Source organism: Sorex araneus, chromosome 2 (assembly GCF_027595985.1).
Source record: "Sorex araneus isolate mSorAra2 chromosome 2, mSorAra2.pri, whole genome shotgun sequence".
Taxonomy (NCBI): Eukaryota; Metazoa; Chordata; class Mammalia; order Eulipotyphla; family Soricidae; genus Sorex; species Sorex araneus.
Window position 1 is genome coordinate 46,983,500 of NC_073303.1, and position 144,179 is coordinate 47,127,678.

At 43.7% G+C, this 144,179-nt stretch overlaps 2 protein-coding genes across 3 annotated transcripts; both read right to left on the reverse strand.

Annotated features, from left to right (window-relative positions):
- Nucleotides 1–11,468: 11,468 nt before the first annotated feature.
- Nucleotides 11,469–14,223, reverse strand: LOC129401672 (acidic leucine-rich nuclear phosphoprotein 32 family member B-like). Its single transcript, XM_055124408.1, has 2 exons — nucleotides 14,145–14,223; nucleotides 11,469–12,689 (listed from the first exon to the last, which is right to left on the reverse strand). Exons 1-2 carry the CDS (start codon nucleotides 14,221–14,223, stop codon nucleotides 11,884–11,886), a joined length of 885 nt encoding a protein of 294 aa, XP_054980383.1. The 3' UTR covers nucleotides 11,469–11,883.
- An 8,233-nt stretch (nucleotides 14,224–22,456) lies between these two features.
- On the reverse strand, nucleotides 22,457–87,666 carry SPTLC1 (serine palmitoyltransferase long chain base subunit 1). 2 transcript variants are annotated; one of them, XM_055128453.1, is made up of 15 exons: nucleotides 87,562–87,666; nucleotides 85,290–85,397; nucleotides 83,212–83,306; nucleotides 67,207–67,300; nucleotides 66,239–66,311; nucleotides 58,617–58,749; nucleotides 49,657–49,786; nucleotides 45,411–45,500; nucleotides 42,757–42,864; nucleotides 33,718–33,813; nucleotides 33,114–33,210; nucleotides 31,936–31,990; nucleotides 27,303–27,420; nucleotides 24,813–24,886; nucleotides 22,457–23,976 (listed from the first exon to the last, which is right to left on the reverse strand). In XM_055128453.1, exons 1-15 carry the CDS (start codon nucleotides 87,616–87,618, stop codon nucleotides 23,883–23,885), a joined length of 1,422 nt encoding a protein of 473 aa, XP_054984428.1. In that variant the 5' UTR covers nucleotides 87,619–87,666; the 3' UTR covers nucleotides 22,457–23,882. The 2 variants fall into 2 exon arrangements, with proteins under 2 accessions (XP_054984428.1, XP_054984429.1); XM_055128454.1 differs by lacking the exon at nucleotides 24,813–24,886.
- Between the last annotated feature and the right edge of the window lie 56,513 nt (nucleotides 87,667–144,179).

The window sequence follows — 144,179 nt, forward strand, 5'->3', positions numbered from 1 at the left end:
CCTGGCGGTGCTTAGGGGACCATATGGGATGCTGGGAATCGAACCCGGGTAGGCCGAGTGCAAGGCAAACACCCTCCCCGCTGTGCTATTGCTGCAGCCCGCCAACCCCCATTTAATCCCCGAAATTACCTATGGCCGAACACCTCTAGGAGTGACCCTTGAGTACAAAGCCAGGAGGAAGCTCTGAGCACCACAGGGTGTGGCCCTAAAACCAAATAGCCTCCTCCCAATTTTTTGGTAAGTATTAAGCAGAACATCTTCAAACATTCTTCTTTCAAGTTGTTCCTTTATTTTCTGAGCAAACCCATCATTAATTCAATATTATCTTTTAGTCTTTGGGGGGCTACCAAGCAATGCTCGGAGGGTCTGGGGGCTCCATCAATGATTCTCAGCCCATCAGGCCACTAGTTCCATGCAAGGACCTGGGTTTCAGGCGCTGTGGGTCTGTGATCACCCGTGTGGTTCTGGGGGTCCCCAAGGTCACAGCTGGTGGTGCTGAGAGTCAAAGCTGGGTATGCCCTGTGTCTTCTCCTGGACCACGATCTCCTAGCCTTAGTGATGAGTTGTGAATGTATACCTATTCTGATGAGTCGCTGAAGTTCAAGGGCCAGAGCACTTGTTCAATCCCCCACACCACATGGCCCCTAGGCCCTGCAGAGAAACCCTGGTGTGGCTCCAAGCCAGAACCCCATAATAATACTCTGCTGGATACAGCTGGGTGGAAGGATGATTGGGAGTTTGTACTTCCTATTCTTCTGAACTTTTAGCTGGTTTTCTCATGTTGGTTACACCAGTGGTACTGAGAGTTTCTCCCAGCTCCATGCTTGGGGGCTCCTGGCAGTGGTAGGGGGATCCTATGTGTTGCTGAGGAAGAGCAGGGGTTGCTTGCATGCGACGGAAGTGCCTAACCACCTGTACTGGCTCTTTTTATAAGGGTCACAATGAGTGGTGCTGGGGCAGGCTGGGGATCCAGCAGGGCATGGCATGCAGCAGGCATGCACTCTACCACTTCAGCCATGACCTCAGTCCCACCTTCTTTGGGGAGGAGGTGGTCCCTGGGCCATACCTGGTGCTGCTCCTAGATACTCCTACCTCAGTGCTCAGAGGACCTGTGGTGTCGGGGTCTAAGTCAGATGTCCCAGAAGCAAATGATGTGCTGAAGCCCTCTGAACTCTCGGGCCTCCAGCCCTACATCCAGTGTTTTATTTTTTAAATTTATTTCATTAAAGCACCATGATTTACAAAGTTATTCATTGCTGAGTTTTCGACAGAGACTGTTCAGTCCCTCCCCCGCTGCCTCAGCTTCCCTCCACCAGCATCCCCAGGTCCCATCCCAGCCCTGCAGCCCTGACAGGCACGTTGCTAAATTGGTTGGTGCAGTTTGGGTCTCCTGATCTCAGTGCTGTTCACCGTGGTCTGGATTCTGCCTCTACACCTCCTCACACCACTGACGTCCCTAATCCCCTTGACTCCTGCCCCTCATTACTTCTCATCTCTCTTTTCTTCTCTCTCAATATAACAATATTTTAAAATTTTTTGGGGTCATAACCGACAGTATTCATGAATTACTCCTGGCTCTGCACTCAGGGATCACTCCTGGCAGTGCTCAGGGGGGCATGTGAGAAGCCAGGGACTGAACCTGGGTCAGCCGCATGCAAGGCAAGTGCCCTACCTGCTACAGTATCTCTCTAGCACTGAGTATCAGCCGTCCCCCAGTTACTTTCCTTTCCTTTCACTGCCTTTATGTAAGAGCCAAGTATTTCCTCATGAGTCTGGGAGCTGGAGCGAGTCACGGGGCTGAATGCAGGCTTTGCACTCAGGAGTCTCATGGTGCCAAAGCGCCACAGAAGCGCCACAGAAGTGGCCCCTCGGAGCAGCCTGGTGTGATGCCGTCTCCCGAAACTGATGAAATGCTGTCAAACTATTTTCTACTGTGGCCCTTCAGAACTGCTCCACGCGGAGTGGAAGTTTGCTCCTGAGCAGAGACTCCGGGCCTGCTTCTCAGCCCGAGACACGCGGTGGCTCCGTCAGGCACACGCTCCTTTGTTTACACACCAGCCTGGGCTCTGCCAGAGCAGTGAAATACACCCTGGCTCAGAGTTCTTCCGAAACCAGGACTACCGGGAAAATGGGATCTGCTGCAATTCGCCCAATACAGTAGAGAGTCTTAAGTTCCCTGTGTTGGGCTTTGAGAAGCGAGAGTGCGCGACAGACCCTCGACTGCTGCACGCGGTGGCGCTGGATTAAATCTAACAGGTGTGTCGCCTTACCTAAGTGTGACTGTACAGGAGTATCAGTGTGGCTCTCAAACTGTGCGGCACACCCAGTTAAAGCCTGGGTGAACAGAGTTTTAACTTAAACGGCTTAATTCATAAAATCCTTTGTCCGGAAACCGAGCTGGAGGGGTCCGCTCCTCAGGCACACAGTCGGCTCCTGCGGGGGCGATGGAGCACGTGGCTGTAAACGGCGTTCCCGGGGCCTCTGCTCTCCCCAGGAGCTCCAGCAGGACTGGGGAGGGGGCGAACTCCGAGAGGCGGGGCTGAGGCTGGGGTGTGTGTGATGCTGGGGAGCCAGGCAGGACTGCACAAATTCTGGTCCTGCGTTTCTCCTCTAAGTCCACATTTGCAACCAGCACCTATTCTGCTTAGAATCCTGGCGCTGCTTCCTTGCTTAATGCGGGCTCAAGACGCAGCCTTGGGAGGAGACCTAAGCCGTGGGTGTGACGGTGATTATGGTTCCCTGGGCCAAGGTGGGTCTGCTTCAGGTCCCCTTTCTTGCACATGACCGACATCAGGGGAAAGGCCTGTTTTTATCAAGTCTACATATTGTCTCACGTCTGTGTCATACACCAGTGTCCTTCGTCACCCTGAACCCTTGCATGGCTCCCCGTGCAGCTGCAAATGTAGAGCCCGATGTGAGTGTAACAAATGCCTTTGGGAGGTGATGAGACGTGACCCTGCTGAGCTCATCCTGGTGCCCAGCCCACTGGTTTGTTTCTCCTCCCTCTGAGTGCTTGTCTTGGTCTCTTCCATCTGCGGGGCTATGGCAGAACAGGGATAGAGGGAAGAGACCCCCTCACACACACACTCACACACACACACACACACACACACACTCATACACACATTCCCACACACACTCACACACACTCACACACATTCCTACACACACTCACACATACTCACTCACACACACACACTCATCGGATATGTGGGTGCTCTGCAGCTGCGACACTGGAGAGAGCAGATACGTAAAGCTTCCCCTGCACGCTGTCTCTGTGCCTCCACTTCTACCTAAAGTCACATTCTAGTTGACACCAGTGACAGGATAGGTGTCGGAAAATTGTATTCTTGAAACTCAGCTAAGAATGACTTTGTGGATCATAGAACCTCAATAAAGAATATTAATTACAAAACAAAAAAGATACTTGGAAAAGAAAATGCATCATTGCAGACTGTCACTGAGAAAAGAGCTGTCCTTGTGTCGATTGATTTGACCACTGCCTTCTTTCCAGGAAAGAAATATGTCACTCTGCTCTTTCTTGGAAATGCACCTTATTGGAGTGAATGAACAGAAAACTGCACCTGAGACTTCTGCCCCCTTGGATCATTCCAGAACCTCCATGGCGTGAGATCACACAGCCCAGGAAGCACAGCACTTGCCACAGACTCGGATGGGGCACCACAGAAGTGTCTTCCTTCATCCCCCCATACCTGGCTTCCACAAGTTACTGTCTCTGAAAGCTCAAAGTTTTCTTTTTTTTTCTTTTTTCTTTTTTTTTTTTTTTTTTTTGCTTTTTTGGGTCACACCTGGCTATGCACAGGGGTTACTCCTGGCTCTGCGCTCAGGAATTATCCCTGGCGGTGCTCAGGGGACCATATGGGATGCTGGGAATCGAACCCGGGTCAGCCGTGTGCAAGGCAAACGCCCTACCCGCTGTGCTATCACTCCAGCCCCTCAAAGTTTTCTTTTGATTTGCCACCACGATTTATTATTCTTTATTAAAAATGGGGTCTAAGTTCTCAGGGGCCTGTCTGCATCTTTGGTGTTTCCTTTCATTTCTTTGGGCCCCCAAGTACATAAGAATAATCTTTTTATCCTGTTGATATGTCTCTTGTAAATTGAGTTTGTAGGGTTGCCCAGAGTGGATGCGGGTGAGAGAGTTACTCGCTCTGCTTTACCATCTGCTGACTTGCCACCCAAGTTAAACTTGCTCAAGGAGCTTCAGGACTTTAGGGAAACTGGAGCTTTTATTTGTAAGCCAGAATAAGACACCGCAGGAATAGCTCAAAGGAATGGACACTTGGCGTGGTGTTCTGGAGTCCTGGATTTGATCCCCATCACTACGTGGTCCCCCAATCACCACTGGGAGTGACCCCCAAGCACTGAGCCTGGAGCAGGCTCCAGTACCGTTAATTAGGTGTAGCCCGATTCTCCCGGTGCTGTGGTACTCAGGGGGTTGTGTGGTGCTGGAGACAGAAGCCACGACTCTTGCATGTATCCAGCCCTTTGAGATATCGCTGGCCCTGAATACGGGTGTTTTGTTTTAACTGGAGAAATTTCAGCTTTATCCTGTTTGCCCATTTTTATTTTTTAATGGAGAATTGGTCTTTATTATTTTTTCCTCAGGAAAACAAATAAAGGAAACTTTATTTAGGATATGGAAGAGCACTTAAGAAATTAAAACTACCAAGAATTCTTACAAAATAAAACTGAGGTAAAAGGAGGCAAAAAAGATTCTCTAAGCAAAACACATCCTTAACTCTGTAGTGAGAATGAGCAAGCATCTGTCTCAAATCAAAAACATAAAACCAAGACTGGTCTGTACTTAATACTCTTTGATAAGGACAACCACTTAAACATGAAGTAAGTGAAATCAAGGTTGCCTCTGTAAGTTGGGATTTGGAACAGAGAACGTAGGGCTAGAAACTTTCCTTTCCTCATGCTTCTTTGCAATTTGTCTTACTCCTGTGTCAGTTAGATTTTAACCTTTTTTCAATGTAAAAAGCACTTCATCGTACATGGAGGCATTCAAGAAGTAGAGAGAAACTCCCAGTGTGGTTCAGAAAATCAAATAATCCTCTGCAGGCTTCTTTATCTGTCAGTGTCTTGGGCAAGTCTTCTAGACTCTTGGCTTCTCACTTTCCTTATATGTAAAATTGGTGTAATACTTGCATTTATTACATAGTACGTTTGAGCATCAAATGGGTTATTATGTATACCACTAAAGAGTGGTAAGGTGTGGGGGGCTTGGGGCTATAGCACAGCGGGTAGGGCCTTGCACACGACCCAGGTTCAACTCGCAGCATCCTATATGGTCCCCCGAGCACTGCCAGGAGTAATTCATGAGTGCAGAGCTAGGAGTAACCCTTGGGCATCGCCAGGTGTGAAAAAAGCAAAATAGCAAAAAAACAAAACAACAACAACAACAAAAACAGCATTAGGGTGCTAAGTGTCATCAATTCAAGAACCAATGAACTCATGATTTCTAAGATTTTTCCCTGCTTTAAGAATCATGAATCTTGGGGCTGGAGAGATAGCACAGCGGGTAGGGCGTTTGCCTTGCACGAGGCCAACCCGGGTTCAAATCCCAGCATCCCATATGGTCCCCTGAGCACGGCCAGGGGTGATTCCTGAGTGCAGAGCCAGGAGTGACCCCTGTGCATTGCCAGGTGTGACCCAAAAAGCCAAAAAAAAAAAAAAAGAATCATGAATCTTAATAACTTAAAAGCTACCTCCATCCTTGCCTCACGCATTAGTGGGTAGTTAACATTTCACTTTATGCCTGCAACAATCCTGTGACAAGGGTTCTATTTGTCCACTACTCAGAAAGGAAATCAGAGTTGAATGGTTTGTTGAAACTCACAAAATAGTCTTTGTTTATTTGGGCCATACCTGGCTATGGTAGGGCTTACCCCTGGCTCTGTTCTCAAGAATCACTGCTGGCAATGCTCAAAGGACAATATGAGGACCGATTCTGGGTCTGCCACATGCAAGGCAAGCATCCCACCCACTATATTATTTCTCTGGACTCTAAATTCACAAATTGTTGGATTCATTCCCAAAGACTGAATTGGAATGCAAACTTAACAATCAGAATGCAAACTTAACCTTTTTTATTAATTGAGACTGTGCGACTCACAACACTGTTAATGATTGCTTCAGGTATACACAATTCCCACACCACACCCGTCACCAGGGTACCCTCTCCCCATTCCCAACAACTCCAATGCCCTTCTCTTTTAACCTCAGTTGTGTGGATCAGTTTTACCATTGTGTTGTCTTTGATCCTGTGTTGTTACCTTGCAGTTCATCTTTTGGTTCATGTGAGAAATATTATTCTGTATCAATCTGACTTTATTCAGCATGATATCCTTGAATTTCATCTATGTTGCTTCAAACTACAGCATTATTTATCTTTTCTTAGAACTGTATAGTATTTCACTATGTGTATGTCAAAGCTTGATCTATTTGAGTTGTTTCCATATCTTAACTATTACACTAAATATTAATGAACATAGGTGTATATATTTCCTTTTGAAGAACTGTTTTTTTTTCTTTTTGGGTCACAGTCAGCAATGCACAGGGGTTACTCCTGGCTCATGCACTCAGGAATTACTCCTGGAGGTTCTCTGGGGACCATATGGGATGCTGGGAATTGAACCGGGGTCGGCCGCGTGCAAGGCAAATGCCCTACCTGCTGTGCTATTGCTCCAGCCCCAAAATAATGTGTTTTTTTTGTGTGTGTTTTGGGGATAGATGTCTAAAAAAGTATGGTTGGTTCATATGAGTTCCTTTTTATCTTTTTCTTTTGTTTTTTGGGCCATACCCAGTGGTGTTTAGGGCTTACTTCTGACTTTGTGGTCAGGAATCACTCCTGGCAGGGCCTAGGGACACCAGGGGTAGGACCCACCCTAGTCACATGCAGGGCAAACGTCCTACCTGCTGTACTGCACTGGCCACCAAGAGTTCAATTCTTCTTATTTTTTTTTTTGAAATCCTCATAGTTTTCTATAGAGGTTGCACTAGATGATATTCCCACCAACAGCGGATGAGGGTTGCTTTCTCATCAAACTCCAATACTGGCTGTTTCCAAAAACTGGCGGGGTTTGGATATATGCCATTCTCACTGGTGTGAGATGATATCTCAATGTAGTTTTGATTTGCACTTCCTTAATCATGTGACAATACACACTTTTTCATATTCCTATTTGCTATCCACATGTCTTCTTGGGAAAGTGTCTGTTCATCTCTTTGATCCATTTTTGGACAGTGTTGTTGGATATTTTGTTGTTGGATTTTGTGCACCCTTCATAGATTTCAGATATTAGCCCTCTATCTGATGAACTGTGTGCAATTTTTTTCTCCCATCAGAACGCAAATTTCGGCAAGACAGAAAACAAAGTATTAGTATGAGAATGCAGAAGAAAGCTTCTGTAAAGGAGAAAAAGTGATAAGGAATGGAACTCAAGCTATATTAAACAAGCAAACAATTCCTAGAAGAAACTCGATTCACCTCAATATCAATAAATGCAAATTAAAATGACAATGAGATACCACCACATGCCCATCAAAACTGCAGGTGGGGATTCAGGGAAGTGGGGCCTCTATCTTTAGAGACTATGCTAGTATTATAAATAACAATGATCTTGCTGTCAATTGCATCAGCAAAGATTTATGTTATTATTGCCATTTTTGATGGGGGTGATTATTGCGACAATGTAGTGAAAAGAAAAGTTGTGCTCTTTGAACTTCTGCAGCTGTGCTTTGTAATTTAAACTGACCAAAAAATACTGACAGAGGTTGGGGAGATGGCTTCGATGGTCTGGGCAGGGTTAACATGTCCCAGATGGGCCCCCAATCACCATGGAGAACAGAGCAAGGGGCTGGCTCAGCTCTCTGCACTGCCAAGGTGGGAGCTAAAAGCAAAGGAACATGACTTAAATAAAGTACGAAGAACACAAGGCCAGGGAGTTGACTCAAGGGTTGGGGTGCACGTAGGCAGGAGTGCTGGGTTAACCCCTGGCACCGTGGAGTTCCTTGAACACCCCCAGGAATGACCTGCAATGCTTCTGGGTGTGGCCCACACACCAAAACGGAAATGGAAAGACAGCACAAGGATGTTCAGTGTTTCCTCAACAGGAGGGTCTGGCCATCAGGCACCTCCCTCACTCTCATCACGGGTCCAGCTTCTGCCTGCTTTCCGCTCCTCCATCCTTCAGATAACATTCTGGTGCTAGACAATATTCTGTGCCCTTGGGTGTTTCATGGGGTAAAAGTTGGAGGCCCAAAGGCCTTACATGGATATATGTGTCAGCAAATGAAGAATCTGCATTCCGTGCCTTCTGAGTGCAGACTCTCTTCCCAAATTGTTACAAGACGTTTTCCCTAGCAAAGCTCATCAAAACACCCCATTCATCTCTATAACATGTGCTTGGAATTTGGTTTCTGTGAAATTCTTTGAGAAATGGGGCTATGACATTCCATCGGAAACGACATCCATCAGAGAACAAGACAGTTGGCTAATTTTTCTAATGTGAGCTTTTTTTTTTTTTTCTATTTTAACCAGACCGATCCTGGAAAAGTATTCTTAAATAGAAACATTTTAACACTTGAAAACTCTAGATGGTAGTGGCTGAATCGAATTTAAACCCCATGAATACCCTCTTGGATAACTGGTTGGGAAGGAATCAGAAGAGATGGCTGGGCTATGAGCACCGGTGGCTTCAGACGCCCTGGGGAGAGGCTGTGGACAAAGCAGGGGGGGCCGGGCACTGCCCTCCACGCACCCAGAGTGCCTTCCTAGTGACGAGTTCTTTGGGGGAAACTTTCCTTTCACAACTCATGATAACTATTGATGAAGAACCTTCTGAGAGTCCTTATGTTTTAAACGGAAGAAACGAAATAGCAATAAAACATTGCAAGCTAAATTTGTCTTTGGCATAAAAGACACCAATGACAGATGAAACCTAAAGTGTGGCATTCTCAAAGCTTATAAAAACAGCAAAATCAAAACAATACACTTCAGTTTTAAGTCTTGCATTTTAGTTTTTGTTTTGGTGCTTTTTTCTTTTTTGAGGGGGGCGATGCTCAGAGGATACTCTTGGCTCTGCACTTAGGAGTTACTTCTGGTGATGCTTGGGGGACCATATGGGATGCTGGAAATCAAACCCCAGTCAGTCATGTGAAAGGCAAACGTTCTACCAATTGTACTCTTGCTCTGGCCCCTTTAAGTCTGTCTTTTATTTTTTAATTATTTATTGGTCACACGTGGCTGTGCTCCAGCTTTCTTGTGGTTCTGTGCTCAGAGATCACTCCTAGTATGCCTGGGGGACCGTATGTGGTGCCAGGGACCAAACTCCAGCTGACTGCAAAGCAAGCGCCCTACCCCCGTATAATCTGACTCCTGTTTCTGAGTATTTAGAACCATGTTAGGACCAGAGAGATAGTACAGTGGGCCCCTGAGCACAGAGCCAGGAGTAATTCCCAAGCACTTCAGAGTGAGCCCTTCCCAAACAGAAAAACAACTTAGAACCCATGTTAATTTCCTACATCATCTCAGGACACAGGTCTGCTTACAGTAGCAGCTTCACAGAGGGGTGGACACTTGCACCCCACAAACTAATTTGAAATAATCAAGTCCAGATGCTGTTGCCATGGAAGAGTCTTGCACCACTCACTGCTGTGACCTGGGTCGAATTTCAAAAGTGTCAGATCACAGCTGCCCCACCAAATCTGACTCCTTAATGAGCTCCTCATGCGTTTCCTTTCGTGTCCGCAAAAATGAGAGATCCAGTGGGGAGTAAAATTTACATTTACCAAAACAAAACCCAAAGTTGTGGTCCCTGGGGAAACATACCATGCCCAGTTGACCCTTTCCCTGTGAAATTATTGATAGTTTCATTCTGAGGTTTTCACTGCCAAAGCCAGATCTGAGAGGCAAAATAAACTTTACAGAGAAAAGGGAACACGCTCTCAGGAAAGCGCATTTAAACCTCCATGCTTTAATCCTTAAAAATAAAAATAATGATGTTCTGTCATGTTAATCTGGCGCAATTAAAGGTGAACACTTCTAAATCTGATCATTTCTATTAAGTACTCGTATCTTTCCTAAAAAAGGATTCCAGAGAAGGGAGTGGTTTTGAATTCTGACGTATGACCTTGTCTAGATACTGATCAGTAAGTTTTCTTCTTTTTGAAAATAGAAGAATCCTCATGGTGAGAGATTAGGTAAACACAGCGGACAGCCTGGCAGACAGATTGACAGATTCATATTATCAGACATTAGTGTCATCAGCTTTTAGAAAATAACTTGTACCTTTAGGTTTCCCATTCAGCTTGGTCTTTTCTCCAAAAAGTCTTGAGAAATGCTTGCCAGTTCACAAACGCTCTCAGGATAGTGAAACGGGAGGGTTTTACTACCCTGACTCACCCAGCCAATAATCGTGATGCCGTTTCCTGTCTGCCTGGGCACTCATGTTTCCTGCAGCTGTGGGCTCATGTGGCTCACCCTGTTTCCAATTTAAAATCTTGGGGCGCTTTTAGGTCCAGAAGGAGAAAGCACCGAGGCTGGATTCCTCCTCTTCCTTCTAAAAACAACTAAACATTCAATTGAAATAATCCGAGTGACATGAACATGCAAAAGATGTTCAAAACACGGGAAGAAGGAGGTAGGCTGTGAGAGGCCGCAGGACGGCAGAGAGCGGGTCTGGGAGCGCTTTCATCTCCCATCGGCACCAGCTGCCATCTCGAGGCCTAAAGCCTGGAGCTGCCAATCCCAGGACAAGGGGAGGAAACAAGAGATTCTGGCCAGAGAACTGGGGAAGTTTCGAGAAGCCCCAGAGAAACCTTTGTGGGGTCATATTTGCCTTCAGAATCCTGCTGGGTTGAACCAACCTTCGAGCCAAGAGAACTATCAGAGGCTCACGCAGAGGAACAACACAGTGTCTCTGCCTTCCTTCTGCCAGGGGAGACCTGGGGCCCTTGGCTGCCACCCCACCCTCTCAGGGCAAAGGGTGGCCCCCCAGGAAACTAACTGCCACACTTCAGGCGACACCAGCAGAGACCATTTACTGTAAATTGTGGTAACAAAAAAAATTAAATAATAAAGATGAGACGAAGGTCACACTAGGGTAGAACTGTGACCCAACAGGGACAGGAGGGGAAGGAGCACAGGCCCAGAGCGCAGAGCAGCCGTGGAGGACACAGCACAAAGGAAGCTGAGCCCACGGAGAGCCACCAGGGAGAAACCGAGCCTCCTGGGAGTGTGACCGGGGATTTCCAGCCTCCACAAGAGTTGGGAAAAGAGTTTCTGCGGAGGAGGTTGCCTGGTGTAGAATTCTGTTATGGCGGCCAGAACAGAGTAATACATGAAATGACAACAGAAATGGTAGAAGCTTCAGATGGGAAAAGAATACAACATTAACAGTTACTCTTCACCTCTGAAGTTTTTTTTTTTTTTAACAGACCCAAAATGTTAAGATTTTATTTACAAAGCTTTTTTGTTGTACAGAAAGTAAAAATGCTGTTACAGTCTCAGTGTAACTGGTAGCCACGGGTGGACGCCTCCCCAGTCACAGCTACCCACGCTACAGCAAGAATCTTACACAAAACCTAACAATGCTTATGACAATTTTGTTGGGATGAAAACCCCCAAGCCTGGTTGTGGATTTCCGAGAGGGACTAAGTGAAGGAAGGCGGAATGTCACAGGAACTATTCTTTGGCTCTTTGGGTGGGTGGGTATCTGGGTGGTTTATTTTTTTACTTTTTTATTTTTTTTAAATCACAGCTACCTTTTTTTTTTTCTTTAAACAGCTACCAAATCCATGAGAGCAGTCCAACCAATACTGAACAGTTCTGTTTTTGCAGTTTTTTGGGGGGTCTTAATCATCTTCTCCTTCATCATCTGTTTCTCTCTTCCTCTTTTCACCTTTCCCGCTTTCTTCCTCTTCTTCATCTTCGTCTTCATCTTCATTCTCATCGTCTTCCTCTACTTCTCCATCCTGGCCAAATTCTTCTTCCTCCCCACTGACTTCATCTTCATCCTCTTCCCCTTCTACGTCTTCATCTTCGTCTTCATCCTCTTCATCATCAAACTCTTCCTCTTCACCATCCTCATCCTCTTCATCCTCCTCATCCTCTCCATCCTCCTCCTCCTCCTCCTCGTCTGCACCATCCACCTCAGTATCTGAATCAGGAGCTTCTCTATCCTCTCGGTCATAGCCGTCCAGGTAAGTCAGCTGGGGCAAGAGCTTGAAGACACTCTCTCGGTAGTCATTCAGGTTAGTAATTTCACAGTTAAACCGATCCAGACTTTTGAGACAGCCCAACTTTTTCAAAGGCTCCAAGGTGCTGATATCTTTCAGTTTATTTCCACTTAAGTTTAGATGTGTAAGATTTGGAAGATTTTCTGCTAACATGTCCAGACCTCCAAAGACTCTATTTTCACTGAGCTCAAGCTTTTTCAACTTAGGTAGTTTGGGGAGATCGGAAACTGAACTCAAGCATACATTTATTAAACTGAGTAACTCTAAATTCACAAATTCATCCGTTAAGCCCTCAATTTTTCCATCTTTTGATTTGCAATTGTCCAAGACAAGTTCTCGAACCCGGGCGGGCGGGCGGGCAACGCGGAGCCCATCGGGCCGCGCCAGGCGGCGGGAAAGGAGAAGGCGGCGACTCTTAAAGGCTGTTTTTTATATATAATAAAATTGTAATACCATTTAATACCATTGTAGTACCATTTAATAAGGTACTCATGGTATGTAGTGGAAGCATTTGTGTTTACGACATAGGGAGGCGATGCTGGAGTGAGAGTATCGCAAGCAAGGTTGGACACGGCAGACCCTCGGTCGCCACTGGCATCTCATGATCGCCCAAGCCCCGCCCACCAGGAGTAATTCCTCAGTGCAGAGACAGAAGTAAGCCCTGAGCATTGTCGGGTGTGGCCCCAAAACAAGAAATGGGGATAGTAGAGGGTTCTGTCCTCCACTACACACAGTGAAAAATGCCAACAGAGTCGTATCAACACACTACTGCCTGGTAGTACATAAAGGAACCACAAATGAAACTGTTATGGAAAAATGTAACACGTAGATGAATTATATAATGTCTATCAGCAGAGGGAAGGAAATCCGAGAAATAAGAAACAAATCTGGAAAATAGACACAAAATACTAAAATGGTGGACTTTAAGAAATCAATGATCAATTTAAATAGAAGTGGTATAAATATGCCAATTAGAAGACAAATTATTTTTTCTTCAATAAATTTGGGGAAAATAAAGGTTAGAAAAGATAGAAATGGGGGCCAGGGGGATAGCAGAATGGATAGTGCATTTGCTTTACATGTGGTCGATCAGGTTCAATCCCTGGCATCCTATTTGGTCCCCAGAGTAGCACCAGGAGTAATTTCTGAGTGCAGAGCTAGAATAACCCGAGTATCAGCAAGTGCTCCCCAAGACAAACAAAAAAGAGAAAGAATGAATAACATATTTAATTATGTGCAATAAAATACCTTAAATAATATGGACAGGAAAGAAAAGGATGGGCATTTATTATGTAAATCATCACCATTATCATCACCATCCCCATGATCGTCGAATTTCTCGAGTGGTCTCAGTAACGTCTCCTTTCATGCTAGCCCTGAGATTTTAGAAGCATCTCTTCACTCGTCCTTCTCAATGGTGCCGCATTGGAGGCTCTTTCAGGGTCAGGGGAATGAGACCCAGCATTGTTACCAGATGGGGAATTTGTGAGGCTCTCCCACGTGGGCAGGAAACTCTCGGTAGCTTGCCAGGTTTTTCGATATAAAATAATATTAAACATTAAATAATATTAAATAATATATTTAATATGAAATAATGTTAAAACTTCCTGAAGTAGTCAGGAATTTGTTAACAACTGTAACTTCTGCAATCACACAAACTGTACAACTCCAGAAATAATGGTGACTATATAATGTTGATTTTGCATAAACTGGGAGCAGTTTGAAAAGGTAGCAAGTATACAAGTATTGCTTCAAACTAAGGATATGAAGCATGAAAGTGACAGTAAGATCTATTTTTCTGATGTCAGCGATCAAACACAGGGCCTCACACGTGTGAAGCATATGCTCTGCCTCTGAGCCACAGCTTTGTTTCCTACTGTAAAGAACTGCTTTAGCACAAGTCTTCTTCAGTTTCATTCTGCCATAGAACTCGAGGTTTCCCTTGGTATTACTCATTGTGTCAAGTACCCTTTGTCACTTATTCCTAAATGATTACATTTTTAATGGTTTTTATTGAATGAACTTACAAAATCATTTATTGTTATTCATATTATTTTCAGCTTTTTTTTTTTTTTTGCGTTTTTGGGTCACACCCGGCGATGCTCAGGGGTTACTCCTGGCTCTGCACTCAGGAATCACCCCTGGCGGTGCTCAGGAGACCATATGGGATGCTGGGAATCGAACCCGGGTTGGCCGCGTGCAAGGCAAACGCCCTACCCGCTGTGCTATCGCTCCAGCCTCCTATTTTATCAGCTTTTTGCTTCATGTATTTGAAATCGCTGTATGCTACAAATACAATTTATTATTAATCATGTAAATCTGATTCAGAATAAAAATACAAGTCATTTTTTCTCATTTTATTTCATAAAGCACCAGGAGTTACAAAGTTACTCCTAGTTGGGTTCTTGACATGCAATGTTCCCTCACTGGGCCTGCCACAGCCGTTTCCCCAGGTGCCCAGGCGCCTTCCTACCGCTCCCCCCTCCAGACCCAGCCATCCTGACAGGCATCTCTGAAGTTGGTAACTGAAGTTTGGGTCTCATGACTCCAGTGTTGATTCTGTGTCTGGATATTTAGTCCCATCTTTCCTTAGCACCCCCCATAGACCTGAATCTCCTGAACCCCCCCGTCCCCGCCACTGCTTCTCATCTATCTCGTCCCCCTCCCCCTTCATTCTATTTCCTTCTCCCTATACTCAGAGGCCAAGGGTGATCGAGGCATCCCCCTTTATGTCACTAAAATGCAAGTGTTTAGTAGCATTATATGATGATAATTTGCCTCAGAGCAAAGGAACTTATTAGAAAGATGAATGAACACTGAGTAATGATAAATTACCAACCCATGAAAAATACAGCAATTATTTTTTTCCCTTGGGCCACATCCACTGGTATTTGGGCTTGTGCCAGGGGGATGCTGTAAAAAACTAAGGCACGCCGAAGGGCGCGTCCACTCGCGGGCTCTCTGGTCGGCTGTGTCTCACCGCCCACATTCGGTGCTCTGGAACCGCTGTGTATGGGCTGGATCGGGACAGCCATTGGCCAAGAACAGGCGAAGGAAGAATGAGGACCAAGCTGGTTGCTGATTAGTTACCGTTTATTCAATCTTCCATCTTTCTCATCTCCCGCACTCCCAGCTCCGTCCTCTCTCTCGATCTGCTCCAGCCTTTTTCTTCTCTAGTCTCTCCTCCTCTTCTCTCTCCCACCTTGCCCTCTAGGCTACACCCAGCCAGGTAGCAAAATCAACATAAGAAAGCCCTTCCTGAGGGCAGGGCATTCCAAAGCCCTTCCTGACTCTTAAGGTTTTTTATCTTTCCTTAGTCCAAACACTTATTAACATCTTAATACTAGTTATTTTTGTATGGACATAGCAAGAGATACATTGAGGCTTGCAAGGCAGCTCTCCTGGCAACATCTTGCCACAGACTCAGACCACAGCACTCAGGCCAGATTAATCACTCCCAATCCTAGCAGGGTTCAAATCTAGTTATCACTGTTTGGATCATGACAACATTTGTCCATGATCAAGCTCTTAACTTACAGTTAAGCATTAGGCACTTTGGCCAGGCCCATTTCGATGCCAGGGTAGCACACAACTCACTGCTTGCTCTGGGTCTGTCTCGTCCCTCGTCGGGACCCTGCTTTTGGGGGTGCTAGGAATTAAGGGCAGCTGAGGCTTAGGTCAAGAGAACAGATGCCCTGGAGGAAAATATCATGTAGAGTCAAATGACTCCCAGGTTACAAAAGCATAACATTTGTTAAGTCTTCCTGTGTCCATACAAAAAGGACTTGCTCTGAATAAACTATGCAAAGGACTCAAGGAGAAGAGAAAAACATTATTTACAAGTCAACAGAACACTAAGAAAGAAGCTACAAATAAACAAAGAGGAATAGGAGCACTGTAACGGGAGTAACCCAATAAACCTAAACTACCCGAGGCTATGTTATCCTACAGGATGCTATATTGGTGGCAGGACTAAACCTGGGCCAGGCTGGCGAGCTATCTTTCCAGTCCCAGATACGGCACAAATACAAAATTGTATTTGTAGCATACAGCAATTTCAAATACATAAAGCAAAAAGCTGATAAAATAATACGATGAAAAGAGAAATATACAATTTACAATTATGGCTGGGATTTCAAAACCCATGTGTCATTTGGTAGAACTACCAGACATAACATCAACAAAGCTATAGAATAAATACCTCCATCAGGCTATTGGGCTTCCTGACATTTATGAACACTCCACCCAACAGCAGTGGGATCCGGTTCTCTTCGGCTCTCTCATGAAACATTTACCATCAAGATTGTATCTGAGGCCACACAAAAATACTACATAATACTGTAACTATCAGTGTCTTTTCCTTCCTTCCTTTCTCCCTCCCTCCTCTCTCCTTCACCTCCCTTTCCCTCTCCTCTTTTTCCCATGTAATGCCAGGGATTGAACTTGCAAAGTGTGTGATCAGCTGATTGAGTTCTCTCCTTCGTATAACCTACAGTATGGTTTTTGATCATAATGGTACCAAAGTAGAAAGTAGTAACTGCTTCTAACACTTAAATATTAAACAACACATTCCTAAATACTCCGTGGTTAAAAGAAAAAAATATCATATTAAAAATAAGGGGTTGGAGGGGCTGGAGTGATAGCACAGCAGGTAGGGTGTTGCCTTCCACACAGTCAACCTGGGTTCCCAGCATCCCATATGGTCCCCCGAGCATGCCAGAAGTAACTCCTGAGTGTATGAGCCAGGAGTAACCCCTGTGCACTGCTGGGTGTGACCCAAAAAGCCCCCCTCACAAAAAAAAATTACGAGGTTGGAGAAATAGCACAGTGAGTAAGATACTTGTCTTACATGTGTCTCACTTAGGTTTGATCCTTGGCATACCATATGGTCCCCTGAGCACTGCCAGGAGTGCTACCTGATCACTGAGCCAGGAATCAGCCTTGAACCAGCTGAGTGTGGACCCCAACACAAACTCAAATAAGTACAGGAAAAAAAAAAAAAGCATAAATGAAAAAAAAAAACCTATCTAAGTTTATGGAGTTCTGCTACAGGAAAGTGAAAGGAAAAATTATAGCTAAGATTGATCACATTACAAAACAAAATACAAGGGGTGGAGAACAGTACAATGGGTAGGGAGTTTGCCTTGCACGCAGCTGGCGCAGGTTCAATCCCAAGCATTCCATATGGTCTTCAGAGCACCATCAGGAGTGACTTCTGAGTGCAGAGGCAGGAGTAACCCCTGAGCATTGCTGGGTGTGACCCAAAAAGAAAACAAACAAAAAATCAAAATAAAATACAAACCAACCTAAGGTCTGTACTTAAGGGGCTGGCAAAAGAAACCACAAAATGAAGAAAAGGGACTGGAGAGATAGTTCAATGAGTAGGATACTTGCTACCTGGGTTTGATCTGTAGGATCCTATGTAGTCCCCAGAGCATTGCCAGGAGTAATTCTTGAATGCAAAGCCAGGAACAAGCTCTGAGCAACACCGGCTGTGGCCCAAAGAAGAAAACAACAAAGTGGAAGAAAAAAACAGAATAAATAAAATAAAAATTTTCAATGAGAAATTTAATGAAAGAGGACTAGACAAAAAAATATCAACAACACGAACAAAATAAAGCATAAATCAATGCCAAAAATAAGGGTATCAGAGAGCATGCTACAGCCATTTAATGATAACAAGTACTATAAATAGCTCTACACTCACAATTAGACAGAAATTGTGGGAGAAATGAAAAAAATCAGACTACTGAAATTAAAAAATAAAATGGGTAACATGCATAGTCCCATAATCATTGCAGAAAAAGATTTGCAATCTTAAAGTTCCTGAAAGAGAAATTTCCAGGCCCCAGTAGTTTGAAAGAAAAAAATTTCCAAGTATTTAAAGAAGAATTAACTTCAACGTCACAGAATCTCATCCTTTAAAGAGAAGTGGAGTTATAATGGGGTTGGGGAGATAATCCAGTGGTAAACTTGGTATATTGCTGACCTGGATTAGATCCCCAACACCACATAACATATCCTAAGCCCTGCCAGGAATAAGCCCTGAGTGCAGAGCCAAAAGAATGTCCTGAGCACTGCTGGCTGTTATCCCAAAACCAAAATAAAGAGAAGAAACTTCATGAAGCCTTGTCAAAACCAGACAGCACAAAAAAGAAAATTATAGTTCAATAGTTCCCATGAACTAGATGCACCAAAAGCAGAAAGGAAAAAAATTGTGATATCCTTCATGAATTAAATATTTCTTAGTAATTAAAAAAAATCAAATTCTTTGACCCAGATTCTAACTCTAGCAACCCAGAAATCAGAAATTTCTTCAGTGGTACAAACTTACACGATTAAGGATGCTCATTTCAGCGTGATGTGTCATAAGAAGAAAATTAGAAAGTTAAATATCAAAAGAAAGTAATAGAGGATCTTGTTGAAAAGAAAAAAGAGAAATATTTTTTACCAAAAAAAAATTTAACAAGGCATCTGAAAAATATCTCATTTGGGGCACATGCCTTGCAGATCCAAGGACCCAAGCTTGATTCTTGGACCACTTGGCCCCTAGAGTGCAGCCCTGGAGACAGCTGAGCTTTTCGAGCTGTGCTTGTCATCCTTTTGCACAACAGCAGATGGCCAACAGAAGGTCACATATTAAAAGAAGACATATAGACATGGATACAAATCCCTTCATGTGAATAATTTCATTAAATGTCAGTGGACTTAACTATCCCCTAATAGTCTCAGAATGAATCAGAAAACAAAACCTAACCTTCTGCTGCCTACAGGAAACAGACTTAAACTCCCATGATAAATACAGGCTCAAAGTAAATAGCTGGAAGACAATCATACAGGCTAGTGGCAGAACCCCTCCCCCCCAAAAAAGAGCAAGGTTTCAGAGCAAATAGCATTCAAACTAATGAAGAGAATCAAAGACAGGAAAAAGCATTACATACTGGTTAAGGGATCAATAGCTCAGGACTTAACTCTCATCAATATATATGCATCAAATGAAGGGGCAGCAAAGACACAGCTAAGAGACTTGAGGAAATACATCAATGGCAGCACAACAGTGGCTGGGAGACAGTAATACTCCTCTGAACACTGGACAGGTCAACCAGGCAAAACAGCAGGAAGCAAGTGCCCTAAATGAGGAACTGGAAGAACTGGGCCTAAGAGATGTATGCAGGACACTCCACACACCAAAACTGAATACACAATTTTCTCCACTGCATGTGGGACATTCTCTAAGATAGATCACATCCCAGGAAACAATTTGAACATCCACAAAATCCAGAAATAGAAATTATACCAAGTATTTTCTCAGACCACTAAACCACAAAAGCAGAAATCAATCACTGAAAAGAAATGTGAGGAGAAGACTGAATAGGACGAAAGAGAGAAAGGCGGACTCATCTGCTGTGGGTGGGAATGCTGTCCTGTCCAACTTCTACAAAAGGAATGTGGAGACTGTCACGCCTTCCCACCCTCACAATCAAATACAGAACTTTTGTATGAACCAGTAACCCACCCCTTAAACAAAGTAACAATTTGAAAGGATATACACACACCTATGTTCATCGCAGTGCTTAGTACAAGAGCTAAGACATGGAAACAACCCAAATGCCCAACTACAAATAAACAGACCAAGAGGTTGTAGAATATAGACAATGGAATATGGAGCTTTGAGAAAGACCAAAATCACGGATGGATCTAGAGGACATCATGTTGAGTACAGTCAGAAGGAAAGGGTTAGGTAAATGGTGCTTGGAACTGAACCCAGGTCAGCTGCATGCAAGGCAAGAGCCTTATCCACTGTACTATTTCTTCAGCTCCAATTTTCATATTTAATGTCTACTGGATCAGATTAAAACCAAGCTCATCTTACAGCCTAGCTCTCCCTCTGGGAGAACCGGCTGGCTACTGAGAGTTTCCTGCCCATGTGGGAGAGCCTCACAAACTCCCCATGGTGTATTCATATGCCAAAACTGGTAACAATGCTGGGTCTCATTCCCCTGACCCTGAAAGAGCCTCCAATGTGGCACCGTTGGTAAGGACCAGTGAAGTGAGGCTTCTGAAATCTCAGGGCTAGGACGAATGGAGACGTTACTGAGACCACTTGAGAAATTCGACGGATCGATGGGATGATGATGATGATGATGATGACTGGATTAGAATCTACTTTGTCATGGGAGTTCCTGTTTTTGCTTTCATTTCCATTTTTTTGTGACATTAAGATGCCTTGAAACATTTTCCTTTTCCTCTTCCAGGTCGGTGTCCTAGAGGCCTTCGGAATGGTTCAGGGTTTGTCATATGGCCATCGGCTCTCCTACAATACAGCCTCCAACAGAACCAGGTTGTCCTGTGGTCTTGGAAATGGAATTGTTTACCTTTTTACCAAAAGGGTTCGGAAGGCACCAAAGTCTGTATGTGGTATGTGCCCAGGTTGGCTTTGAGGAGTTTACACTGTGAGACCTGAAGTTCTTAAGAGGCATCTAAAACAAAAACACATATGCCGGCTGGGCCTATGGTGGGTCCATGTGTGCTGTGTGACCAAGACAGGATAAAGTGTGCTTTCCTTACTGAGGAGTGGAAAACCATCATTAAAGTGAAGGCACACAAAAAATTTTATCTATATATCTATATGCATATCTTATGTAGCAGTTTTACTTTGAACCTATTGAAAAAATTTGGGGGGGCTTTAGTTATTGGTATGATTGGCCTTAATCTGTTATTTCATTGTATTTTGTGTTAAAGTATTTTACTTACTGTTCATTTTCCCTTTCTAGAAAAGAACCTAGGGGACTGGAGAGACTAGTATAGAATTGGGGCACTTGCCATGCATGTGACAGTCCCACTTCAATTTTTTTTTTTTTTTTTTTGGGTCACAGCCGGCAATGCACAGGGGTCACTCCTGGCTCATGCACTCAGGAATTATCCCTGGCGGTGCTGAGGGGACCATATGGGATGCTGGGATTCGAACCCGGGTTGGCTAAGTGCAAGGCAAACGCCCTACCTGCTGTGCTATTGCTCCAGCCCTCCCACTTCAATTCTTGATATTTCAGTACCTCAATCGCTCACCAGAAGTGACCCCAGAGCACAGAACTGGGAGGGGCCCTCAAGTATGGTCTCAGTGGGAACCAAAACAGGAAGATTTGTATTTTTACTAAGTAGCATTATACCCATAATTTTTTGAGTATTCTTATTTTTTAATATTCTAGTACTACCTGTTCATTCTGACATCCCTAAAATACACATCCCTTAAGCACATGGTATTGTTTTTTTCCCTTTCTCCATTTTCAGTAGGATCTCTCCTTCTTCGAGTGACCTTTACAGTTTCCATTTGCTCTGTCCTACTTGAGCCCTTTATGTAATAGAACAGACCCCTGGCTCACATCTATCCTTTAGGTAACATCCCCGCTATTAGGTGCAGTGGGTCCGCACGCCACTGCCGGGAAAGTCTCATGAAGACAGTACTGAGTTCCAATTTTCAATTGCTTTTTTCCATAAACATGTTATCTGAAAGAGAGATAAAAGCACCTGGTCTAATGAGTAGAGTTTTGAAGTACTATAGAACCATCTGCTGTCTTCATTTGCCCCAAAGCCCTTCTCATGGAACCCAGCTGTGAACAAAAGGCTATGGCTGCTTTCTGCCCTGTGGTAATTCGCACTATCCCTGAAAAACAAGTTTGTAACATGCTTCAGTTTTTATTTTTATACAAATCAGCTCTAGCATTTTTAGTGGTCACAGAAGAGTGTGGTCACCCTATGACTTGATTACAAAGAACGCAATGAACTAGAAGACAGTGGTTTGTTTCAGGATGGAAACTTTCCCCAGTTGTCTTGGGGTCACACCATGTGGCATCAGAGGCTCCTCTGGCCCTGTGCCCTCTGTAGGGGCGGGAGCTCCTTGAGATGCTTGGGAGACCACACAATGCTACAGATCAACCTGCCGCCTGTTGAGTCACTTCTCTGGTCCGTCGGAGAACTTTTGATTCTTATATAGCTTGAGTCTGCCAGTTGGAAGTACAAAAGTCGTTGAAAAGTTGCCATCCTTTTCTACTAACAAAAAAACCTGGTATTTTGTAATCATTAGTGGTCAAGGCTTCAACCACTAAAAACCTAGGAAATTCCAGACATTAATTATATTGAAGAAAGGTACTAAGATATTCACAGTTTCTAAAAACAAAAACAAACCAAAAAGCCAAACACTGAAAAGATTTTATCAGGCTTACAAATAAAGTTAAAACCAAGAGTTTATGCGAACAGACTGGTTATCAGGAATGTAGGTTTATTTCGTTAAAAAGCAAAGATTCACCCCCACCCCAGAGCATACTGTGGTCCTGAAGGCGTGACCACAAGGCACGTGTGCAGGAAACACCTCAAGCAAAATAGAAACCAGATGTTAAAAAACTTTACAAAAGATATTGAAGACTATTTGTTAATATTATAGATTATAAAATAACTATTTTTAAAACAATTTTATTTCTTTACCTTTAATAAGGAAAAATGGTGTGACATATTTGCTCAATCTTATGGCACAAGTCATAGTCATGTGTGCCTAACCGTGCCTGCTAATGAATAACCAGATCGCTAAAGCGCAGCTGAAAAATGTTCTGTTTCAGTCTTTCACATCTTTTTTTAGATATTTGGGATTTATAAGCTGGAAAGGAAAAAAGTCTCATTTTCTTTATTTAGAAAAAGCCTGTATATATATATATACATATAGATATGCACACACACATATATATACATATATATAAATATATATATTTATGCCCCTTGGCAAACCCACTATCCAAAATAGGTATACATTCACGATGTTCTAAAATATCACAGACATAGTTATACTTTAAGATCATCCCACAATATCCCTCTTTCTGAAACAGATTAGAAGTCAATACATAATAAAATGTAATGATCATTTATATTAAAATAAAATAGTATCTGATTTAAATTATTGCTCACTTAGGAAGCAAATGACTAGTCTCCAGTTAGGGATGCTAAGACCAGCTGTTAGAAATGGTACAACAGCAATATTTAGAGTATACAAAAATTCTATATATCATAGAATTCAAATATATTATAATGAAAATTTATAATAATCACACAAAAAGTATTCTTTATATTAGTTACCAAGCTTCACATGATAAAGACTGAAAGTATGTGACTAAAGTGATTGAATTACCTTCAAGATATTTGGAATTTATACATTTTCTGCTGTCTGTGTACGTGTTTCCTCTTAGCTCTGATGTTGCAAAGACATTTTCCTATGAAACCCTAAGGGCTGCTTGTAGCATCTTCACCATTAGGAGATCAACAGAAGCTCCACTGTTGAACAACATCATCATCCAATATGAAACACTAGCACAATGAAACGTTTAAACAGTACTAAATAGCACAATTTAAATTTTGGTTTTCTGCACGCATCAGTTTTCCTCTTCAAGAAATCAGTTCCCGGGCCTTCCGGTCCATTTTCAGTTCCTGGAATCGCCCATCCTCTAGGTCCGAAGAGTCCACGTTCCCGCCTCTGTGCCTGCCCAGACTCCCACAGAACCTTCATGGTTGCTCCACGGTGACATTGAGCCGAGACTGGGTGGCCCGGGGGCGGTCCTAGGCCTGAGACGTCACTAAAGCAGCACTGCCCGGGCCACCTCCTTGATGGTGGCTGCAGCAGTCTCCAGCTCCTCCTCGGTCTGCTCTACTGTGACCACAACTCTAATGCTGAGAAGCAACAGAGGAAACAGGAGGTCACCAGCCCGTCACCACTCCTCCCAGGCCAGCCCTCAGGGAGCACGGCTGCCTGCCCACTTGCTCTTTCTACTCTGCGCCTCCCGGCCTGGCCCACTTACCTGTGAGCTGGTCAGAGTGACTGGGCAGCGCCTGTGCAGGGAGCCCGGGGCAATGTCACTTCAAGAACCTACTGTACTAGCCACATACCAGGCCCTTACAGCATCTGGACACTATTCAAGCTGCTGCATACTAACACTTCCTGGCCAAGGAGTTATCTTCATGTGTCCAGCTGTAGGTACAAGAGCAGCCTGGAGCTGAGAGCTGGAGGGGCTAAGTGCAGGCTTCCTGGACACCAAGGTCCAGTCTTTGTGGCAACTCTCGAGCCCCTAGGCACTGCTGAGCGTGGCCAAAAGCCAGGAGCCACTCCCACTGCCAGCACAGAGACCAGGCGTGATGGCATTTCCTCACCCTCAGTACCTGCTCTAAGACACGCATGTACTGAGTTCTGTCCTGCAGTATGGACAGCAGAGAGAAACTAGTGGGTAGAGGAGAGCAGGCGGGAGAGTCAGCTGGCTGGCACCCTGGCAGTACTGTGCTGGCTCACTGCTCAACCCAGGGGCCTTCTCAGTGCCCTGCATGTGCCTGGGGCTCCATGCAGAGCGACTCTGCAGAGAGGGGGCCCCACAGTTCTGCCTGAGGACTCAAGGTGGCCTACACTGTGTTCTATATTCTGTGACAGACTTTGGAGAGACAGTCAAATGAGCACGTTTCCTACAGAGGTCCCGGCAAGCGAGCTCACAGTGACGCCCTGTCTGAATGCCACCAACCTGGGGGGTGGGAGGCACTTCTCTTCTTTCTCCAAGTAGCGGGCCTGTGTTAGAGCAAGGCTTCTGTTCATGCACTGTGTGAAGAAATGAAACGCATGGCAAATGCATTAGAGACATGGAGAGAAGCCCAGGGGCGGGAGGCCCAAGGACCATGCAGATCCACTGCTCCTCCTCCTCACAGACAAGAAACCACGGCAATGCCACAGGCCGCTCTTCCACAGAGTCGGGTGTGGTGTCATGAGCTCACGGGCACTGTGCTGAGAGGCGGTGACCTGACATGGACTTTACATGAACCACACGAAGCTGCTTTCACCACACGAAGCAGTTAGGGTACTGGGAACACTGTGGGCGAAGCTGTGTGTGTAACCAAGAGCTGGACTTAGGAGCCATGCCACCAAGAACCAACTCAAGGAGAATTCACATGTTCCCCACACTGACAATGTCTCAGACCCCCACAGGAGACATCTGGGCACAGGAGGTCTGGGGCATTATCTCACAGTGCAACCATGCAAGAACCACCAGTCAGTGCGCCGCCCCCCCCCTCACACACACACGAAGTCCAAAGTCAGTACCCAAATTAAGAGATTCTAACAAATCAAAGTAATAGGTTACAAGAGTTTCTTTGGAACTAGTGATTAAAAAAAAAAAAAATCACTCAATTCTGTACTTCCAAATATTTTTGAAAGCAAAATACTTCTGTTTAGGAAACAGGAAGGGGGAGAGAAGACAGAGTAAAGTGACAGAGGGAGAGAGGAAGAAAGAAAGGCCTTTAAAACAAATGCAATGGTCCCAAGTGATAACACAGTGGGTAGAGGGTTTGCCTTGAGCATGGCCAACCTGGGCTCGGTCATTGGGACCCCTTATGTTTACCTAAGTCCTGGCAGAAGTGATCCAAGTGCACAGCCAGGAGTAAGCCCTGAGCACTGCTGGTTGTAGTTCAAAACCCCCCCAAAATTCAAAGATGAATTGAAAGATCAAGTGAAAGGAATCAAAACTCTAAACTGGGATGTGGAGATTGTAGTAGACTGTGTACCACCGGACTGAAGGCGTGAGGACAACTCCCAGGTGGAGTGCTCCAGCTCCATTTTGTCCCCACAAAAGGGCCCAGGGATGTTGAGCTGCTCACACCTGGCAGTGCCCATGCTTGGGCCCTCCAAGGCTACCCCGTGGTACCAGGGGTTGAGATGCTCAGGCTGAATGCAAGGCAAAGACACCTTAGCCCTAAACTGACTCTTTCGCCCCTGGCTTTTAAAGGTTGAGTTTTGGGGCCATGACTGGAGCGATAGCACAGTGGGTAGGGCGTTTGCCATGCACGTGGCTGACCCGGGTTCAATTCTTCCATCCCTCTCGGAGAGCCCAGCAAGCTACCAAGAGTATCTCGCCCGCATGGCAGAGCCTGGCAAGCTACCCGTGGTGTATTTGATATGCCAAAAACAGTAACAAGTCTCACAATGGAGAACGTTACTGGTGCCTACTTGAGCAAATCGATGAACAATGGGATGCCAGTGGTACAGTGCTACATACCATTTAACAGTTTGTCAAGTGCTTTGTTGAGCAAGTTAACAAAGGAGATTGGCAAAACCTCCACTTCAACAATTTTGGACCCATGACTCTTCCACCTACCTCAAATACTGACAAAGAAAAGGGGCGTGGGCCAAAGACTCCGAGGCTGGAAATGGTCCCTCCACAAATGAAGAATGAAGACATGGCTTTTTCCTATGAACACCATTTCCAGGTCGGGCCTGGCTCCCTGCCCCTCCAGCGCCTCTGGGTGTGAGCCAACAGCCTAAGCTCCCAGTGGCCTGGAGCTGGTGTGTGGGGTCGGAGTGTGCAGAGGGCCCGGGGATCTGTGCACAGCGCCCCCAGAGTCAGTTCCTTTCCCTTCCACGCCTTTCAAGGCCCCTGGGCACAGAGCAGCAGGTACGCCTTTACCTGCTGTCCTGCAGGGAGAAGGGTTGGGGGCCTGAGAGGGAGCTCTCACGAGGGGCTCTGGGAAACATGCAGCAGAGTCGAGGGTCTGCAGGCTGAGCCTACACAGGAGGCGGCCAGGCGGCACTGTGGCATCAGCATCAGGTGCAGCAAACAGCTCGGCTGTGACTTCAGCTACTGATATTCCCCTCAATGTGGCCCATGCAATCGCTGGGCTAACAATGACCTGTGTCTCACCGTGTTGGAGAGGAGCCAACTATAGAGACACTTTCTGCCACTGGCTTTTCTCCTGCCTTGCGCTTCCTTCCTGTGGTTCCCACTGGAGGAAAGCACTGAGGTCAACCACTGGGATGCGGGATTCTAACAGACTGAGCCGCCACCATGCCTGCTGCTAGGATTCCAGACAGACGCTTTCCAGAGCCACCCGGTTTCCTCATAGCTGGGTGAGACCCATCACAGGGCAGGGCCAGAGTAAAACAGGTGAGGGTGGCCCCCAACTCCCCTGACACTGATTCTTGGGACACGGAGTTTTTTACAAAGCCACGCACACTGGCAACTCACCTGACTGACAATCTCCTGCAAAAGCCGGACATCTTTCTCCCGAGAGCCAGTGCTCTCCTGCAGCTGCAGGTGAAAGGCAGGCGAGAATGGCTCCCCCACCACCTTCAGTCCGGACACTCTGGGGAAAAGAAGCACAGCACAGATGGGTCCGTGCTCGACACCTCCCGCCAGCCCACGGCTGCCCACAGGCTGTGCACCTTCAACCCCACCCTCACCACAGAACAGGGTTGACTTCAATTCGAACAAAGGAAGGAAACACATACTTCAGGCAGTGCCCTGCACCTGGAAAACCACACTCTTTATGTGTATGTGCATGTGTGTGTGCATGCCTTGTTGTCCTGGGAAATACCCCAGGGGTTACATTTCACAGGACACATAGTCACCTCTGGTGTCACACCCAGAGGGCTGCAGGCCCTGTTCTCTCACCTCCTCAAAGACCCTCTGCTTCCTTCTGCCCATCTACCACACGCCCATGGCTAGCTCCTGGGAGGGGTCCCCTGGCACTGTGCTTAGGCTTCAGGCAGACAATGTCGGGCACTGATACCTGCCCACACTGTCCCCACTTTCTGTCTGCTCTACTCCCCACATCAATCTTCTATCACTTCCTTCGTAACCTTCACAATCTCCTTATCACAATCTGTTTTCTTGCTGTTGCCTTTTCTTTAAAACTTTCTTTAAAACTACTGGGGCTGGAGCAATAGCACAGTGGGTAGGGAGTTTGCCTTGCACATGGCCAATCCGGGTTTGATTCCCAGCATCCCATATGGTCCCCTTGCACCGCCAGGAGCATAACCCCTATGCATCGCCGAGTGTGACCCCCTCGCCCCCCAAAATAACCCCAAAAACCTTTAAACTATTCTTAAATTTTCTTTCCTTATTACCTACCTTTACAGGAATTTGTCATTATAAAAAAAATTTAGGGGCCCGAGATGGCCTGTGGCCAACTGCCTAGGCTTGATCCTCAGCACCCTATCTGGTCTCCTGAGCCCTGCCAGGAGTGATCCTTGATCCCACACAGCTGGGTGTTGCACAGAAACAAAACAATTGTTTTTTTTAAGATAAGCAATATGTCTCAATTGAAGTTTCCTTCTTATATGTATAATTAAAAAAAAATTGCTTGAGGGGCTGGAGCAATAGCACAGCGGGTAGGGCGTTTGCCTTGCACGCGGCCGACCAGGGTTCGATTCCCAGCATCCCATATGGTCTCCTGAGCATTGCCAGGAGTAACTCCTGAGTGCAAAGCCAGGAGGTAATCCCTTTGCATTGCCGGGTGTGACCCAAAAAGTAAAAAAAAAATTGCTTGAATTACCATATTTTTTTCTTTCATGGGATAGATAGCACAGAAACCTGCTACGAAGAAATAGACTATTTTAAGGAAATAATAAATTATTTTTACAGGAAAATAATCCTGTATTTTCAAATGGCCATTATAGATGCCAAGAGAACTATTAAGTCATATAATAGTTTATTTAAAATCCCATTTTAGGGGTTGGAGAGAAAGTACAGCAGGCAGAGTACTTGCACATGGCTGAAGCAGGTTTGATCCCTGATACCCCAACATGGTCCCCTAAGTCCCACCAGGAGTGATTCCAGAGGTAAGAGCCAGGAGTTAACCCTGAGTACAGCCAAGGGGTGTGTGCTCCCACTCCAAAACCAGGTCATTTAGCCTATCAACACCACCACCACCACCATCATTATCCTCATCATCATCATACTTAATTTCTAAAAGTGCTTCATAACTGCGGGCCTTGCGGGTATTCCAAGATGGCCAGAGATGAGAACTGCAAAAATGGGTGCAAAGGCTTAAGGCTAGGGTGTCAATCGGTAGGAAGGGGTGGAGGGTAAAGGTGGCACAGGAAAACAAGGGCAGAAGGGGCCACAGAAGGAGAAGGGCTGAGAAACTCCTGCAGCATCAATAACAGGTGCCTATCTGAAATCAGTCTACACATTTCAGACTGCTTTTGCTTACTCCGTTTCACCTACAAAGATTTCCTTCTCTGTGGAATGATAGGAGCATTCAAGAGCATCTCTAGTGTGTTTGATCTTTCAACAAATTCCAACGGAATTAGCGCTGTGTGCTATACATGTTGGGTGCCAGAAGCAGTTCTTTCACCTCTGAATCCCCCACGACATTAATAATGCTTGTCTTTCTTTAAATGTAATACAGCATGCAAAGTTCTCCTGTAAAAACAGGCTGCAAGGGCCCAGAGTGATAGTACAGTGGGGAGCTTGCCTTGCAGGCAGCCCACCTGGGTTCAGTCCTCAGCACCCAACATGGTCCCCTAAGGCCACCAGTGCAGAGCCAGGACTAAGCCCTGAGCCCTGCCCAGGGTGGCTCCAAGACCAAAGTAAAGCAAAGCAAACCAGATGAAACAGGCTGTAGATCTGAATCATGAAATCTTCATATCTAGGCTTTCGAAATGTGGGGAAAAGTCTAGTTAGTTCTTTCACTAATGCAGAAGCCAAGCCGCATGCCTTCCAAATCCGTGCCCAGGGCCGAGGTACCTCAGCAGCTGAAAGCAGGCTCTGAATGCCCAAGGCCTGGGTGTGAAGTCTGACACCACCCCGCTCCCCAGCAAACAAAAACCAGCAAACAAAATGAAAATACCCATTACCTAGGTGAATTTTGAAAGTGTTACAAGTCAGATATTTTTCAGGTCATGCTGTCTGTCTCAGGAGAGAGCTTCTCTAAGATGCAGAAAGGTACCTGTAGCCCAACTAGGGCTGTGTTCTGGTCAGACAGGCCATCTCACAGGCTGGCTGGGAGAAGGAAGAAAACCAAAAATGATGCTCCGCATCCTACCCCCACTGTTTGGATGGTGAATGTTTACAATGAAACCAAATGAACACACAATCAGAGCTCAAATTTAGAAACTGAGAAGTTGTAAAGTTTTTAGAGGCACTTTTTATTTATTTTAGAAAGGAAAAAATGTGGAAAGCCTAGGACTGCTTGATTACAGTGCTTGCTGTTTGCCCAAAATATCCCAATGGGCAGACAGCAAGTCCTGGCAAGGTCCCAGGGATGGAACAACCAATAACTGAGACATGGCCGCTGTTGTGATTACAGTATAGGAGAGACTGGGCAAAAGTAACTTAGTGCTGGGCACTCTTCAAGTTTCCAGCAGGATAACAAACTAGCAAACTGCCGACCCTCTCTCCCAAAAATCAACCTCAAAGACAGGAGCATCACACAAAAAATTTAGAACTACACAATAAATATTATTGTCAAAATGCTTATTAAGTTATTAACTGGAGAGTAAGAAATAAAACAGTTCAAACAAAAAAAATGAAGAGAAAGAATACAATTCAATGGAAAATTTAAGTAGAAAAGGACAAAAACCAATGGAAGAAAAAAATGGATTAAAAAAAACAAGCTAAAGAAAAGAATGTACCAGTTAGAAAGTGAAAAAAAAAAAAAGCACAGAAAACTCTAACAGTGGGAAAGAAAGAAACAGACCCTAAGTCAGAGAAGATCACAGTCTATGCCCAACCGGAAGGTTCCAGCCAAGATCATCTTTACGGAAGAGGTCCTGCTAAGAGGAAGAACCACATCTGGTCTGACACAGACGCTCCACAAAGCAGGAAAACTGGGTGTTCCCAGGTAATAGCACTGGGCAGGGGATCAGCTACAAGGGGGTGTGGGAAGGAGGTCAGGATGAAGGAGCAGAGAAATGAGAGGACTAGACACCCCCAGTCAGAATGAAGAACATCTGAAGCTGGTGCCGACAATTCAGTGGCAGCGATGTGTCAGAAATGCCAGTATATTAATATTTCAGAAACCAAGTACTAGACCCAGTACGATAATATCTCACATAAATCATGCAAAAACTTCTGTATTGCCATGGAGACACACCCAGACCTTTATTTTCGCCTCTAGGTGACCTGGAACAGCTGTGATCTATTCACTTATCTCAGTATCATTTTTTTCTTCTTTTTGGTTATAAAATTCTTTTGTTTCCAAAACAGGCACTAGAGAGAACTTTCTTGACCAAAAGGTAACTCACCTTAGGAATGGTGAAGAAACAAGCAAATTCCACAAAATAAAAATAAACCCCGCCCCAGCAGGCTGTGTACAATCCTTTCCTCTAAGGCCACGTCTGCCTGCAGAGGGCAGCGACTCCACTGTCCCCTTAGTTCCAGAGGGTCCTTCACAAGCCCCACAGGGCTGTGAGAACAGGACAACTTCAATGCTCCTGGACTGATTTTAAACAAGCAATCATTCCTAAGAAGTAATGTGAAAAGTATGAACTCAAATATTCTGATTTCATAAAATACTATCCTTAGTATTTTATAAACATTCTCACTTATACATCTGTTGATTTAGAGTAAGCAATTCTTCCACATTTATTCACAGTGGCATCATGCTGGGCTATTTGTTTTTCAATCTTTGTATCTTCTGTACTGACAATATTTTATTCAAGAGTTTAGTTCATTTTCAAAAGAAGTCATAATTCTTCAAAGTAACAGAATGGGTGCATTGGTTCAAATCAGTCTGAGTGTTTTTTGTTTTATAGATCACTTAAATTGACCCATGTCTTATTAAATCTCATCGAAACGAGAGATGACATGGTTTTTCAGCAGTAGTCAAATGTGGCAGGTTAGATAGGCAGTTAGTTGGCTGAAAAAAACTTACCCCTGCAAAGCTTTGTGAATTTGTCTGCATTTTTCCTTCAACAATGCAAAAATACCTGATTAAAAAAAAAAAAGCTGATGTTATTTGGAGGATCTAAGAATACAATTTCAAAGCATTCTGAGATTTAGCTCAAGTTCATACATAAAAAAAGGCTGCAAATCCTTTCACATACTGAGGACAACAATGAGACGATGTAGCTCACAGAGGGACACACTATCAGCAAAACCTGGCAAGAGATTTTCCATAAAAAAAAAAAAGTCTCTTCTTTCTTTCAGAAGTTTATAAAGAAATGAAATTAAAGGGAATATATTACTTATTTCTGGGCCCTAAGCAATTTGGTGAAAAATAACAAAAAACTGACCATGTGGTAGGGTAATATTCATGATCTTTCCTTTCATGTAAGAAAAAGTCAAAACTAAACTATCTGAGCAGGATGAGGCATGCCTAGCCATCTGTCCAGAAAGCCTGAGAGTCTACACAAATCTCCTTCCCTAGGGTTAAAACAAATGCTGAAAATTCAGATACAGGGGCTGGAGAGACAGTTCAGGGTACAACGGTTACTTATCTGGCAAGCCTTTGAGCCTAGGTGTGGCTGGCACTCACACCTGCTCAAGCAGCTAAAAGGGAGGGAGAAGGAAATTTTAAAGTATCAGGAAAGACCCTCCAGTCTTCCATTTCTGTTTAAGGTTGGTGAAGAGATGCCATGCCATTCAAAAGTCACATTCTAAATTGAGTTAGCTATGTTCATTAAGTAACACCTTTACTGGCAAAGCAGGTTTGGCCTCAGAGCCAAATGATGGGTCAAAGGCATAGGGTAACTGAGTTACGCAGAACCAGGGTCACTCTGTGCTAGCTTCTCTGAAAGTCATCAAAGAACAAATGATGACCAGCTGCTCTATACGGAGGAAGCAGCGGGGCCCAGAGCTGACCCCTCCTGCCTCTTATCTCTCTCATAAGGGCACCAGTCTCTCCAGCCTTAAAAGACAGAAGCCCTAAATCACATCCTTGAGGCAGCAAGTTCTTGCCACTCTCCCTCGAAAAGGCAGAAAACAGAATTCAGAGCCAGTTCTATCTTGTAAATAAATTCTGCTGATAAATAAATCCCCCCCGCCCCGAAGGTGGTGAGTTGCGTGGTCCCCACCAGCTGTGCCCCAGCCTGCCTTCCTGGGCGACCTTACCAGGGTTCTCTTCCATGATGTTGAGGGCCTCCATGGCGGCGGCAGCGAGCAGCGGGGGCAGTGAAGCAGAAAAGCAGTATCCCTGACCAGAGAGCCGCTGTGATGAAGCAGGACAAAGGGATTTCCTTTAGGGAGTGGGCTACAGACTTAAAGGCAGCCTCTTCACTGCCAACCAAATGGTGAGGTGGTAGAACCCAGTGTGTCTCAAAGCCCTACAGGCAATAAGAACAGTGCCCCCCCCCCAAGGGAGGCAATTTTTAAATATAAATATTATGAGTGACTGACTGAAAAAACCTGTGTGATCAGTCAAGAGTCAATTTTGTACTACTTTTTTTGTATAATTTTGTACTTTTGCATCGTCACACCAGGTGATGCACAGGGGTTACTCCTGGCTTTGCACTCAGGAATTACCCCTAGCGATGCTCAGGGGACCATATGGGATGCTGGTAATTGAACCCGGGTCAGCTGCATGCAAGGCAAATGCCCCACCTGCAGTACTATTGCTCCACCCCCCAATTTTGTACATTTTAAGGTGATCAATAGAGCTACTAGTTTGTTTCTAATTCTGCTTAAGAAAAAAAACATTAAAAAAAAAAAAACTCACCTGATGATCAATTACGAAAGACCTTCCACAGCAGAAACCCCCAATGGAAGCAAGTGAATTCTCCATGTTGGCACTGATAAGATCAATGTCATCAATCTGTCAGAACAAAGGGAGAGGGGAAGTGATTTTCAGCACACAGGGAAAGGTCAATGTTTAGTTGTTTTGGGAGACAAACTTCACCACCAGTCAAGTCAACATCTGGATTCAAACAAACTGTGTGAACACAGAGGACAAATCACACAAAATCTAAAGCTAAAAGGACTGATGTTTCAAAGCCTGTCTTTGGGAGAGGGCCACATTATAATCTCTCCCATTTCATCATAAAGACATTTATTCACAGGGGAAGAAATAAATTAAGAGAAGATAAAAGCAGAGCAATTTGATACTGCAATGATTCAGAAGTTCAAAATAAGATCACTTCCTTGCTAAAGTAGTAGTTGAACAGTTTCCCCAGAGATGGCACTTGAGATAAATAAAAAGCCATCTCTCAAAGTTCTCAGCACTTTGTCCCTACAATCTATCTTCAAAAAAAATGGAGTCAAGGCTGGCAACATAGCACAGTGGGTAGGGCACCTGTCTATAGCTGACCCAGATTTGATTCCTGGCATCCCATACAGTTCCCTGAGTCCCACCAGGAGTGATTCCTGAGCGCAGAGCCAGAAGTGAGCTCTGAGCATGGCGAATATGGCTCCCAAGCCAAAACTGAAGAAAAGGGATTCAATTTATTTAAACATCCTGGCAACAGAGCCGTTGGCTAAACAAAACAAAACGGGGAGCAGGGAGCAGGACCTGCAGTCCCCACTGACTTTTTCTTGTCTTTTGATTTTTTGGGGGGCTCCACCGAGTGTGCTCAGGGGACAATATGCAAAGCTGGAGATGCAACCGGGCTGCCTTCATGCAAGGGAAGACTCCTGTCCCCTCTCACCAGCCAACTGTCTTCTTAATCCACAGAGCTCCTCTCTGTTCCAGTTTCAGCATCGAGTTCCACACAGGGGATACAGGAACCATCCACAAATTAGTCATTGGTGGTGACAATAAAGACTGGTCAACATACAGTGTGACACAGATGCACCAAGGAAATCTCTGCCCTCTTCTTCATTTAAAACCCTTTCTCATAAAAGCATTCAAACTTTCAGCATGCATCTCCCATCCCAACTGGTTCCTCCAGCCATCATTTTCTTAGTGATCCCTTCTCTATTCCATCTGCCTTCTCCCCTCCGCTCATGAAGCAGTCTCTATGGGGCAATCCCCCTGGCCATTGTATCTACCGTCCTTGGGTGTCAGCCCAAGTGATGTCAGCCCAAGTGACGCTACCCTACACTCCACAAATGAGTGCAGGGGGAGGGTGGGAAAGGGGGGGTATACCCAGGATATTGGTGGTGGGGAATGCACACTGGTGGAGGGATGGGTGTTTGATCATTGTGAGATTGTAACCCAAACACGAAAGCTTGTAACTATCTCACAGTGATTCAATAAAATTTAAAAAATTAATACCGGGACCTGTACCCAGATTCCGGGATTCTCAACTCCTTCATATAAAATTGGTGCAGTATCTAATCTACATACATCCTGCCATATACTTTAAGTCATTTCTAGATTATACATAAAAAAAAACAACCTAGTAAAATGTAAATGCCATATAAATAACTGTTAGATGGGTTTCCAGAAAATAATGGCAAGAAATAAAAGTCTAAATATATTTGGTACAGAGACAACCACTAGAGGAAAATTATATAGTATAAATTCTCAATCCAGGTATCCTTCCACTTAGAAATACTTAAGTCAAGTGCAGAGAGTACTGAGTGTGCAAAAGTAGAGAGGAAAAGCTAAAGACATCCCTTCATCCAGGCTCAATATGATTGATTCTTAGACAATGTTACTTCGTCTATAGCTCCTTAATGTCCCAACATACTCGAGCAAATACCAGATTTCATATCTACAAATTTCATATCTACAATATTTGATCTACATAAATTTCAGTACTCATTTCTAAAAGAGAATCTCAAGACAAACACATAGTAAAACATAGCTGCAAAACTTTGATCACATCTAAACATTTTTTAAATGTGGGGCTGGGGGGGCCACACCCAGTGGTCTCAGGTTTGACTCCTGGCCCTGCACTCAGGATCAGAACTGGGAGCTTGGGGGACTGGATGTGGGGCCTGGGATTGAACCCGGGTCAGCCCATGCAAAATAAACAAATTATTAGTATCAATGGGGCCGAAATGATAATACAGTTGGTAGGTCCGTTTGCCTTGCACATAGGAAACTTGGATTTGATTCTAAGAACCCCATATGTTCCTCTGAGCCCACCAGGAAAGATCCCTGAATGCAGAGCCAAGAATAAGCCCTGAGCACCAGTGGATGTGGCTCCAAAATCAATGAATCAAACCCAAACCCAAAAAACCAAAACAAAAATATTCATAGTATCAAAATATTTAGCATTTAAATATTTCAGTCTTACAAACCTTTTTTTCTGCATTATTTGTCTGAATCAGGATTGTAAGGTCTTGCACTATGCACCTGTACTCAAGTCCTCATACATACTTTATGGCAACCATTGAAGGCAGGCAAAAAACTCAGTGAAGTCAGCATTTTCCTTCTTTTAAATCTTTTTAATGCTTCAAAAGTTATTCAAATGTCCATGGCAGCCTCCACGCCTGACCCGCTCCACCACACTCTCAGCTGGCCACCTCCACATCTCGGAACTGTGTGGACAGTGGTTGGATGGCGGGGGGGCGGGGAGGGGGTTGCACATGAGATGGAACTGCAAAGATTATCCCTCAGCAGGGTAGCAAACACATGGAAAGAAGCAAAGAAGCCCACCTAGCTCGGTGAGTGAAAGTAACCTAGTTTGTATCTGCCTTACCTTGTGTCTAGTCCACCACCCCGCCCCCAGTTCTGTAATTTAAAGCCGAGGGCTTCTTATTTACCACAGAGGAATGAGGCATCTTTCACGGCCGTCTCCACTTACAGAGGAATGAGAGCGTCAATCCTCTCCCTCTGGTTTCCTTTCATGACTGGATCATCCTCCAGTTGTATTGACACTGCAGAGAACTGCATGGTTTCATCTTTCCTTATTTTTGACCATTTTTATTGATACCAGCATTTATAACACTGTTAATCACACTTGCATTTGTACGTCGCTCCCATGACCAGAGTACCTTCTTCCCTCCACCTCTGTCCTAAATCCCCTCCCTGCCCCCCTGCCCCCAAAACACACTCCCAGGTAAGATCAGTTCTACAGACAGAATCTCCAGTTACAGTGACTTGTGCCATTTGTATTCCCTTACTACGTTTCTCTTTAATCCTATATAAGAGAGCACTCACTTTTCCCCCCTTAAATTTTGGCAGTGGTGACACCTACACACAAGAGATAATTAAAACTAAACTGAAATTTCACAAAATAGTAAGTCAGTAAGCTGAAAAAGAAATTTTAACTATCTTTCCCTTTTAGTAGGTATCTAAAGTTTTAAAATAGTGCAAATATTTCTATAATACATTTTAAAATTAACATAAAATATATAACCCCACAAATACACAAATTAGTAAGAGTGAGGAGAAAAGAATCAAGAAAAATTTAAGGGTTAGATCTGTAAAAATATAAAAAATGCTTTATCCTAAAATAGAATATAGGCTTTATGTCAGAAAAGACTACATTAAAGATAGCAATACGTAACAGATTGGAAAATTTCTATAGATGAAAAAAATCTCCTGAGTAGACAAATATTCAATATAAATAAAACATTAATTCATTACTGAACAAGTATGAGATTCTCTAGCAAGCTAGGAATAAACACCTTTCCTAAATCTAGTGGTGACACCCATAAGCAACATAAGTGATGCCCAATGGAATACTACGCAGCTGTTAGGAGAGATGAAGTCATGAAATTTGCTTATAAATGGGTAGACATGGAGAGTATCATGCTAAGGGAAATGAGTCAGAAAGAGAGGGACAGATATAGAAGGACTGCACTCATTTGTGGAGTATAGAATAACATCACATGAGGCTGACACCCAAGGACAGTAGATACAAGGGCCAGGGAGATTGCCCCATAGCTGGAAGACTGCTTCATGAGTGGAGGGGAGAAGGCAGATGGAATAGAGAAAGGAACATAGTGTTGCAAAAGGGAACATAGAAAATGATGGCTGGAGGAACCAGTTGGGATGGGAGATGCATGTCGAAAGTAGATAATGGACTAATAAACATGATGACCTCTCAGTGTCTGTGTTGCAAGCCATAATGCCCAAAAGGAGAGAGAGTATGGGGAATATTGTCTGCCATGGGGGCAGGGGGAGGGTGGGAAAGGGGGGTATACCCAGGATATCGGTGGTGGGGATTGTGCACTGGTGGAGGGATGGGTGTTTGATCATTGTGAGATTGTAACCCAAACATGAAAGCTTGTAACTATCTCACGGTGATTCAATAAAATTAGAAAAAAAAAGACAACAACCAAGTGATGCCATACTCTGTTGGCAAAGTGCTGAGAACTATGTTCTTTTTTAAAAAGGTTCTTCAGGGGCTGGAGAGATAGCACAGCGGGTAGGGCGTTTGCCTTGCACGCGGCTGACCCGGGTTCAAACCCCCGCATTCCATATGGTCCCCTGAGCACGGCCAGGGGTAATTCCTGAGTGCAGAGCCAGGAGTAACCCCTGTGCATGGCCAGGTGTGACCCAAAAAGCAAAAAAAAAAAAAAAAAAAAAAAAAGACAAGAGTCCTTTAAAAAATAAATAAATAAATAAAAATAAAAAGGTTCTTCAGCATTTCCTTTTTTAAAACTGAATCACTGTGAGATAGAGCATTACAAAATTGTACATGACTGCACTTCACACTGTATTCCAACACCATCCCTTCACCAGGTTAATTTCCCAGCACTAGTATCCCAGTTTCCCTCCTGCCCCTTCAAGCCACTCCCCAGCCCCCACCTCAGCTGCCTCTATGGCAGGCACCTCTCTTCTCTCACTCTTTACCCCCCCCTCTCTCTCTCATTTTAGGCATTTTCCAGCATTTCTTGTAAAACTGGCTTCGAGGATCTGTATTCCCTGAGCTGTCGCCTGTCTGGGGCTCCGTGTCACTCCATCTCCTGAGTGACAGTCTAGCTAGTCTAGCTGTACAGAGGACTCGTGGTGGGGGTTCTTTCACTCTGTCCCACCATTCTCTTCTGGCTCAGTCTCATTTAATAGACCTGCTGTGTATCTTACAGGCTTCCTTTTGCATAAAGGTCCTTTTCTGGTATTGCTGCTTTAAGCATTCTGCTGTCTTGGGCTTTTTTCTTTGGGTGATAATGTATCTGGGAGTTCTCTATCGGGTCTGTTTTCACTGGGACCCTTTGGCCCCCTGGGTCTCCGTGCCTGCATTCCTCATCTCTAGGGGATTCTCAGCTACGGTATCTTTAAGAACAGTGGTTCCTCACCAAATCTGCCTCTCTTACATTGTACTTCTGGCTTCACTCCAGAGTTCTCTGATGTGCTGTACATTTCCTTCCAAATGTCTCCCCGTATTCTGTTGTTTTCTGGAAGTTTCCTGCATCTCATCTTGGAGCTCCCGGATCTTCAACTTGGCTGCTCAGACCCTGACTGTATTTTTTGATATCACCCACCATATTCGTCACTTCTGCCCTCATGCTTCTGCTTTGCTGGTGACCTTTGCCCATCGTTTCCTTGGGTTCATTAATCATCCTCACCAGGGTGCATTAAGTCTTCCTGAGAGTTTACAGAGCTGGTGGGCACTAGGCACTGCAGGGGTGCTGAGGGTGCAGTGACTCTGTGTATCAAGTACTATACACAATGACACCATCGCAGCCATGGAGAACATAATCCAACAAATACAGAAACAGAAAAACATTTCAAACATGAATTCAAAAAGTAATGATTATGGTGAAGGAACGGATGTTGGAACATTATGTAACTTTGTTATATAATGTTCATTCAATCATGAACAACTTGTATCTCACTGTGATGGATGGAAGAAGAAAAGGGAGGGGGGAGGAAGGGAGGAAGAGAGGAATGAAGAGATGAATGGAGGAAGGGAGGGAGGGAGGAAGTCAGGAAGGAACGGAGGAAGAAAGAAAGAAAGGGAGGGAGGGAGGGAGGGAAGAAGGGAAGAAAAGGAAGGAGGGATGGAGGAAGGGAAGAAGGGAGGGAGAAGAAAGGGAGGGAGGAAGAAAGGAATGGAGGGAGGGGAGGGAGGAAGGGAGGGAGGAAGAAAGGAAGGGAGTAGGGGAGGGAGAGAGGGAGGGAGGGAGGAAGAGAGGAATGGAGGGAGGAAGGGAGGAAGGAAGGAAGGGAGAAAGGGAGGAAGGGAGAGAGGCAGGGAGGAAGGAAGAGAGGCAGGGAGGAAGGAAGAAAGGTAGGAGGGAGGGAGGGAGGAAGGGAGGAGGGAGGAAGGGGGAGTGAAGGAGGAAGGTAGGGAGGGAGGACGGGAGGGAGGGGGAGTGAAGGAGGTAGGAAGGTAGGAAGGGAGGGAGGAAGGGAAGGAGGGAGGAAGGGAGGGGGAAGTGAAGGAGGGAGGGAGGGGTTCTAATCACTCTACTCCAGATCTCCACCTATCTGAGGTTAAACTATGTGTCCTAAACTATGTGGAGTGAGCAGAGACCAGAATCTCTCTCTCTCTGTCTCTTTTTTTTGGTTTTGGGGTTACACCCGGCAGTGCTCAGGGTTTACTCTTGGCTCTGCACTCAGGGATCACTCCTGGCAGGAGTCAGGGTGTCATATGGGGTTAAAGAATTGAACCCGGGTCGGCATGTATTCGAGATAAGCACCCTACCCACTCTATCACTGCTCTAGTCCCATATGCGAGAATCCATGAAAAGTCTCTGAGTAATTTACATGCAATTATAGAAAACTGAATACAGTTAATGTGACTTGGGGTGTTTATACTGAACCCTTAGCTCATATATAATTAAAAGCTGTAACAAAGGGGGAATATTGTTGTAATTTAGCTTAAATCATGTTCTCACCCTCGGAAATTGCTCGAGCATTTAACTGTCAAATGGCACTGTGTCAGAGATGTTTGCTCACGTTTAAATCCTTGAGATCTCCTTCTGCAGGGCTTGCTCCTCAAGCCCGTGACTGCCCCTGAACGCACACTCTTATCTCGCAGAACTGTCTGCTTCTTTGCCTATTTCCACTCCGCATAAGTCTGTGTTCTCTCTCAAACATACTTTCCCCTTTCTTTCTCCTCACATCACTCTAAATAAATTTCAGTAAGAACTTTCTTGCTTCGCCAAAGAAAACAAACCACCAACAACAACTTTCTGCTACTTTTCTCCAGGACTTTATGCACAGTGAGATGTAAGTAACTAAAGTGATGTTTAACTTTTTTTTTGGGGGGGGAGGCGTTGCTTATACTAAACAGTGCTCAGGGCTTATTCCTGGCTTCTGCACCCAGGATCACTCCTGGCAGGGCTTGGGAACCATAAAGTGGTGCCACAGATCGAACTCCAGTCAGCTGCATGAAAGGAAGCAATCCTATTGTTCCCGTCCTGATTTTATATTTTATAATTTAACTTTCTCCAGATTGCAAGACTGTGAAGCATAGAATTTGGAGAAAATCTTCCTTTGACTGTGCCCCTTGGTGTGGGTGCAGGAAGGTTCTGTGGTGGGTGACACTGGCCCGCCCCAAGGCCAGGAGCATACCTTAAGCCCATGGCCAGCTGAGGCGCCTTTCCCTTCAGCCAAATGAAATACAACTCAGTCCAGCTGTCTGGGCCTTGAGGGCTTTCGCTGAGTCCTTGCAGCGGCATTTCTGACTGCCTGACTATGAACACATGTGCCAGGGGGAGAGTCTCTCCCCATTCCTGAGAACACAGAATCTCCAGTACTGCCCAGGACATCCTTTCTCAGCCGCCACAAACACTGGCCAGGAGCTACTCAGGAGATACTTCCTGACTCGAAGAAGGGAATGTAAGGTGAATTTAATTATGTCTAGGGAAGAAGCACCGACAGGTAGGAAATTACCAGGTAAACAGAAAGCACTCTGACTTTACAAGTTCCCAGGGCAGACACCCAGAGTCCTGCCGGAGGAACCTGCCCTGCAGGATGGAACGAACAGGGAGGAGTGGGAGGGCGGGTGTAGGAGAACCAGTGAATGTGACTGTCCTTTGAAATCCTGCCCACCGAAAAGGCATCCCGCGAAGACAGCAACAGGACGACCAGAGTGGGGGACAGCAGCAGATGAAAGGGAGCTCCAAGCCAGATGGCGGGACCGCAGGGATGCCCCTCCCCACATGCATGATCAGAAACTACGAAGCTGAGGGGACAGGGCACTGCTGGGTATAGTCCTAGGGAAGCCCAGAGACAGGTCACAGGGAGGGCTCCAGCTGCAGACCTCAGGTCAGAATGTGTGCACTGGACAGCGTGGCAGAGGGACAGGCCTGGGCCATCACACACTGGAGACAAGCAGACCGTGAGAAACAGGACAAGGACATTAATCTGAACTAGTCTTCAAGAGACAGGACTGTCACTGTCACTGCCATCCCGTTGCTTATCGATTTGCTCAAGCGGGCAGCAGTAACATCTCCATTGTGAGACTTGTTACTGTTACACGCCACAGGTAGCTTGCCAGACTCCGCCGTGTGGGCGGGATACTCTCAGTAGCTTGCCGGGCTCTCCGAGAGGGACGGAGTAATCAAACCCGCTGCAAGGCAAACATCCTACCTGTTGTGCTATCGCTCTAGCTCGAGAGACAGGACAACAGATATCATACACAGGTATGAGGAGAGGCCTGGACAGTGGGGATGCCTCAAACTCATCTACTGAGCTACACAATAAACTTCTGCTTCTTAAAGTCCTGGTGTTGGGGGTCAGAATGATAGCACAGCAGATAGGGCATTTACCTTATACAGCCAGCCCGGGCTCAATACCCAGCATCCCATATGGTCCCCCAAGCACTGCCGGGAGTAATTCTTGAGCACAGAGCCAGGAGTAACCTCTGAGCATCACTCACTGTGACCCAAAAAAAAGCAAACAAACAAACAAAACCCCACAACCCTCTTGGTTTGGTTTTGTCGGCAAATCTTTTATAAGAATAGAACTTACATTGATACCAAAGTGCTCTGTGACACCACGGCCATGCTCTCCTAGGACTCCGAACGAAAGGCTTTCCTCCAGAAAGATCCTTGCTTTGTACTTGTATTTTAACTTAACCTAGAGACAAAGAAAACAACTTTAACACATGAATAATTAAGCAAATGTAGAACAAATCAAGAAGAAACTGAAATAAGAAAGAGGCATGTACAGCTCGCTACTGGGGGAACCTGCATTTGCCGTGCTTGCTGGAGCTGTGTGGCCCTCATGCCACCACTGGGCCCTGTGCACAGAGCAGTGAGAACACGGAGCCATGACATGCTACGCTCTCGTCTGCTGCTTCAGTCCGCACCACGCACACATGTGCTGGTCCCTGGTCTCATGCCGGCCACATTTGGTGCTTTTTTTAACCAGTGATTTATTGTTGAAAACATCCTTAAGCACAGTGAGGAAGTGCTGTCTAGGGTTCCTGAGTGCAAGGCTCTATACATCTTTCAGAGAAAACAGCATGTTTTCAGAAAGGCTGCTTGGGCACGAGGGATAATCAACAGTGTATCTGAACAGGAATCTCAACAGAAAGACACATGAAACAAAGCTGATGAATACGCTGTGTCTGGCCTTTGCTCTTCCTTATCCGGATGGACTGTGCCAAGGTTAGAGAACGTGAGCATATTCAACCCGCCATGAATAAGGAACAACAACTGCATGTCGGTGTCCCCATGAGTATCCCACTCATCAGAGAAGAGACAGCACGTGTCGGCTGCATCTGTACAGGGGCCACACGCCATCCTGCCATGCCGCCCCAGTGTGGGCAGGGGTGCTGGGCCACCAGGGCCACACACAGCACTCCGCACTGGGAAGTGAATGCAAGGCCTCCACATGACAGGCATATGTGCCGGCACTGGGAGCCATATGCCCAGCCCCACAGCATCCAACTCAAGAAGAAATGTTACAGAACACTGCGACTATAGACATGTAGTCTACTAGACACCAGTCTGTCTCTACTGAAAAGCTCCTGGGAAACAGACAGATTCTTCCTTCATAGATACTTAAAACTAATGAACGAAAGAGGCACTTGCTAGAGGGAGTAGCTATAGAAGCTTTAGACAGATGGGGAGGGCTGGTAATGGTTATTTGGAAGTAACGTAATCGAGGAGAAAATGCCTACTCCAGTAGCCCTCTGAGATGCACTCCCCGGCTTCCATGGAGATGGAGACGACAGGCTCTGCTCAGATGCAGAGACTCAGATGCCATCCAAGAATGCGATTGGGTGAGTGGGTGGGGGGGGGGAATGACGGAACGGGACTCCCTCAGAAAAGGAGAAGCTACAGGGAAATCTAGGAACTTGAGATGAAAGTTCATGTGGAGTTCAAGGCTTTTCCTCCTAGACAACACCCAGATTAACTTCCCTGGGTGCAGAGAACTCCAGGCAAGGCAGCCCTGGGGAAGGGTCACGGCCCAGAGGGAGATGTGTACTCTCAGCCCTTCCCTCTGGAGGAGCTGTGTTCTCATCTGAACAGATCTTTCTCTCCCCTCACATTTCTCTAAATCAATTTAAATAAAGCTATTTTATTTCATAACAAAAAGGGGGGAGGGCGGGTGGCACACCTGAGGTCACTCCCTTAAGAGCTTGGCCTGACAAAGATCCTTGGGGGCTGCGAGGGCCAAACCTGTCTTTACAGACAGAAAGCAGGTTGGTGGGTGCCAGGGGCTGGGAGAGGGAAAATGGAGAATGGCAGCTTACTGGGTACAGGGTCTTCTTCGGGAGTTACTCTTCTTCGGGAGTAACAAGTCCTCAGAAGAGGAGAGCAGATAGCTACACAACTCTATAAATATACTAAGTGATACTGAACTGTACATTTTAAAGTGACTAATTCCATAATATGTAAATTTCATCTCCAAACACACCATCTCAGTTATTACGATTTCTAAGAATCTATGTATTCCTTTCCCTCAGTACTATACAAAATATATCCATATGTATGTGAAATTCTACAGAAGGCAAAAACAATACAGCAACAGAAAGTAGATGGGAGGTGGCCCAGCCAAGATTGGGGGACAGACCCCCAAGGACCCTAAGGAAACTTTCTGGAGGGAAATATTCTCTATTTTGACAGTGGCGATGGTGATTAGAGCTGGTAATAATTGAGCAAACTTTATACTCAAAGTATTTACCTTATGTCAATGACAATCTAATTAAAATTGTTTTTTTTTAAATTTATTTGTAATATAACCAGTAACTCGCACTGCAGACATTCACACAGACAAGTGCTCTACTGTTGACCTATATGCCTGACCCTGTAAAAGCTGGTTTTAAGAAGCTGAATCATGGGCTGGAGCAATGGTACAGTGGGGTAGGGCACTGGCTTTGACACTGTCAAGTCAGGTTCTATCCCTGGCCCCCTTCTGGTCTCCTGAACACCACTAGGAATCACTTCTGAGTACAGAGCCAGAAATAACCCCTAAACACTCCTGGGTGTGGCTCCAAGACGAAAGTCTTGATTACTCGTAAGAGTCACCTTAAAGCCACCATCTGTACTTAATGTTACTTTGCTTCCCTGGTAAGATCAGAATATGCCCATGACACCTACTATGAAAGTCACAAGAAGGCATTATTGCCAAATGGTCCCCAAAAGCTTAAAGAATGAAGAAAAGTGGCTGCTTACCAGCTCTGGAAGAGGACAAACCATTCCAGTATTCATGTACAGCCCTTCTACTACAATGAAGCGTCGAGTCACACGAGCCTTTCGAGGATTCTTGAAGACAAAAAAAAAAAAAAAAAAAATCCATTTTATATTTTGGTTAACTCCAGATACACTACCTTTACCTTGGCACTGTCACCAGGCAACAAGGGTTCCAATGGCCTGACAAGCCATGGTTCGGCAGACTACTCCAAGATGAACAGTGCATTCTCCTACACATGATGTTCACAGAACCAACCAGGCAAGTCCACACACAGTTCTGGTGCTCTGAGGATGCTTTAAACGGTGACAGGCGTCAGGATAGCCAGGTGGCAGGGCACAGCCACTGGATAAACAGGTATGGACAGGATTTGTGCCTCTAAATATGACTCCAGATGAAAGAACTACGGTGAGGCTGACAACACCATCAACACAGAGATGAAGTGGAGACAGCAGATAGAGTCCTAGAGGACACAACAAGAATAGCAGAACACCGAGGACAAAGCTGGGCAAAGGGGACATGGGAGGTTTCCACCTACTCACTTTCCAACATGGTAGTGCCAACATTTTCTGTAGTGGAAGTTTAAAAACTCCTGCTCTTTCTCTCATTTGTAGGAAACCAGATGAAACTCCTTCGCTTAGTATTATAAATGAATGGACCAAGCAACACTTGACCACGATCCAAGGTGATAGAGGACGATGCATCGTCCCTCGGACAACACAACACAGACAGGCGATGCATGTGTCTCTCACACGGCTGAGTCTCTGGGTGCTCAGGGTGTGCTACTTTGGAACTAGTAAGATCAGCAGACGGAATGGCTCGCCTCTATGCTCTGACTTCTGGAAAGCGTAGATTTGAGTACCTGAGACAAGTAGTGGAAAGAAAGACAGTACAGTGGAGAAGGGACTTGCCTTATACGTGGCTGAATTGGGTTCAATTTCTGAGAGTCATCACTGGAGTAAACACTGAGTACAGAGCCAGGAGGAAACCCTGAGCACAGCTGAAAATGGCTCCAACACCAAAAGAAAAAAAATATCAAGTGTCTGAGCTAAACTGGAAAGGGGTCTTTTGGAACCCCCAGTATCACACCGAGAAAAGGAAGTCTGCTGAGACACACATGAGCACACATCACTGAGCCACCCTGTCACTGACCACAAACCTGAACGTCAGGGGGCTAATTGTACATCAGCTGATGAGGAGGGTGGGCAACAGAGAGAGCGGGTGGCAGCCTGCCTCTCCCGACCTTTCAAAAATGAATGCAGGGGGGGCTGGAGCAATAGCACAGCGGGTAGGGCATTTGCTTTGCACGCGGCCAACCCGGGTTCGATCCCCGGCATCCCATATGGTCCCCCAAGCACTGCCAGGAGTAATTCCTGAGTGCAAAGCCAGGAGTAACCCCTGAGCATCGCTGGGTGTGACCCAAAAAGAAAAAAAAAATGAATGCAGGAATTCTGAGAAGTGGACAAACACAAAGAAGAATGCAACAAATTAGCTTGTCACTTGGTATCCTTTATCTTATAATATCTGTCATTATAAATACTATTATATTTGTAATAGTATTTAGAATGAGGCTTTTGTCCCAATAGTTTTAAGACCTGAGCTTTAAAAACATGAAGTGAGTCTTTCCATATCAGTCTTAAGATGTGATTTTTAGGAAGTTCTAAAATTCTAGCTTGTGGGCTCTGTTGGGTTTAGACTGTGTACTTCATTCTGCTTCATCATGGTACTTTCTTGAACCTTTGGAAAATTTCTGAGAATTAATTTTTTTTAATGCAGCCCAGATAGAAATGTTCTGAATACTTAGGAATATAAAGGTCCACAGAAGATTGTGTTACTAACCTCTGGTTATAGCTCTCGGACTTCCTTGGGTTTTAAAAGGCCCTTTTCTCATCACATCTGTGTTTGCATAACTATTACTATTAAAAGTGTCTTTTTTTTTTTTTTGCTTTTTGGGTCACACCCAGCAATGCTCAGGAATTACTCCTGGCGGTGCTTGGGGGACCATATGGGATGCCGGGGATCGAACCCAGGTCGGCCGTGTGCAAGGCAAACGCCCTACCCGCTGTGCTATCGCTCCGGCCCCTTAAAAGTGGTTTTTAACTGGGCAGTTAAAAACTCTTCAAGAGGGGTTGGAGCGACAGTACAATGGGGAGAGTGTCTGCTTTGCACTGGCCGACCTGGGTTTGATCCCCAGAATCCCATAAGGTCCCCCGAGCACCGCCAGGAGTGATTCCTGAGTGCAGAGCCAGGAGTAACCCTTGTACATTGCCAGGTATGACCCCAAAAGCAAAAAAAAAAAAAACCAAAAACCAAAAAAACCAAAAAAACCCCCAAAAACCAAAACCCTCCTAAAGTAATTACTCAAATTATTTGTAATGCTAGACCATGTTTTACATTATCATAGTTATCTGCATTGTTTCCACGTCATATTTACTTGTATTTCTTCTCAGATTGAACAGAATGAAGGAAAAGGGAAGAAGAAACTCCTATGAAATACAATGCTTGGGAAATGGGCAAACTTTGATCTAAATCTGAGCTAAATTACAATCTTAATTTGCTTTCAAGAAGAGAGAAATATCCAAGCAGAAAATATTAAAAATTTTAATATTTAAATGAAAATGAAATTGAAAAACAATGATTCCTGAAAGCCAAAATGTTAATGTTATTTGGGAAGCCTACTTCCGGCAGGAAAACGTAGAATAGCGAAAACTATAAAAAGTGTCATATTTCAAATTAATTTTATTTCTTGTTCTTATATAAGGACTGGAATGAAAGCACAGCGGGTAGGGCATTTGCCTTGCATGCAGCAAACCCTGGTTCGATTGCCTGTCTCTCTCGGAGAGCCCGGCAAGCTACCGAGAGTATCCTGCCAGCACAGCAGAGCCTGGCAAGCTACCCGTGGCATATTCTATACGCCAAAAACAGTAACAACAAGTCTCACAGTGGAGACATTTCTGGTGCCCGCTCAAGCAAGTCGATGAATAATGGGATGACAGTGCTACAGTTCTTATATAAAAATTTCCTCATCTTACAAAAACATACATATATGAAACTTGAATCTACTGTTTTCCAAACTGTACACTATGAACTTGGCAAGATAAGCTCTTCAGTACACTGGTCACCTTTCCAAGGCACTGTGCCCCAAATCCGTAGCATTCCACTATGGAAAGAGAGGAATCTAGAGTAACAAATTCCTCAGTGGTATGGTCTCAATTTTGAGTTTTCTTGCAGGTTTTCCTAAGTTGTGTAAGCATGAAAATTGGCCTATACATGTTCAGCATGAAACAGTGCTTATACCAATTCCCCACAGGAATGTGTGTACTCACTCAGTGCTGACTCAGGCTGCCACCTACAGAGAATGGCAGAATTCTAAGGAAGAAAGCAAATTTCTGGAAAAGCAGAAATAGATACACTGGGGATGAGATAAGCATTTTCCTGGGTCCTGCTACTCAGGGACGAGGTGCCTGGGGAAAGCCTACTTGGAAGAGGTGCTTGGAAGAAAGGACAAGGTGACGAGGTGTCCTGACCCCCTACACACCCTTCCCACCACACTCAGGGGAAAGAAAGCACCCTCAGAGCACTCCAAACAGCTCCAGTTACACTTCCTGACTGAATACGGGGGCTAGTTCCGCTTGCCCCCAGCATGCAGCCCAAAGCCCCAGGAGCTGGACAAGTGCCCAAGAAAGCAGACAGATGGGGAGCAGGCTGAATGGAAGCCATGCTAAGAGCAGTTTCTGCCCACTGGTAGTAGCTGCTCAGAACTCTGCGATGAAGGCAGGGGCGGGGTCAACAGCCTCACTTTGTTCAGAGATTCGTAAATTCTGGTCTGCAGTCATTGTTTCTGCTAGCTGATGGACACATGATTTATTATGCTACAAATAAGCCTATTCTGAACTCACTAGACGCATCCTGTTAACACCTAATGAGATGAAGTCCAATTCTGTCAAAGATACATTGCTCCACCTCAAAGTACATGCTTTTTCTCTCTTTTAGAATGCTGCCTGGATTACCCTCCCCTAAATCTGCCACATATAATTATGACAACGAGGGGGCAATTACAATCAGTCTTGGCCCTCCAACAAGAAGTATATTTAATAAGCAGTAACGCCCTGACTTAATATCCAAATGTGATCCGCAGGCAAGTTTTCATGACAAATTACCATTTCATATATAATTTAGCTGGTTACAAAGTACAAAAGAACTGTGTAATTTTCTTCAAAAGAATCATACCTTTTGATCTTCGATCTCTTGTTCTTTTAGTAGTCGCTCCAGGTCAGCCATATCATTATGCTTAAATAACTTAATGTCACTCCGCGATGCCTGTAATCCTTTCTGAATGGCAAAGCAGGCAGCACTATCCCTGCAGGAAGAAAAACATCAAAGTGGGGTTTCAGCAGCCTCATCAACTTTCTCAGATAAGAAACGCTTGTTTTTCTGAAAGGAAGTTTTTCTCACCCAATAACCACTTTTTAACATAAACAAGACAAATATGCTCGAGCATTTGTACACCATGCTCGCACTTCTCTGAGTCCACTTCAGAGAATTACAGTACTAATCCTGTTCCAGGAGGCTCATTTCTGCCACATTCTACCATCTAGGGAATCAGCATGCACCTTAATGGGGGAGTGGATCACTGGTTCACTCACCACGGCTTCTCTTCCAGAAATACATGAAACACTGGTGGCATCTCAGTGTCAGAATTGAACTGGACAGTGATTCTACATGACCCAGGGGAAAACTCAGATAATTAAATTTCCATAAACTCTTCTAATCTGGATTAACCAGAAGAAAATCTTTTTAAAGGTAAGTTAGACCACTTGACAGCACATTTTGTTTCTAGGAAGATGAAACTGACCTTTTTGCTACTTCTTACTAGGTACAACTTAAAACCCTGTCACAGACTAAAAAAGACAAATCTCAAAAGACCTGAAAAGGTGGAAAGAAAAGGCAGACCACCTAGGGACCTAGAGATGACATGGTTCCTTAGTTTTCTTGTAAGCAATTCTCATTTTAGCTACCATGGTTTACAATTCCTCAATGCTGGGCTTCAGGCATGCAACATTCTGATACCACACCTGTTTCCTCCTACCACTGTCTTGGTAACCAGGCCCCCGCCCCCCCCCCCCCCCCCCCAATTTCTCACTGTCCTGGTAAGCTCCATTCTGTAGAGCAATTCTTAGATTTCTGTAGCTTCAGGCCATTTCTTGTTCCTTTTCTACGGGTTTTATACCCCACATGAGGGAGATCATCCTGTGTTCGTCCCATTCCTCTGGCTGCCTCCACGCCGCAGAATCCATGTAGCCCCACACATATCAACACAATCTCCTAGCGCCATACACATGGTAGCTAGCTGCATGACTCCATCTTCTTATAACCACCCAGTGTTTCATTATGTGTATGTAACATAGTTTCTTTACCCAATTTTCTTCAACACTGGGTTGTTTCCAGATTTTGGCTACTGTGAACAGCACCGCAATGAAGACAGAAGTTGTTCTTTTCTAAGTAGAGGTTCAGGCCCTTGAATAGAGCTTTTGGGCCCTGGAGTAGAAGCTGCCCAGCAGTGGAACTGCTGATCACATGGCCACTTTACTTCTGGCCTTTGGAGGAGTGTCCCATATTGTTTTCCAAGAGGGCTACACCAGCTGATATTCCCACCAGCAGTGACAAAGGGTTCTGGGTACCTTTCCCTGTACCTACACCTGCTGTCTCTGTGACATGTGCCAGTCGCTCTGGTGGATGGTGGGAGCTCACTGTGGCTTTGATTGGCATTTTCACATGATCGGTGATGCACAGTATTTTTCATATACATTCTAGATCTCCAGATATTCTACAACGCTTTCATAGAAAATCAGTCTTGTGTCAGATGAGTGGTGTGCAATATATTCCCTCCTGGTCTTTTTATTCTGGCCATCATTTCTTTTGTGGTGCAGCTTCTTAATTTGATGCAATGCCATTTATCTTTGCTTCTGCTTGCATGGCCAATAGCACTGAATCATTGATTTAACGTCACAAAAAGTTCCTGGGATTTTTCTCAAGCACTGCTAAAACTGGCAAACTGCAAATGCCAATGAGCAAAGACAAAAAACTTTAACAAAGGTTTCTCTTCTTTCCAAGGAAGGGGCATTCCAGCAAATGTCAGAGCTCTATGTAGCCAAGCTACAGAAAAAAGCAAACTCTCTTGCCCCAGCCCTCCAATCAGCAAAGGCTGAAGGGAGACCCAGACTCTAACCACTGAGAGGTGGCAACAAGGCACCTGAGCTGAACTTTCCTCCCTGCCAGATGGTGGTCAGTGGCACCTGATGGGGTGTCAATGTGTTGTTGAGGTTTGGGTTTGGGCTGAGTCACGGAGACTCAGTAGAGAGGAAGATTCCGCTGACATCCAGCAAAAATGGACTTGAACCTCTTCACCTGCAGGACAGAGAAGAGGCTCAGCGTCCATCTCTGTGGGTAGAGAAAGTACAAGAAAGCAGAAGTTTCAAGTGAAGTTTGGAGTTAAAGCAGCATAATATGAAGATGCTCAAGATTCAATCAAACTTCCAAGGTCATACCAAAAGCCAGAAAATATGAAAGACATGAAATGAAAAATGAAAGAAAATAATGAACAGATGCCACCGTGAGCTAGAGAGTAGCCTGACAATTACTCTAGAGTAGTCAATATATAAAAAATAATTTCAAAGAGCAATTCTAAATAGGCTTGAAACAAATAAAAAACAGAGCCAAAAAATCCTAAAACTCCCTAACAGAAAGCCTCAGCAAAGAAACAAGAGATTCCTTCAGCAATTCTAAATAACAACAACTAAAAGATCTCAGTGGTGTGCTCAACAGCAGAACTGAGAAGCTGAGAGAAGGATCGGTGAACTGTGAGCCGTGGAAAGAGCACGGGGCTCACATTACTGCCTGGTGCTGAGCCTGATTCCTCACACCACACTCTGCTCACGCCCCAGGCCCATCACAGCTGGGAGTGGTCGAGACTTACAGAGTCCCAGAAGCACGGCCTCACCAGTATGGTGGCCTAAGCAGAGGCAGAGAAGAATCGGAGGAGAGAGGAAAGAGCAGAGCCCCAGGGACCCGCAGGACTATGCCAGAAGACTTAACATCTGGATAAGTGAAGTTCCACTCAGGGCTTAAAAAGCACCCAAAGAAACAATGGAAAATATCCCAAATTTGACAAGAGCTAAACTATCAAGTTAGCAAAACTATCAAGTTAGGAAAACCAAAAAATAAATGCCAATTACAGTCAGATTTCTGAAAACTAGTTAATTATGAAAGTAACCATAGAAAATGACACTTCACAAAAGGGAAAAAGTTAAGTATTATTAATTTGAGTGACAATAATATTCCTTATTAGAAACCACAGAAATCAGAGAAAAGTATGACGATACACTGCAAACTCCAAAAGACAGAACTATTAACTTACAACGCAAATGCCGAAAGAACTGTAATCAGCAAAAATATTCTTTAGGAATAAAGTGGAAATCATGAGACTGCCAGCTGAAGTTTGGAGAATCTGTCCTCAGCTGAAGAAAATAAAAGAAAGCATCAGGAAGGAAGTAAATACTTAAGTAAAAAGGATAGGTAGACAATACCCTAGCTTTTTCTTGCCTCTGAGTTTTCTAATTTTAAAGTGAAACACTTATTTAAAATGAGGAGTTATAAATTATAAATGAGTTGAAGAAAGTACAGTGGAGGTGGCTCTTGCCTTGCACACAGCCTTCCTGGGCTCAATCCCCAGAACCAAATATGGTTCCCTCAAGTGCCACCAGGAATGGTCCCTGTGTACAGAGCCAGGATTAAGTTCTGAATACAGCTGGGTGTGGCTCAACCCCACCTACCCAATAACAACAACAAAACAACAACAAAGTTATAGAGGAGAGTAAAGGAAGATGGTTTTCACTTGAACTGGTAAAGTGACTTCAGAGTAGGCTGTGGTAACTTATGCATATATAATTCAATATGCAGAACAATGAATAAAAAAACTATCCACTCAAAATATAAAGGCAAATAAAAATGGAAATTAGAACACATCCAATTAACCCCAGAAAGTGGAAAAGAGAACAAATAAATAAAAACATAAAACTGCAATTTTAATTTAATTCAAACAAATCATCTAATAATTACACTAATGCAAATGGCCAAAATGCACAATTTAAAGAGAATGTCAGGGTGAATTAAACAACATGACCCAAGTGCAGCCTGACTATAAGAAAATAATTTCAAATACAATCACACAAGTAGATAAATAAGTGAATATTAATATATGCAATAAGTATACCAAGTAAAGATCTGCAGGAAAGCAGGGGTACCCACACAATATACTCAATTGTAGACTTTGTAATAAAAAAAATGTATAAGAAAGACATTACATACTAAAATAGTCAATTACTCACAAAGCTTATCTTAAATTATTTACCAAATAACAGAACTAGGAAATAAGCAAATACTAATGGAAGTGAAAGGAGGATGAGATAAATCACAATTACGGTTGCAGACTTTACCAGTCCTCTCAACAATGCATACAACTACTAGACAGTGAGAACTAAATCCCACCACAACGTAGCTGGATGTATAAAGCACTCTATTAATAGCAGAGCATACAATTTAAGTGACCAGGGAACAACTCCTAAGAGAGGCCACACTACAAGCCATAAAACATAGCAACAAATGGGAACCCATCAAGCAAAACAAAACTAACTCACACTTAAAAATAATCCATGAATCAAAGAGAACGTCTAAAAGAAATAAAAATTATAATGAACTAAATCAAAATACCCAGAAACTGCCCCTGGCGCCGTGTAATCCTAACGGCCAACATCCAGACTAAGCTCCTGGGGGCTGGAGCGATAGCACAGCGGGTAGGGCGTTTGCCTTGCATGCGGTCGAACCGGGTTCGATTCCCAGCACCTCATATGGTCTCCTCAGCACCACCAGGGTTAATTCCTGAATGCAGAGCCAGGAGTGATCCCTGTGCATCACTGGGTATGACCCAAAAAGAAAAACAAAAAACAAAAAACAAAAAACCCACATTTAAAAAAAAAAAAAGACCAAGCTCCTGGAAGAAAGCAATGCAGTCTCTTGCTGTCTTCACCAGGGCCCCTCGGGGAGGTTGAGTTTCCCTCCCTGCCCCAAGCAGAGCCCCCGTGGTGGAGGACCTCCGGAACCCAGCTACAGCCATGCTCAAGGCCCCTCTCCACACGTTCGATGAGCCTCACACATGAAGGTACTGGCAGAAGAACCCAGGTGTGTGGGACCTGGGGCCGAGATCTCCAAGCCTGCTCAGATGGGGACTGGGCCTTTCCCGCCCAGATCCCCCATTTTCCAGTAGCTAGGTGGTCACACCCAGAAACTGCCCAGGCGCCGTGTAATCCCACCAACGGCCAAGATCCAGAGACTATACCAAACTCCCAGAAGCGCATGGCCACTTTGCGGCTGCGCAACATCTTATAGCCTAATTCCCCCCTTAGGAGAACCTGGCAAGCTACTGAGAGTTTCCTGCCTACATAGGAGAGCCTGGCAAGCTCCCTGTGGTGTATTCATATGCCAAAACCAGTAACAATGATGGGTCTCATTCCCTGACCCTGAAAGACCCTCTTTGCGGCACCATTGTGAAGGAGGAGTAAAAGAGGCTTCTAAAATCTCAGGGTTAGGCTGAATGGAGACAGTACTGAGACGGCTCGAGAAAATCAATGATCAGTGTTAGATGGGAAAGTGAAAGCATAAAACGCATATATTTCAAGAGAGGAAAAAACCTGAAATCAATCACTGAAGTTTCTACCTCAAAAACCTAGAGAAAGAAAAGCACAATAAACCCCCATTAAGCAGAAAGCAAGACATGACAGAAATCAACAGAACTGAAAATGAAATTACAGTGAACAAAAATGAAACAAAGAGCTAGTTCTTAAGAAAGAAAAAAATCAATAAATTGGCCAACTTCTAACAAGACTGAGAGTGCATATAAATTCGCCAACCAGAATTCAAACTGGGCCCGAGTTTACACAAGCTCTGTAAACATAAAGAATACAACATACATAAATCTGACAATTTAATTCCTTGAAAACACGAACTACTTCAAGTCACCCAATACAATGTAGATAACCTCAAGAGCCTCACAGGTACTAAGAAAATTAAACTCATAATTAAATAAATCTCCAGACCTAGTTAGTTTTACTGAAGAGTTCTACTAAACGTTTAGAAGTTAACAATCATTTTATGCAACTCATCAAGAGTAGAAAAGGAGGGGACATTTCCAACTGGTTTTTACCAAGTACTAGACTGACTGAGCAAAGCAACATCAAAGAAAAAAGTACCAAAGAAGCAAACATCATTAGTCATTAGGAAAACATAAAACCACAATGAGACAAACTGTATGCCTTTCAGAATGAACAGATTTAAAAAAGAACAGGATGAAGAAACACAAAATAATTCCCTAAAAAAGTGATAACACCTAATGCTTCTCAAATGCTTCTGAAAGTCATGAGAAGCGGGATCCCCTCCATAGCTCAGGCACACGTGACAGCGGAGAGGAGACAACACAGTCCTGGAAGGTGCTGTGGTCTGTGGGCTGATGGTGGCACACGGCCACACAGGGGAGGCTGCTCTACTCTCCCGGAACACTGACTCTATTATCAGGCCCAAATGCTGAGAGGGTGTGCTGGACACCCCTGAGCACAGCTCAGGAGGGGCCAAAAGCACCAACCCTGCCCCCCCAATATAGAATCCCCAAACTCTGAGTCACAGAACTCTTGAGAAATAAAAAGTTCTGTTCGCAGAAACACTGTACAAATGTTCAGAACACTGATGTCCTTGGGGACGAATGGGTCAACAAGCTCCAGCGCATCATCTCAGGAAAGTACTCAACAGCCCAAGGGAGGAACTCTTCACAGAAAGGGCCCATCTGGATGCACACGTGGAGAACGCATGCTGAAGGACCAGTTTCTTCTCCAATGCTGACAGTGTGACCGTGTCTACAGAACCCTGGTGTGACAAACTAGGAAACGGAGAACAGTTTGCCTATGGCTGAGAGTTGTTGACTGCTGTGACACCAATCTTCTCAGTCATAACTATCAGTGGAATATCAGTTGTGACACTAGGTTAACTTTCTGTCAGATGCAGCTACTGAGGAGACTGGGAAAGAATAGGGAGGATATCTGAATGATGCCTCACCAATGCATGGGGATGGATTCATGTGCTGTTTACTACAGATAAATTAACTGTAACTAGTTCATTAGAGAGGTATATATTGATCTAAAAGACAAAAACCTCAAGTCATCACTAAGCTGAGAATTACCACTGGCAAAGCACGATCACAATTTACTAAAAGGAAGAAATGGGGCTTCGACATACTGTCTCTGCCTAATAAACACAACCTACCAGTGTACCGTAAGTGCCGGTTTTTACTTCCAATGTTCCTACCGTCAATGAATTTCAGCAGAGCATTTAAAATTATGTAGGAGAGAATAAGTTGTTAAAAGAATCACTAGACACCGATGTTTAAAGGATATTAACTAGGTGTAATACTTGGAAGTGAATTTAGTCTGCATTTCCTAGCAATGAAATCCAAAGAACAATATCAAATTACTTATCCGACATAGGATGCATACAAGTTCACTCCCAATCATTAACTTTTGTTACTGTAATGACTTTAGAGTGGGTTATTTGTATAAAAGTGATCATGGGTGATAATATCGTTGTTTGTAACTATTTTTTCACTAATACCCTAGGATTTAAATCATTGGTTTTCAGGTTTGTAATAAGACTTACCTATCATTTGATTTCTAAATGATGTTAAAAAAACTATGAAAACATTCACTTTCATGGTCCCGGGAGAAAACACTCTGCCCAGGCCTGAGTGGTGGGAACATGCTGGCAGGGGCTCCAGCCACAGAGGAAAGGCATGGGACCAGCTCAGAAAGGCTGGCTGAAGTCCACTCATCTGGGCCCACCTCAAGCTCCCACCGCCAGCTCCTCTAAACTGCACCAGGACACAGATACAGAGCATTACTGAATGGCAAATGCTGTAGGGAGTACGGGACTGTCCTACATCTAAATGCAGTGAATGAAGATAGGGAGTCAGAAGTAGACAACTCAAGGGTTGAATGCATGTACTGTGACGCATGAATGCATGCGCATGCTTATGTGCCAAGAAGCAACGTGAGGAGCAGTGACCACGACTGGCAGTGTGAGGACCATGTGATCACAGGTCACTAAGCTAATAAACTCTAGTGGAAGATTTTCTCCGAGTTAGCAGGGGTCTTGAGCAGAACTGAGGGGGCGAAGGTTTCCCTGAAGAAGAGACACATGTGCAGATGAGCTGAATGAAGGAGATGAGGAATGATGACAGATGGACAAGCATGTGTAAAGACCTGGTGGTAGGAAGAACAGAGGTGTGTGGAAGGACAGCAGAATCACCTGAGGGAAAGGACATCTAGAACACAGAGCCTGGGTCTTTATTTGAGAACTAAGAATGTTCTTAATACTATTTGAAATCTGCTATGTGAATTTAAACAACTTTTTTGAGGGCATGGTGGAGGACAAGGCATCAAACCCAAGGCCGGAAACATGTGAAGCATCCCAGCTACACCCTTGAGCCCTGGACTTGCCTTTGAAAGATTATTGTGGTTATGGTATTAAAGATGACGAAAAGGGGCTGGAGCGATAGCACAGTGGGTAGGGCGTTTGCCTTGCACGCGGCCGACCCGGGTTCGAATCCCAGCATCCCATATGGTCCCCCGAGCACCGCCAGGAGTAATTCCTGAGTGCAGAGCCAGGAGTAACTCCTGTGCATCGCCAGGTGTGACCCAAAAACAAACAAACAAACAAACAAACAAACAAAAATAAAGACGACGACAAGAGAAAACTAAAATAAAAGTGAACTCAATAGCCTGCTGGAAGAGGCAGGCAGATGGCAGATCCTGCCTGGCTCAATCTGGCTCCTCGGCACTAATAAATAAAATGACAACAGTAGAGAACTGACTGGCGACACCTGTATGCATTCTTCCTGTGAAGGCCTCACAGAATCTACAGAATTACCTGGCTGGGACAACTGTGCATTTCTTGAAAAAGAAACATTAAAAAATTAAAAAAAAAAAATCAATGGTGTCTCAGGCAGATAGTCTCTAAGAAAAGCATTCTCTATGGGAGCCAGCATTATTTCCAAGAGTTCTGATGAAGAAGGAAGGTGGAAAGGAACTCACACAAACACAATGTCCCCTCTCTTGGAGTAGGCGGGAATAGCACTGGCAATGGTGGCGAATCCGTATGAGTAGATGATGGCTTCTTCTGTCTTCATGAATTTGGCTAGGCGGTCCTCCAAATCCAAGTGCACATCTATGTCAACAGAAAGTTAAAACGGTTCAACTGTCTAACAGTTTCTCTTCTAATAAAGAGTGAAAATAACAAAAACTGCAGCTTAATTTATTAAGCTTTCACTTTATGACTAAAATAACTGTTCCACAGTTCGGAATAACTAAGCAACTTATTGAGATCATTCTAGGTCAAAACAACTTCTAAAATTTTCGAACTAAATGGGCTCTTCTGTTATGGGGCAGCTCTGACTGTGGATTTTGCTTTCTTATCACTCCACTGAAAGAGATCAAGACTGAGTCATAGTCCCTGCTGTATCCTCCCTCAACCCACACTGTGGCTCAGTCAGATATGACATCCGATCATTAATGCCTCAGAGTCATTTTCGCAGAAGAGACCAAACCAGAGAGTCAGGCAACTATTCAACACCTTGTCTTAGGAAAGATGAGAGAAAGGAAGAGTCGTGTATTAAGCATTGTGCACATACTGTCAAAACAGATGAAATGACAGCCCGAGTCAGCTAGCATCCCCTCTGCAGGATAAGCTTCTGCCTGAATTTCTTCTAAGTGGTCCAGGAAACGAAAATACACAGCACAAAGAGGTCCCATTTCAGAAGAGGCATAAAAACTTGATGGAACAATGGGTTAAGTTTGAATTATGGGCCATTTCCCCCATGCCCCCCACCCCAGTACACTGAGGTACTTAGTCTCCCTCTTTCCCAGGCTTAGTAGTGAAGCTGCAGGCCTGGGACAGAGGAGCCAGCACCAGGTAGGAAAGCAGTCCGCCAGGTGGCTCTGAGCAGGAAACTTCAGAAAAGGGAGGGTGGCACTCCCAGGAGAAAAGCACATGGTGCTACTACCATAGAAGAGGCTGGAGAACTAGATTCCAAGGTCTGGTATCAAAACCTGAGGCCTCCCTGGGCAGTGCTGTGGAGTGGGACCACAGAGCAGAACTCAGCCCTCCTGCCTAACAGCGCTTGGCCATTGGCACCTGGGGACCCTCCAGGGCCACACTCAGAGATGCTGGGGGTAGCAAAAGCTTCTTGTGCATGGAACGGAACGTGGATAGCCTACATGACACTTTTACAGCATGTCTAGCACAGGAGAACTCAGAAGCAGCCACAGGAATGATGGGGTCAGACCCCAGTCCGGCCTTGCCGTGAGAGACGAATGACATGAGAGGTAGTGGACGCAGAGTGAGAGTGTGGAGAGGGCGCCCGCAGCCACCGGGGGGACTCTGCAGCCCTACAGGAAGGTTGGCAGAGCTGAGGCAGCAGCAGTGTCCACCAGCCTGTGGGCGGGCACAGTCCCAGGCCCATACTCAGCACCCGGAGCAGGTAGGACAGCCCCGAATCCCTTTAGGGACCGACAGTCTCCACCTGCAGACACTCCTCACATGTTGAGGAGTGGGGAGGGCTGAGACACCAGAGACGGCTTTCTCCCCTCAGAGCTGGACCCTAACTCAAGAGCTCCATAGAAAGGGATCAAGACCCAGCGACCCTCAGGGATGAGGTGTCTGCTGCTGTCAGGGTGGGTGTGGAACAGCATCAGCATAACTGCAACTCCTGCGAGCTCCTGAACAGAGACCACAATCATAGTGAGGCTCATTCCCCATGAGGCTCATGAGACTCTGAAAGCTGTGACCAAGAAGGAGGATCAAAAATACTCATGGCTGGAGAGATAGGACAGTTACAGCATTTGCCTTGCGCACAGCTGACCTGGGTTCGATCCTGGTCGTCCCATATGGTGCTCCGAGCACCCCCAGCAGCAATTCCTAAGTGAAAAGCTAAGAGTACTCCCTGAGTACTGCCTGGTGTGACTCAAAGAGCAAAAAATGAACAAAAGACAGGTGGGGTGGGGGATGGGGTGCACTACAATTCTTCTCAGAGATTCACTGAACGTGCAGATTCTCCTCCTATCACCTGACCGTATATGGTGCTACAGCTTAGAGAAGACTGTGCCAGCTGATTCCAGACTACCTGAGCCCAAGCTACAACTTGATCTCTTGGACCAATGCTTCTGGGCCGTCATGCACAACCATAGCACACCAGCAGCCACTTCTGACTGAATGTACATGGCATGAGACTGTGAGTCAAGAGTGTGTGATGCAGGACATGGCTGTCCAAACCAGGATTTCCCAACGTGGGCAACACTGCCCCCTGGGGGCACTGGGACAATCTGGGAGGCAGCAGTAGCTGTGGGTACATATGTGTGGGCGGAGAGGGGTGCTTTAGCTTATTTACTTAAAGAAGGGAGTTTCTAGGGGTATACCTAATAAATTCATTTTCTGAAAATGGGGTGGTAGGTCAAATAAGTACTCCTTATTTGTGAGTAAATAGAACATTTTGAATCTTTACAGAAAGTGAAACCAACTGAAGCTCACTTTATTTACAGACTTTTTTTTGAGGGGGTGCTGCCTCCTACGCCACACACACATCAAGTATTTTATTTCCATCACCATGTGCTAGTTAGAGTCATTTTAGAAAACTGACACTCTTACTGTATCATTAAACAAACATGGAACTTCACAATAACCAAGTCTAGAGATTTTAATAGTTGTCTATGCCTCAGACCTACGGTGTCACCGAGTCCTTCTTCAGTGTCCTGGGAATTACTCCACCCCCAAGTGCCTGCAGTTTTCTCCAAGATGCTGCCAGTAAAAAAGTTTTAGGCAAAATCTGGCAAGTAAGAGGAAGCAGCGAAGCAGCAGGAAGCTAACACTGCACGCAAAGCTGCAAACAGCCGACTAGGCCGTGCCTTCCTCACGGGCGCGCTGAGGGACCTGCTGTCCTCACCGCCATCTCTCACTGCTGTAGGAAAGCAGCTCTGAGGCAGGCCACCCTGTCAAATGATCGCACTTTCTCTACCCTGAGTGTATCTCTCCCCTGCCCCCCACCCCACCTCCGGCCTTCGAAAATTAGCCAAAGAAGACCCAAGCCACGTGGAGCTGCGCTCATTCAAGAGTTTTTATTTCTCAAAGGAAAGTATGCTACTGGGACAAGCTAACCAAAAAGGCTCAGATCCTTCCGCAGCTCTAAAGGACTTCTTGGATTGCTGATATGACAACATAAGCTTTGCTTTTTTCACAGTTTTAAAGCTAGCAAGCTACCCACATGCTAAAAACTGGCACATCTATGCCTTATAGCTTTTTTTTTTGGTGGGGGGAAGTGAAGCAAAATAGTTTTGTTCAAAGAAATTAACTTAGAGAGTGAAGGGAGAGAAAAGTGTGTGTTTCAGAGAGAACACAGGCTTCTCTAGGAGGGAACAGCCTAGGCCTAGTGGTCTGAAGTGTCAGTGGCTTACTGGTTCTCGCTAAGTCCACGAGCCTGGGAAGAAAGGCTTTCTCTTCCTCCGGCGACCTGGTCTCTGCTGCTGCCGTGCTGCAGAGCCGGTTTTGCGGTGAGTGACTGTGGATGCTGCAGGACTTCTCGTGATGTTACAACAGCCACTCTGCACTGTGAAGACATGCGCACTCCAAGGGCGGGGAGCGGCACACCCGAGGCCTGTCTCGGATTCCTGTTCTTCTACTCTGCTGTGTGGGAGCTATTATTGCACTAACTGGTGCCACAGATGTGCCTTCTTTGATTTACTTCCCCAATTCTACAAACGGAGAGAAAAACTGGGGAGGAAGGCGGTGGAAGGTCCTGTCTCTGCCCAGCACTCACTGCCCTTTTGGGAGTCTGCTGCTTAGGAAGGATGTGATGCAGGCCAGGCCTGGCCAGGGAGACCATCTCAGGGGTTCAGAGGTGGACCTCCTCAGTACAGGTATGGCCCTGTCAGGCCTCTCTGGCAAACAGGTAGCAGTGTCTCTGGATCAAAGGATTAGTAGGAGCTAGAAAAAAAACTCAAAAAACTCCAAGAGAACAAAGATGCTGCCTGTCAAAGAAAACAGGATTTCAGAAACTGAGAAGTTTTTTCTTTTAAAAAGGAAAAACTGGGGCTCCAGTGACAGTATAGTGGATAGGGCACTTGCCTTGCATGTTGCTGACCTGAGTTCAATCCCTGGCATCCCTTATAGTTCCGAGTGCTGCCAGGTGATCCCGAGCACAAAGCCAGGAGTTACCCCTGAGTATCTACAAGTGTGGCCCCAAACAAAACAAAATAAACAAAAAGGAAACAATTATACTCTTTCTAGCTACAGTACCAAAACCCTGAAAATTTAAGGACAATTTTGTAATCAGTTTTTCCTCATTTTCCTAACATGGTTCCTTATTCTGGTAATTTGATGCTCTAACACCATAATCATAGCCTCTTATTCTGCTTTTCTGGATTCTGAAGGACTGAAGTATTCAACTTTAGAGCAACTGAAACATAATCAACCATCAACATTTTCTCCCAAGGCTTCTGTTTTTGTGATTTATTTTTGAAACATGGACAATTTTAATTAAAAGTCCAAATAAACACACATTCCTTAGAACATGAATACAGCGCCAAAGTTAGGCTTTTCAAATGTCTTCACAAGCACTATCTTTTTTTTTTTCTTTTTGGGTCACACCCGGTGATGCACAGGGGTTACTCCTGGCTCTGCACTCAGGAATTACCCCTGGCCGTGCTCAGGGGACCATATGGGATGCTGGAATTCGAACCCGGGTCGGCCTCGTGCAAGGCAAACGCCCTACCCGCTATGCTATTGCTCCAGCCCCTCAAGCACTATCTTCATGGGATTCTTGGCAGAATGGCCCGTTCCCGTTCGATCCTTGTGAAAACTATGCCCCATGATGGTTCAGTCCCTGCCCATAAAGCTGACCAGCTGCCGGGAGAGTGAGCCCAGTCCCACTGCCCAGCCTCTCGGAGACAGATGAACGGAATGAATTAGCTACTGCTCTATTTCCTTTTGCTACCATCTAATGTAACTCCTCGAATGTGTTAATTAGGAAGCCTACTCTATTTCTTCATTGGGGACAGGTCTCCCAAGCAGGAGGCCTGGGGAGTCCCCCTGGTAATTCTTCACCAGTTGGGATGGTGGTTTTTCTTTCTGTTTGTTTGGGCTATACCCAGTAGAGCTCAAGGCTCATTCCTGGCTTTGCACTCAGGAATCACTCCTGGTGAGTTCAGGGATCATATGGGATGCCGGGGATCAAACCTGGGTCAGGCGTGAGCAAGGCAAGTGCCCTATTCTCTGTAATATCTCTATGGCTCTGGACTGGTAGTTTAATGTGAAGGACTTACGCTCAGGCCCTGTGGGGCAAAGGGTTACCTGCGCTGCCCAGAGCTATTTAACCCTGTGCTATTTCTCTGGCCTCTCCTTTTGTTTTCTTAGTGGGCAACACCTGATCCCGGCAGTGTTTGAGGGATAATGCAACATGGAGACCTGAGTCACAGGCCCTAGCATGCAACATGTGTGTTCCAGCCTGCTTAGCTCTCTCTCTGACCAATAAGGATTCACATTCACACCAGAGAAGTTCCAGTGTGATACAAGAGTAATCTTTTCATTCTTGAAAAATGTCTGAGTATACTACTTCAGGGATGCAGGTGAGGATGGGATCAGGCACAAAATGTAAACTATTTTTTTACATTTGGTGGGCCCCAGAGAGAGAGATCGATTGATTAAGATCAAGGTCTTAATTAAGATTAAAGTCTCAGACTAACCTCTTCATGAATATATACAAAACTTCACAAAAAGAAAGGGCTCCCACTTGCTCTACTCTTCCAGAAGCATATATTCAGAATAAATGAACTACAGGAGCCCCGTCAGAGATTTAACTTGATTAACCACAACCTTTGTCAAGATATCAGCCTGGACTTCAGCTATAGCCGGGAAAGGGTGACCCAGCACAGAGGGGTCAGCAGATCTGCATGTTCTTCATTCAGACTGTGAGAAACACACACCTAGGAAACTAGACCCAATTTGAATTTTAAACACACTCCGACAGCAGAGACAGAGCTTGTGTCTAACATTTCTGTAAGAAACAGAGGAGACAGGAGGACGAAAATGGCTTGTAATGCTGATAAAATCCCTGAAAGAACTGCTAAGGGAGCTGTCTCCCATGCGGGGATGGGCCAGTGACTTCTTTCTCTCTTTGATGTTCTGAAGTGTGTATACTAAACTAGATCCCCCAATCAAGATTAGCAATTAAATCTCAGTTATTAACCTACACACTATGTTGGAGCACAACAGTGGACAATTTTATCTCCAAAGTTGCAAAAAAGCAGGTTTTGAAAATCTGAAGTGTTTTCTCCACAACCTGATTAGCAATGAATCTCTCACCTATTTTCTCAGATTAACTCCAAAGCAGGTGCTTCGGCCATACACGCAAATAAAATCCACTAGAAAGGCTTTTTAGAAAACTTTTTTTTTTTTCCCCAAGCAAGCAGATCACAGGAAGCCTTGCTAATCACACAACAAGCATAAAAAAGGCTTTTCTTGGTTTCCAATACATATGGAGAAAATCATCCCCTATCAATAAAACCCAGTCAACCACGTCTGCAAGAAACCAAGGGACAGAGTCACTTGGGCTAAAATTAAGGAGCTATGGGTCTATAACAAATCAGTCACCCTCTCTGAGCTCTTTTCTGAATAGCTGGGATGTTGAAGTCACGCTTTTTCTTTCCATCTGTAAGACTTTTGGACACTATTGTTTCTAACAGAAATGACTGAACTATGAGCTAGGATCAAGCTGTTCCTTTAAAGTAAAAATCTTAACTGTTAAAGTGAAAGGATAAAGGGAGCCCAACATAGAACCAGCTATGGCAATGAGCCTAGAAGACAGAAGAAAAGTCTGAGTTTATTTTCTCATGCTCTGGGCACCTTGTCACTACAGGAGTGCTATATCCAGTCAATAGTCAGGTAACAATTACTTAAGACACATGTGGACTTTCCAAAAGCAAAAAGTAACATACATTTCACAAACCCCATAAAAGCAAGAGCTTTCCACCATGGCTCTAAGGTGGGGTTCCAGGACCTTGCAATCCCCTGTACTGATTCAGCTTGGCTGGGGCAAGGCACGCACTAAAGAACGAAGCATCATCTTGACTGCAGAAAGAGAGAAACAGAGTCTCTCAAGACCTACCGGACACGGCTGCCATTCTTCCTGGCCAGCACAAGGTGATAATCCACCAGAGTGCCCACGCGGCCTTCCCAGTGTCCATCCAGCTCAAAGCTTCCTCACAGAGTGTGGTCTGGAAGACCAGTGACTCCAGCTCCAAGCCTCCTGTACTGACCACGTAGGCCAGGACCACGGCTGGAGATGGGGCCCAGCACAGCCGCAGGCAGAGCAACTCACAACAGAGCACTGCACCTTGGGACTGGCAACCATGTCTTTCAGGCTGCATTTGCCACAGCAGCTCAGACTCTACTCTCTGGGAGAAGTCCCCGAGTCCCCCCTGCCACAGCTGGCACTCAACCCCAGACTAACAAATGCATCTCCCATACAAACTGAGCACATTCAAGAAATCAGGTAAGAAGCATCACACAGTAGTCAGACTACAGCTGGCTAAGGGTCATTTCCAGAGAGAAGTGAGAGAATTAAAATTCTGGAAAGCAGTAGACTGAACAGAAGGTGCTAGAAACATACCAAATGTGCCATAGAATCCTCTAGGTCCGCACGTCCCCACGCCATACTTCTTTAGAGATGTCAAAGCAGCTGCCTGTGTGGAAATTTAGAAAAAAATGTTTTTAAAATTCATCTTTAAGACTTTGAAACTGACCTTATTATTTATACACAGCTCCTTCCTCTCCATCTCCTTCACTTCTCATTCTTTCTTAGAATTAAGACATCCATAAAAGAGGGCATAAAGAAAGGCAGGAAAGATGGTAAATTACAGGTGCACAGACTTAAGCCATGGAAGAGTTTCAGTTCAAGCCTTAAGCCCTGGGAAACTCAATTCCTGTCCATACATGTATTTCCATGTGTGTGGGCATGTCTTTGCTCAGAAATGTGTAGATGCCCTAGGCCCACAGGGACTGCTGCAATTTCCTTGACACAGCTCAGACTATCATCCATACAGCTCACTGGCTGGCACCCAAAACTGAGCCACAAGAGACTATTACCACCCTGTGCTGAAACACAGATGACACCTGTGTCAGAGGAACAAAGGCCAAAGAGTCTATAGCTGTCTCTTTTTCACTGTCTAACTGTTACAGCTGAGATCATGCTTACCAGTGCTAAGGAGTATGATCCTACGTACAGTTACATGCCTCACCACCCAAAGTGCCCAAGACTCTCCCCAATGTCTTTGTTACTCTTAAGCCTCCTCTTCCACCCTGCTCATTGCTCTGAGTTTTGTAAAAGGGTTTGTCATTGTTTGATACTATCTATTCCTCTGATATATTTTCCTGTATGTCAGAGATAAATGAGGCCATTCGGTATTTGTCCTCTAACTTATTTTGCTTACACGATGCTGTCCAGTTCCATCCAAGGAACAGTGAACTGCAAGATTCCGTCTTTTCTTACAGTGGCCCAGTGTTACTAGGTGTGTATACCACAACTTTTGTACCCATTTACCTATCACTGTGTATCTTTTCAACACATGTGATACTTACCTTGACCCTAGGGTTATCCAACAATCCAAGAAAATTAAATGAGGCAAAGTTCACACACTTTTTTCCATTCACCACAATATTGTGACTTGGAGGCCTAGGAAAAGACACAAGAGTGCACACTTCAGCAGTTGGGGCAAACTGGCTCAAAGAATGGGAGACAATATTCCAAGCAAATGACTTCATTAAAAAGGCTGGCGGACACACTTGGCTCATACAGCATAAACTTCAGGGTTTCATTTGTTTTGTTTTGTTTTTTAAAAAGAGCACAGGGATGGTCATTTCTTTTTCTTTTTCTTTTTTTTTTTGCTTTTTGGGGTCACATCTGGTGACGCACAGGGGTTATTCTTGGCTCTGCACTCAGGAATTACCCCTGGCGGTGCTCAGGGGACCATATGGGATGCTGGGAATCGAACCTGGGTCGGCCGCGTGCAAGGCAAACGCCCTACCCGCTGTGCTATCACTCCAGCCCGAGGGATGGTCATTTCTTAATGATCTGGAGATATACTCATAAGGAAGAACTCACACTCCTAAACGTTTATGCAACTAAGAGACTGAAGACACTGAGAGCAACAATAGTAGTAAGACTTCAACACTGCTTTTTCCACCTTTAGATAGATCAACTAGACTAAAACTCAGCAGAAACTCGCATTAAAGGATGACATGGCATGGAAAAAACTGATTTAGCAGACATATACAGGGCTCTTCATCACCCAATGTTAAATAAACATTTTTCTCCAGTGCACCTTCGGACATTCTCCTAAACAGACCATATGCTGAATCACAAAACATACCTTCATAAAATCAAAAGGACAGAAATTTTTATCAAATATTCTCTCAGAAAATGAATCACTGTATCACTGTCATCCCTTTGCTCATCGAGATCTGCTCGAGCGGGCACCAGCAATGTCTCCACTGTGAGACTTGTTACTGTTTTTGACATATCAAATATGCCACAGGCAGCTTGCCAGCCTTTGCTGTGGGGGCCTCAAGGCAGAAAATAAATGATAACTTGAAAATGGAAGTCAGAGAAATAGGGAAAGAAACCTCAAACACTTGGAAAACAACCCACTACTAACAACTACTACAATCAAAAAAAGTATGAGAGGAAGTCACAAGGTTCTTGGAAACAAGAATGAAGACACAAGCGACCAGAACATAGAGAACACAGGAAAAGCAGTGTTAACAGGAAACTTATAGTAGAAACACAACATGGAGTTATACTTCACCACTAAAGTCATCAAGTATGTTCAGTTGAAAGGAAGGGCCCACACAAATATACAGCTTATCAACTGAAAAATACTAGCAAAACCAAACATAAAGAAGGAAATAATAAAACTTAGAAATTAATGAGATGGAAACTAAAAACCAAAACAGAAAGGAAAGGGGAGACACCACAGCAGATACTACAGAAATTCAAAGTATCATCAAGGATTAGTTTGAAAATCTTTAAGCCACAAAATGGGATAAACTAACTGAACAAACTACTACTGAGGAAACTGAAATGGTAACAAACAAAACCTCAAAACCAAAAAAACCCCAGGCCCAGATGGGTTCATGAGTGTGTCCTTCCAAACCTTTAAAGATCTATTGCCAATCCTTTTCAGGTTCCCCCAGTAATTTGAAGGAACAGGAATCCCCCCAAATAGCTTCTATGAGACAACCATTACCCTGATACCAAAAGCAGATAGAAACATCACAGAAAAGTCAAACTACAGACCCATATCCCTCATAAACATAGTTGAAAAAATCCTCAACAAAATGCTAGCAAAGCGAATCCAATAACGACCAAGTAGGATTCATCCTGGGAATGAAAGGATGGTTCAATGTATGCGAGTCAACCAACATAAGACACAGTATCAATGTAAGGAAAGATTTTAAAAATCATATGATCATATCAATAGATGCAGAGAAAGTCTTCAACAAGATCCAATGCAAATTAGAGCCAATAAAATGGGAGTTGAAGGAGCTTTCCTCAAAACAGTCATTTACCACAAGCAAATGTACTCAACGATGAAAAATTGAAAGCTTTCCCTCTAAGATAAAGCACAAGACAAGGTTGCCCACACTTAACCACTACAATTCAGTATAGTACTTTAAGTCCTTGCCATAGCAATTAGGCAAGAAAGAAATATTAAGGGTGCCCAAACTAGAAAAGAGTAAGTCAAATTCTATTTGTAGAGGACAAGAAACCACACTAGAAAAACCTTAAAAATGTCACAAAAACTCTCTTAGAAAAAAATACACTTGTACAGTGAAGTGGCAGGCTGCAAAATCAATATGCATTATTGCATACTGCAAAATCAATATTCATTACTTTTTAATGAAAATAATGAAGTGAAAGACACATTTTTTAAAACTTTCAAATCGTGCTTGAGAAAATCAGAAACATAAAGCTGTAGTTATCTAAACAGTGTGATGCTGGAATAAGGACAAATCCTCAAACCAATGAACAGAACTCAGAGTCTAGAGACAGATTCCCAGGTATAAGGATAATTAATCTTCCATAATGAAACAAGTAGTATTAAGTGGAATAAGTCTCTTCAACAAATGGTGTTAAGATAACTGGTTGGTTACAGGCAAAAAAAAAAAAAAAAAAAAAAGGAATGCAGAACCCTAAATCATACACAAAAGTCAAATCAAAATAGATTTAAGCTCTCAATATCAGACCTGAATCCATAAATTATATCAAGGGAAATATAGCTGAACACTCCATGACAGTGAAACAAGAGCTATCTTCAATGAGTCAAAGCCAGTGGCCAAGCAAAAATAAACAAATGGGACTGCATTAAACTAAGAAGCTTCGGTACCACAAAAGAAATGAAGACCAGAAAGAAAGACACCTCATATAGTGGGAGAGGATTTTGGCCCACCACTCATCAGAGGGTTAATATTAAAGATATTTTTAAAGTATTGGTAGAACTTTATAAGAGAAAAACAACAAATCCCATCAAAAAACGGGAGAACGTAGGGGGAGAGATGAAGAGAAACCTTCTCAAAGAAGACATACAGATGGCCAAGAGATATACCAAAAACCATTTTGTATTAGTTATCACTAAGGAAATGCACACTGAAGCAAGGATGAGCTACTACCTCACACCACTGAGACTGGCACACACCACAAAGAACACAACCATCAGTGTTAGTGTAGATATGGGAGAAAGGAACCCTCGTTCACTGCCAGTGGGAATGTTCACTGGTCCAGCCTTTCTGGAAAATGATATGGACACTCCTCAAAACACTAAGAATCAAACTTTCATATGACACAGCAATTCCATTTCTGGACATCAACCTCAAGAGTCCCAAATATCTATTCCAAAAAGACAGTCCTATGCTCATTGTATCACTGCAAAATAGCCAAAAATCTGGAAAAAATGCAGCGTCTAAGAATAGATGACTAGATGGAAAAACAAAAGATGGCTGTACATGTATATATGATACATATACACAACAGAATATTACTCAGCTATAAGAAAAAATAAAATTGTGCAATTTTCTGCTACATGGATAGACGTGGGACATAATTAAACAAAGTAGGGGAATAACAAAAACCCAAAAGAAACGGAGAACTGATCTTCAGTAGGAAGTTTACCACAGTGAAGGGAACTAGGATGGGTGGGCTCATGGGACATAAGCGAGGGTATGGAGGGGACGGCAGGTGAGGGTGTGGCGGGGGCAGGTGATGGTGTGGGAGGAAGACAAGTGAGGGTATGAGGAGATACTGTTAAGCATGAAGCCCTAGTATTAACAGTATTATGATCCACAGTGCCTATAATAAAATTAAAGAAAAAGTAAAATTACATAGCAGTATATGAAAAATTAGATAGCTGGCCATTAATCTTAGTCTTAATAGGTTACTGTGACCTGCTGAAGTAAAAAAGGAATATGAGCTAGAATTTAAAGATGGATAAATGGCACACCTTTGCTTCGGTTTTGAATAACTGCTTAAAAATGAAGTAGCTAAATCAAATACCTGGGCTGGGGTGGGCAAGCGGTTGGGTAGAGTCTGTAGCAAGACAAAAGGAGAGGAAATTTTACAAAACCAAGAGCAGAGGCAGAGTAAGTTGCCATCTTTCCTAGTTAAAAGTTATCAACAGGAAACGGCTACAGGAATCGACGGTGTTCCTGACCCATGGTTGATGCAGGAACGCTGTTCCACTGGAGGGGAGGGCAGGCACACAGGACCAGGAACAGTGGAGGAGCTCTTCCTACAGGCACGCTCTAAAACACTCCTGAGCTACCGACAGGCGCTCAGGTCAATTTCTGTTTCAGCCATCAAGTTTTTGTCTTTCAGGCCCAGGCCCAGGTGCTCAGGGACCCAGAATGCAGCATGCATGGTAAATGCCTTATCTGGGGCCTGAGCATGCTTACTTCGGCCAACAGGAATCGAATGGAACAGCAAATACCAGGAGGCAAGGCACGGGGCAAGAGGAAGGACAGCAGCGCATTCTGGTGATAAGCTAGCACCATGAAACAGCAACATGTCTGCCTGGCGGCTCCATAAATGCTCTGCAAGCAGGAAAGAATCAAGGAAACTGCTGACACTGGTCTTAGAAAACAACTTGTTTTTCCTAATAGTAACCAAGGATGCTGAGAAACCAGGGGATGAAAAGAATGACTACTTGTAGATTGTAGATTGAGTGACAGCACAGTGGGTAGGGGACCTGGGTTCCATCCCCAGCAACCTATATGGTCCCCTGGGCACCACCAGAAGTAATCCCTGAGTGCAGAGCCGGGAGTAGGCCCCGAGTACTCAGGTGTGGCCTCCAAGCCAAACTAAACAAAAAAGCCACTTGCAGTAAATTCTCCAAAGCCAATTCATTCATAGGGAAGGCAAGAAGATCAGTGAGAAGCTGGGTGGCCAATGAGCCAGCATCGGCCAGCACCAAGCGAACAGGGCAAGAAAGACGCCCTCCTCAGGGAGACTGGCTTCATAAACACCCGGTGAGAAGAGGCGCTCTTCGGCTCTCTTCCTTCCTCCAGTCGCAGTTTCAGGGGCTCTCCTCTTTACCCACTGTGCTTCTGAATGTATCTTGTCTTTCACTTTCTACTTTTCGAGCTGTGATTAAGGGCTAACACCTCCCTGCTGGCAACTCACAAAGAACAGGACACCCCAACACCGTGTAGACGAGGGCGTACTGAGGGTCTGCTGTGAGAGATGGGTTGCTTTAACGGAACTGCAGCAAGCGCACCAGCCAGACTATCCAGAATACCCAGGAGTCCTGCCATGGGCAGTGAGTGTCCAAGACCTGGAAAGAGAGCTGGAGGAACCTGGTTTCTATCCAGGGCCTGAGGCAGGAAGGACAATTTCCCCCACGTAAGGGCAGACACAGTAGCCCAAGAAGGCTAACAGCAGGAAGTCATGCTGCGCAACTAACACAGAAATCCTAGATCATAGGACCCTCGAGGGTTCCTCGGGGAAGCAAATAAACCTACTTAGGAAGACTTCCCCACAGTTGGATCCTAAGAGGACTTGAAGGAAAGAGACCAAAATCCTGGGGCTGGAGAGACAATACAGGGGTGAGGGTGTCTGCCTTGAATGCGCTGATCCTGGGAATGCATAGACCCACTTGAGGGAAGGAAGGTAGGTGAGGGAGGGGGAAGGAAGTCTTCCAACAAATGGTGCTGGGAAATCTGGATAGCCACAAGCAAAGGAATGAAACAGGATAACCATCTCAGACCATGCACAAAGAGTTAACTCAAAATGGGTTAAAGACTTGGATGATAGACATGAATCCATAAAATATATTAAAGGCAAAACACACCGTGATATTAGTTTTAGTGATCTTGAGAACAGATTCCAAAGACATAGAAAACAATATTATAAAAATGGGAATACACTTAGGGGAAGGAAAAAAAACAGCTTTGCACAGAAAAGCAAATGATCACTAAAACAAAAACAAATTGACATTTTACAGAATGAAGAAAACATTCTCATACCATCTACCTAATCAAGGGTTAACATCTATACATACATAAAGATATAAATATCTATCTATAAAACTTAAGAACAAAAAACCAAATAACCCCATCCAAAAAAATGTGATGAGCTAAACATAAACTTTTCCAAAGAAGAAATACAGATGGCAAATGGCATAGTGAAAAATATTCAACATCACGGATTATCAGGGAAATGCAAATCAAAATGAAAATGAGTACCGCACACCAGTGAGAATGACCTGTATCAAAAAGACAAAAAATGACAAGTGTGAGATGAGAAAAAGAAACTCTTATTCATCTCACCTTTGATGGAAACCTATGCAAAACAGTATGATGATCTCTCAAAGAATTAAAAATAGAAGTACCACATGATGCCAAAGTTTGACTCCTATTTTATCTATCCCAAGAACACAGAAGCTCTAGTTTGCAAAGTATGTGTGTACTTATGTTCATTAAGTGAAGTAAGGAGAATGACATCTACTGGATAAACTTACTCATATGTGTTATAAAAAGCAAGCAAGGGAAGAGATAACATCCAGCAAAAATAAATTGCTAGATCCTGGCCACAGAACAAAGGTGACAGCAGGCAAGGGGCACAGGCTGGGTGCAAGGGAGCAGCTGAAAAGTAAGGTGGTTGATGACTGGATAAAGAAACTATGGTACATCATCTACACAATGGAATACTATGTAGCGGTTAGGAGAGATGAAGTTATGAAATTTGCTTGTAAATGGATAAACATGGAGAGTATCATGCTAAGTGAAATGAGTCATAAAGAGAGGGACAGACATAGAGGGACTACACTCATTTGTGGAGTGTAGGGTAGCATCACATGAGGCTGACACCCAGGGACAGTAGATACAAGGGCCAGGGGGATTGCCCCATAGCTGGAAGACTGCTTCATGAATGGAGGGGAGAAAGGAGATAGAATAGAGAAGGGATCACTAAGAAAATGATGGCTGGAGGAACCAATTGGGATGGGAGATGCATGCTGAAAGTAAATAATGGACCAAACATGATGACCTCTCAGGGTCTGTGTTGCAAGCTATAATGCCCAAAAGTAGAGAGAGAGTATGGGGAATATTGTCTGCCATGGAGGCAGGGGGAGGGTGGGAAAGGGGGGGTATACCCAGGATATTGGTGGTGGGGAATGTGCACTGGTGGAGGGATGGGTGTTTGATCATTGAGAGACTGTAACCCAATCATAAAAGCTTGTAACTGTTTCATGGTGATTCAATAAAATTTAAAAAATTAAACAAACAAAAAATAGAAACTTATGGTACATAAACACAATGGAATACTACTCAATCATAAAAAAAGACAAAGTCATGCTGAAATTTCGATGGAGCCAGAGAATACCCTGTTGAGTAAAATCAATCAGAGGGAGAGATACAGACTGAGAACTAACTCTCTCATCTGTGGGTTATACGGAAACCTCGTAAGGGAATTATCAATGCTGAAGAGCAGTATACCTGATCTCTAGTAGGAAGACTGGCACCGGGGCAGGGATTAGGATAGGTTAGGGAAGGAACGCTAGGACAATGAGGGAGGGGAAAAGCACCTGTTACAGAGGCAAGCTTTGGGGGTGGGAGTGTAAGGGGGAAACTGGGGACATTGGTGGAGGGTAGCTGGCACTGGTGAAGGGATTGGTGTTTGAACAATATATGACTGAAACTCAATTCAATATCTTTGTAACTTTGTAATTCATGGTAATTCAATTTAAAAAAGCTATTTAAAAAATTGCCTTCGCGCCTGGCTGTCTTCCCCAGGGCCTCCTCAGAGAAGATGGGCTCCAGCTTCCCTCTCCACCCTGAGCAGAGCACCCAGCGGCCTAAGACCTCAGGAGCCTAGCCACAGCCACGCTCAAGGCCTCTCTCCACATGTTCGGACGAGCCTCACGCATGAAAGAACCGGCAGAGGAACCCAGGTGAGTGGGACCCGGGGCTGAGACCTCCAAGGCTGCTCGGATCGGGACTGGGCCTGCTCCACCAGATTTCCAATTTCCCAGTAGCTAGGCGGTCACACCCAGGGACTGCCGCCCCCCCCCCCCCCCGCCAGCGCCGTGTAATCCTGTCAAAAGCCAGCATCCAGAGACTTAAAAGCAAGCTCCCAGAAGCGTGCTGTCGCTCGATATCTTATAGCCTATTTCTCCCTCTGGGAGATCCTGGCAAACTACTGGGAGTTTCCTACCCACATGGGAGAGCCTCACAAGGTCCCCATGGTGTAGTAATATGTCAAAACCAGTAACAAGCTGGGTCTCATTCCCCTGATGCTGTAAGAGCCTTCAGTATGGCATCATTGGAAGGATGAATAGAAAGAGGCTTCTAAAATCTCAGGGCTTGGGGCTGAAGAGATAGCACAGCGGGTAGGGCGTTTGCCTTGCACGCGGCCAACCCGGGTTCGAATCCCAGCATCCCATATGGTCGCCTGAGCACAGCCAGGGGTAATTCCTGAGTGCAGAGCCAGGAGTAACCCCTGTGCATCGCCAGGTGTGACCCAAAAAGCAAAAAAAAAAAAAAAAAAAAAAAAAAAATCTCAGGGCTTGGACGAATAGAGACATTACTGAGACCACTCAAGAAATTCGACGATCAATGGGATGATGATGATGAAGATGAAGATGATGATGATGATCATTTAAAAAAAAAAGAAGAAGAAGAAGAAGAAGAAGAAAAGGGGGTCAAACCTGGCCACAAAGAGAGGTGGCTGGAGCCAATCTGTGTGGTGTTGGGGCTGACTTTTGGAATGAGTCAGGAGGAGGATACACAAAAACATGGTATGAAACAAATACCCAAGGACAGTAGAAACAAGGGCCAGACAGATTGGTCCATGGTTGGAAGCCTGCCTCAGTGCCGGGGCAGAAGGCAGCTGGGCTGGAGAAGGGACCATTATGACAAAGACAGTTGGAAATGCTCACTCTGAATAAGAACTGCGTGCTGAAAACAGGTGACGGAACAAACAGGATCTCAGTATCTGTATTACAAATACTGAGTATTTGTATTACAAACTATAATGCCCAAAGGGGGGGGAGGGAGGGAGAAAAGGGGGAAAGAGAGAGAGACAGAGAAAAAGTGTGTGGGGGAAAGTGCCTGCCACAGAGACAGGCTGAGGGGACTGAGGGAAGGTGGGGAGAGGGAAACTGGTGCACTGGTGGTGGGAAAGGTATACTGGTAAACGGATGAGGGATGGATGTTGGAACACTGTATGACTGAAACCCAACCATGAACACTGTTTTAACTGTATCTCATGGTGATTTAATAAAAAAAAGAAAAAGAAAAGAAAAGATTGGGGGTACAGTAATATATTGTGGTGGAATAGTATTGGTGCCTCAGAGTGGGTAAGATACTATAGTAACACTTTATATCTAAAATATATAAACATTTTAATTCATAAACTGATGTCACTTCAGTGAAAATTAATTAAATACAAAGTATTTTAAAATGTGAAGTACTTATAATTGCTATAGTATGAAATATATAGACCTTGAAAATACTATGCTAGGGGCAGAGATAGAGCATTTGCCTTGACTGCAATGGATTCAGGTCCTGAGCCCAATCAGGAGTGAACTCAGCTCAGAGCGCTGAGCACTGCCAGGTATGTGGTCCAAAAACAAACAAAAAACAAAAAGAAGAACATACTGTGCCAGTTAAAGAAGTGAGACACTAATCAAGTTATCACTATTTGCAGATGATATGATACTATACTTGGAAAACCCTAAAGACTCTACAGAAAAGCTCCTAGAAACAGTAAGTCGATATAGTAAAGTGGCAGGCTACAAAATCAACACCCAAAAGTCCATGGCTTTCTTATATACAAATAATGAAAGAGAAGAAAGAGACATTAAAAAAAAAATCCCATTCACAATAGTACCTCAGAAAATCAAGTACCTTGGAATCAGCTTAACCAAAGAGGTGAAGAACCTATACAAGGAAAATTACAAAACACTACTTCAAGAAATAAAGGAGGACACCAGGAAGTGGAGACACATCCCCTGCTCATGGATAGGGAGAATTAACATTATCAAAATGGCAATACTGCCCAAAGCACTATACAAATTTAATGCAGTCCCTATCAGGATACCCATGACATTTTTCAAAGAAATAGACAAATCACTCCTGAAATTTATATGGAATAATAAACCCCCACGAATAGCTAAAGCAATCCTTGGGTAAAAGAAGATGGGTGGCATCACCTTCCCCAACTTCAACTCTACTACAAAGCAGTAGTAATTAAAACAGCATGGTATTGGGATAAAAACAGACCTGCAGACCAATGGAACAAAGTTGAATATCCTGTCACAGACCCCCAAATATATGGCCACTTAATCTTTGACAAAGGAGCAAGAAATGCAAAGCTGAAGAAGGAAAGCCTCTTCAACAAGTGGTGCTGGGAAAATTGGATAGCTACCCGCAAAAAAATGAACTCTGACCTCTGTCTAATGCCAGGCGCAAAAGTCAGATCAAAGTGGATTAAACTTCAATATCAGACATGAATCCATAAAGTTCAGAGAAGAAAATGTAGGTAGAACTCTCCATGACACTGAAGCTAAAAGCATCTTTAAGGACAAAACAGCACTGGCCATGCAAGTGGAAGCAAACATAAACAAATGGGACTATATCAAACTAAGAAGCTTCTGCACTTCAAAAGAAACAGTGACCTTTCCGGCCCCGCGCGAGATCGACCCCGGAAGCAACTGAACCACTTTGGACACGAGTGGCGCCCCCAAAATGACTTCAAACTGTGTGCTCGGAGCTTCTGGCCCAGGCGCTGCCGGCGGGGTATGGTCTTTTCTCTCTCAACTCTTTGTTTTTGAACGCAGCGAGGCAATAGCCGGTTTTTAGACTATGCAGGAAGCCCGGGAAAGCCGATGGGGCGGGACTTCCGGATCCACCCAGTGCCAGCCCACATTTAAGCGCAGAGCCATGTGGGGATGCTCCTTTCCGGCCCCGCGCTAGATCGACCCCGGAGGCAACTGAACCACTTTGGACATGAGCGGCGCCCCCAAAATGCCTCCAAACTGTGTGCTCGGAGCTTCTGGCCCAGGCGCGCAGCGAGTGATGCAATTACCGAAAGAATTTTCCCTGGACTTCATATAGAAATCCAAAACCGCGAGGCTGCGATAACCTAATATCTCTTGATTGTCAGCAACGTGTAAATGTTCCTTTTTGGCAGGGCTTACCGTGGGGGGAAACTCCAAACAATAGTACTAAGTTTTTTGTTGAAGGGTAAAAGATTGTAGCGATAGAATTTTAGGCAGAATTTTCCCTGGACTTTATATAGAAACCCAAAACTGCGCGGCCGCGGCAGCCTAATATCATGTAATCATCAGCAATATGAAATGGTTCCTTTGTAATGGGTTGGACTTTGGGGGGACCATAATAGGGTTAAAGTTTGTAGCGACGTGTAATTTCTGGCTGTACTTTCCCTGGACTTTATACAGAAATTCAAAGCCGTGAGGCCGCTGCCATGGCCGCGCAACCTATTGTCATTTAATCATCACCAATATGAAATGGTTCCCTTTTAACGGGTCGGACTTTGGTGGGAAATCCTAACAAGAATAGTAAGTCTTTTGCTGAAATATTGAAGGCTACCAAAGTGGTAGCCATCTCTATAGACTGAACTAAGCCATATCCCCACGCTGGCTGAGAAGAAATATCCTTCTTTCTCGGGAAGAAACGTGGCGTGGCGTTAACCATAGTATGATGTCCATTAAGCTGACACGGACCTGGTGGCGTGGGAATGGGATACAAGGGAATAAATTATTATGTACTTCGAACAGCGGGACGCTGGTGGAATCTCGAGCTGGGGCCGATACCAGCGTATTACTTTTGGTTCCAGAAACTGCTTGTAGACATTCTACCAGACTATCAACTAAGCCAGAGCCCCACGCCGGCTGATGACGGGAAATAACCATCTTTTTTGGTTTGTTTTCCCTTTGTCAGGCAGCGTGGTGATTACCAAACAGGCGTGACCTCGGTGGCGCGGGACGAGGGGGGAAAAAAAATAGAAACGTTATGTAACAAACAGCGGGACTTAATATCTCTACATTCTCAGCAATGGAGAGCCATCAAATGCTTCCTTGACAGTGGGACTGTCTTTTCTTTTTGGGGGGGAAACCCTAGCAACAATAGTGAGTTATGTGTTGAAACATGGACTATAACCAAGATAAAGCGTAAACGAAGTGAAACTTATCACTTACAAGGGCGGGGACTGGGGGGATGGGAGGGGGCGGGAGGTATAATGGGGTGGTTGGTGATGGAATATGGGCACGGGTGAAGGGAAGGGTGTTTGAGTATTGTATAACTGACATAATCCTGAGAACTATGTAACCCTCCACATGGTGATTCAATAAAATTTAAATTAAAAAAAAAAAAAAGAAACAGTGACCAAAATACAGAAAGAGCCCACAGAATGGGAAAGAATATTGACCCAATACCCATCTGATAAGGGATTAATATCCAGGATATACAAGATACTTGTAGAACTGTGTAAGAAAAAAACCTCCAACCCCATCAAAAAATGGGGAGAAGAAATGAACAGAAGTTTCCTCAAAAAAGAAATACAAATGGCCAAAAGGCACATGAAAATATGCTCCACATCGCTAGTCATCAGGGAGATGCAAATCAAAACAACAATGAGATATCATCTCACACCACAGAGACTGGCACACATTCAAAAGAACAAAAGCAACCAGTGCTGGCGTCGATGTGGGGAAAAAGGAACGCTCCTTCACTGTTGGTGGGAATGCCGACTGGTCCAGCCTTTCTGGAAAACAATATGGATAGTCCTTCAAAAAATAGAAATTGAGCTTCCATATGACCCCGCAATACCACTTCTGGGAATATATCCCGAGGATTCAAAAGAGCACAGTAGAAATGACATCTATACCTATATATTCATTGCAGCACTGTTCACAATAGCCAAAATTTGGAAACAACCTGAGTGCCCTAAAACAGATGACCGGCTAAAGAAATGTTGGCACATCTACACAATAGAATACTATGCAGCGGTTAGGAGAGATAGAAGTCATGAAATTTGCTTATAAATGGATAAACATGGAGAGTATCATGCTAAGTGAAATGAGTCAGAAAGAGAGGGACTGTACTCATTTGTGGAGTGTGGGGTAGCATCACATGAGGCTTACACCCAAGGACAATAGATACAATAGCCAGGGGGATTGCCCCATAGCTGGAAGACTGCTTCATGAAGGCAGATGGAATAGAGAAGGGATCACTAAGGAAATGATGGCTGGAGGAACCAGTTGGGATGGGAGATGCACGCCGAAAGTAGATAATGGACCAAACATGATGACTTCTCAGGGTCTGTGTTGCAAGCTATAATGCCCCAAACTAGAGAGAGAGTATGGGGAATACTGTCTGCCTTAGAGGCAGGGGGAGGGTGGGAAAGGGGGGGTATACCCGGGATATTGGTGGTGGGGAATGTGCACTGGTGGAGGATGGGTGTTTGATCATTGTGAGATTGTAACCCAAACATGAAAGCTTGTAACTATCTCACGGTGATTTAATAATAATAATAAAAAAAAAGACACTAAAGGCCACCCCATATAACATGACTACTTTGTTAGGAAATGACCTAAATAGGCAAATTCACACAGAAAGTAGATTAACGGTCAGCAGAGGCAAGGGAGAGGGGGAAATGAGGAATTACTGCTAGTGCACATGAACTTAGTTTGTGTGTTGGAGAACATATCCTAAAGTCAGAAGGTGGTAATGGTGGCACAACTCTGCAAATTAACTAATTCCCAGTTAAATTATACACTTTAGAAGGAGAAAATTTGACAATCTGTGAACTACATCTCCATAAAGTTTGATTTAGAGAGGAAAAAAACTATGTCAACTATATTCACTTTTCTATCAACTCATAAGTAAATGAAAAGAAATATACAATTGAAAAGTAACTCTAAAATTATCAAAAGCAACAAAAGATTCTTCAAGTTTTCCCTGCAAATTTTGCTATTTACATGCTACTGGATAGGACTGCAATGTTCTGCAAATGTTTAAATAATAAATGAAAAGGTTCACTACTCAGAAAGTGTTTAACAGATGAATCACTCTAGCCAAGAGTGAAAACAATTTGAAGATGTGTATCATTCTGATAGCTTCCAAAGACCGTTGCCAACATATATGAATGTAAGGAATACATAGCAAACAATGAGACATGAGCAAATTCCTAAGCAGATTCCTGTAATGTACAAGAACATTCCAGGGCCAACCTGGCAGCAGTTCAAAGCGGCAACCAGTTAGAACTAGAGCAGGATGACAAAGGTCACAGGAAGTAAAAAAGAAAATGAATCCAATAGATGAGCAGTTTCCAAATGTTTCACACCAGTGAAACAGCACCAGTCCACGGAGCGGAGGCTAAAAACCACGAAAATGGCGGAGTAACACACATGAACACTCTGAATGGAAATGTGCATTCTTGGAAGAAGATAACTGCATGAATGAGCTTAGGAAGTAGTAGCAAGCAATGGACAAATGGACAAAATGATTTCCTTCGGGGAAAATGAAAGGGAGTAAAAAACAACAATGCGATTACTGAGCATGGACTTATTTCAGTAATAATATTAAGGCAGTCCTAGGAACCTAACCCTAAATAACCTAAGGATACATGAAGTTCTGAATTCTGTAAGGGGAATTGAAAATGGGAAAGCCCAGATAGCTTGGAGGATGAAAGGCAGGTGGGGGAGGAGGGGCAGCCATGAGCGAGACAAGCGCCCTACCTGCTGTACTGTATCTCTGGCCTCCAAAAAGACTAATGGCTGGTAAGCTATGATCACTTAGAAAGTGATTCTAGGTGATTACAGGACATTTTTAAACAAAGTACTAAATATTTTTGGTGGCAGTCATTATGTGGCGAAAGTATAAGCATAAGCAAAAACCTTCACCAAGTTGGTTATCCTGCATGGGAAAAAGCTGGTTTTTTTTTCTAGCTATCTTTATGCTGCACATAAAGCACAAATAGAATAGAGCACAAAAAGGTCAACTTGAAGTAAAGAGAAGACAAAAAGTTTTAGTGTCTGACTGGGTAACAGTCCAGTGGTCGGCACTTGCCTAGTACATGGCTGACCCGGTTTGACCCACCACACTATGTTCCCAAGCCCCATCAGGAGTGATCCCTGAGTGCAGGATCAGGAGTAAGCCCCGAAGCACTGCTGCTGTGACCCCCAAAACAAAAAAATTAAAACAAAATTGTCACATCATTAAATCTGGATAGTAAGCATATGTCTTGTTATTTTTCATACACTTAAAATAAATTTTAGTTCAATCTAACCTGCCAGATGAGGCATGCACCATAACAGCTGCATTATCTTCCAGCTGCTTTTCAGTTTACATGTGTAATATAGCAACATTTAATATTATTAAATATTGTTAAATATTAAATATATAATTAAATAGAAATAAAAATCATGGTAATAATATTATGAGTGTAAATCAAAAACAAGATTTTTGGAGGTTGGGGATAAGGCAAGGGACAAAGCCTAAATACCAAATATGAGACTGAAAAGTCCACAACAACAAAGTTTTTTTTGGGTCACACCTGGCGTTGCACAGGGGTTACTCCTGGCTCATGCACTAAGGAATTACTCCTGGTGGTGCTCAGGGGACCATATGGGATGCTGGGAATCAAACCTGGGTTGGCTGTGTGCAAGGCAAACATCCTACCTGCTGTGCTATCACTCCAGCCCCCAACAAGAAAGTTTTATAGCAGAAACTAAAGCTGTTTGTTTCTGATCTCCAGAGATTTACAAGTTTTTAAAAAAAGGGGCTGTAAGACAGTATAGCACGTAAAGCACTGGCCTTGCATGGGACCGCTATGGCCGACTACAGTTTACCCCCTGAGCACTGCCAGGCATTATTGCTCCCAAGCAGAGCCAAGACTCGCCAATAGGCACTGCCACATGTGTCCCAAACAGCCATTGATTCCTCTGCCACCGCCCCCCCACCCCTGCACAAAACTTAAAAAAGCAAACCACACAAACTACTTCATACTTTGACAAGTTTATCTATCCTATGAGAGCAAACCCAAGTCTTCAGGTAACAAAGCCAATTTACCCGGAAACGATATTGTAGTTGAGGGCAGGATGGTCTTTGGAGACTGGTACAACAAGAGGTTCCGGCTGCCACTCTTCAATTAATTCTTCCTTTTCCTACAGGAGACGAGGAATCAGCAATACAGCAGTGTGCAAGCCACGGACTGAGCCCCCACCCCCTTCAGTGTCTGGGCAGTTTACTGCAGAGGAACCTCCACAGTGAGCATCTGTGAGGGATCCAGGTCGGGCTGCTTGGTAGAAAGAAAACAGCCTCACCGCTGGGGTTCCGGGCACTCGGCAGCTCATCTCTTTCCTATCACACTCTAAGTGCTCTTCAACTGGAGCCTTTTGGGGCATTGCAAAAAACAAAGAAACACCTCCAAGGCAGAGATGAGAAGTGTGGCTGTGGGTAAGTGGGTTTGTGTCTATTTTCAGTATCAAAAAAGGCCACACCCTCCTTCTTCAGTCCAATCATAAAACCAGACAATGGAGCACCATCTGATGTAAGGGTTCTGTTATTTCCTCCAGAAAGTTTCCATACACAGCCACTTTTTTTCTTTTACCTGTTACTTCATTAGAAGCATTTGACTATTTTGAGTTTCTTTTACTTTGATTTGAAAATGCAGAGTGGGTGTGCAGGATGAGAGAAATAAGCGCCATACCAACTCCTGTTTTACACATAATCCTGCTCTCTCTCTCCACAGCTCTAAAACCTGTCCAAAGCTTCTGTGCATATTCACCCCCATAGGTAATGCCAGAGCAGGACAAAGGGCACATCCCCTGATGCTCAGGCAACTTCAAAATGTTGACAGACTCAATCTACCAACACATGTACTTCTCCTGACTGCCTGTGACATTCAGTCCGGAGAAGCTAGAAGTACAAGCCAAGTACAAGCTTGTGACTGAAGGGACATTATCAGCAGCAGCATGTTACTCAAAAGACTGCAGATCTGTGGAACTGAGAAATGCATGTCATTTTAAAAGAGTACTTAAAAGAACAGTTTTTAGAAAACCTCACACGATTTTTGGGGGATAAAAGGCAATGATTTTCTAGACTCTTATTCTAGTTAAGGTTTGCTCCTGGAGGATTATTCTCAAATTATGTTTAGTTGTTGTTCTTCAAAATGTGCTTTTATGGATTAGTATGTTTAAACTAAAACTTAAGAATATTAGGAACGAGGCTGGAGCACAGTGGGTTGGGCGTTTGCCTTGCACTCGACTGACCCAGTTTCGATTCCCAGCATCCCATATGGTCCCCCGAGCATCTCCAGGAGTAATCAGGAGTAATTCCTGAGTGCAGAGCCAGGAGTAACCCCTGTACATCGCCGGGTGTGACCCCCCCCCCAAAAAAAGTATATTAGGAATGATCAAATCAAGCTGGAAATTTCAGGCTCACAGAATCACTCATAAGGAGTTCCTAAGTACCATACCAAGGGGAACTTCTCTCTTGGATGGTCCAGTTTACTTCAGTGATACTGAAAGTTTCTCACAGCATGTAAATCACACAGAAACTTTTTTTTTTAAAATAGGGGAAGGAAGAGATCTCTGATTAAGTTTAAGGCATCCCTTTAAGATAATCAATGACATATTAAAATAAAGACTGTAAGAAATCCTGCAACAACATTTCTTTATTCCACTTTATTCGGTTTTCTGAAACTTATGTGCCACGTAGTGCTGATGACTAAACTGGGGTTGGACATATGCAAGGCATGTGCCCCAACTCCTGTACGACCCCCTCTCTACCCCCACCCCCACCCCAACTCCATAAATAAGACACACAGAAAAAAACCTGTGCAAAGTTTTCAGAAATGTTGATTTTTTCCTGAGCACCTGTCATTACACAAATGTGTACTGGAAACCCAGCAGCTGTTTGTGTTTCCTTTTACCCTCTCTCCACAATACCATTTACCCTTAGCAAAGTACTCCCTTGGGTGTTCACCTCTGGCTTCCTCATATTTTGCTTACTTTGATATTTCATTCCCCTTCACTTCCCTGTCTTACACAAACCATTTTATACTGCTATATACAAAGCCTTTCAAAAAGTTCTTTTGGGAGAGATATACAATTATATACCAAATAATAACAAATTTCATTTCTTACCTTGAGGGTAAGGTCAGATCGTTCTTGTAATTTGTAAGTTTTAGAAAAAAGCAGTCTGATTATCCAGAGTATTAGAATTCCTTCCAAAATAAGATGGTAAGCAGGAGCCTAAGAGTCAAAAACAAACGGAAGAGAAATTAACATTTCTGAAATCTATACATTAAATATAATGCATCTATAATATTGCCCTATATAATCTCTAGCCTCCTTATTCTAAAAATTTAATTTCAAAGTTCCTTTCATTTCTAATAAAGCAATTTCTCCTACACAGGAAGAAGTTACCACAGCAACTTTAAAACAAAAATGCAAATTAATGAAAAAATTTTGACAGAATTATTAGTATTTCAAATAATATCAACTATCAGCTCTTTCAGGTAACTTTTTTTTTCAGTGATACAAGATCGTTTTTATTGAATGAATGAACCTTATTTACAAATATGTAGGAGGTGGGGAAGAGAGGATATGTGTCCAAGAGAGAACACAGGCTTCTCAAATAGACAAGCAGGTTAGACACCTGTTCCAGGGAGAACATGGATTTGAAAAGCAAGCCCAAGTAACTAAATTTTTATCAGCAGGAAGTAACTAACAAATATTTCAGTTTTCCAAGTCATCAACCACTAGCACTTATTATAAATGAGATGAGTAATTCAGAAATGAGTCTCTACAGTTATTCTGCAAATTGTATTTTTAGGTTATACCTGGCAGTGCTCAGGGGAGGCTCCAGGCAGAGCTCAGAGGGATGACGTGGTGGCTGGGGTCAAAGCCCAAAACCCTGCATGCAGAGCATGTCTCACTGAGCTCTGTTCCAAGCTTCCGAAATTTCCCCCCTTTAGTTATACGGCCACACCTGCTGGTGCTCAGAGTTTACTTCTGGCAGGGCTTGGGGAACCATTAGCGCTGCCAGGATGAAACCCTGTCTGCTGTATTGGCTCCAGCCCCAGCTTCCACAAAATTCTTAAGAAGAATGTTGAACGTTCCACTGTATACTCTGCATCCCTCATAAGCCCCTTTACGTCCATTTTGGAATGTGATTTAAAATGCTCAGAGGAATAGAGTCTTTTCTCCCAGTTTCCCCAAAGCTTTTTTGTTGTTTCCCTGTCAACAGACACACAGATACACACCTCAATGAAATTATCCACCGCAGCTTTCCTAACAATATGCTTCCAGATAAAGACCTGGCTGGTTTTTGTTTTGTTTTGAACTAGACACACTAATAGCTTATCAAAAAACCCATTCAAAGGGCTATTTAGAAACATAAACCCAAATCATTTTCAAACACTACAGTGACAATTCACCCGAGTTTGAAAAAAATCTATCCAGATCGAGGGGTTAGAGATCTACTGGCAAATCTGAACATGAATTTCAAAGATCAAGCACAAGTAACTGAAGAAAAATTAGTGTCTCTCCCCGCCCCCCTCGGCTACACCAGGGTTGCTGATGGGACCACGAAATGCTGCGGATCCACCGCGTCCTGCACGCGCCCTGAGCCCGGCACCATTTCCCTGTCCGGTAAGAAGCTCTTCTACGTTTGCCAATCCCTCAAACACAGTTCACTTCAAATAAAAATAAGGATCCTGGTGTACTTCCCCCCACAGAAGACTCTAGTAGGGAAACCGCTATCCAAACCACCAGTTGCACATCCCACTCCCCAAGGAAATCGCCCCAGAAAATGTCAGGCTCAAACTGGAGGCGGCGCCGCAGCACCACGCCGCGTGTCCCGGGCGGGCGGGCAGCAGAGCCGTGCCGCCTGCCGGGCTCGCCTCTCGCTTCTCCCGGCCGCTCTCGGGCCCGCGAAGCCCGCGACCCAACGCGCCCTGTCAAGTCCTCTGCGCCCCAGCCCCGCCTCAGTCGCCACAGGCTGAGGAGAGAGCGCGGAGCAAGTTCTCCAAGGAGAAGCCTGCGCGCCTCGCCTCTGCTCGGACGCCAGCGCGCCGGGCCTCGGCCGCAGGGACGGCGTCCGGGACCCCCGAGCCCGGACCCCGGCGGCCCCGCGCTGACGAGCCACCACAGGCGGCGGGCGCGGGGCCGACAAGCCGCCCTCACGCCGCGCCCCCCGCTCCGGCCCCCGCCCGCGGCCCGCTCCCTCGCTGTCTCCCACACGCGCGTCCCCGCGCCGCCGCCCAGCCCCGAGACCCGCCGCGGACTCGGGGCTCGCAGGGGCGCCAGACCGAGCCCCGGCGCTCGGGTCCTGCCCGCCCGGTCTTTTCAGAGGGTCACCCAGAGCCGGCCTCCCGGGGGCCGCCCGGCCGCGCCACCCCCCGGGCCGCGTCACCTCGTAGAGCGCCTGGACCATCTCCACCAGCACCCACTGCTCCGCGGCGGCCGCCATGGTCAGCCGCTGGGGCTTCCTTCCCCGGGCGCTCGCACGCACGTCAGACCCGGCGCGGCGCGGCCTGCTGACGTCACACGGGGCGGGGCCAGCCAGCAGGGGCCGCCCCGGCGCCTGCGCACGTGCAGCCGGAAACTCCGTTGGGAAACCGTTGAGTGGGCGCCGTGGCGGCGGTGATGAAGGGAGAGTTGTTACGACGTCATCGCGGGCACAGGCTTTTTGTTTGTTTGAGGGAGCCACACTCAGGGGTCACTGCGGGGGGACACGGGGGATCATAGGGGCTGTCCCTGTGGCCCGCGCGAGCGAGGTCTCCTCCAGGAATCCGGTCGCCTAAGAACTTCCCGAGCTGAGAAGCGGCTGCAGAGTCAGCGGGCGAGGGGCTGGCCTCGCACGCGCCACCGATGCGATCGATGGGGGCTAGGTTCTTGGAACCCCAGGTGATACTCCAGGAGTGACCCCTGCACAGCTTCGTGTGCCCGACTCCCGCACCCCTCTGCCGGGAGGGGGGATGTAAATAAAAACAGCACGTTGGAGGTCTCAGACACGGTGTAAGCTTTGCAAGTAATGTCATGTAGAGCCTTATTCTGACTTCATTGGTCATGAACAAGTAGACCGTTAAAAGATGCACTTGAATTCGTTTTGTTCTATGTGGTGGGACAATAACAATAATGTTATAGGACTGCTGGTGACCATTTATGTATTTTTTTCCTCCACCTTCCTCCCATTACAAACAGTGCTGCCCTCAACAGTAAATGTACACAGCCTCTAGTTTGTTTTTTTTCCTTTTTGGATCACACCCAGCAATGCACAGGGGTCACTCCTGGCTCTGCACTCAGGAATCACCCCTGGCGGTGCTCAGGGGACCATATGGGATGCTGGGATTTGAACCCGGGTCGGCTGCGTGCAAGGCAAACGCCCTACCCTCTGTGCTATCACTCCAGCCCCCAACTAGACCATTTTTGATGAGTATTTAGAGCGTTTACATTGTTACTGTTAAGGACTAAATATTGTTTAGAATGTTTACATTGTTATTGCTAAATAAAGTCAATACTACACTGAATGAACCAATTAAAGATATTTCAAAGAATATCCACACCTTAGCCTATAAATTCTCTTAAATTTTGCTAACTTAATAGAAATAGTTTATTTTCCATGCTTTGAACTATTCATGAGGGCGAGTAACTTCCCACTCACTGGCAATCATAATCCTGTTAGGACTCAGAACATAACATTCTTTGACCATTTTTCTCTGTCATTTCTCAATTTCTTACAGATTTATCGGAGATCTTTTTACTTCCTGAATGCTGATACTTTTCTACTTGACATGTGACCACTGATTTTACACATCTTCAGTCAGGTTTATGTTATCTTCTGTCAGACTGATATTTAAAACTTTATGGGCTAGGGAGATGGCTGAAAATACATGCCTTGCATGTGGGAGGTCCAGCTTTGATCCTGGACTCCATGAGATCCTTTGAGCACTACAGGTTCCTGATCAGAAGAGGGTCAGGAAAGTCTTTGAAGTGGAGAAATACAATGGGATGTTAAGACGTTTGCTCTGTGGCCCTTAATTCAGTTTGGGGCATCGCATATGATACTGCTAGCACTGCCAGGGATAAGCCCTGAGCACTGCAGATGTGCTCCCCTCCCCCACAGCCCTAAGAGAATAAATGTTTTGTGTTAGGTGGTTCCACGTACCAAATGCCTGTCCCCCATGCTTACATCTCTACCTTTCTGTATTGACTTTTATCTCACAGGGGGTTGGTCATGCATTTAGTTGTGGTGCTCAGTGGGAACGCATGTCAGATCACGGTGCTCACATGGTCCCAGTGCTGGACTGGGATTGTTCTCTGGTCTTGATGCTTGCTCACTGCACTCTCTAGGGGTTGCATTCTAGTTGTGGTGCTCATGTACATTCTGGTTATTTTGTGGTTGTGTGTGGGCAGGGAGACTGTACTCCTGCCGTATGTGAGACTGTGCTCACATACCATTTTTGTTAAGTTGAAATGTTTGCTCAGGACCAAACTGCCTGTGCAGTTCATACCTAGCTGGCCGTGGTACAGATGGAAACCATGTGCAGCACTGGGTACTCAGACAACTGAGCTGCCAGACTGTGCGCAGTGCACTTGGCCTCCTTTCCACTCTGGCTTCCTGCTTTGACGGGGTGCCGTCTCCCAGCACCACACCCTCAGCACCCTTACGTCTTTCTCCCATCCTTATATCCATTTGTGGCTTACAAGGAGCTCTTTAATTACTTTGAAAAACACATTTTTGTGTGATGGGAGAGAGTCCTTAATCATTTTTTCCTGAAGGCATGCTGAAATATCCCAGTATTGTACCTGACGGTATGATACAGCCAGAAGAGCAGTAGTTTGCAATAGCGGACATTCTCTTGGTATTCTCATAGGTTCTTGGAAACAGACTTTGTTCATGTGACTGACCTCCACTTGGCCCCCCGCATCACATATGGTTCCCTTACCATTAGGAATGACCCTGAGCACTGTCACTGTCACTGTCATCCCTTTGCTCATCGATTTGTTTGAGCGGGCACCAGTAACGTCTTTCATTGAGAGACTTATTGTTACTGTTTTTGGCATATCCAATGTCACGCTTAGCTTGCCAGGCTCTGCCGCGCGGACTCCATACTCTTGGTAGCTTGCCGGGCTCTCCAAGAGGGGCGGAGGAATTGAACTCGGGTTGGCCGCGTGAAAGGCGAACGCCCAACTGCTGTGCTATCACTCCACCCTGAGCACAGAGCCTGGAATAAGCCCTGAGCTCCACCAGGTGACCCTTAAATCAAAAATAGTTTGTCAGTGAGACACTGAACTATAAAGGGTCGTTTAAAGAAAATTCAAAGGTAATTTTTATAAAAGCTACACTATGTTTCGCTTTTCCACTTATTAACACATGAACCTAGCCCCCAACTTAAGGTTTGATTCTCATTTGGCAAACGAACAAAATTAGTTTTCAATATATATTAGTCTATATATTGAAGATACATATTGGATGTACATAAATAGAGAGAATATATATTGGGTGTATATATATACGATATATATGATATATATATACAATATATATATATGTATATATATATATAGGATACCTGGGCTGGAGCTATAGCACAGCGGGTAGAGCATTCGCCTTTCATGCGGGCGGCCCATGTTCAATTCCTCCGCCCCTCTCGGAGAGCCCGGCAAGCTACTGAGAGTATCGCATCCGCACAGCAGAGCCTGGCAAGCTACCCGTGGCATATTGTATATGCCAAAAACAGTAACAAATAAGTCTCACAATGAGAGATGTTACTGGTGCCCGCTGGAACAAATCGATGACAGTGACAGTGATTGGATACATTTTTGTGTGTGTGTGTGTGTGTGTGTGTGTGTGTGTATGCATGTATATGCGCATGTACACGCCCACTGGTAGAAGTAGAAATAGGCACCTACAGACTTACAAGAGGTCATTGTTGAGCTGGTGAGCTTTTTTAAAAAACTTATAAATGATAGTTTTAAATCTTTGATTAGCTGTCAAAGATAACTTTAAAAGTTTTTATTGATAACTTTTATTATAACTTTTATTTATAGCTTGACTCCTCCAATCAGCACTTACACGTAGTATTTTTAAGTTTTCATATGTAATGTGAATCTTTACTACTTTTTTTTCTGTTTCTCTGAATTGCTATACAATATATAACATTGCAAATATGTTTATAAATTGGCACTCTAAAAGTTACTTTCTCTGTCAATGGACTCTTGATACTGTTGCCCATTTTTAAAAAATACAATCTTTGTCTTTAATTTTGGTCTATATCCAGCTGTGCTCAGGAGTTACTCCTGGATCTGTGCTCAAGGATTACTCCAAGTGGACTCAGGAACCATATATGGTGCCAGGTATTTAACCGTTGGCCACATGCAAGGCAGGCACCCTACCCTACCTGCTGTACTATCACCTCAGTACTTTAAAAAAAAAAAAGAGAACCTTCAATGTGAGAAGTTTTACAATCACACTTTTTTAAAAAATGTATTCAATACCCTTGATTGGACTGGCGCGACCTTGCATGCGGCCGACCTGGGTTCGATTCCTCCATCTCTTTTGGAGAGCCGGGCAAGCTACTGAGAGTATCTCGCCTGCATGGCAGATCCTGGCAAGCTACCCGTGGTATATTCGATATGCCAAAAACAGTAACAACAAGTCTCACAATGGAGACGTTACTGGTGCCTGCTCGAGCAAATCGATGGAACAATGGGACTACCCAATGATGCCAGTGCTCTGGAATAACCCCTGAGATGCAGTTCTGTGGTTGTGTTTGGTTTAACCCATTATTTTCCTTCCAGTAGTCAGCACCTGTATTTTTGGAGTTCTAGCTTTCATACTTCCAGAAGATGGAGGAATAGAAGGATCTGAGCTTATGTGTTTCCCTGGGCAGCCCTTAACTGAATGTCTGCAAATTCTTTGATATATCCACCAACAGGTAGAGACTGGATTTTCTTCCTTGAGACTGGCCAGGTCTCTGTGACAGTTTATATGTTTAGTAGCTGCCATATGGAGAGGTCTTGAGAAGATTATATGCAGGAAAAGAGGTAGCTATGGTGTCCAGGTTGCTCCCTGCTCTGTATGTTTGAGTCTTACTAGTTCAAGTGTCAGAAGTGTGAAGGGAAATGATTCCATATGGCTGGTTACAACCAACCTCTGGTTACACTCACTTGAGAGAGCCAGAGAGAGAAATGCTTAGTTACGTCCAGTCACAGTTATAGAGGACAGAAGCTTAAAATTAAGATGTGGGCAGGTCTGAATTTCTGCCACAGAGTAAGTAGGGCATTCTTCTCTCTCCACATTCTGCCATTTCTTACATTGTGGCTGCACCAGATCAATCTCTGCCTTCATCTTCTGGGGGCCTTCTCTGTCTGTCCTCTATATGGCTCCACACTTGCCATTGGGTTTAGGTTCAGTCTGTTCATCTAGAACGCTCTCATTGCTCTCATCTGTAGGTCCTTTAGTCACATCTTCAAATGAAAGTTTCCAAATAAGACTGTATTCACAAGTATACTAACTTTGTGATTGCCTTTCTGGTTAGAGATAGGTATAAAGGGGTTTATTATGATGGTTTGCATTTGAGCTTTCCATTTCCAGCGAGGGAGACAGCTTTTATATGCTCCTTGGTCATCATTTATATGTCTGATAGGCTTCATTTCCTAGGGTAAGGCAATAGAACATTGGCAGTTGAGTTCACTTCCAGCCCCTCTTCCTTCCCTTCCAACAATCTTGGTGAGGAACTCAACGTCACAGACCTCTAATCACCTGAGGGAACTATTTTCAAGCAGTCTCCATCCTTAGGTGCTTTCAAAAGTCATTACAAATAACACCTTTGTCATCCCTGACACTTGGAAAAGTCTAAGGATTTGAGTGACGGAGCTGTGACCTGGAAACTGTATGTAGACCAAATATGTGTATTTCAGCCATCTGACTGTCCAAATTCATATTCTGCTTACAAACCAGAGTTTTTTTCCACATTGTTATTATCTCTGTTTATTATTGTAGCTGTTTTATAGTTTTCCGCACCAGGGGTCATGTAGAATCCTTCAGTTCTGTTGCATTTATTCTGATACTTCCTGGATATCCACTGTAAGCCTAAAGACAAAAGGACAAAGATGTGAACACAGTGATTCTCCTTAGAGCTTATACTCTCTCAGGGGGACAAGATAGGTAAAGTTTATAATTCCTTTGATCATAATAAATGCTAGATAAAAACTATAAAGCAGAGAAGAGTTATAAATTATTGGGAGGGCTAACATTTTAGTAACCAGGGAAGCCTTATTGTGAAACTGAATTTTGTTACAAACACACGTCCCAGCGTGGGTCATAACTGGCACAAGTCAAGGTTAATTCTACCTGTCTCAGTATCAGAAAGTACCCAGTGCCCAAAGTGCAGCCGGCAAGGAGCTCACTCTACAGCTTTCACTACGAGCATACAGAAACAGAATAACCCATGTCCCTCCCATGGTTCCCTTAAGTCACTTTCTTCAGTCTTAACTAGTCTTAACTAGTCTCAACTAGTCGGTGTTCTGTCTCCAGCGAGGGAGACAGCTTTTTGATTTGTCTTCCTTCAGAGCAGTTGGTATGGTCAGGATCACAGTACAAGGATCTCTCCACTGAGGTTCGTGGGTGGCAGTCTTATGTCACCTGATTCAGACCAGATCTCCCAATGCAGAGGGATGAGGAATTCACTCTGGCAGTGTGCTCTGAGCCCCACATGTAGCTGTGCCTTGATACCTGTAAAGGCCAGTAATGAGAAGAGAGAGATCATACATTCTGGCCTACACTCCTTCTCTAGAATAGTGGCAGTTGACCCAAAAGAATTTCAAAAGGAACAGAGTTCTTCCATAAAGGGAGTTTGCACTCACAACAGAGCAATTGGGATTTTCAGGGGGAGCTTCCTTACTCTATCTACCTATATCATATTCCCCTAGAGATTCCACCACCTTTAATCCTTAAAGGGAAAATGGTTGAAGTTCCATCTTCTGAAGCTGCTTCCTGCTGACACAAGGATGCCGACCCTCCCTTGAAATCTCAAGTTACCCTAGTTTTTAATGAGTCCCAGGCAATTAGTTTGAATGATCCCAGATCAGTTAGGCCATGGAATGCTACTTTGAAATGACCCAACCTTGGAAGTGGAAAAACAAATGACAAATAATCAATGCTCAGGGTATAAGAACCAATTATCAATAACATAGGAAGCACAGTTCTGAGTTACTTCCTTCTTACTGCCCTGTTCATCCCTTTCACTAATATTTCATTGCATCAGTCCAGTGGTCAGTAATTTTCAACTTCCCTTTAGACACCTTCCTTTAGATGAAAACCACTATGTAAGCTACATAGTGTACAGAATTGGCACAGGACGCGACCTTCCCCACCTCCCCCGCACTCCAGCCATTCTGGAAAATAAATCCCTATCCTGACTTTCTTTCCCTTTGCACTCTCCCAGGCTCTATTCCTCTTCCCTAAAAGCTCATCCCAAAATTGTCATTTTGCATGCATATCCGTGTCTAAGACTTTGCTTTCTTCCCCATATCACCTTCCATGTGTACATGTGCCTCAACTGGGCTCTGTTTCCTTGGAGGGGGAGCCACCAAGTCCTGGAAACCATTGGATTTCAGGAGAAAACACTAGATAAGAAACTGTAAATAGGGGTATCTTGTCTTTCTTACAGAGATGAATCTTCTCTTAAGTTGATTGTTTTATACTAATGTTTTGGATCTGTTTCCTTCTGGTTTTATTAACTAATGGGAAACTATCTTTTTTGTTATCATTGTTGGAGTTTGGAACCATCTGTGTCAGTACTCATGGGGTACTCTTTCCTCCATACTCTGTGGTCATTCCTGATGGTGCTCAGGGACCCATGTGATGTTGGGGATCAAACCTGGCTTTTTACATGCAAAGCATGTGCACTAGCTCTTTGAGCAATTTATGTGGCACATGGCTTGATTCTGGACTTACTGACTGTGTGAGGAGACTGCTACCCCCCAAGGAGAATCATCAATAGAAACTTTCCTATTTCTTCTTTACATGATACTGCGTCTTTTAACCTTGAGCCAGTTCTGAAAGATGAACTCTAGAAATTTCGGGGTTTTTATTTTTCCACTGGTATTTAAAACAGAGCAGTTTTAGCAGAGGCACAGGAAGAAGCCTAAAGGATAAAGGGAGCCAATGCAAAGATTCAGAGTGTCATGAGCGGTTTCTGAGAGCAGTGGGCCAGGACCAGCAGAGGCAGGCAGGTCCATAAAGATGCTCTTACAGTAATCAAGGTGATTATCAAGAGAGGAGGCAGAGGAGACCAGAAATGGAAGCATTCTGAAGTGTCATTTTGAGAACAAGGGCCAAGTTTGATGATGGGCTAAATAGAAAGTCGGCGGAAGAGAGGAGCGGAAGTTTTGTACTGTTAACCTAAAATCATACACTTACAGACACAATTTGTTTATTTTGGATGAAATAATGTTAATTGTGGAGGTGCATTCTATGCTGTATAATAGGCACATGCAGAGAAATAAGAGGAACTTGCTTATAGGGAGAAAACTAGGATGAATGGAGGGGTTGTTCTGAAACAAGAGTTCATGGAGGAGAGGAAGGGCTCCAAGTTGACAATGGTGACCTCTCATTGGCTGGACTGTTGCTATGTGGCTCAGATTCTGCCAGGGCAGGGAAGCCATCTTTCCTGTGTCTGAGTGCTAAGTTGAGCCTCTTCCTACTGGTGCTTCCTATGAAAACTAAGGGGTGAAAATGCAGGAGCATACCCTCCACACACCTCCCAACTCAGATTTCAGTTGGTCTTCCTGATTACCTTTCTCCGTCCCGAGGAAGGAGAATGGCCCTGCCAATATTCGAGTTGAGGAAGGAGTCAGGAAGAACAGGTTTGGGAAGAAATATCAGGTGTTCGATTTGGGGCATGTTGCTTGCTCCATCCAGGAGAGATGTCAGGTCTCAGTTGGAGGCATCAGTTTAGGTGGAGTGGAGGGATCTGGGTGAAGGTATCAATCTGTAAGTTGTCAACAGAAAGACAGTGCTATTAAAACACATTTTATGAAATTGCCCAAGTCAGGAGAGAGAGATACACACACAGAGGAAGTGTGTGTGTGTGTGTGTGTGAGAGAGAGAGAGACAGAGATAGAGACAGAGACAGAGACAGACAGAGTCGGTCTCCACCACATCACTGAGTATACCATTAACATTATGAACAATTGATATAACTATTTTCAGGCATAGGCTTCGAGCACAGCTGAATACGGCACACTCCTACCTTTGCAATATTTTTTTAATGGCAAAGGATTTGACTAGACAGTCTTCCAAGGAAGATGACACAGATAGTCAGTGAAAGGATGTTTGTATACTTAAAAATGATTAAATAAATGATTGAGAATTATTTCTAATTTAAATACTCCTAATTTTTGTCTTTTTGTGCTTTGTTTTGGTAGTTTTTTTTACTCATATATTTCCATTTAATGAAAATGCATTCATTTGAAAACATATTCAAAACTTGTAAACTTGAAAAGTTGCCCTAAAGAACTGGAATAAAATTTATGAAGTTACAGATATCAGACCTGAAGTTACCCAAGGTAAAATATCTGTTCCACTAAAGTCACCCAAGGTAAAATATCTGTTCCACTAAAGGAGAACCTTTACTAATAGTTGTATATGATAAGTATCCTCAAAAGCAAGACAACAACAGCAAAACCACAAACATGATATGAAAAATATGAAAACACCAAATACAAATAAGAAAAAGTTAGTTTTATCTTTCCTTTTCATTTTACAAGTAGTGAAAATCTGTTCAGTACTTTTGCATTTTTAAAAAAACATTTTCCCCCTTTATTTAAACACTGTGGTTTACAAAGTTGTTCACAATGCATTTGTTACAGGCATTTAGTATTCCAACACCAGTCCCACCACCAGTGTGACCTTCCATCCAAGTTTTGGTAGAAGTTCTAATGTCAATATTATAATTCACTAATTTTATCTTAAGTTGTGCACAGTCAGCCCATTGGATCATTGCTTTGAAATTAAATTTTACTTATAATTTTTATTTCCTAGGAATGTTGATAGTTAAAAAATTCTAGATGTGAAGTTCATTTTATTCACATGTATTTAGTAAGCACTACATCCTTTGAAACTTGGGATATAGAAATCCACAATATAGAAGCATCCCATGCCTCCTGGGAACTTACATTCTAGTATATAGATAGGCAATGGACAGATAAACAACTAATTATCTGGTTTAATATCATGAAATGCTATGTCAAAAAGAAATGTATATGGAGATAGGGAATCACAGAGGGGACAGGAAAGTCACCTTTGAGGAGACTCTCTCACTCTCCTCTGTCTCTATCTCTGTCTCTCTGTCTCTCTCTGTCTTTCTCCTCCACACCGTACTTAGTAGTGCTTGGGATTTATGCTCCTGACTCTGTACTTAGGGATCACTTTCATTGGTGTGTGTGTTTGGGAGGGTGGGGGTAGAGGTGGTGGCATATGTGATGCCAGGAAATCGAAATGGGTCAGCCATGTGCTAGGCAAATCCCTTATCTTCTATATTCTATATTACATCTCTGTCCCCACCCTTACTGAATTTGGGGGAGGGGGCACACCAGCTGTGCTCAAGGTTCTTTGCTCAGGGATTAATCCTGACATTGCTTGGGGAAATCATATGGTTGCAAGGGATAGAACTCAGATCAGCTGCATGCAAGGCAGGCACCTTATCTGCAACACTATTTCTTCTGCCTTTGCACAATACTCTTAATAGAAGGAAATAATTAAATTTATGAATGTACACAGCAAGATGATCAAGAGATGGGGAAATGTTTGGAGAGTTTCAGAAACAATGACATGAATATGGCTCATGCAGCATCAGAGGTATGACTCAGGCACAGGTGGTAGAGACAGAGGAGGTGAGCCTTTGTCATTAAAAGTAGATCCTGCAGGTGTCATTGCTATGGGATGGGAGAGAATAATGTTACATATTTTGTTCTACAGATGGGAACAGCGTTTTCAAGGAGGAAAAGCAGGAGAAGAATACATTTCATCTACAAGCCTAAAGGAATATTTTGATAACAATAAAGAGCCCTGGGAAATTAAAAACATGGAAGCATCAGAGGAAGTATTCTTCAGTTCTAAATAAATGGTAAAGATAATGGCATCTCCCAGAAAATAGAATACAAGACAGAAAGAAAATAGGGATGAGAGACACACAAAAATGAGAGAATGTATTTAGGAATTGCAAGACTTCAGCACCAAGTAGAACACAGCTAATACACCTAATACCTCTACAGCTGAAGGGAATGATGATAACAGGATTATCTCACTTATCTATGGTGTAGGACAAAGAATGCAAAGTATCCAAGGGGTGATGGCTGGATTACCCTGGGCACTAGATGATTAAAATGAGGGCAGGGAAGGGAAGAACATTAGGTGGGGAAGAATAAGAGAGAGGAAATGGGCCAGAGGTCAACAGCACTTTAAGCAGGAGACCCAAACACATTTCAAACTTAAAAATGTGCCTGTCACAGAGGCAGGCTGGGGTGTGAGGGAGCCTGGAGATACTGGCGGTGGAGGCTGGCGCTGGGGACGGGACTGGTGATGGCATGTGGTGTGCCTGAAACTCTTCTGAGCAGCTTTAGAAGTCGTGGCGCCTTAAAACACACACACACACACACACACACACACACACACACACACACACCCCACCAAAAGCCTTAAAAAAGAGATTCAATGACTTAGTTCCAGAGGGCACATAAGACTTTTAACAGGGGAAGAAGTGATTTGGGACATAATAGAAAATTCCCAGCACAATTGAGTTCTTAGGCATAGTCTCCATCAAGCCCAGCACAGTGTTTGTGAAAATTCTCACACTGGTTATTCTATGGAGATAAAAGGAAAATAAGAATATTTTATCTCTCTGGTAAAGGGGCTAGAGCGATAGTATGGTGGGTAGGGCGCTTGTCTTACATAGCTGACCCATGTTTGATTCCCGGCACTACAGGCATAGGGTCCCCAGACCCTGCCAGGAAAGTGCAGAGCTAGGAGTAAACCCTGACTGCAACCAGAATATCAAAGAAAAGATTCAAAAAAGTTCAAAAGGGGGATGGCAAATAGACACAGAATGCAAAGAATCAGCAGGAAGAAGGATGGCATTAGAATTCTCATTAGAATTCTAATTCTACTTCTCATTCTCATTCTCATGAAAGTTCTTATCTCATGTTAGACGCCAGGCAGGCACAGGAATAATATCTTCAGAACTCTGAAGGAAGTAATTTCCGACAAAGGATTTGGTCACTAATGAAACTATCAATAAAAGTAAAATGAAGACATTAGCGTTTATCAATCATTATAGTGGTATTGCAATAGCAACCATCTCTCAAATCTTTGTGACTTTTTTTCCTTTTGGGTCACACCCGGTGATGCACAGGGGTTACTCTTGGCTCTGCACTCAGGAATTACCCCTGGCGGTGCTCAGGGGACCATATGGGATACTGGGAATCGAACCCTGGTTGGCCGTGTGCAAGGCAAACACCCTACCTGCTGTGCTATCACTCCAGCTCCCAAATCTTTGTGACTTTTAACAGCAAGTTTATTTCTTGATCCTGCTTCATGACTGTAAATTTTGGAGGAGAAGAGGTTCTGCAACAGGTCTTTCTCAGAGTCCAGACCAATGCAACACTGCCTACTCACTGTATTAGTTATATTAGTGTGAGTTTCACAGTGGCAATTAAATGTGCCAGCAGAACAATGACATGTCATTTCTGTTCATCTGGCCAGGACATCTGATCTTACCATATATATGGGAAACAGCCAGAAAGAACTAAGGTGGTTATTCCTGAAAGCAGGTACACACACACACACACACACACACACACACACACACACACACACACATTCTTAAAAACCAATTTACAATGTACCTTTTGTCAGAGACTCCAAGTTTGCCTACTGTTCCCCAGGGAATAAGAAAGCAACAAAGATGGTCTGGAATCTCACTCAGAGGAGAAAGAATGAGGGTCCCAGGATGACAGCTGCAGGCCAGGCCACATTTGGTTGAGGGCAGAGGAATGAATCTGGGTAGGCTCAATACCAAACAGATTAATTAAACACAAACCTTCAGGCCGGAGAGGTAAAGTACCGGGGCAGGGCATTTGCCTTACCTGCAGCTGACCTGGGTTTGATCGCCAGCATCTCTATAGTTCCCCCTCTGCCTACCAGGAGTGATCCCTGAGCACAGAGCCAGGAGTGATCCTTGAGCACAGAGCCTGGAATAAGCCCTGAGCACTGCACTTACTCCAAACAATCACCCCCTTTCCCTCCCCCCGAAAAAGGGGGACAAACCCAGAAGGAAAATGACAGAGAGTAGTAAATTCTTGACTCAACACTGAATAACAGCTTTTAACACTTGTTCATAAAAATAAATTGAATGGACGTAATCAAAAACTGCGAAGACTATTGAAATGGTGAGAGGAGAAATGTGAGGACAATGTGAGTCTGCATCTTCACTTCCCTAACAGGTTTCCATTGCCTAGTGGTGATGCTAAAACCTCACAGACAGCAGGCTAGCATGCTGCTTTAAAACATGGCAAAAATGTTTAGAAATAGATAAAAGTGTATGTGAGGAAGGTGGGCCAGAACTGGGATTATAAACCTTGGTTTTACTTTGAATACTTGAATGATTATGTCTATCCTTGAAGAAAAGTTAAACTAAAATATGACTAAGTTGCCCAATTATATATTTTGTATTAAATATTTAGCATTATACTTCAATGATATTAAAAATTAGTCACTATTATTAGCAATTTATGTATATTGTGTGAGATGTAAATTTATTTATGTTTTAATATAAAATCAAGTAGGTTTGTGAAATTAGTGAAATTCACCCTTAAAGTCCCTTCAATGTCTCATAACTCCAAGGAATATCAATACAGTTTTATAGTTTATATCTTTACTTTTGAGCACATTCCTGCAGCTCTTTCTTAGACAAAGAGCCTTAAGGGCTCTCAATTTGTTGTGTTGTCCTTATTTTCTTTCAACTGCTAAATTGTAGATCATTTGTAGCCTCTTTCATCTCCCTTTTGTTCCAGACCCTCATTTTCAGTACCTGCTGGTGTCTTGAGTATCATCTTAATCTCTTTGAGTTTACTGGTCCTCTTAAAAAACCAGGCAGTGGCTCTCATTGTTCACATCATTAATGAAAAATTTAAAAAGTGGGGTTCAGGGCCCACCTGCCATAGCTACTGCTATATCAACTCATCCACCAGCCCTGCTCTTCAGATTCATGAACTAAACCTCTGAGGAGATGCAACTAAGCAGCTGAATTTCATGGTGCCCACTCCCATAGCTAAACATTCTGGGGCACCCGTTGGGAGGGGAGGGAAGCCCAAGTACCCTCTCTGCTGAAGCCCCAGTAGCCGCACTCACACCCTCTGCTGCTGCCACGGCAATGGCTATGGCCTAACCACTGCCTTCACTTAGAATCTCTTGAGACTCTTCCCAGTTCTAGAGATTCTGAAGTTTCTGGAACGTGTGGCCATGTTTGACACCTCCAAATTCCACAGTACTGAGACTCTAGTAGGTACACAGCAAATTAGATAGAAAAGTAACAGAAGACTCAACTAATGACAAAAAGCTTAGTAAATCCTCAAAGACTTAACTCCATGGTGATATATATAACAATTTTCACAAATTTTCTTTTATTGAAGTAATTTTGATAATTTTTTTTTTTTTGCTTTTTGGGTCACAACTGGCAATGCACACGGGTTATTCCTGGCTCTGCACTCAGGAATTACCCCTGGCAGTGCTCAGGGGACCATAAGGGATGGTGGGAATCGAACCGTGGTTGGCCGCGTGCAAGGCAAACACCCTACCCGCTGTGCTATCACTCCAGTCCCATTTTTGATAATTTCTTGAGGGAAAGTCCCTTAGGTGGTAGGATTGGTGCTGACACATCAAAAACCTGTAACAACTGTATTATAAACAACCTTGTAAATCATAATGTTTAAATAAACGGGGAAAAGTTTGGGCAGGAGTTGGGTAGGTGTTTCAAAGAGTTGGAACACATGAAAAGTATGTGCTGAGTCCTAAGTTTTAGCTGAAGTAGTACAAGTCCCCCCAGCTTTGCCAGGAGAGTTCTGAGGACTCTAATACCACTGACCTGAGCAATACTACACATTAAGGCACAAGTACCAAGCTCTCAAGTCTTGATTAACTGAACCAAGTATTGTCACGTATCCGCCATCCCTCCCAAGCTCAGTTCGTCCCTGGATAGCTGAAGTCTTAGGGCTCAAGTCCAGAGGCTCTGGTTTTCCCAAGATGTTTGTTCCATTATCCAGATGATTAGTTTCCGGTATCTGTAACTACCTACAGAGACTAGCCCTGCTGGACACAGTCAACCCACAAAACTGTGAAAACAGATAATAAATGAGGACTTTCCGTTTTGTTCTGGGTTGGTTTGTGATTGACCAGTAGATAATCAAAATTGGTCTTTCACACACATATATATGTATGCCACCGGAATCCATACCAGGGGTGCCCCAGAGGGGGGTGGGTGAGAGCCCTCCCCACCCCAAGGGACCCAGCCCAGGCAGCCGACCTCCACTACTCCACCGCCACCATGCTCCAGGCCTCTTTCCACACACTTGGGCCGAGCCTCACATATGAGTGAACATATTCTTGGACACATCATCATAAAGGGATATACATAGAGGCATATACATATACATAAAGGCATATACATATGCCTCTCAGAGAGCCCAGCAAGCTACTGAGAGTATCCTGCCTGCACGGAAGAGACTGGCAAGCTCCCCGTGGTGTATTCGATATGCCAAATACAGTAACAATAACAGGTCTCATTCCCCTGGCCCTGAAAGAACCTCTAATCATTGGAAAAGATGAGTAAGGAGAGACTGCTAAAATCTCAGGGCTGGGCCAAATGGAGACGTTACTGGTGCCCACTTGAATAAATCTATGAACAATGGGATGACAGTGATACAGTGATCTATGTATGTGTATATTAATGTATATATATATGTATATATACATATGTATATATACTGATTTTAGTTTAGCTTTCATTTAACTGCAAGAAAGAGAGTAATCAATGACTTTACCAAAGGCTTTTAATGACCTCACATGCAAGAAAGCTGGGTAGAGGCAGTTCCAGTATTTGCCAAGGAAATCAGCAATGCTGGGGACCCAAACTCTCTGTTTCTACTCCACCATCCTCGGCATGGTGATTTTGTGTCATCATTTAGGATTGTCTTCAATTCCAGTGGTTCCACAAACCCACAGAAGGTTAGGAGAGGGCTGGGCTAAAGGGACCTTTCCTCAGAGAGCCTGGGCTTTGCAAGGAATATGGTGTTTCTCAGGAACCTCCATATCGCATTTGTACTTTATTGCCAGAACTGACTGCATATCCACCCCTGGCCACTTACTGGCGCAGGGGGATAGAATTAGACGATCTATTGTGGTTCCTAGGCTTGGACTTTTGGCTCAGTGAGACCAAGGGGTTTCAGCTCACTACCCAGAGCCACGGGGCTTTGTTTTCAGGAGAGAAAGTTTGGGGTTGAGCTGCTGCACTAAAGCCTGGGGTTGTCCCTTTGCTCTGTGCCTTCCCCTGGTACTTGCTGTGCATCTTGGCGCACATACTGCAGGGCACACCCTTTGTCTGGAACAGAGACTGCCAAGCTTATTTGGCTGATTGCCCCTAATTAAAAACTAAACAGAAACCAAACCAAAACAAAAAACCCCAAACAACTCCCAACAGCAGCCTGGAAATCTACCTTTCTTAGGTGAACAAGCAGAAAGTGCCACTTACCCAAGTAACCTCAGGCCATGTACATGCCCCCCTGCCCCCAGGGCAGCCTTGCACATTTGGGAAACACTTGTCTATGTTCTGGGCTACAATGTTTTCCATCAGAGGATTCATGTCTCAGATCCAACAATCTATTCTCAGAATCCTTACCCACCTCACCTGTGTCCCCTCACCCCCCCACTCACACTCTGATATACTGTGTATTTTCGGGGGGGGTGTTATGAAATAAAACATAAGTGTGTCATTGTACAGGTGTCATCATTAGCATCCTTTCCCACAAACTAACAATAGACGTTTTGACAATTATTTTCTCCACTATTTTTGTTAGTAGATCTGACTACATATTACTAAATAATTAGTAAGAATATGAAGGACCTGGCTCTGTGCTCAGGGGACCATATGGTAGCCAGGGATGCTGTGTACAGGGCAAACCTCCTACCCACTGTACTATAACTTAGCCCCTTTATGAAGTTGTCTTTTGAAATTTTTTGCATAGATATCAATGGTTTTTTTTTTTTTTAGAAAAGCGCTTTATTTATTTATTTATTTATTTTTTTGCTTTTTGGGTCACACCCGGCGATGCACAGGGGTCACTCCTGGCTCATGCACTCAGGAATCACTCCTGGCGGTGCTCAGGGGACCATATGGGATGCTGGGATTCGAACCCGGGTCGGCCGCGTGCAAGGCAAATGCCCTACCCGCTGTGCTATCGCTCCAGCCCCCGATATCAATGTTTTTAAATTGACAATTTATTTCAGATGGTTGGTAAGATTTACTATTTAAGTAGACTTTCTTTTGTCTTAAAATAAAGTCTAAAAGGTCTTAAAAACTTAAAGACTTTCTTTTGTCTTAAAAAATGTCCCCAAACTGGTATCTTCATTAGGGTTCCTTAAGAATAAAGTTATATTAGGGTTGGAGTGATAGCACAGTGGGTAGGGTGTTTGCCTTGCACGTGGCTGACGGTTCGGTTCCTCCACCCTTCTCAGAGCCTGGCAAGCTATCAAGAGTATCTCACCCCCACGGCTGAACCTGGCATGCTACCCGTGGCGTATTCGATATGCTAAAAACAGTAACAAGTCTCACAATGGAGACATTACTGGTGCTTGCTCGAGCAAATCGATGAGCAACGGGATGACAGTGATATGAAGGACCATACTTTGTTCACTCAAATTCCCATTTCTCTCTCTGCTGGCATTTAAACTCAGAAGACGTTTTTAAATTAGAGGTTAATCAAGAAATGCAACTAAGAGTAAGAAACAGATACTAATTTCAAACAATAAAGGTCTAATAGCTACATAGTTGGTTCTAACTTTTCTGGTTGTCAAGGGAAACGATTATATTAGCAGAACTTTGTGTAAGAGAAGAGAGCATCTATTCTTCAAAGCAGAACACTTTTTGAGAATAAGTTCTATGATAAAAATGTCCTTTGAAATTTCTTTTTTTTAGAATAAAGTGTAATGTGCTTTACAATAGTTTTAATAGCTATATTTTAGGCATTTTAATTTATTTGTTTTGATTCATACTTGGAAGAGCTCAGGGCTTACTCTTGACCTATGCTCAGAGGTCAGTCCTTCAAGAACCCTATGTGGTGCTGGGGATTGATCTATGTGAATCCTATGTGGTGCTAGGGGTTTGACTAAGGTGAAAGGTAGACACTTTAACCCTATACTATCTCTCCAGTCCCTTATAAGCCATTTTAGAAAAATTGTCTCTTTTTTTTCCCTTTTTGGGTCACACCTGGCGATGCACAGGGGTTACTCCTGGCTCTGCACTCAAGAATTACTCCTGGCGGTGCTCAGGGGACCATATGGGATGCTGGGAATAGAATTCGGGTTGGCCATGTGCAAGGCAAACACCCTACCCGTTGTGCTATCGCTCCAGCCCCTGAAAAATTGTCTTGAGTCCTTAAATCCTGAACAAGTTTAAGAGAATATTTTTGGATCATCCATATAGATTTCATTTTGCCTAAACAGGTGCTTGCTGTATTTCTGCTGAAATTTTCAAGTTTCAATTCAGAATTCTATAGATAAGCAATTTTTAATTATAATGTCCTATTCATCTTTTAAATTTGAGTAACTTATGCATTTTCAAATGCTGATTAGTGCTGGAGCATAGTGTGTACAATGCATAGGGCATTTACCTTCTACATGGTCCACTGGGCTCAGTTCCTTGAGTACCTGCAGGAGTAGTCCCTGAGCTCAGAGCCAGGAACAAGCACCATTGAGTGTGGCCCAGCCCCTCCCCCCAAAAAAAGCTGATTAACAGTGACTTTAACCAGCCCCTCTTAAGGGGGGAGTAAGTACATTGTTCAAGAAATCAACATGTTTTATAACTTCTGTGCCAGTATACTATAAGTAGATGTTAAAATCAATATTTTCTGGGTGAAAACGTAGCTTAGTGGTATAGCATTCTTTGCATGTATGAAGCCTGAATTTTATTCCTAGGACTATATACACATATATTCATAAAAACGTTTTCATACTTTATTTAAATCAGGGGAAATACTCGTTCAAGTTACAGTTGTGGGCTGGAGAGACACAGTATAGGGATCATGCATTGTCTTCATTGCAACCAACCAGCTTGAATCCCCTCACCACACATGGCCCCTGGAGTACTGCTGAGATTAATCCCCATGGACAAAGTCAGGAGTAGGCTCTGAGCACCACTGCGTTTGGCCCCGAATGAGAAGAAAAAAACAATACATACAAGTTATAGTTGTGCTTGCAAATAGCCCTTCCACACTCCCAGCTCTGTGGCCTGGGCAAGCTGCTCCCCTGTGCTCTGTTTCCCTGAAACGGGGAAACTCTTGAGATTAGACAATTCTCATGTGCAGAATCCCTCTGATGGAGGCTGGCCCCATCACTGCCTTCATTCAAACGTGGTTGCTGATGTTGTAACCATCATTCTCTCCTTTTAAAAAATTCTTTCCCCCCTCCAATTTCATTAATCAATTCATGAGTTCATTAACATACTTTGCGGTACTGGGTATTGACCCTGGTCTCACACAAACAAGACTGGTGCTTTTCCAGTCAGTCACCTTCCTAAACCCACCTTTTGGATATTATTTCTTCCCTCCTGTAGGATAACATAGCCTCAGGTAGTTTAGGTTTATTGGGTTACTCCTGTCACAGTGCTCCCATCCCTGTGTTCATTTGTAGCTTCTTTCTTAGTGTTCTGTTGACTTGTAAGTATTGTTTTTCTCTTCTCCTTGAGTCCTTTGCATAGTTTATTCAGAGCAATGTCCTTTTTGTATGGACACAGGAAGACTTAGCAAATGCCATGCTTTTGTAACCTGGGAGTCATTTGATATTTTCCTCCTGGGCATCTGTTCTCTGGATCTAAGCCTCAGCTGCCCTTACTTCCTAGCACCCCCAAAAGCAGGGTCCTGATGTGGGATGGGATGGACCCAGGGCAAGCGGTGAGTTGTATGCTACCCTGGCATCGAGATGGGCCTGGCCAAAGTGCCTAATGCTTAACTATAAGTTAAGAGCTTGGTCATGGACAAATGTTGTCATGATCCAAACAGTGATAACTAGATTTGAACCCTGCTAGGGTTAGGAATGATTAATCTGACCTGAGTGCTGTAGTCTGAGTCAGTGGCAAGATGTTGCCAAGAGAGCAGCCTTGCAAGCCTCAATGTATCTCTTGCTATGTCCATCCAAAAATAACTAGTATTAAGCTGTTAATAAGCATTTGGACTAAGGAAAGGAGAAAACACCTTAAGAGTCAGGAAGGGCTTTGGAATGCCCTTAGGTAGTGTTCCCTTTGAACCTGGCTGCCCTCAGGAAGGGCTTTCTTATGTTGATTTTGCTGCCTGGCTATGTGTAGCCTATAGGGCAAGGTGGGAGAGACAAGTAGGGGGAGAGACTAGTGAAAAAGATCCAGGCTGTGGTAGATCCAGAGAGAGGACAGAGCTAGGAGTGCTGGAGATAAGAAAGATGGAAGGTTGAATAAACGGTAACTAATCAGCAACCAGCTTGGTCCTCGTTCTTCCTTCGCCTGTCCAGCCCATACACAGCGGTTCCAGAGCACCAAACGCGGGTGGTGAAACAGAGCCGCCTGGAGAGCCTCGAGTGCACACGCCCCTCGGTGTGCCTTAGTGTTTTACACCCTCCCCCCCAAAAATTTTATTTTATGAAAGCACCATGATTTACAAAGTTATTCAGAGTTGGGTCTTAGCTACACATCAGTGATGCTGCCACCAGTGCCAACTCCCTCCAAAAGTGTCCCCAAGTTCCCTCTACCAGCCCCAGCCCCAACTCCAGCCTGCCATCTCGACAAGGACCTGTTAAAGTTTCTTTATTTTAGTTTAGGTCTCATGATTTCAGTGTTACTGACTTGTGGTTTGGATATTTAACTCTATCATCCCTTAATACCACTAATATACATAGACCTGGGAACCGTGTTGCTTCTAATCTGTCTCTTCTCTGCCCCCCCTCTACTTATTTTTTATAATTTAATTTAATTTAATTTTTTTTTTTTTTTTGCCTTTTGGGTCACACCCGGTGATGCTCAAGGGTTACTCCTGGCTCACTCAGGAATTATTCCTGGCACACTCAGGAATTACTCCTGGTGGTGTTCAGGAGACCATATGGGATGCTGGGAATTGAACCCGGGTCGGCCGCGTGCAAGGCAAATGCCCTACCTGCTGTTGCTGTGCTATCATTCCAGCCTCCCTCCCCCACTTATTGTCATTCCTTCTCCTCCCTATCTGTGGGGCTAAGGGTGATCTAGGCATCCTCCCTTAAACCATTGCATTTCCTCATCCATTTACTCTAAATACCACATATAAATGAGATCATTCAGTGCTTATCCTTCTCATCTCTTCATTTAACACAATATCTTCTCCTGGTAAATTCTTGCACTACCCTAAGGTTGGGATGCAGCAGGTTTGGGCACCTCCTCCTTCCCTTCAGCTGTGAGTCCAGTTAGAGCCCGGGAAACAGCAATATCTCAATGCAATCATTGAAATTTCGAGCTTCCAGGGCTGGAATCCAGGTTTGCCTCTTTACCTGCTCTAGGATCTGTGTAAATCATCTCTCCTCTTGAAACCTCTGTATTCTTATTGGTGTAGTGGTGATTATAACCTCTGGGGCATGAAGTGAGGCAAATTTAAAATGTATCTGGAAGGCCCTAGAACACAAGCTGCTCTCACCAACAGCACCTCAGATACCCAAATAAGCCATCCCTGGAAGCAGAAGCCTGAGGAGCTTTCAGAGCCATTGAGTTCGAATTCAGTCATTTTCTGAGGTAACAACTCTTGAAGTTGTTACAGAAGGAGAGGGGTAAAGTCACCTTTCAAAAATAACTCGGCTAATGAGGGACATGGACCATGTTATGAAAGAAAGCTATTGTGTGTCCCTGTGCCTTATGACAGTATACCTTGTTTTCTTATACTCAAAATCTGCTCCTACTCATCTGGCTTTGTGACTAGAAACTGAAAACTCCTGCTGAGGGCCTGATGTCCCCTGAGAGAAACAGGCCAGGATGAATCAGCAGCTGCAGCCAGTCCTCACCCTTCCTGTCTCTCTGGAGCACTCTCAGAAGATGGGTCCCCCAGTCCTCTGATAGAAGGAGTCATTAACCAAAGCTATAGGTACTCAAGTTTTCGGGGGACTTAAACGTTCTAGGTGTTGGACTGGAGAGATAGTATAGTACGGTGGGTAGGGCATACCTGACTTCAATCCCTGGCATCTTATATGGTCCAACAAACCCATTTGGGGTGATTCCTGAGTGCCCAGCCAAAAGTAACCCCTTAGTGTCACTGTGTGTGGCCCCAAAACAAATAAATAAAAAGTTCCACGTAAATCTTTAGACTGTGTTTCTAAAGCATCATTTAAAAGTCAGCGTTGCTATTTTGCATCTAGAGAAATGGCCAAGATTAAGGATCTGTAAAGCAGAAAATTATCCTTAGGCCTAATCTTTCTTGAAGATTCATTGAGTTACAGGAGAGCCTGATTGGCCCCTGTGTGAGGCCCGTGTAACTTCTGTAACTCCAGTCGGGCTCTGAGTTGGAAGCAACTCTAAGGCCCCCCCAGCGCAGCCAGTGGAGAGCAGGGTAAGCACTGGGCCAAACTCACCCCTGGCCTGTGGTGCCTCTTGAGCCACAGTGCCAGGTGGACAATTGCTCTGTGTACTTGCTCCAGATCCCTCAGACACCTGGCCTGGAATGGCCCAGATCGGCCCTGATTAGGCTCCTGCACTCTTATCTTCAGATAAGAAGATAACAAACAGAACTTGACCTGCTTTTCGAGTATGATCAGATGCTCTAAAAGAAGCCAAGTAGGGGTCAGAGCGATTGGACAGTGGGTAAAGGACTTGCCTTGCACACAGCAGCAAGCCCCACCAGGAGAAATTCCTGAGTGCAGAGCCAGAAGTAACACTTGAGCACTGCTAAATGAGGCCCTCAAATCAAATGAATTAATTAAAGGAAGCAAAATAGGATTAAATATCTAATTTTCAAATCATCATCATCATCATCATTATCCCGTTGATCATTGAATTTCTCGAGTGGTCTTAGTAATGTCTCCATTTGTCCTAGCCCTGAGATTTTTAAAACCTCTCTCTACTCGTCCTTCTCAACGATGACGCATTGGAGGCTCTTTCATGGTCAGGGGAATGAGACCCAGCTTGTTACTGGTTTTGGCATATGAGTACACCATGGGGAGTTTGCGAGGCTCTCCTATGTGGACAGGAAACTTTCAGTAGCTTGCCAGTTTCTCCCAGAGGGAAAAGTAGTCTATAAGACTTCACTCGGCTGCAAAGCGGCCGCGTACTTCCGGGAGCTTGCTTTAAGTCTCTCTGGATATTGGCCGTTGGTGGGATTATACAGGTCCAGGGGCAGTCCCTGGGTGTGACCGCCTAGCTACTGGAAAACGGGAAATCTGGGCAGAAGAGGCCCAGTCCCGATCCAAGTAGGCTTGGAGTTCTCAGCCCCGGGTCCCACACATCTGGGTCCCCTCTGCTGGTACCTTCATGCGTGAGGCTCATCTGAACGTGTGGAGAGGGCCTTGAGCATGGCTTTGGCTAGACTCCGGAGGTTTTCAGCTGCTGGTAGCTCTGCTCAGGGCGGAAAGGGAAGCTGGAGCCCAGCCCCTCCGAGGGGTCCCAGGGAAGACAGGCGCATGGGCAAGAGACTTGCTTTTCAAATAAAAACCTTATTTCTCAGGAATGGAAAAAAAGACGAAGAGCTTGTGGAAGTTTGAGAAGTCCAATTTAACAAAGGAATGGCTTACAGGAAACTTTAAAAATAAACATGGAAGGGTCAGAGAGATGGCACAGGGTTGTTGGTGTGTGCCTTGAGAGTAGCTGATCCTAGGGCAAACCCTGCACCACAGTGTCCTGGATCCATCGTCAGGGTGACCCCAGTGAACCCCAGCACCTCAGAACGTGAGAAGCACCACATCCTTGGGCCCTTCCATTGAAGCCGTAGCTCAGTTGGCATTGGCTAAGAATTGCAGCACGTGCAGCATGCGGCCTCGGGAGCCCCTGGAGCTTCTTGGGAGCACCTGCCCCCCCGCCCCCACCCATCACCACCACGTTTAAACTGCTAAAATGAATCCAGTTAGAGGAAAAGCCCTGTAGGTTTCACTAGTACATTTCACTAGGTGTGTCTTTGGACTGGACCTGGAAGCTGTTTTAGAGAGTGACACTAACATATATGTGTTTTCAACAGTGCTTACTGTCTGGTGAGAAAGACCTGGGGCCTAAAATCCACAGATCTTTTGATATGTTTTGAAATCGGACTTTTATAAAAAACTGTTTCTTTCTTTCCCTCCCTCCCAGCCTTTCTTCTCCCCACCTTCCCTCCTTCCCTCCCTTCCTCCCTCCCTCCCTCCCTGCTTCCTTCCTTCCTTCCTTCCTTCCTTCCTTCCTTCCTTCCTTCCTTCCTTCCTTCCTTCCTTCCTTCCTTCCTTCCTTCCTTCCTTCCTTCCTTCCTTCCTCCCTTCCTCTCCTTTCTTGCTTTCTCTCCTTTCTTCTTTCTCTTATGAATTTAGGTCTAATATTGAGGCCGTGAACCTATATGAACTAACTATTGTGTATGGAATGAAAAAGGTGTTTGATTTTATTTGTTACCTGTGATTGACCAGTTTTTCTAAAACCTTTTGTGAGAGGTTTTCCTTCCTCCGTTCAATGGCCCTCTTTCCTTTCCATGGACTCCCTGTCATTTCACAGGAGTTACAGTTCCCTCCTATCGTCTGACCACCTGCCATTACTGTAAGACTGCACTGTTTTTGTGACTATGGACACACAGTACAGTTTAAAGTCAAGAAGCACAGTGTCGTCCAAATTTCTTCTCAGAATTCCTTTGGCTATTTGGGGTGTTTTATGGTTTTATAAAAGTCCTAGTAGTAATTGTTCTTGGCCCTTAAAGTCTGTCATAAGAATTTTGATAGAGATTGCATTGACCATTTGGGAAGAATGGTCATTTTAACAATGATAATTCTTACACTTCATGAACATGAAATATTTGCCATTTCCTTATCTTGTTTTCTATTTATTTTAAGTGAGTTATAGCTTTCCATAAATAAATCTTTCACCTCCTTTGTTAACGGAAGGTGGACTTATGACGGTCTTGAGATCTGTGCTTAGTGTCAGAGGCACCAGAGAGGCAGGGTTGGCCAAGGAACAGTTACATCCCCACCTCCCAGAGTAAAGCCTCGTGACTGGTTTCCTCATCTGTGAAACAGATGTAACATAAGTGACTTCTGAAATGTCACATAGGAAATGTGAACAGGACACCAAGCCCAAATCTTCATCTTACTAAATTTAATTTAAGAGCGATAAAAAGGAAAAACTATTTACTTACTATAAGCTAGCCATGACCTTATTTGAGACTGTCAAATTTTTCCTTTCTTATCGTCATAGGAAACCAAGCCAGGTAGACTGAAAACCAAAGAACTGGACATAATGTAACTTCTAACTAACTAGCTCTACTTTGTGTAATTCTCTTTGACTCCTAATCTTTTTTCTTTGAAAATTCTCTTAACCGAGACAACCTCCTCCCACCACTGGGACTGATATGTGAGTTTGTGCTTCTTTATTAGCAAATCTAAAACCTTCAAATAAACATTATTTATTGCAGCCTCACTGTGTGTATTTCTTGGTGCTGGAGGAGGAAGAGGTGATTTCTGCCAGAAGATGGATTCCCTTGTAGCTCACAAATTCTGTTGCAGCTCACCTGAATCCTGGCTACCTCCCCTAATAGTGTAGGTGACTTGGAGAATAAGGGAGATAGACTTGAGGGAAAAAAATGCTTCCAACCCACCTCAGCTACTTGAGGAAATGCCTGTCATGTGACAGGACTGATAAAGTCTGCCATGAACAACTATAGGGCATGGATGCTCTCTTCCCCCTGGCCCCGTGAGACATTGGTCAGATTTCCTCTGAAGCCCACGTGTTCTGCGGGGCATGGGAACTAGTCTGCACTGCCTGAATTCTTGGGGAGTTGTAGACTCAGGTTGGTATGAGGAATTGCTCTCTGCAGGAAAGGAAAATCAGTCCTAACCTCCTAACCTCCACACAGCAATCCAGGAATGTCACCTTCCCTTGCAGAGAAGAATTTCAGGAGGAGGCAAAATAGTGAAGTAAAATAGATTTATTAAAGGAAATGTAAATGAAAGGAGAGAGAAAGAAAGAGGGAGAAGAGAGAAGAGAGAGACAGAGACAGAGACAGAGACAGAGAGAGAACGAACATGAACTTCTCCAGCGGAAAAAGCTGAGAGAACACATCTGAAGTTGAGAAGTGGGCCAATCTCCAGGGTGGAGAATGAATCTCTGTGGTTGTGTCTACAACCTTGGACTATGGCAAGTCTATTCAATTCTTACCGTGACGTTTAGGTTCTCTGGAAGCTTCTCCTTTTCTAAAGGAGACCCAACTTTCTTCTCTTTCACCTTTTCTTTTCCTTTCCCTTTGTTTCCTTTTTTTCTTCCCTTCCCTTTGCTTTCCTTCTCTCATTTTCTTTTCTTTTCTATTTCATTTCATTTTTTTTTGTTAGACAAAAACATCACAACACAGTAATTATGTCACCCTTCCTGTAGTCAAAAGACCTGGTGCTCTGCATAGTATCTGGATTTCAGGCATGCTACTGTTGCAGAAATTCTCTCAGCAAAAAACCAAGCCTCTGCTCCAAAGACTGGGCAAGAGCTCCAAAGACAAAGGCAAGAGCTCTGTTCTACAGACTTTTTTTTTTTTTTTTTTGCATTTTGGGCCACACCCGGGGTGCACAGGGGTTACTCCTGGCTCTGCACTCAGGAATTACTCCTGGTGCCTCGTGGGGAGAGGGGGGCGTATGGGATGCTAGGAATCAAACCCAGGTCAGCTGAGTGCTTCAGCCCCTGCTCTACAGACTTTTATAGATGATCTGATAGGGCATGGGGCATTTGCAGGCAGCTGTTAGGAGAGTAGAGAAGCAGAAATTCTCAGGAATGACACCTGGAAAGCAAGGGGAGACAATCTCAAGGACATGAGTACATTTAGAGGACATTCCCGGGCTACAGAGCTATATAGTGAGACTCTGACCATCTCAGGGACATCCTGAATTTTGCCCAGATTCTGCTGCTCCTTCCTACACCCCTGGTGCTCGCTGTTTGAAAGGTGGGAAATGGTCTATTTTCCTCATCAATATGAGCATGACTATCTGGTTCTTCCTGAAAAATAAATGAGCATGATCTTCAAATAATAGTAATTTATGTTGTAATTTATGATTTTAAGGTGTTTTCTCATCTGTAAAATGAGCAAAAATGCTCTCTTGAGTTTTGAAGGTAAAATAGCTTAATAAATAGAAAGTGTCTGACATAGTAATTGACGTTATTTTTTATCATTAAGTGACTCAAGTTTCAGTGGGAACAGAGGGTAGAAAAGAAGCTTTGAGTAGGACATAGTCACTTCAGGGAGGGACCAGATGAACTGACAGGATCCCTAACGAGAAGGGACCAGTCATGCCTGGTGGCTTCATCTGGGTCATTTTAGGGTGAAGCAAGCATTTCTATGAACCCTGAACAAAAGTGTGTTGAAATATAAGATAAGACCAAGGATACCAGGATATGCTTATGATTTCATTTCCTCTTTTGTTACCACATCAGTATCCTTTGCCATATCCTTCCTTGTATGTCTTAAAGGAGATACATTTCTCTCTCCTGTATCCAAAATTTCTCTAAATTGGCAAAATTAGATTTCTTTTTGTTTTGGAGTCACACTAGTAATTCTAGGGGCTATTTCTGACTTTTGCTAAGAGGACTAGGTGATGTTCTGGATCAAACCTGAGCCTCCTGTGTACAAAGAATGCATCTAGTCCTTTAAGTTCTTTCCCTCACACTCAGATTTTTTTATTGAATCACCATGAGATACAAAGTTACAAAGTTGTTCATGATTGAGTTTTAGTTGTACAATGTTTGAATGTTTGTGCACCCATCTCTTGACTAGTGTCCACTTATTTCCACCAATGTCCACAGCTTCCCTCCTGTCCCCATGCCTGCATCTATGGCAGACAATTTTAATTACTTTTTTCCTTTTTGGCATTGTGGTTTGCAATACCATTACTGAAAAGACATCATGAATATCATTTACCTCCTTTCAGCATCCAATTCTTGTCCAGAGTGACCTCTTCCACCTATTATTCCCATTGTCCAGCTCTTCACAGGTCTCTTCTCTGACCTAACTGGCCTCTCCCCATTGTGGCAAGATTTCTAATAATCTTCTTGACCTCCATATCTATTGTCTTTAGGTATTATTCCTCCCACTACATTTACATCTCACAAAGAATGTGATTATTCTATTTCTATTCCTCTCCCTTTGACTTACTTCACTTAGCACGTTACTCTCCATGTCTATTCATGTATCAGCAAATTTCATGACTTGATTTTTTTCTAATGGCTGTGTAGTATTTCATAGTGTAGATAAATCATAGCTTCTTTATCCATTCATCTATTCTTGGACACTTCCTGGTGTCTAGCACAAAGGTCAAGTCAAAATGGATTAAAACGTCTATATCATATCTGAATCCATAATAGACATAGAGGAAAATGATGCAGACAGACAGGAAATAGCAATGGAATTCCTAGGAAGTAATAAAACTACTAGCCCCGAGGCTGCAAAAAACCCATCTTACAGACACAGGAACTAAGGTCTGATAAGACTTGACCCAGAGAAGGCTGCACACTCCTCTAACAGAAGCTCCAGTGGGAATGAAGGCCCCAGGAAAGGAACTTCAAAGACCAATTGTTCCAACTCTACCACATTGGCAACCAGCCTAGCAACAGACTGTTATACCTATAAAGTCCCATATGGGGCAGCTTGGGAAAAACCCTATAAAAGCCAACCTGTAAAAAAGGAAGCATGCACCTACGTTGCCCACCTTGTGCTGCTTCTGCCCACGTGGCCAACCACAGGTGGTACCTGAACACAAGTGTCATCTGCATCTCTCCTCTGGAGATGTATACTGGGGCTCACCCTGCCTTTGGAGAAACCCAAAGTTCTCTCTTGAGCATGCTTTTCCTTTCCCTCCTTCCCTGTCCTCAAAAAGCCTCCAAATAAAATCTGTTTTTCACTTCACTAAAGTAAATTTACTTCATACCCCTGAAACTTTTTTCTGTGAGAAGGACAAGGACCTGGAAGTCCTGGGTAAGGACTGGCTTTCTTTTCCCCTGCAAAGGACAATTCCTTGCTTCAGCCTTTCATGGCTCCCCAAGAAATCAGGTGGTGGGGATTAATTAAGGTCAATTGGGCATCAATCATGGCTTGATGGCCACCTAGTGGGGCTGGTAAGACTCAGGTCCATGCCATGAATGGTTCTTTGTGGATGTTATCAGTCCTAGCCTTCCCAGCCAGCTCTGGGGTGGCAGAAGTGGATCAGGAGAAAGAGGTCATCTCTCTCCTCTCTGCTTTACATAAGTCACCTGTGGTGCCCACCCACTCCAAAATCACAGGCTGAACCTACCATGACATTGAGACCAAAAACATCCTTAAATGAAATACCACTGACCAAACAAGTGGAAGCAAAGACAAAAAAAATGGGCCCACACTAAAGTAAGAAGCTTTGCACCTAAAGGGACACAAAGAACAGAATACAAAGAGAGCTAATGGACTGGAAGAAATTATTTGCCCACCCCTCATCTGTTAAAGGGTTAAAGCATTGGTAGAACTTTACAAGAAAAAAGTCCAATCCCATCAGAAAATGGGAAGAAGAGATGAACAGAAACTTCCTCAAATTAGAAATTCAAATGGCCAAAAAGCACATGAAAAAATGCTCTGTGTGCTCTACATCACTAATTATTAGAGAGATGCAAACCAGAACGAGATACCATCTCAATTAGATTTCTAAAATAAAATTCAATTAGACTTTTTTGTCAGCAATCTCAAGCTTCCAATTAGTTAATAACCTTTTATGCATATACTGGAGAAAATTAACAACCCCTCTTTCTTCATTCCAAACTTGTGAGTGCTCAGTGTTAGGTAATACTAATCCTAAGCCTGGAGCACATCTTGTTTGGGTGGAAAGTGGTGCCGGTGCCAAGAAGAGTAGGCGTGTCCTGTATCTTGAATTTCTTGATTAGAATGAAGTTCAGGGTTTCCAGAGTCCAGTATTTGGGATTCAAGAGCAGCAGGACAAGTCTGACAACATCATGATCACCTTTGTTGGTTCCTATGGCCTGGATTTCTCAATGGCAGGCTTGTACAACAGCAGTTATGAGGCGAGGTGCTTCAGCACAATATTCCTTCTTTATTCCTATATTTACATATAGCAGCACGTCTCTATTTAAATATATATTTAAAATTCTAAATCTATTTATCAAATTGTTAAATATTTTAAATTTAATATTTAAGTGTAGATTTAAAAATTTGAATTTAAGCTATGTTTAAATATTTAAATTCTGAAGGAAACTGCATTCCTATGGAGAGTGTTTTTTCCAGACCAAACCATTGTTGAGGGAAGAGCTCTGTTGCAATTGGAAGAGGTGACTCCCTCCAGAAGAAGGTTGGGTCGCAGGGAGTGCAGGTCACCTGACCCTCAGATATCTCCCTCAAGGGTTACAAGACTTGGTAAAGAGGGCTGTGGGGAGGTAAGCTTGGGAAAGCAGTGCTTCCTCTTCTCTTCGCTACCCACCTGAGTACCCTGGGAAAGGCCTTGCATAGGTCGGGATTGGTCAAATCCACTTTGAACACCTATACTGCACGGGTGCTCATGTCCCACCAGCCCCATGAAGCAGCTGTTGGAAAGCAACTTGCTCTGCAGAGCACGGGAGCTAGTCCCCACTGAGTTCTTGGGAAGCTTGGGTTCTTGGGTTCAGCTTGGAGAGAGATATTACTCTTTGCAATTAAAGGAAAGTCAGTCCTAATCTCAGCACAGGTGTTCCAGGGCTGTCACCTTCCTTCACAGAAAATAATTTTGGCCTTTGTCCTCTCAAGCACGGTTCTTCCTTGAACACATATCATTGCCTGCTTGCTGTTCCCACTCTGAAGAAGCCTGTGTTCTCTCTTGAATTCTCTCATAGTCCTCTCTTTCTCTCCCCTCACATCTTTCCAAGTAAATTTTGTCAATAAAAACAATCTTGCATCACTAAAAACAAAATTAGGACAGAAAAGAATTTCAGGAAGGGGCAAAATAGTGAAGCAGTGTAGTTTTATTAAAAGAAATTTAGAGAAATATGAGGGGAGAAAAAGAGAGATATTTTCAAGAGAGAATACGGGCTCTACAGAGGGGAGAAAAGCGGAGAATGGCTTTGGGGAGGTTATATAGAATTCCCCACAAATGTCTTAGTCTGGAGTTCTTTGTATGCATACAAGTTAATGTGGGTTGTTGTCCCAACCTTGGGCTCAGAAGGTCCTTTCACCTTCTCCTCACAACCCTTACATTCTCCTGCAGCTTGTACTTTTTTGAGGGATCCACTCTTATCTGAGTGGGGCTTCAGTTAATGTACCCAGAAGGTGGCTCATTTTTTCCAAAGAGCTCAGCATTTGCGTCTCAGAGGTGATTTGCTCGCCTTTAGGTAACAATAGGACTAGGTAACTTTTTTTAAAAAAAATTAGTTTTATTATATCTGGAAAACCTCATCATCAGGGCCCCTGTACCTGTCTTCCTGCAACATTCTCCTCTTAAATCTTTAATGGATACATTGGCAGAGGTCTGTCTTTCCTCACTACTTTCTGCTGGTAAAAGGGCATGAATATCAGGTGGTGGAATCTTATGCTAACCATACTAATGGGATCCAACGGTGATATATTTGGGTTCAAAATTGTCATTCTGAATGAGAAATCAGATGAATTAGACTACACTCTCTGTATATGTACACACACACACACACACACACACACACACACACACAGTTTAGGGAAAGAAAAACTTCTTCTAGCCCAAGGAGGACAAAGTGTTTAAGAAAGTAAGAAAATAACTATCATAAGCTTTTTTCTCATTTTTTTATTTTAAAAAATTTTATTGATTCACAGTGAGATATAGTTGCAAGCTTTCATGTCTGAGTTACAATCACACAATGATCAAACACCCATCCCTCCACCAGTGCACATTCCCCACCACCAATATTCCTAGTATACCCCCATCTTTCCCACCCTCCCACTGCCTCCATGGCAGTCAATATTCCCCATATTCTCTCTCTACTTTTGGGCATTATAGTTTGCAATGCATATACTGAGAGGTTATCATGTTTTGTCCTTTATCTACTTTCAGCACACATCTCCCTTCCCAACCGATTCCTCCAACCATCATTTTCTTAGTAATCCCTTCTCTATTCCAGCTGTCTTCTCTCTGCCCGCTCATGAGACAGGCTTCCAACTATGCAACAATCTTCCTGACCCTTCTATCTACTGTTCTTGGGTGTCGGTCTTGTGTTATTTTATACTCCACAAATGAGTGCAGTCAAGATGAGAAATTTTTAAAAGACCATTTAGAGTAATTTTAAAAAGACCGTTTAAAAAGACCATTTAAAGTAATGTCCCAAACCATTAAACACCTGGAAGTCAACTCAACAAAGAATACAAAAGACTTATACATTGAAAAGTATGAGTCACTCATACTTTATCCAAAGCATTACACGGATTCAATGCATTCACCATCAAAATCCTGATGACATTTTCAAGTCTTAGAACAAACTTTTAATATTTCTATGGAACCATAAATCTTCCAGAATAGCCAAAACAATTTTGAGGAAATGGGATCCATTGCATTTCCTGACTATAATAGGTTTATAATTATGTTATAAACCTATAGTAAACAAAATTGTGTGGTACTGGAGTAAAGACAGAATCTTAGATCAAGAAGAAGAGAATTGAGAGCCCAGCAATAATCTCTAAGATTTATGGGTAGTTAATCTATGGACTGGAGTGATAGCATAGCGAGTAGGGCGTTTGCCCTGTATGAGGTCAACCCAGGTTTGATTCCTCCGCCCCTCTCAGAGAGCCCAGCAAACTACCGAGACTATCCCACCCACACGGCAGAACCCGGCAAGCTACCCGTGGTGTATTCAATATGCCAAAAACAGTAACAACAAGTCCCACAATTGTCCGCTTGAGCAAATTGATGAGCAATGGGACAACAGTACTGCTGTACTACAACAACTGTAGTGCTAATCTATGGCTGAGGAGCATGATGCATGACATGGAGCAAGGAAAAGCTGCTTCAACAAACAGTATGGGGAAAACTTGATAGACACATGCAAAAAGCAATGGGCTTAGGACCTTGTTTCACACTATCCACAAAAGTCAGTTCAAATTGAATTAAAGACGTGACATTGGATCATAATTGATAAAATACATTAAGGTGAATGAAGGCAAACTCTCCAGAATATTCATCTCAGAGATGTTTTCAATGATTTGAATCCATTGACAAAGAGAGCAAAAACAAAAAGTAAAAAGTTTTTATTTTTTTTGCTTTTGTTTTTTAGCCTGGCAAAAAAGAATCGCAGGCTAAAATGAAAAGATATCCTACTAAATGAGAAAAATACTCACATATAATACATCTGATGAAGGGCTAATAATAAAGATATACAAAGCACTAAAATATCTCAACAACAAATGAAAAACAATAATCCCAGTAAAAATGGGGAGACGTGAACAGACGCTTCCCTGAAGAAGCTGGGGCTGGCCAGTAGGTCAGATGGACAGCAGGGATGGCCTGTCTCCAGACTGCTCTCCTAGTGTGCAGGAAGAAACGTTCCCACAGGCGGCTGTACAGCACTCGATGTGACTCCTCGTGCCATGCTCAAAGCTTCTCTCCTTTGGGGTTGGAGTCACATGGGTTAGAATCTCCCCTCCCTCCTGGATGCTCATGGATGGTTGGTCTAGGGCTTTCGAAAGGCGGGGCCATTCCCCTCCCTCTGCGCCGAGCACTCTGCTCACTTCATCTGGAAGATGCTCCCTGAGTTGGCCGCACTGGAGAATCACTCATCGCTTTGTTTGCAGACATGTCTTGAGCTCCTCTGCTGACTGTGCTGTTTGCCTTCTGTCTTTCCAGTGAAACTTCCTGGCCCCTCTGAGAGGGAAGTCAGAGTGGCCACTGCTTGGGTCAGGGTGTCCTGGAAGCACTTTGTCTCCTCAGACTTGCCATGCAGAGGCATGGCCCCTCCTGCTAAAGGTTATTGTTAACTCATGTATCCTTTTCCTCTTCCTGAGAGGAAGCCCCAGTTTACGTTGCCAGCTGCTGTGAGCAGTCCTGTATTTTGCTGGCCCATCCTACATTTTTGATCTCAGCCTAGACGCCTTCATTCAGCCTCTGGCGTGGGCACTGAGATACAGTTTTCTTAGTCTCCATCTTCCAGTCACACATGGCTCCTCAGAAGCCCTGGACTCTCCTCCTCCCTGTGGATCCTATGGCATTTTCCTTAGGGCAGACCCTGGGTTCCTCTGCCAGTTCCTTCATGCGTGAAGCTTGTCTGAACGTGTGGAGAGGGGCCTTGAGCATGGCTGTGGCTGGGTTCCGGAGGTCTTCGGCTGCCAGGGCTCTGCTCAGGGCGGAGAGGGAAACTCCACCCGCCCCCTCTGAGGGGCCCAGGTGAAGCCAGCCAGGCACGGGGGCAAGAGACTCTGACATGCCGGAGCCATGTTAGTAGAAGCTCAATTCAGTGTCACCAGGATTCTATCTGGAGAAGGTGAGGACTCTGCACCTTCTCCATCTGGGGCACCCCAGTGCTGTTGGCCCGGTCTGGGGTTCGGAGCATTCTCCGACTTGCAGTGCCCACCGGCCAGGATTCTTCACTGCTCAGTCTCATTTCTTTTGTATTCTGATCAGTTTGTTCATCAGACATTCTGATGACAAGGAAAGTGTTAGCTTCTGTTAACAACTGACCTTCTGCATAAAAACATATTCAGATCAAAAGATGTACTACTTAACTCCTAGAAGAGAAGGGAAGAGAAGAGTAGATCCATTTTTTCTTTAAGGAGTTTTAAGTTCTTGATGGTTCCACAGTAGTAAGCCAATTCACCTTCTGTCGTGGTCTGGTCCTTGGCTGAGGTAGATGGTGCTGATTTTATCTTGGGGAGATGAACCCAGCTGGAGATGCCATTAAGTTTTTCAGCACTAGGAGTGCTAAAGATAGCTTAAGATCCTTCCATTTATGTAGTAGTTGATCCAAAGATATACAATTTTCCAGGTTTTCAGACCCAATTATCACACTGTATTTTGGTTGGGATTATTTCTCTGTTTGGGTGAGGTGAAACATCACTTTCATATTCTTTAATTGCTTTCTTCTCTTATCCTTAATGAATAATACACTTGGTTAATTACAGACTTTCTTTATTTGAAAAAAATTCTTTTAATATTTTTAAAATACTGTGATTTACAAAGTTGTTCACAATACAGTTGTTTCAGGTATTTAATATTCCAACACAACCAATGTGCTCTTCTTTCCACCAATTGTCCCCTGGTATCCCCTTCCCCCAAGTCTGCTCCTTTAGCAGGCACAAAACAATTTACTTTATATTTCTTGCTACAGTGTATATCCAGGAAAAGTATTGCTAAAGTCGTGGCCTGAGGACTTGTGCGTGTTGAGCCTTCTGTGTAATTGTTTTCACTCACTGAGCTTTGTGGGCTTCTACTCAATTTTCCCATTGAATTTTCTGTGTTTCTACTGGGATGTCAGCTCTGAGAGGTTTGGAGGTGTAATGTGGCTTTATATGCCAGTTTCAAGAGCTTTGGAGCTGGGATGATCAGGTGCTGGCATCTCTCTGGCATCTCTTCGAGATCAGCTGTGAAGCAGGGATGTTTCTCTGGCAGTGGTGGGTGCCAGATGTGGTTGGGTAGAGCAATGGGCCTTTGGCAGGCCGGGTTTTGGTCTGTCCCCATCCTACTAAGGTGCCAGAGGCCTGCGCCTGGTGGTGGTCAGGCCCATCTGGAATAACTCAGCTGCCTGCATCTCTCAGAGATGAGACCTGAAGCTGGGCTGATTCTCTGGCAGTGGTGGGTAAATCTTGACTTTCTGAGTCTAAGAAAAAATCTGTGGTTAGGAAGTTAAAAATCCTACAATACAATAACTCAAAGAAACTAAGTTCAAGTTTGGCCTTAGGAGTTAATCTGTGCCTAAGAAGGGTTATGTGCAAGAGAAAGAGCCATAGCTAAGAGCTTCCTTGACATCATTTTTCTAATGTTCTTTTTAGGTTGTGATGAAACTGCTCCACTTTTCCTGGCAATTGAGAGTGCCAGACTGCGTGGAGTTGAAAATTAACTTTTAAAACTGAAGCTAGATGCTGGGTGAATTTAGAAGCTAAAGAAGTTCCACTGTCACTTTATAGTGACCTGGATAAGCCAAATCTAGGAATGATTAGACATTTCTCTGGCTTTCTCAGGACAGGTGGGCAAAGCTACTCATCCTTTGAGGGTGTCAATTACAATCAACAAACAGTTATTCCTGATCGTTGAGGCATTTGTGTGCAGTCAAGCTGCCAATAGGTTCCCGATGCTGAGTAGATTGTACCAGCAGAGGAGAGCTAGAACCTCTACTGTCACTGTCCCTGTCACTGTCATCCCGTTGCTCATCGATTTGTTCGAGCGGGCACCAGTAACTTCTCTCATTGAGAGACTAATTGCTACTGTTTTTGGCATATCCAATACGCATGGGTAGTTTGCCAGGCTCTGCCATTCGGGCTCGATACTCTTGGTTGCTTGCCGGGCTCTCCGAGAGGGCTGGAGGAATCGAACTCGGGTCAGCCGCATGAAAGGCGAATGCCCAACCGCTGTGCTATAGCTCCAGCAGAACCTCTACTATGTTACTTAATAGTGCACAACACACGGCTTTGAGTCACTTTTCTTACTGTCTTAAAGACATTAGGTCTTTTAGTAATGTGGTCGGTGTGATTAGTAGTGCTAATCTTTCAGCATCTTTTCCTAAGTGGGAAGCCTCAGATAATCCTGAACAATTTCACACTGTATTGAACCAGGGACAAATAGTTTCCTTTGTTGATCAATCACCCATTCATTTTTTGGGAAGGAAAGTATTTATGCAGTGCCCTTTGCATAAATACTTAAGACTGGAAATTTTTTACTTGTATGCCCTTTTATTTGCTGAGAGGTCCTAAGGATTGGCCTAGCATATGACTTTTGTATTAGTAACAAGATGAATATTTTATCTGTTATGTAAGGGTTGCCCAGGAGTGGTCAATGTGAAGATCAGGTCAGTGAAGTGAGCTAGAGGTCATCCTGGACCTTCTGTCTTCTGTAGGATTCATCTGGCAGGAAGGGATCCGTCCCAGTCCTCTGCATGGTTGGGAGAGTTGCTGGGCTCTAGTCTTTACTCAATGCTGAGGACAGAGTCTGACAATGAACATGGGTCTGGACATACCTTCTTTTCCATAACAGATGTTTCCACTTATTCCTTGAGCCAGTCTGCCTTTGGGAATCTCTCTGAGATCTTCAGAGGCATTCATATGAGTTACTTATGATTTGAATTTGTTTTTATCTGTTAAACCCATCACTTTGAACCCAGTTTCCCTGGAAGAGGGTTTTGGGGTCCCATAACTGGCCTTTGAGATTTTCTGCCTATACTAATGGCAATGAGGAAATATTTTATTTCTGCCTTTATGCAAACATTTTGTGAAGAAGTATTGAAACACTATGAAGGTGTCAGGAAGGGAAAAAATGAAATGTTTCACTTTACTCACAATAAGGTGACACAAACTCATTTGCTGTGGGTTATAGGTCAAATAGAAGCTTTGTTAAAATAGATTGAGGTGAAACATCCAGGTCAGAAAAATCCATCTTTGTTTAATTTAACATTTAGTCCCCTGTGAAAACTTTGATTACCTATAACTTTCCCCTTAACATCACAGATTTTGTATATTATTTTGAAGTGACACCCAGTGATGCTCAGGGCTTTCTCTTGGCTCTGTGCTCAGGGGTCACTCTTGGTATGATCAGGAGACTATATGTGGTACCAGGGATTGTAGGATAACTTTGGTTTGTCCTTTCTGTCTTGCTACAGGGAGCTTAGGTTTATTGGGTTACTCCCATCACAGTGCTCCATTCCTGTGTGTTTATTTGTAACCTTTCTTTGTGCTCTGCTTCCCTAACCAGTCAATCACCTTTTTTTCCTAATCGGACTTTGTTAACTTTTAAATGTTGCTTTTCTCTTCTCCTAATGTCCTTTGCATACTCAATTCAGAGCAATGTCCTTTTTGTATAGACACAAGAAGACAGTTAAAAAAAAAAGAAGACAGTTAATGTTATGCTTTTGTAACTTGGGAGTTAATTGACTCCAAATTATATTTATTCCTGGGCATCTTTTTTCTTAATGTAAGCCTCAGTTACCCTTACTTCCTTGCCCCCAAAAAGCAAGATCCTGACGAGGGACTGGATGGACCCAGGGCAAGCTGTGAACTACCCTGGCATTGAAATGGGCCAGGCCAAAGTGCCATATTCTTAACTATAAGTAAAAAGCATGGTCATGGACAAATTCTGTCATGATCCAAAGAGTAATATCTAGATTAGGACCCTGCTAGGGTTAGGAGAGATTAATCTGGCCTGAGCACTGTAGTCTGAGATCTATAGCAAGATGTCTCCAGGAGAGCCACCATACAAGCTTAATGTATCTCTTACTGTGTCCATAAAAAATAACTAATATTAAGAAGTAGACTTGCGACTGGCGCGATAGTACAACAGGTAGGGCTGCTGCCTTGCATGCAGCTGACCCGAGTTCGATTCCCAGCATCCCATATGGTTCCTTAAGTACCGCCAGGAGTGATTCCTGAGTGCAAAGCCAGGAGTAACCCCTGAGCATCACCGGGTGTGACCCAAAAAACAAACAAACAAAAGGAGTAGAATTAAGATGTTAATTAAGTTATTGGACTAAGGAGAGGAGAAACACCCCGAAGTGCTCTTTTGCCCTTGAGCAGAAGAAGGGCTTTCATTTGTTGATTTTGCTACCAGGGTGTGGTGACTACCCCCACTTCAGGGAGTTGGAGAGAGACTAGAGGGAGACCAGTGCTGCAAGAGGGCTCGAGGAGAGATGAGCGGGAGAGACAGAAGGAGACGGGAATGAGGGGCAGTGTGAGACTAGAATGAGGAGCTTAGTGAGACTGGAACAGGCACATGGAATAAATGGCAACTGATCACCAACCAGCCTGGCCCTCGTTTCCTCTTTCGTCCACCCATGGCATTGGCTGTCCTGGGTGGGGAAGCGGCATGAGACCACGAAGCGCAGGCGGTGAGAGCTGTGGGATTTCCTAGCCACCCGGTGATTACACAAGGGATCAAACCCAAATCGGCTGCAAGAAAGGCAAGTACTTTACCACTGTACCATGTCTCTAGCCTTACCATGAAACATTTGTACTCTGCAGTTCTTGTAAATGCTTTATTTTCTGCAGACTGCTCTGAATAAAGGGGATTCGATCAATTCTATAAGAGGTAAAAAGGCTTTTTTAGATCTTTTTATAAGATCTTATTACAAGAACTATAAGAACTAAAGATCTTATTACAAGAAAGTTTGTTCCGCATTGTGAATTTAACTAGGACATACTAGTATTTAGGATTCCCAATCAATTTTGGATACCAATTACTACCTATTAAGAAGGCTAACCACGGACTGGAAGATAGTATCTAGGTAGGGCACCTGACTTGCCTGTGACTGGCTTATGTATTTCTGATTACACCAAGCTCTGGCACTCCAGCGTTCCACACATAGGCAGACAGATTAACATAAAGGTGGCCACCCTCATATACATATGGACACACATGGTAGATTGATCAGTGTGTCCTGCTGTTTCTCCGACTCATCAAGACTAGCAGAAGGAAGCAGAGGTGGGGATGAATAAGGGGCAGGGGTAGCCCAGGGCAGTAACAGCCCTGTGGGACTCTTAGGACATTACTCCACGTTTTGAGCCATTGGGGCAGCAGACTCCATTCCCCATCTGTTTTACATGGGAATAGGTTAAGAATGAAAACTCTGTTGGTGCCACCCAGCAGACTGAAGTGAACTAAATAGATGTCAGCTGATGGGAAGTTTATGTGGAGCAGCTCCGCAGACGCAGTATCAGTGGTGCTGAACACCGCAGAGACAAAATGATGCATGCAGGAGAATGGAAGGCAATCAAACTTCCTATAAAATTTTGACTTTTTAAATTATTATTTGTAAAACACTAAGGCACGCCGATGGGCGTGTGCACTCGAGGGCTTTCCGGGTGGCTGTGTCTCACCACCTGCGTTCGGTGCTCTGGAACCGCTGTGTATGGGCTGGATCGGGACGGCTGTTGGCCAAGGACAGGCAAAGGAAGAACGAGGACCAAGCTGGTTGCTGATTAGTTACCGTTTATTCAATCTTCCATCTTTCTCATCTCCCACACTCCTAGCTTCATCCTCTCTCTGGATCTACCACAGCCTCCATTCTCTTGTCTCTTTCCTCCCTTTTTCTCTCTCCCCTTTTCCCTAGGCTACACACAGCCAGGTAGCAAAATCATCATAAGAAAGCCCTTCCTGAGGGCCTTCAGATTCAAAGGGAACACAACCTAGTGGCATTCCATAGCCCTTCCTGACTGCCAGTAGGCAAAATACCTCTTAAGGGGTTTTTATCCTCTCCTTAGTCCAAGCACTCATTAACATGTTAATACTAGTTATTTTTGGGTGGACATAGCAAGAGATACATTGAGGCTTGCAAGGCTGCTCTCCTGGCAACATCTTACCACTGACTCAGACTACAGCACTCAGGTCAGATTAATCATTCCTAACCCTAGCAGGGTTCAAATCTAGTTATCACTGTTTGGATCATGACAGCATTTGTCCATGACCAAGCTCTTAACTTATAGTTAAGCATTAGGCACTTTGGCCAGGCCCATCTCGATGCCAGGGTAGCATACAACTCACCGCTTGCCCTGGGTCCGTCCCGTCCCACATCAAGACCCTGCTTTTGGGGGTGCTAGGAAGATCCAGAGAACAGATGCCCAGGAGGAAAATATCAAATGACTCTCAGGTTACAAAAGCATGGCATTTACTAAGTCTTCCTATGTCCATACAAAAAGGACATTGCTCTGAATAAACTATGCAAAGGAGAAGCGAAAAACAATATTTACAAATCAACAGAATACTAAGGAAGAAGCTACAAATGAACACAGAGGAATGGGAGCACTGTGATGGGAGTAACCCAATAAACCTAAACTACCTGAGGCTATGTTATCCTACAATTATTATTTTTTATTACTTAATTATTTTTTTAATTAGTGAATCACTGTGAGGATACAGTTACAGATTTACACATTTTTGTTCTTGTGTTTTCCTCATACAATGTTCGAGAACCCATCCCTCGACTGGTGCCTATTCTCTACCACCAATGAACCCAGTATCCCTCCCACCCCCAATCCCATCCCCCACCCCACCCCGCCTCTGTGGCAGGGCCATTCCCTTTTGTTTTCTCTCTCCTTTGGGGTGTTGTGGTTTGCTAAAGGGGCATTGAGTGGCCATCGTGTTCAATCGATAGTCTACTTTCAGCATGCATCTCCCTTCCCAAGTGGGTCCTCCAGCCACAGTTAACTTGGTGTTCCCTACTCTATCTGAGCTGCCTTTTCCTCCAGCATGTGAGGCCACCTTCCAAACCATGGAGCCAACCTCCTGGTACTTATTTATACTATTCTTGGTTGTTAGTCTTCTACTCTGTTATTTTATATTCCACAGATAAGCACAATCTTTCTATGTCTGTCTCTCTCTGACTCATTTTACTTAGCATGATTCTTCCATGTTGATCCACTTATATGCAAAGTTCATGACTTATTCTTTTCTAACTGCTGCATAGTATTCCATTGTATAGATGTACCAAAGTTTCTTTAACCAAATATCTGTTCTTGGGCACTCGGGTTTATTCCAGATTCTGGCTATTATAAACAGTGCTGCGATGAACATATAAGTTACAGATGTCATTTCGACTATACTTTTTTGCTTCTCCGGGATATATTCCCAGCAGTGGTATTGCTGGGTCAAATGGGAACCCAATTTCTAATATTTTGAGAAGCACCCATATTGTTTTCCAAAAGGGCTGAACCAGTTGGCATTCCCACAAGCAGTGTAGATGGGCCCCTATCTCCCCACATCCTCGCCAACAGTGGTTGCTTTTATTCTTTTGGATGTGTGCCAGTCTTTGTGGTGTGAGGTGGTATTTCATAGTTGTGTTTTTTGGGCGGGTCACACCTGGCGATGCACAAGAGTCACTCCTGGCTCTGCACTCAGGAATTACCCCTGGAGGTGCTCAGGGGGCCATATGGGGTGCTGGGAATCGAACCCGGGTCTCCCGCGTGCAAGGCAAACGCCCTACCCGCTGTGCTATCACTCCAGCCTCTCATAGTTGTTTTGATCTGCATCTCCCTGATGATTAGTGATGAAGAGCATTTTTTCATGTGCCTTTTGGCCATTCATATCTCTTTCTTGGGAAAGTTTCTGTTCATTTCTTCACCCCATTTTCTGATAGGGTTGGATGTTTTCTTCTTGTAGAGTTCAACCAGTGCCTTATATACCCTTGATATCAACCCCTTATCAGATGGATATTGAGTGAATATCCTTTTCCATTCTGTAGATTGCCTTTGTATTCTGCTCACTGTATCTTTTGTGGTGCAGAAACTTCTTAGTTTAATATAGTTCCATTTTTTTTTATCTCTGTTTCCATTTGTTTTATCAGTTCTGTGTCATCTTTGAATTTAGCTTCAATATCGTGGAGGGTTTTGCCAACTTTCAATATACCTTATGGATTGTGGTCTGATGTTGAGGTCTTTAATCCATTTTGATCTGACTTTTGTGCATGGTGTCAGATCGAGGTCTAAGCCCATTCTTTTGCATGTGGTTGTCCAGTTATGCCAACATCATTTGTTAAAGAGGCTTTCCTTGCTCCACTTCACATTTCTTGCTCCCTTATCAAAGATTAGATGATTATACATTTGGGGTTGTGTGTAAGGATATTCCACCCTGTTCCACTGGTCTGCAGCTCTGCCTTTATTCCAGTATCATGCTGTTTTAATTGTTACCACTTTCTAGTATAGTTTAAGGTTGGGGAGGGTGATGCCTCCCATCATCTTTTTCCAAATAATTGTTTTAGCTATCCGTGGGTGTTTTGTTGTTCCATATGAATTTCAGGATTGCTTGATCCATTTCTTTGAAGAATTTCATGGATATCCTTATAGGGATTGCGTTGAATCTGTATAATGCTTTGGGGAGTATTGCTATTTTGATAATGTTGATTCTCCCTATCCATGAGCAGGGGATATGTTTCCATTTCCTCATGTCCTCTTTTATTTCATGGAGTAGCATTTTATAGTTTTCTTTGTAGAGGTCCTTTACATCCTTAGTTAAACTAATTCCGAGGTGCTTGATTTTCTGGGGCACGATTGTGAATGGGATTGCTTTTTTCATGTCCCTTTCCTCTGTCTCATTGTTTGCATATAGGAAGGCCATGGACTTTTGGGTATTGATTTTATAGCCTGCGACTTTACTGTACAAGTCTATTGTTTCTAAGAGTTTCTTGGTAGAGGCTTTAGGCATCTCTAGATATAGTATCATATTTTCTGTGAATAGTGAGAGTTTGATTTCTTCCTTTCCTATCTGGATGCCCTTGATATCTTTTTCTTGCCTAACAGCTATTGCGAGTACTTCCAGTACTATGTTGAACAGAAGTGGTGAGAGTGGGCATACTTGTCTTGTCTCTGATCTTAGAGGAAAGGCCCTTAGTTTTTCCCCATTGAGGATAATGCTTGCCATAGGTTTGTGGTAGATGGCTTTGACTATCTTGAGGAAAACTTTCTCCAGAACCCATTTTGGTGAGGATTTTCATCATGAATGGATGTTGAATCTTGTCAAATTCTTTCTCTGCATCTACTGATATGATCATATGGTTTATATCTTTACTTTTGTTGATATGATGGATTATGTTGATTGATTTCTGAATGTTAAACCACCCTTGAATCCCCGGGATGAATCCTACTTGGTCGTGGTGTATGATCTTTATGATGAGTTGTTGGAATCTATTTGCTAATATTTTTCTGAGGATCTTTGCATCAGTGTTCATCAGGGATATTGGTCTATAATTTTCCTTGCTAGTGGTGTCTTTGTTTGCTTTTGGTATTAGGGAGATAGGTGCCTCATAGAAACTGTTTGGGAGAGTTCCTGTTTCTTCAATTTCCTGGAAAAACTTGAGGAGAACTGGCAACAGGTACTCTTTATATGTCTGGAAGAATTCACCAGTGAATCCATCTGGATTGGGCTTTTGTTTTTGGGAAGACTTTTGATTTGTTTCAATTTCCTTGATGTAATGGGTCTGTTCAGGTATTTCAAGTCTTCTTGGTTCAGTCTTGGGAGACTGTAGGAATCAAGGAATTCATCCTTTTTTTTTTTTTAGGTTCTCTTGTTTTGTGGCAATCAGACTTTCAAAGTCGTCTCTGATGATGTTTTGAACTTCATTGGTTTCTGTTGTGATATCACCCTTTTCATTTCTCATTAGGTTTATTAGGATTCTCTCTCTCTTTTTGTTGTGAGTCTTGCTAGCGGTTTATCAATCTTGTTTATTTTCTCAAAGAACTGGCTCTTGGTTTCATTGACCTTTCCGATTGTTTTCTGGGTTTCTATATCATTAATTTCTGCTCTAATTTTTATTATTTCTTTCCTTTGGTCTGGTCTGGGTTCCTTTTTCTGTTCCTTTTCTAAGATCTTGAGCTGTGAAGTCAAGTTATCTATGTAGGCCCTTTCTTCCATCCTGAGGAATGCTTGCAGAGCTATAAATTTTCCCCTTAATATGGCTTTAGCTGCGTGTCATAGGTTTGGTAGCTCATTTCTTCATTCTCATTTGTTTCGAGGTATCTTTTGATTTCTTTCTTGATTTCCTTCCTGACCCACTTGTTGTTCAACACTGAGTTGTTTATTTCCGGGTGTTCTATTTGGTTCTCCGAGTTTGTGTGTGATTAGCTTCTATCTTCAGTGCATCGTGGTCTGAAAAGATAGTTGATACAATTTCTATTTTCCTGATTCTATTGATGTATGTTTTGTGGCCCAGTACATGGTCTATTTTGGAAAATGTTCCGTGTGCACTGGAAAAGAATGTGTATTCTTTCTTTTTGGGGTGTAAAGCCCTGTATAGGTCTATCAAGCCTCTCTCTTCCATTTCTTCCTTCAGAGTCCGTGTTTCCTTGCTGAGTTTTGTTCGTGTTGATCTATCCAGAGGTGATAAGGCGGTGTTGAAATCTCCGACCACTGTTGTGCTGTTAGCGATGTCCTCCTTAAAGTCTGTTAGAAGTTGTTTTAAGTACTTAGCGTGTCGGTCATTAGGTGCATATATGTTTAAGAGTGTAATTTCTTCCTGTTGTACATATCCCTTGATAAATAGAAGATGGCCTTCGCTGTCCCTTCTAATCTTTTTCAACCAGAAATCTATGCTGTCAGATACTAGTATGGCCACCCCAGTTTTTTTGAGGGAGCTGTTTGCTTGAAGGATTGTTTTCCATCCTTTGACTTTGAGTCCCTGTTTGCTCTGACTGTTCAGGTGTGTTTCTTGTAGGCATCAGAATGTTGGGTTTAGTTTCTGAATCCATTTTGCTACTCTGTGTCTCTTGATTGGTGCATTTAGGCCATTGACATTGAGAGAGATTATTGTCATGGGGTTTTGTGCCATCTTTCTGTGGGGTTTGTTGTTCTTGTAGGGTTTTTCCTTGTCTTACAATAGCCCCTTTAGTCCTTCTTTTAAGTTTGGATTTGAGTCTATGGACTCAAGTCTATGGATTTAAGTTCCTGAGCTTTTGCTTATCCATGAAATAGTGTATGTTCCTTTGAGTTCGAGTGAGAGTTTAGCCAGATAAAGTATTCTTGGTGAGGCATTCATTTTGTTGAGTTTTTTCACTATGTCCCACCATTGTCTTCGGGCTCGAAGGGTTCCGTCTGATAGATCTGCTGTAAATATAAGGGGTGCTCCTTTATATGTGATTTCCTTCTTTGACCTTGCTGCTTGCAGTAATGTGTCTCTATCCACAACCTCCGTCATTCTGACTATGATATGCCTTGGAGTCTTTTTATTCGGGTCTCTTTTTGCTGGCACTCTTCGGGCTCCTTGGATCTGGATGCCTGCCTTCCCAGCTTTGGAAATTTCTTAGCAATGATGTCTTTAACTGGTTTTTTTTTTTCATTGGGATTGGTTCCCTGTGCTTCTACTACTCCAATAATTCTTATGTTGTTCCTCTTGAGGTCATCCTCTGATTCACTCTGATCAGGACTCTGATTCGCTCTAGAGACATTTTGAGGTCTTTTGCCATTATTCGTTGTTGTCTGTAAGCTTTCTGCAGCTCACTTCAAGCTCACTGATTCTGTCTTCAGCTGTAGCCATTCTATTGTTGAAGGCACCTACAGAGATTTTTAATTCATCTACCGATTCCTTTATTTGTGTGACTTCTGTTCGTAGCTTTTTTTTTTACATGTAGCTGTCCAGTTTTCTCAGAACCATTTGTTAAAGAGGCTTTCCTTGGGGCTGGAGTACAGAGGGTAGGGTGTTTGTCTTGCACGCAGCCAGCCTGGGTTTGATCCCCGGCATCCCATATGGTCCCCCAAGCACTGCTGAGTAATTCCTGAGTTCAGAGCCAGGAGTAACCCCTGAGCATCGCTAGGTATGACCTAAAAAGCAATAAATAAATAAATAAATAAAAAGACTTTTCTTGTTCCAATTCATATTTCTTGCTCCCTTATCAAAGATTATATGATGACATATTTGAGTTCTGTGCTGGGATAATCAACTCTATTCCATTGGTCGGTAGGTCTGTCTTTATTCCAATATCATGCTGTTTTAATTACTACTGATACACACACACACACACACACATATATATATATATATGTAGTACAGTTTGAAGTTAGAGGAAGTGATGCCTTCCATCTTCTTTTTTCTAGAGGATTACTTTAGCTATTCATAGGGGTTTATTGTTACATATGAATTTCAGGAGTGTTTGATCAATTTCTTTGAAAAATGGGTATCCTGATAGGGACCACATTGAATCTTTATAATACTTTGTGGAGTATTGTCATTTTGACAATGTTAATCACCTAATCCATGAGCAGAGGCTATGTTTCCATTTCCTTGTGTCCTCTTTTATTTCTTGAAGTAGTGTTTTGTAGTTTTCTTTGTACAGGTCCCTTATCTCCTTAGTTCAGGTGATTCCAATGTACTTGATTTTCTGTGGCACAATTGTGAACGTGATTATTTTTTTAATACCACCTTCTTCTTGTTCATTATTTGCATATATGAAAACAATGGACTTTGGTGTATTGATTTTATAACCTGCCACTCTACTGTACAACTCCATTATTTCTAGGAGCTTTTTGGTAGAGACTTTAGGGTTCTCTGAGTATAGTATCATGTCATCTGCAAAATAGTTGTAGGGAGCCATTTTACAAGCCTGGCTCTTATCCTCTAGTCAAGTGGAGGCTTACTTGGGATTCCTGTAACAAGGTCACCACTGCTGACCTTACTGATCTTATCAGTTCGTCATTCCTCTCTCACTAGCCAACACCCATGCCTGATCTGCCCAACACCCATGCCTGATCTGCATTTTACTATTGTTACTGTGGGGGTCCAAGCATGCATACCGCCCCCTCCCACCAAGAGGTATAAGTATTGTTAACTGCTGTGAATAAATTCTCCTCCTCCTCCTTCTGGCTCTGCGTCTCTCTGTTCGGTTGCGTCCCCTCCTTAGCCCCACGAAAGGTCCTCCCTGCGGGACAGGATGATGCCCGCAAGGGGGACCCCACAAATAGTGAGAGCTTGATTTTGATTCCTTCCTTTCCTATCTGGATATCCTTAAGATCTTTTTCTTTCCTAATTGCTATGGCGAGTACTTCCAGTACTATATTGAATAGAACTGGAATGAGTCAGCAACCTTGTCTTGTTCCTGATCTCAATGGGAAGGCTTTTAGTTTTTCACCATTGAGAAAAATGTTTGCTGTGGGTTTGTGGTAGATGGCTTGGCTGTATTGAGGAAAGTTTCTTAGATTCCCATTTTGTAGAGAGTTTTTTTTTTTTATCATCAGAATGGGTCCTGAAAATTGTCAAAAGCTTTTCCTGCACCTATTGATATGATCATATAGGTTTTTATCTTTTCTTTTGTTGGTATGGTGTATTATGTTGATTGACTTGTGAATTTTAAACCATCCTTGCATCCCCAGAATGAATCCTACTTGGTTACAGTGTATGATCTTTTTGATGAGTCATTGTATTCTATTTGCAAAAGTTTTTTTGAGAATCTTTGTTTCTGTTTTTATCAGGGATATCAGTCTGAGATTTTCCTTTTTTGTGGGATTCTCTGTCTGCTTTGGGTGTCAGGGTGATATTTACCTTATAAAAACTGGAAGTGTTTCTGTTTCTTCAAATCTCCTGGAAAAGCTTGAAAAGGATTGGCAATAGGTTCTCTTTAAAGGCTTGAAAGAATTCCATCTGAGCCTGGGCTTTTGTTTTTGGGAAGGCTTTTGAATATCATTTCAATTTCCTTGACAGTGATAGGTTTGTTCAGGTATTCCAAATCTTGTTTCAGCCTTGGAGGAGGTAATAAAAATCCAGGAATTTATCTATTTCTTTAAGGTTCTCTTGTTTTTGTGCCATAAAGATTTTCAAAGTAGTCTTTGATGATTTTATGAATTTCTGAAGTTTCTATTGTGATGTCCCCTTTGCATCTCTAATGCAGTTTATTAAGTTTCTCTCTCAGTTTCTTTGTGAGTCTCAATAGTGGTTTATTGATCTTGTTTATTTTCTCAAGGAACTAGCTCCTGATTTCATTGATCTTTTGGATTTATTTTTTTGGGGAGTGGGGGAATTCCAACTCATTGATTTCTGCTTTAAGTTTTATTATTTACTTTCTCCTGCTTGGTTTGGACTCCATTTATTGGTAATTTCCCAAGATCTTAAACTGTGAGGTTAAGTTATTGATGTGGGCGATTTCCTCTTCCCGATGAATGCTTCCAGAGTTATAAACTTTTCTCTTAACATGCTTTTGCTGTGCCCCACAATTTCTGGTGGTTCATATACTCACTCTCTTTTGTTTCCAGAAATCTTTAGATTTCTTTTTTGATTGATTTCCTCTCTAGCCTACTGGTTTTGTGTAGTAAGCTGTTTAATTTTCAGGTGTTTGATTTAATTCTCTGCTTCTGTGTGATTCTTCTATTTTCAGTGCATCATGGTCTGAAAAGATAGTAGATATAATTTCTATCCTCTTAATGTAATGGAGGTATGTTTTGTGTTCCAGTATGTGGTCTATCTTGGAGAATGTCCCATGTGCACTGGAGTATAATGTGTATTCAACTTTTGGGGGATGAAAAGTTCTGCACATATATACTAAACCCCTCTTCCATTTCTTCCCTCAAATATACTATCTTCTTTCTGAGGCTTAGTCTGGTTGATTTATTGAGAGGTGACAAAACAGTGTTGAAGTTTTCAGCTAATAGTATGCTGCTCTCAATGTCTTTCTTCAAGTCTATTAGCAGTTGTTTCAAGTATTTTGCTGGTCCCTCATTTGGTGCATGTACACTTAGGTACATTTTGAAGTGTGAGTTCTTCCTGGTGTACCGATTCTTGATGATTAAGAAATGACCTTCACTGTTTCTTATAACCTTCTTCAGCCTGAAGTCTATGCAATCTTATACCAGTATGGCTACCCTGGCTTTTGTGCGGGGGTTGTTTGCTTGAAAAATTGTTTTCCAGCCTTTGATTTTGAGTGTGTGTTTGATTTGATAGTTCAGATGTGTTTCTTGTATGCAGCAGAATGTTGAGTTCAATTTTCTAATCCATCCTGCAGTCTGTGACTCTTGATTGGTATATTTAATCCATTGAAATTGAGAAAGATTATTGTGATGGGGATTGGTGTACTTGTGGTACTTGTCTTATCTTAAAGTAGCGCATTTAGTTCCTCTTGTAACAATGGTTTTTCATCCATGAAGTTTCTGAGTTGTTCTTTATTTGTGAAATTGTGTATTGTTCCTTCAAAACTGGATGAGAGTCTGGCTGTGTAATGTATTCTTGGTGAGGCATTCACTTCATTGAGTTTGTTCACTATATCACACCACTCTCTTTGAGCCTGGAGGATTTTGTCTGAAAATACTAGCATAAAGGACAGACCTGAAAAACATGGTAGATGAAATGAAAAACATACTGGAAGGGCTCACCAGTAGAATAGTAGCTGCCTAGGACAGAATCAGTGAGCGTCAAGAAGAGGTACAGAGAATCTCCAGACAGCAGAAAATGGATAAGACTCTCAAAATAAACCAACAGATGACAAGGAAAATTGGAATGATGCTAAGAACAATATAAGAATCATTGGAGTACAAGAGGGGCAGCAAAAACCATAATAAATAAGCAACCATCAAAGCTATCATTGCTGAGAAGTTACAGGGCTGAAAAGTCCATCAGGAAGCCTGGAGTACCAGTTAAAAGAAATCCAGATAAAAATGCCTCAAGACATATCCTAATCAGAATGACAAAAACCATTTATGGAGGTAGAATACTGAAAGCAGCAAGATCAAAGAAGGAAATTGCTTATGAAGGAGAATCCCTAAGATTCACAGCAAACTTATATGTACACACCATGGATCATATGCTGACTCTATAAAAGAATAATTATGAAGGATGTCACTGGGAAATTCACAAAATTATAACTGTCACTGTCATCCTGTTGCTTATCCATTTGCTCAAACAGACATTGGTAACATCTCCATTATGAGAGTAGTTACTGTTTTTGGCATATTGAATATGCCATGGGTAGCTTGCCAGGCTCTGCCATGCGGGTGGGATACTCTCGGTAGCTTGCCAGGATCCCCAAGAGGGGCGGAGGAATTGAACCTGGGTCAGCCACATGCAAGGCAAATGCCCTACTCTCTGTGCTATTGTTCCAGCCTAAAATTATAACATGGACTTTTATTTAATAGTGCTTTTTCTGCGTTTAATTTATAGGTATTTATCTTTGTCATTATATGGGAGGTGATATTGTTCTTAAATAATTAGGTAACCGAATATAGTATACTAAATAGGTAGAAAGGGGGGAGAGAAAGGGAAAGAGAGATAATAAATGGGGAAGCATACATAAAGTGGTCATTTTGATGAAGAATATGCAAAAATTGTGCACTCTTTTATGGGGGGCACAGCTAGGTGGGCTTATACCCAAACAATACTCAGCTCTGTGCTCTTGGGATAGCTTTTGTGAGAGACCAGGTGATGACCAGGATTAAAACTTTGGTGGTTGTATTAAGGCAAATACCTTAATCCCTGTGATGTCTCTAACCCTGTGCTGTCTTATGCTATTCTGAAAACTGGAAATTGTATCAAAATTAAAGGTTACCACAGGATATGTCTCAGCAAAGCAGAAAAAAACAACATCTGTTTGCCATAGTTTATATTAATATTTGATATGTTAGAATGTGCTTTTCCAACTATGTATTCAGATATAAGCATAAGTATCCATATATACTAAACATATTCATTTGTATCAATGTTCATAATGTAAAGATAAAGTTTTATGAGATTATCACCAGAAGGTCTTCTCCAGTCATTCCCAGAGAAGTTCTCTTATCACCCACTTCACTGTCCAGAGAGAGATTTTCTCTTCTCTATAGATTTATTACTCTTGGTCATCCCTCAGCCCTTAATCTAGTTGTTCATAGTTGAATTCTCTCCAACTGCCAACTGGACCGGAGTGATGCTTGGAATCCTGAGACTGGGACCCTTCTAGCCCAGCAGTGACAGTTGGTCTGACACCAACAGCTCCTTGATAGGGCCAGAAGTGAGGAATTTCAGGCCTGGGGTTCCCTTAATGTTTCTTTTTCAATGTGGGCACCCTCTGGAATGTTGATGCCAGCATGAGCAAAGAGAGAACTCTCCTATTCTGTAGGATGAAGGAGTACAAGCCACTGCAGGACACCTCAGGAAGGCACATAATCAATCCCACAGTCTCACTTCCTTATTTGTCAATTAATCAATCCTGGTGTGACTTTTAAACATATAAAAGTTAATACCTGTACTTACAACTGAGTTTCAGGATTTCTTCTTTGACAATATTTTCTTAAAGTTATGTTAATATTTTATTTTCAGAAAAATAGAACAGAAAATCACTGTATTCACGGTATCACTGTCATCCCGCTGATCAACGATTTTCTCAAGTAGGCACCAGTAACGTCTTCATTCGTCCTAGCCCTGAGATTTTAGCAGCCTCTCTTTACTCATTCTTCCCAGCAATGCCACATGGGAGATTCTTTCAGGGTAAGGGGAATGAGATCCATAATTGTTACTGTACTTGGCATATCGAATACGCCATGGAGAGCTTGCCAGGCTCTGCTGTGCGGGCAGGATGCTCCTGGTACCTTTCCAGATTTTCTGAGAGGGAAAACTAGACTATAAGAGACAGTGCGCTTCTGGGAGCTTTGTTTTATAGTCTCTGGATGTTGGCCGTTGAAGGAATTACTTGGCCCTGGGGGCAGTCTGTGGCTGCCAAGCTACTGGAAAATGGGGGTCTGAATGGAGGAGGCCCAGTCTGATCAGAGCAGGCTTGGAGATCTCAGCCCCTGGTACCACACACCTTGGTTCCTCTACTTGTTCCTTCATGTGTGAGACTCATCTGAATGTGTGGAGAGGGGCCTTGAGCATCACTATGGCTGGGTTCCGGAGATCTTCAGCTGCCGGGGCTCTGCTCGGGGTGGGGAGGGAAACTTAATCCACCCCCTCCGAGGGGCCCCGTTGAAGACAGCCAGGCGTGGGGGCAAGAGACTCTGCCAGAACAGAAAATGACACTATAAAATGTATACACCATTAATAGAGATACAAGAGTTCAAAATATGTAGTGAAATAATCAAATTAGGAAATTAAGTGGGTTCGTAATTCCTAAATGTTCATTGGTTCATGTATTGATTATCAAGTCTATGATTTTGACTGAGGGTTAAAATTATGATAGTATTTATAAACTGACTCCACTTTGTATTTAGTAATACACAGAAAAAAATGGTGTGCCCATGATGGAAAGGCATTAGAGGATATCTATCTATCTACATGTATTTCCTGATATATGTAAATACTCATGAAATACATACATGTGTGCATTTTGGATGCTTCTAAGCTACTCTTCTAGTTAAATATGTATTAAATATGTACTAACCCATTCATGCCTTCAATACAGAGATGTTATATATTATGTGTAGGCTAGAAAAACCTTAGAAACTGTAACCAAATTGGCTCCTAAGACCTGGGGACCCATTGCCTGTACTTCTTAGTAAGTTCTTTTTTTCTCTGAACATAGCTTTGTTTCTGTTGGTCTGGTTGATTTCTTTCTTTCTTTTTTTTTTTTTTGCTTTTTGGGTCACACCCGATGATGCAAAGGGGTTACTCCTGGCTCTGCACTCAGGAATTACTCCTGGTGGTGCTCAGGGAACCATATGGGATGCTGGGAATTGAACCCTGGTCGGCTGCATGCAAGACAAACACACTACCTGCTGTACTATCACTCCAGCCCCTGGTTGATTTCTTAATTGCCATCTGTTCACACTTATTTTAATTCCCATGACACTTTTTCAAGTGCTATGCTCCAGTTTACTTCTTTGATTATTAACATACAAGAAAGTTTACACTAGGAATATATATATATATATATATATATATATATATATATACGTGTGTGTGTGTATTTATAACACTGCCCCTTTATCATCACTGTAAAAATTCCAACATAGCCTTTCATTGTGTGGATACTATTTATTTATTTATTTTATGGCAATTTTTCTTTTTTTACTCCGTTTAAACACTGGTTTATATTAGTATCACTTGTCATCCCGTTGATCTTCGATTTGCTTGGCTGGGTGCCAGTAACGGCTCCATTTGTCCTTGTTGTGTGCTAGTGTAGCCCAATGGCATCTGCTCACTCCAGGAACATGAACAGCCTCAGACCATTCATTCAGGGTCTTGATGAAGAAGTCTGACCATCTCGTAAGTGGGTGGTTCTTTTTTTTTTTTTTTTTTTTTTGCTTTTTGGGTCACACCCAGCGATGCTCAGGGGTTACTCCTGGTTTTGCACTCAGGAATTACTCCTGGCAGTGCTTGGGGGACCATATGGGATGCTGGGGATCGAACCCGGGTCGGCCGCATGCAAGGCAAGCGCCCTACCCGCTGTGCTATCGCTCTGGCCCCCATGGTGGTTCTTTTGATGTCCCATGGAATCCAGTCAGTAACAACTTTAGTCTAACAGTTGTCTCCAAATTGCATTACGTGCTCAGTCCATCTGATTTTCAATGCCTTGGCAAATGAGACAGCATCCTTGATATTTGATCGTTGATGGAGGTTGGAACTTTGGATTCCTTCTCTCACTTGAGTGAAACATGATATTCCAAGCATGGCTCTTTCGATTCCTCTTTGGGATATCCGAATAGCGTTCTCATCCTGTTTTCATAGGGCCCAGGTCTCTGAGACGTATGTTAGTGCAGGAAGAATGGTGGAGTCAAAAAGATGTGCCCGTATCCAGGGTTCCTTCGTCCTCTTAAACACTTCTTCGACACTCTTGAAAGCCTTCCACACCGCTCTCTTCCTCCTGTGCAGCTCAGGTGCCAGGTCATTCATCATGTTGATTTTTTTGACCTAGGTACACATAGCTGCTGTTAATAGTAACAGTAGTTTACACAGTTGTTCGTAATACACAGGTTATGGATATGCAAGGTTCCAGCACCAATCCTACCACCAGAATGATCTTCCCTCCACCATTATTCCTATTTTCCCAAGCACCCCTCAAGTCTTAGCAGGTATAAATCAATTTATTCTATATTGCTTGTTACCACAAAATGGCTGATGGAATTATCAAAAATACTTGAGTAAAAGAAAATTTGTGAAAATTGTTGTATCTCACCATGGGATCGTTAAATCATTGAGGGTTTACTAAGCTGTTTTGTTGCTAGTTGGAACTTCTGTGCTATTGACTTTGTGTAGATAGCTTCTATGTTAGTTTCCCATCAATTTTGTGTGCTCCAAATGGGATGTCAGCATTGTAAAATTTCGAGGTGTTGTATGGCTGTATATGTGGCTGTGTGATCCAGAAACTTCAGGATCTGTAAAACTGAGCTGAAGAGTTGACATGATGGTGACTGTAGGTTGTGGGTGCAGCTTCCAGAAGTATAGAGAGCTGCTTGATCCCACTTTGAGAGGACCCTGGAATTATCAAATGTACCTGAAATTTTTGTTGTCTGGCGTTTCTGCAGAGATTAGCTTGAAACAGTGGAGTTGGGCTATTGGAATGACAGTAGCTGTGGGGTGTGGGTGTGGCTATCAGGGCTTCGGCAGGGTGAGGACACAGCCCACTCCCCTCCTGAGGGCGCTCCAGGGTTTTCAGCCCAGAGACCTCTGTACCTATAAATTTTGGTGTGGTGGTTCACATCTATTCTGAGATTTAATTTTGAATCTGTAGAGCAGCACTGGTGTTTGAGTCCATATGGCAGTGACTGTGGGCTAAACTGCCCTTGGCACCATATAATCCCATCAACGGCCAAGATCCTAAGACTATAAAACAAAGCTCCTGGAAGTGTGCAGCTGCAAATGCAGCCATGTGACCTCTTTTTTTTTTTCTTTTTGGGTCACACCCGGCGATGCTCAGGGGTTACTCCTGGCTGTGCACTCAGGAATCACCCCTGGCCGTGCTCAGGGGACCATATGGGATGCTGGGAATCGAACTGCGTGCAAGGTAAACGCCCTACCCGCTGTGCTATTGCTCCAGCCCCACCACGTGACCTCTTATTGTTTAGTTCTTCCTCCCTCTCGGAGAACCCTACCAAGAGCATCCTCCCTGCACGGCAGGCCTGGCAAGCTCCCTGTGGTATATTTTATATGCCCAAAACAGTAACAATGATGGGTCTCATTCCCCTGACCCTAAAAGAACCTCCAATGCGGCACCATTGGGAAGAATGAGTAAAGAGAGGCTGCAAAAAAAATCTCAGGGCTAGGAGAATGGAGATGTTACTGGAGAACAAATCGATGAACAACGGGATGACAGTAATACAGTGATACAGTGATGTACTAAAAAAAAATCATAATTGAACCTAACAAAGTCTGTAGATTATACTTATTTCCCTCTCTGTCCCCTTCTTTCCTCTCTCCCTCCCTTGGTAGGTGTTGATTGTTAGAGAGAAGGTTGCTATTGTATGAGCACTGCTAACTTTTAAAGATCCATGGCTTTGGATTTGCTGAAAGTACAGTGGTTTCCTATTATTCTCCTGAGTTTTGTCAAATACTCTGTTCCTTCCAGATCAGTTCTAACAGTGTCATTGTTTTGTGTCCAAATTATTCTTTGTTGACTGAATTTTAGACCTAACCATAAATTACAAGTTATATTTTTTGGGTCCTGTTTCCCTCTTTCTTGAATGTGGCTTTAATTTATAATAGGTGCATTCTGGATGACTTCTTTTAGAAAAGGACAAATGTAGTAAAGTTTAATTCACTGTGTGGTAAACCTTCTGTGGGGTCCATAAGTCTTTAGTTTGATTTTGCACTCGATTTCTCAATTGCCCACAGAAGTGGTGAACATCCAACTACTAGAGGGTCTGAGGCAAAAGAGTTGATGCTTTTGCTGTAGTACACAAAATGATTTCACGAAACTGTTAGTACGTATAGACAATGTATTGCATTTGATGCTTCAATTCCATTAATATTTAAATGAGTAATTCCTGAGTGCAGAGCCAGAAGTAACCCCTGTGCATTGCCAGGTGTGAACCAAAAAGCAAAAACAGACAAACAAAAAAGCAAAAAAACAACCACTATTCAAAATCTTCTTTTCTTG

What these genes read in the sequence shown, in the direction of transcription:
- SPTLC1 (XM_055128453.1), bottom strand. Translation starts at nt 87,618, where the DNA reads ATGGCGGCCGCCGCGGAGCAGTGGGTGCTGGTGGAGATGGTCCAGGCG. An exon ending in CTTTCGTAATTGATCATCAG is followed by an intron (nt 33,211 to 33,717) that starts GTGAGTTTTTTT and finishes GCTTCATCACAG; the next exon opens with CGGCTCTCTGGTCAGGGATA. An exon ending in ATTCACAAAGCTTTGCAGGG is followed by an intron (nt 27,421 to 31,935) that starts GTAAGTTTTTTT and finishes TCTTTTCCCCAG; the next exon opens with AGTGTCCGGACTGAAGGTGG.
- LOC129401672 (XM_055124408.1), bottom strand. Translation starts at nt 14,223, where the DNA reads ATGAGTAATACCAAGGGAAACCTCGAGTTCTATGGCAGAATGAAACTG. An exon ending in TGCTAAAGCAGTTCTTTACA is followed by an intron (nt 12,690 to 14,144) that starts GTAGGAAACAAA and finishes TATAAAAAACAG; the next exon opens with CCTTTAAGAGTCGCCGCCTT.